Here is a 136,026-nt window from a genome sequence, read left to right on the forward strand (position 1 = left end):
ATTAGTAAGTTAAATTCACGCATGAACCACTCTACAAATGAGCAAATAAAGATGCATTATATCAGCTCTATGTATCTTACTAGTGGTCATTGTTATTTACAAGTAACTTCTATATATCATACAATGACAATATCGACAAAGTAGTAAAGGAATTAATATGATTTATTCCATGGCTGATTTTCTTATTTATGGTTCATAATTTTTTTTGGGCATATTTATTCAAAGGCAAGTTCTTTGAATGATATATACGATAGAAAAAAAAATTAAAACCAAAAATCTATGAATTTCTGCAATTCATCTTAAAATGATTCGTTTTTAAATAAGACTGTGGAAAGTTTTAATTACGGCTTAATATTGTTTTACACATGCCTATCTAAACCTGTTTATTTTACCTTAAGGGACCTAGAAGATATCGCATAGGCTCTTTAGCGAGTATTCTTTTAGGGTTTGACAGATGATATATATATATATATAGATCTAACATTGTTGGGTTGATGTTTAGACGAGTTGTATATATATATATTTTCATATTTTCAGACTTATATATATATATATATATAAGTCTGAAAATTACTCCAAACAGTGTTAGAGTTAGATTTTCTACTGACAATTTTTTTGTTCGTCCCTCAGCGGGATTCGAACTCACACCTTTGATACACTACAGCACCAATCGCTTAGCCTCATGTCCAGTGCTCTAGACCACTCGACCACATCCGCTATATTAAAATATAACTTCAATAGTCGTAGTGTTACCTTGTCACGGAAGGCTAATCTAGAGATAGACATGAGACACGTGTTTTTTTCTTCTTTTTTTTTTCTTTTTTTTTAAGCGTGTGTAGATGTCATATTATTATTTTTATACACAATGTATTTTTCATTTGTCAGTAATCTAACTCAACAATTTTTATATATCATATGGGATCATGATGCATTTCATTATACAGTCACTAGAAATAAGTATATCATACAAACAAGTCTAAACAAGTGACAAACCATACAATATATATGCCCACTGGATCTCAGAGTGATAGAGATACATGGTATATATATATATAATATTGAATACGTTACCTAGATATATGTACATCGAAGTTTATATTAAGTTTTGTAAAGTTATAAATCTGCTACCTCAAAGTAAACACACACCAGTTAATATCTTGTATTTTGTTCGTCTCTGATTGTTTGCAATTGTTTATCAAATTAAATATTTTGAATGAGTGTACTTAAAACAAGCAGAGGAACGTTATTTCAAAATTGGTTTTTGTTTTATGAGGATAGCATATGCTTAAGTTATTTATCTTCTATGTGTTCTCTTTCATTTAAGCCTTAAGAGACTAGTAATACTTTTATCACATTATCTGACATGTGATTTGATGTTATGATTTTAGTAGAAAATACATTTTTCTACCATTCAATTCTCTTGATGTTGTAAATATCTGTGAACTTAGAGTGAACTTTGTATCATGTCTTTTAATATATTTAGATAACATAGCCTTGTGCTGAAGATTTCCGTTAACGCTTTGATATATATCCTTTATATCACGATAAAGTAATCTGGGGATTTTAGAGTTTCAATATCAAAACAAAAATCATCATTACGTACAGAAACACATCTGAATAATGTTTTTGTTAACGCAATGGGTTTATCTTTTCACAACAACAACTAAAGGTGTAAGTTGTTACTATATATGGAAAAACATTTAATCGACATTCAAAGGATATTATAGGTTTTCTATACAGATTTTATTTGTGTGTTTGTGCTTATTTATTTTTTGTTAAGAAGTTTAAAACTATTGATTCACGTTCAACTGAACTTTCTAGATTCTGTATGTAATAGCCAAACTTGTGGTAATTTTTATGAATCTATCACATTGGAATGTTGCTTGTTGTTTTGAAGAAGCATTTTGTTTTATTATATGACATTGGAAAATGTAATCATTTTTTTTTTAAATATATGCATTCAGGGTAACACTTCTAACTCTGCCAATGTTGATAAATTACAATAATCAACGATTAAAAATAAATCAAACAAATAAAAAACAAAAATGTTCTGTAGGAAAGGTCAAATTGTTTTTTGACAAGACTAGCATTTCCTTTATTTTAGTTTCAGAAAAAAAAGGTCGAGTTTAAAGGTTTTTTTTTCACTTTTGATCATATGATAATATTTATAGATATTTTAAGTTACAATTGTCAATAAACTATTTTTTAGAATATTTCCGTGTTGATTTATATCATCCGGATACATGTAGATTTAAACGAGCAGATTATTTCCGTACATGGCACCACTTGTATGAAAAATCAATTTTTGGGAGACAAAAGGCCAAATATCAAATTTATCAGTTTAACAGTCAGATATAAAAATTAGAAAACATGCTGAAAAATACAACAACTGATTAGTTGCATATTTTTTTTAATTTGGCTCATTTGTCTAAACACGAACGATTTTAAACCAATCATCATTAAATATTCCGTATAATCAGCTATAAAAAAAAACTCCAACTTTAAACAAAAAATGTGAATCAATTCAAACGAGAGAAAAATATAAATATTAACATCAACCTTACGTATGACAACACAAATAAAACAGAGAGCAACATACTATACACACTGTTATGCAGGCTTCTGACTTTAAACGGGCAAACATGTATGTGAGTGCTCAACCCCCTATAAATGGGACAATTGTGTAACTGCACAGTTTATAAACAAACTGTATAAATATGTCGGAAATGGTTAAATTTTCATTGATAGACTTATATTAACAACATTTGGTGCTGCTTTTTACAATATATGTCGCTCTACTGCTGCATATGTAAATAAAAGTTTGCTTGTAAGACGCTCTGATTTAGAACTATCAGAACATATTGCTCTCATGTCGCCCAGTTGCGGCATACATAAATACAATCTTTTTCACAAGACGTTCTGATACGTAAACACCAGAAGGCCTTACTCTTATGTCGCTCTGTTGCTGAATACGTAAATAAAATCCTACTCGTAAGACGTTCTGATACATATTAGTAAACAGAAAGTCTTGTTCGCATGACGATCTGCTACATGAGTAAAGACATTTTTGTTCTTATGCCGATCTTTGGCATTATTAAATAAAGTTTTACTCGTATGACGCTCTGTTACATAAACAAATAGGTGTTGCTTGTATGACGCTCTGCTGCATAAACAAAGAAAGTCTTACTAGTATGAAGCTCTGTTCCATAAATAAAGAAAGTCTTGCTTGTATGACGCTCTGTTGAATAACCAAGGAAGTCTTGCTTGTATGGCGTTCTGTTGCATAAACAGAGAAAGTCTTGCTTGTATGGCGCTCTGTTGCATAAACAAAGAAAGTCTTGCTTGAGGGACGCTCTGTTGAATAAACAAAGAAGTCTTGCTTGTATGGCGCTCTGTTGCACAAACAAGAGAAAGTCTTACTTGTATGGCGCTCTGTTGCATAAACAAAGAAAGTCATGCGCGTATGACACTCTGTTGCATAAACAAAGAAAGTCTTGCTTGTATGACGCTCTGTTGCACAAACAAAGAAAGTCTTGCTTGTATGACGTTCTGTTGCATAGACAAAGAAAGTCTTGCTTGTATGACGCCCTGTTGCACAAACAAAAAAAGCCTTGCTTGTATGACGTTCTGTTGCATAAACAAAGAAAGTCTTGCTTGTATGAGGTTCTGTTGCACAAACAAAGAAAGTCTTGCTCGTAAGACGTTATGTTGCATGAATAAAGAAAGTTTTGCTTGTATAACACTCTGTTGCATAAACAAAGAAAGTCTTGTTTGTATGAAGCTCTGTTGAATAAACAAAGAAAGTCTTACAAGTATGACGCTCTGTTCCATAAACAAAGAAAGTATTGTTTGTATGGCTCTCTGTTGCATAAACAAAAAATATTTGCTCGTAAAATGCTCTGTTGCATAAATACAGTCTTGCTTGTATGAAGCTCTGTTGCATAAACAAAGAATCTTGCTTGTATGCCGCTCTGCTCCATAGAGAAATAAAAATCTTGCTCATATAAGGCTCTGTTGCACTATAAAGAAAGTCTTGCTCGTAACAAGCTCTGTTGCATAAACAAAAAAACTTCATTGTTTTGTTAAAAAAAAAATATTTGCCATTGCCTTAAAACATTAATTTGTACTTAAATCTAGATAAGACATCTATTTATCGCAATAAACATGTTTCCAATGAATATATCGGAGTTAGTAATGATGGATGCGAGCTTATTAGCATAACTGGTTATATATCTATTAATCTACAAAATTAGTTGGATGGGGCAAGGGATACTAGTGATAATGATTTAAACTTGGGAGTAAGTACAATTTTGTATTAGTATCATAAAAATTCAATACTTTTTATATTGTGGAACGAGATTTTATTATGAAATGATATGAAGTGGATATTAGACAGATGTTGTTTTCATTTGTTTCATATGTTTTAAACATAATTTTTTATTTATATTTTTCACAGTGCTCAAAAGGTTATTGTTTTGGGTAAATGTATACAAAGCGGAAAAAACTAATATTTTCTTTCTTTCAATTAGGTGACTTTAATTGAGTTTTGCAACAATGTTTGGTGTGTGTGACCCTATCGATGTCAACAACACAACAGAAGTCACAATTGATGTAGAAATTCTTCACTCAAAGTGTTATAGAGTCTTAAGTATATGTAAGTACGCGTTCTAAGTGAATTCGGAAATACATTTCAAATGAGCCATTCTATTTTAATTATATTATTTCAATTATAACTATATATTAAGATTTAAAATGACAAGGCATACGGTAGTAGATCCAGTCAAAGTGCCTTTATTATATTATGTATAATTCACATCGAAATATGTTTGAAATCACAAACGTGTACTAATTTGTTTAAATAACAAGTGATGAAATACGATGTAAATATGTTTTTGTAAACTTTCTAGGAAGCATACTTTTAAAATGGTAGCCCTTGCTCGATAGCATCACTAGCCCAGTTGTCAGCATTTTTGGTATTGACATGAAAATACGACTATTGTGTGGCATTTTATGACAATTGTTTTTAATTAAGGAATATAGTTCTCCCCCTTCTCTCGGAAAGCATTGATTACTTATCTGGATTTGACTATACTGGAAGTTCTTTTTATCGTTCGATTATAACGGTTGTAAAAGTTTGGTTTTTTCATAAATGTTGGCCTCGATCATCACTGAAGAGACATAACGTAATCCTGATATATATGATGAGTTTATTTATTATCCAAATATTCATTTAAAACTCATTGCAAATTTCTGAAGATTTCACTTCGTTTCAGTTTATGCTTCGGTTCTGGCTGTCGGAATTTTACTGTCTTTGACCATTGCTATGATCTGTTATCGAAGGTATGTATACATCACAGTGTTGAGCATTATATGCCGTCGTCAAAGTCATAAATGAAGTACAAATCTAAAAGTGTCATCTTAACTTTTTGAAAACTGTGTCTGACATACGAAAGACTGCGCGTTTCATTTGAACAACTGTATGTAACTACATATAGACAAATCGGTTTCCGAAATGATTCTTAATAAAACGGTTGTCAAACTTTACAAAACTGATTGAAACGATCGACAAGCTTATAAAGAATTTATATAGGTTGTTATAATTATTCCTACATTCAATAGGTAGCCTAATATCATAACTTTTTAACAGAAACATATTAGCACATGTATTATAACAATGTGTCTTTAAGTCTTGGTTAAGGTGGTTGGAATTTTCAACTTGTATAATTACGATTTAAGCATACTCTGAGTGAAGTACTCAGTTTAATAGCACATTGTAGGCCTGTACACAGTCAGGCTATCCGGAACATCTCTATCGATCTAAACAGTGAAAACGGTTTGTTTTTGTAGCAGTTCAGTGTTTTTGTTGTTCCATTGTTTCCCCCTTATAGTTGATATGCTTCCCTCGTTTTTGGTTTTTGACCAGGATTTGTTTTCGCTTGACCGGTTTTTGACTATTGAACAGTGGTATACTACTGTTGCCTTAATTTACTAGAACATATACTTTTTTATTGTTTTAATTTTGCAATTTGAATTTGAATTTTCATTTGGAGTTCAGTATTTTTGTCATTATACTTTTTGTTGTTTTATTAAACGTGTTATACATTTTTCATTAACTAGTGACCAAATAAACAATTCAATCGAGATGGCTCCTATATTACCGATCTATGGTGTTAGGCATACACCGATCTATCAATCTCAAGCGAGAAATTCATCAAGTGGAAAGAAAAATAATATCAAATAGAAAGAAATACCACATCGAAATTTAATTGATATTTAGTAATTTATAATTCATGAAATTGAATATTGGTGCCTACAATTAGCAGTTATATATATTGAAAACTCAACATCAATGTAAAAGGGATAATTAAAAGAAGTAAAATAGTTATCGACAAGTGTTTTGAAATTTTCAATATACATCCTGTGTGCATTCATCCTATTTATCCATAATAACTCATAATAAATGATTTACAATTACAGAAGAAAGTTTCATGGGGAAAAGAATTTGATTGGTGTATCTCCATGGAGAAGAAATAAGGGAAGACAGCAAGTCCAGCTTCTGTTGTCTAGACGACTCTCGATAAACGACTTAACAAACAGCGGCAATGATTTTGAGTTTTACATGACACATTCAAGCGATTGGAATAAGGGTGCAAACATAAACAAACTTCCCCCATTCCCATCTTCTGAAGACGAAGGACTACTTTTTCCGTCTGATGGTGTTAACCAAGCATCTCAACAAGAAATACCTGTCAAGTTAGACGTCACCACTGATAGCATTACGTGCATCACGACGTCAGTTGGAAGAGAAAGCTCAGAAAACGTAACAGAGGTCAACGTATCGGTAAGGAGAGGAGACAAATCTGGAGCAAAAAGGAAACCAAAGAAAGACAATGCTTATACCTGCGGTCAACAGATGAAAGGTAAGAGGTGTCAGAAAGACAATTCATATCAGAACAGCGATAGCAATAAAAATCAATTTGAGATTGAGGAAGCGAAAAATGCATACGACAAAAAGAACAATGCAGCGTGTGAGAAGAAGAAATATGAATATTCTTGTGTGAGAGTGGAGAGAGATTCTTCGTTAAAGAAACAGAATAACAGTGATTCGGTAAAAGATTGTACATTCCTTTCTCAGAAATTGGAAAACATTGAAAGTGACAGCAAATATCACTCATTCGACGAAACATATGACTCTGACGGTAAAATTGACATAGAAGCTGTTCTTAAATGGGAAAGCAATACTCTGAATCAGCGCCAAAGAAAAACAGACAAGGTTTTAGACTCTCCAAATTGGCGAACAATTGACCGAATAAAGTATTTCGAGAATGAACTGGCACATGCAAAAAGAGAGAATAATACTTTAGATCGAAAATACAGTCCAAAAGATGCCCTGTTCACTCAAAATCGCTTTACGTTTGACAATAAGGAACCCGTGAAGAAATCTGACAATTTCTTGAATCAAACCCATTGTTTGGAAGAATGCATACCAGATTCTCCACACGGCATCCCGAGGGACATGCACAAACCTCTGAATAAGAAATTGACAACTTTGAATGAAAGGAACAACATTTCTGACCGGGGTAATAGCCCAACAGATTTTCCCCCAAGTTCCCCAAACAGCCATACTAAAGATAGGAAGAGAAATGTCAATAAAGAATCGTCAATGTCAAATAAGGAGAACTACGCCTTGGATCGGAAAAATGATCAAATCGATCCTATTCCGGGTTCTCCAATCGGGTACAGAGGGGATCGCAAAAGACAATTGACAGTTTCAAGTGCGGAAAGCAAGACGTTGAATCGGAATCTTAGCCTTGTAGAGTTTCTCCCAAACTCTCCTGACAGAATTAAAATAGATGGTGCAATCTATAAAACGAGGAGCAATGAATGACTTCAGATAAATCAGAAAGTGAATAGCAAAAGTCATGGAAACTTACTTGCAATATTTTTTTTTTTGGAGAATTGAAAGCCCAATGAAGCTGTGTTTATTTTGAGAGGGAGTTATGTTATTACATAATATATTTTTTGTATTATCCATTGATACGGATACTGTTAATTCAGTGTACACTAAATCTAATTCAGTTCAATATCAAATGTATGTAACCTAATTATAACAGTTTAGTATAATTGTGGCCTATTTTAATCAAGCATAAACCCACAAGTTAGCTAAAAAAAAAGGTATAAGGTAAGTAACAACATTTCGTCAATTTATAAAAAAAAACACTTTTATCTCATTTATATAGTAAATAGTTGGACACTTTGTTAACTTAAAAATCAATTTTGTTGGTGTCTTTTGTCAAAATTACTACAAACTTTTTTGGCGTCTTTGTTAAGATGTTTTGAGCGTTAACTTTGCTTGGAATTTTGAGTCAGTTTTGTTGAGTGTCTTATATTTTTTTATTTATAATTTAGTACGCCAGACGCGCGTTTCGTCTATAACATAAGACTCATCAGTGACGCGTATATCAAAATAGTTATAAAGCCAAACAAGTACAAAGTTGAAGAGCATTGAGGATCCAAAATTCCAAAAAGTTGTGCCAAATACGGCTAAGGTCATCTATGCCTTGGATAAGAAAATCCTTAGTTTTTCGAAAAATTTCAAGTTATAACCTATTATGTCTGTTTTCGTTCCTCATCCAATCTATAGCGGCTGTCATACAAGTGGGATGTTGAGCTATCATTTTTTAACCCACCAGTTTCTTCGCAAGTCAAGGAATATGACAGTTGTCCTTCATTCCTTTTCGTTGGTTGATAAAGTCTGGCGTTTGATTTTGTTAGTTTGCATATACTTCCTCCCTTCTGAGTTTACATTGGAGTTCGGTTTTATTGTTTATACATTTTCACTAAGTTGGAATAAACTAAATTATTTTCAATTAATTACTATCACATATGATATTAATTCAAAGACTTAATAAATGTACTTATAATGTTTGCAATTTTTATTTTCCTTCACTGGAATCAAAATCGTTTATTGAAGGCTGAAATGTGTCAATAAACTCGTCATAGATACCAGGATTGGAATGTTGTATTTGTGCCAGGCGTGCGTTTCGTCTTCAAAAAACTCATCAGCGACGCTCGAATAAAAAAAGGTTAAAAAGGCCAAATAAAGTACAAACTTGAAGAGTACTTTTATATGTCAAAATATTTCGATTGAAATAAAAAAAATGTCTATTTTATTATCACTATGACAATAGTGTACCTTCTAAAGATTCCATTCTTTTAATGCATGGGGCAAAAAAGACTACTATAATACAGTGTTAACTTATAGTAGTCTCAGAGTTCATACAATCTGTCAACGTATTTTGTTTTTACGTTTGCAATATTTACACGTTTTTTGTCAAACTACGAATCGAATAAAATTGATCATCGAAATGATCTAATTTGTTTAAAAAAGAAGGAACAATACATAGCTTTACCTCCTACACAATATTTGTGTTGGTTAACGTTGTCCTTTTTGTACAGTTTTGGGGGATTAATACTTAATTACAGCAATACTGTAAAAAGATTCAAACATTTTTTTGAAAATGGCCTACGTGTGAAATAAAGTTGTCCCTACTCCTTTTACCGCGAGTGTGAAAGAAAGGCGAAAGATGCCAGAGGGATGTTCAAATTCATAAGTCTGTCACAAACTGACATAGCCATGGCAAAAAATACCAAATACAACATAAGTATTTATTTATACATGTTGCTTGAACGATCTTTCGTCCTAAAATTCAGTTACAGTCTGTTCTAGTATTTATACTAAAAAACTTAAGCTCGAATATGTTTTATGGCAAATTAAGAACGAATTTCTAATTTACAATCATTCAAGGGAAAATTACGTACAGTATATTAATAGTGCATACGTTTTTGATTTGATATCATATCATGATTTAAATGCATGATTCATTAACTCATGTTAGCAATTTAATTCCGAACGGCGTCCAATCACATTGATTTAATTTCTCTTCTAAAATTTATAATACATAGTTTTCCGTATTCTAAGTGCATAGTTTCTGATACCATTGTATTTCAATCACGAACAATAAGTGTCATCGTGTATGATTGGCAATGATGCAACAACTAGAACTGAAGGACTAAAATGTGATCAATGATAACTGTAAAAGGGTAAAAGTTATCAAAAATAGAGGACATATCTCCCGGACTCATGCTTTTGTCAGAAAACTATGAACAAATAATGTCCATGCTTTCAAAGTAACAGTTTTAAATATTTCTATGTATCCTAATCATAATCAAGAAATTATTTTAACATTCTAAAGTTGAAAACATTTGAGAAAGTATTAGGGATTTTTTTTTCGTTTAATATTACAATTGTTGGGTTTAAGCAAAGAATAGCTGCTACCTCTCCATATTCATCTATATCGTTCCTCGACCATAACGTAATCTTTGCCGGTTCCTGTACTGGTGTGTTATCCATACTAAAATGTAAAGTCTTATTTTGTTTTGTTAGTTTCAGAAACTAACAAAACCTTTAAATAGACTTATTAAAAGGGGATATAGTTACGATACTGTTGTCAGGTCATTAAAGATTGCATATTTTGGCTTTAACATTGATTCACTGATAGGGTCTTTGCATCGGAACTAAACACATTTACTTCTAAAAAAACAGTTGTTGGCATGACACGGGTTATGTTCTTTTCATATATTTTATGATAGTATGATACTAAACCCCTAACGGGAGGGATTGTACCTGATATTCATATGATGAAGACATAATCTTTCAATCAGTTTAATTGAGGTCTGGAGCTGGCATGTCAGTTAACTGCTAGTAGTCTGTTGTTATTTATGTATTATTGTCATTTTATTTATTTTTCTTTTGTTACATCTTTTGACATCAGACTCGGACTTCTCTTGAACTGAATTTTAATGTGCGTATTGTTATTCTTTTACTTTTCTACATTGGCTAGAGGTATAGGGGGAGGGTTGAGATCTCATAAACATGTTTAACCCCGCCGCAATTTTGCGCCTGTCCCAAGTCAGGAGCCTCTGGCCTTTGTTAGTCTTGTATGATTTTAAATTTTAGTTTCTTGTGTATAATTCGGAGTTTAGTATGACGTCCATTATCACTGTACTATTATGCATATTTTAGGGGCCAGCTGAAGGACACCTACGGGTGCGGGAATTCTCGCTACATTGAAGACCCATTGGTTGCCTTCGGCTGTTGTTTGCTCTATGGTCGGGTGGTTGTCGCTTTGACATATTCACCATTTCCTTTCTCAATTTTATTATTTCATAGGACGGTCTTTCCAATAGTCTATTTATCTGTGAAATCCTGTAAAATGGAGGTGAATATTTTCTAAAGTATTAAGATTAATGGTTTCAGCTTTTCATTTATATAATCCTTGCTTCTGTGTTAGATTGACACATGGTTACTCATCGGACAATCTGAAAGAATTATACTGACCCAGAAACAACGTCTTAGATGCATGATTTTTTATTAGTTGCTATTGGCTTTAAACTAGCTGTCATTAACTGCAAGTACTCTTAGATCTGTTTTAGTATATTTTTGTTGTGGGGATGTACAAGTACCCTGCCACGTCCACTCTGTGTTTTTGTTAGATGTATTACTGCTTTGTGCCGATCTAATGAGTTAACCCATTTCAGCTGATTTTAAGTTTTTCTTATGTTTTATAGTGCTGACAATCAAATATTCTTAGAAGGTAATGGTTGCAACAGGAGAGAACAACAAAATTATTTTTCACTAAACTCTTATCTTGGGTGAGCTCGGATTTTTCAAACTGGCTGCCATTCAAACTATACATGTGGAGTCATACATTCAGGAAAGTATGTCCTTCTCATTGCATTATAAGACATCAAATCTTGGTCTTTCAAACGTTCCCACAGTTGAAAAAACCCAGTGGTAACAGCATCCCTTGGGACAAAATTGATGTTTTCTTAAATTTGCAAAATTTTATTACATGCTTTAGTTATGATAAAAACAGACTAGTAAGGGACACTTTTTTTTTTAAATTAAAATGATTTATCATATTTGTTAATATCGGAAGCCTGTTTACTCAATTTGGATATTCTTTGCATGATTTTGTTGTCAGAAAACAACACGGAACAATATGATTGGGGGGTTTGAACATTAAAATTATAATATTTTATTGGAAGAAATATATGAGAGTGTTTTTAAATTTGCAATAGTTGTTGCAATACAAATGTATAAACTATAGTCAAAACTGCAAATATGGTAAAATAAAAAAATAATTGCCGGTGAAAGTTGGAACTAAGAAATTAGACTTTTCAGATATTGTCTCATGTGTTTGTCACAGGTTCAAAGCCTGTAATTGGTTGTCGTTTATTGCCGTACTATGCGGTATGGGATGGATTTTAATCATTGTTGAAGGCCGTATGGTGACCTATAGCAGGGTTACTTGGACTCTTGTAGAGAGTTGTACCATTGGCAATTTCTGTGCTATTTGGACTCTTGTGAGAAGTTGTTTCATTATCAATGAAACCACATCTTCGTATTTTTATGCCTGATGAAAAATACTGTAAGTTCAAAAATTAAAGGTCAAGGTAAAGTTTCACCATAATATTGTAGCAAATATGGCCGTATTTACAAATTTGACTCTATGTACATACAAACCCGTGTCCTTTGACAATTTTCGAGCATGGTTGCACCTATGTCTGTTTGATTTCATATTGTAGATAAGAAAGTGTGTTTATCACCGTTTTAATCTGTGATTTTTTTGTGGAAAGATTCAGTCAACCAAATGGTTCATTCTTTTTTCGCCTTCAATGCGTTCCTTTTATGAGCTAAACACATGCATAACTCTCATCCAGCTACGCGATTTAATTGAAGGTCACATGAATATGGTATCAATAAGGTCGAATTATTCACTTGCAATCATCAACGCTGTTTGTCAACTTATTTTGACAAAATTGAACCATATTGGCTGCCAAAGCGAATTATTATTTCATTATATCACTTTCATTTATGACTGAACAAAACAAAATCAATTATAAATGTTCCTTGTATCTCATAGCTATAAATGTCCATTTAAAAAGAAAAAAAAGATCAACAAAACCACATTTACAAAACAGTGAGTCAACATTACCACAATCGTCGGACAACTTTTTAAATAGATTTGTTGCAGTTTGATTTCGGTTTTTATAGACAGAATCTTCAAAATGCAAACATGATCGTCATGACAGGACATACAAATAGATAATCTACAGAAGACACCTTATTAGAGTTATTGCCCTTTGATGATGATTTTTACCATTTGTTTTCGTATGTGCTTTTAAAATATAATATCTTAAACTCTATAATAGTATAGTATATACTTTGAAAAGCAAAAATAATCAAGATCGGCTGCTATTGGGATTATTTTTTTTTAATTAAACACGGTCACTGTCAATTGTTGTAGATGCAGGTGAGTGAAACTGGCTCTTCTGGTAGAACCTGTAGTTTAAACTTTTGCATGCATTCCTCCAGAAGGTGCCAAAAAATAAAATAAGTTGGGATAGAGGTTTGAGATACGCTCTTTATATAATGCATGTTGTGAGTTGTATTGATTTAAATGTATAATATACGATGAGTCCAAAATTTCTCATGGTTTACATTTTATATACAAATTGTATAAGCCCAAAAGATGGGAAAATTTGAGTACTGTATTTTTTTCATTTAAAGCGAACAGAGTTATCTCTCTTTGTATTTTTTTTGTTTTTGTATTTGTATGCAGGGTAATAAAAATGATAAACCTGGGGTGTTCCCGACTGTTTTATCAACGAATGTTCTCTCTTTTGGCACTTTGGTATACCACTGTTAGTCTGTTACATTACACACCAAACGAGACCCAAATAATATGGGAAAAGGTTTTTACCTACGCAGTATATGAAAAGAATGCACACACAGAAATGTCTCGCCTTCTTAATTAATCATTGATATTATGTTGATAGTAATAAATTACAACTGTCACATAAACATAACATTAACCAAGAAAACTAAACCTTGACCAATGACCCATGAAAATGAGGTCAAGGTCAGATGAACCATGCCAGGCAGACATGTACAGCTAACAATTCTTCCATACAACAAATATAGTTGACCTATTGGTTATAGTTTAAGAAAAACAGACCAAAACACAACACTGAACACTGAGCAATGAACCGTGAAAATGAGGTCAAGGTCAAATAAAACTTGCGCGACTGATATATAGATCATAAAATATTTCCTTACACCTAATATAGTTGATTTATTGCATACAGTATTAGAAAAAAAGAGCAAAACTCAAAAACTTTACTTTGACCACTGAACCATGAAAATGAGGTCAAGGTCAGATGACACCTGCCAGCTAGACATGTGCACCTTACAATCATTGGAAACACCAAATATAGTAGACCTATTGCATACAGTGTAAGAAAAACAGACCAAAACACAAAATCTTAACTATAACCACTGAACCATGAAAATGAGGTCAAGGTCAGATGACACATGCCAGTATGACATGTACACCTTACAGTCCTTACATACACCAAATATACTAGACCTATTGCTTATAGTATCTGAGATATGGACTTGAACACCAAAACTTAACCTTGTTCACTGGTCCATGAAATGAGGTCGAGGTAAAGTAAAAACTGTCTATTACTTAGAAAAAGAGAAAATTTAACATTACAAAAAATCTTAACTTTTTTTCAAGTAGTCACTGAACCATGAAAATGAGGTCAAGGACATTGGACATGCCACTGACAGAAACTTCGTATCATGAGGCATCTATATACAAAGTATGAAGCATTCAGGTCTTATACCTTCTAAACTATAAAGCTTTTAAAAGTTAGCTAACGCCGCCGCCGGATCACTATCCCTCTATCCCTATGTCGGGCTTCCTGCTACAAAAGTCGCAGGCTCGACAAAAAAGTATACATTTTTGTAATTTAAATTACATGAAAAGGGTGGGTAACAGAAACCCAGCGCTACCCTCTTTGTCAATTAAGTATTGAAATGCCCCCCTCCCCCCTAGCAACAGCAGTTAACGAACTACCTCAAAGCTTTATATTTTAAAAGCTAAAAGACATGGATGCTTCATACTTTGAATATAGATTGATGCCTTATGCAGAGGCTTTCTATACAAACAAGTATAGAAAGTCCCTGCCTTATGTTATGACGTTTCTGTTTGTCATACTCATTGTCCATGTCCTCAGACATTTTCATGGTTCAGTATCTACTCGAAAAAAAAATTAAGATTTTTTTTGTAATGTCAATTTCTCTCTTATTATGAGTAATAGCATTAGTATATACATTTAGTATTTTAGGGTATCTTGCAAGGTCTGATGACCGTCAGACAGTTCATCTGACCTTGACCTCATCTCATGCATCAGTGATCAAAGTTAAATTTTGGAGGTCAAGTCTATAAGCACTGGCGGATCTAGAAATTTTCCTAAGTGGGGGCCCACTGACTGCCTAAGAGGGGGCCTGCTCCAGTCACGCTTCAGCGATTCCCTATATAAGCAACCAATTTTTTTTCCATAAAAAGCACACCCCCCCCCCCTAAATCCGTCTCTGTGGAATGATTGTAAGGTGTACATGTTCCAACTAGCAGGTGTCATCTAACCATGACCTCATTTTCATGGTTTAGTGGTTAAAGTTAAGTTTTTGTGTTTTGGTCTTTTTTCTAATGCTATATGCGACAGGTCAACTGTATTTTGTGTATTTTACAATGTACATGTTAGACTGTCAGGTTTTGGTTTTTTTTCTCCGGGGGAAATTCATCTAAATTATTTGCATATAGAATTGATGTCGCAAAACAATATGCATAGGCAGGAAAATAAGATGTTATGTTATATGATTATTAACCCTACTTTGTACTAGACAGACACACTGAACAAGATTTTTAAAGAGCTAGTTCACAAAGTAACTGACCATAAAAAGACATGTCATCTTACCAGATACATTATTCTGACTGTGCTGACCAGTTTTTGTCTCACCTGCCTGTTTTCTGTTCAAGTTAAAGACTTGGTACAGCAATTTTGAATTAACTAGCAATTTTCCATAATAATTTTTCTGCACAAGTTAGTTTAGAGTTGTATTACTATCTGTACATCTCAGTTTGTGGATTATTTCTAGAGGCTGCCCACAAAAAACAATGGTCAAACAACTTCGAATTAATAACATTGTTACTGCCAGTCAGATTGTAGGCAAGATATATCTGTCTCAGTATTTTATTGCTCTTCGTCCTTAATGCTGAGTGCTTAGTGGAGAAGCAGAAAATACTTATTATAAAATGTGTTAGGTTTGATCAAGCCAAGGTTTGAATCCACTACCTCCTGCACTCAAGACTAACACACTACAACACCATTAAAGATGTTAGGATGAGTTGCCCTCATCAGAGAACATTATTACCACATATGGTCTCCTCTTTGAGGCCTTGTGTGCTGAGTCTGCTGACAGACATGAAGAGGATGAGCGAGTGAGGCTCCTCTTTAACATAAAGAGCCAGATCTACCATATTCCTTTATACACATCAAGGACATGCTCAATAACTGCAAATTGTGTGTAAACTAAAAATCTCTGTGTACTGATATTGGACATGTTTCTATTTTTAACAAGTGACTGAGCTTAACCATTTGTGTTGATTTGGAAGGTATAAAATTAATGTGCAAAAAACTATGGAGTTATTAAATGTATTTTTTTGTTTTTGTGTGAAGAACCACAAAGAACCGCATCAATTTTTTTTTACAGGGTATGATATATATGGGAAAATGAATCTCATTTCGTACCCTGAAAATTTAACCACATGTGTGAGAAAATGTCTCATCTATGAAAAGAGCCATCATACATATGCACTGAGCTACAGATGAAAACGTTACCATTCATGTCTATGGAGAAACAATTGCCAGAGTTGGGAGTTACAGCACATGGATAAACATAGAGACCATTCAGAACTTGTTTTCACACTTAAAATTGTCAACATTGAAGCTTCATTTGGTCAAGGATGGTAGGGGATACAAAAGTGAACAAGCAAAAATCAACTTACAATAAAACTTTTTTTATTATTTCATATTTTTTCAAAAGCAAGAATACTCAATAACATGATTATCAGAAAAAATATATATACTATAAATATGGTTTTAACTATGCCAGCAGCTATAATAATACAACCATGCATAATTTGACTTTATGGTGCCCCATTTGATTGACAGCAGTTGAATAAAGTGGTATCCTAAAGTACTTTCCTTGGCTGCCTTAAGCTTGCTTCTCATAGGTTAACATCTTTCAAAATGGAAATTTGACAATACTAGTGTTTTTATCATCCATTACATACAGGGCAAGCGTGTATTTAAAAGTGACCAATGAATCACCACTACTGTTAGGACTTAAGCAGTAAAGCTTAGTTTACTTCCATTTAAAAGGAGAAAAAAACACAATGTTTATTTCTAAATTATCTTTGATAATATAGTTAAATGCACATTCACTGGTATCACTTCATCTTCAATATATCCCCCAGATTCATCATCATACATGGAGTTTAGTTTTTCAAGGATTTCATGAGTAAAACACAAATACAAATCTTCAACAAAGTAAATGATTCATCTTGGCATGTTTGCTGACTTTAGAAAAACCCTGAGAATTGGTCACAAATAAAGCCATAGTAAATGGATAAAAAGTAGGACTTGACCAGTACCATATTACTGTAAATAATTTAGGTTACTGCAAAACAACTTATCTTTTCAGATACTTTACTTTGCATTTAGCTCTTACCTCCCCATTTTACAGAGATTTAATTTCGCTATTTTCATATTAATTTGATGTAGTGAAAAAAGGAAAGATTCAAATTGTACATATTTGCATATTCAGTTGTACATATTTGCATATGGATGTTACTTTTCTATAATCGCAAACTATGCCCAAAATATTGATCTCGAAATTAGATGGTTTGCAGTAGCCACATCTTCATTAATTTATTTCACAACAGGACTATAGTTAACCTTAGAGAAACAAGCCTCTGTACACAACCTTCGTGCTGATACGCTTCTTAAGCCAATCTGTTTCAGCCATTTACCTTTCATTTTAACCTATGAAGAGGTTGACAAACAGTTATATCAGTGTGAAAAAAATATCATCATTTTATTACATATGACAATTTATCATATTTAAAGTTTTGACTTATTCAGTAAAAAAAAATTATGGAATTCTTAAAAGAAGGAAAACCCACAGACCACTTATGTTGTTTTTGATACATCCTTGGCTATGACTTAATAACACTTCTGGAAGTAAAATGAGAAAACCTCTGGAAGCAAATAAAAAAAAGAAAGATTACAAATCTCATTTTAGCAATGTCCTTTAAATAAAAACTCTAGTGAATAAGAACTAAAACTTAAATAAATTTTCCTTAAACTTTAAATAGCCCACTTACATTTGTATTATTAGAAAGAGTAAATGAAAGAACATCATTACTATTTTTGTACACAAATTTCAGAAGAAAATAGATATAGACTTAGTTTTTAGTTTCAGTTTTTACAATATGATGAAGGCTTTTCTAGGAATAATTACATCAAAAGGTTAGAACTTCACGGAAAGTGGATGAATTCCATCATTTTGTTAGATTTGTAATCATTTTATACAGAAAACAATTTAAATATCCAAATTATGTTGGTGTACCCCAAAATAGAAAAAGGATTTCTTAAACCCTTTTAGGCGTATCCATTAAGTGATTTTCAATCACTTCAGAAAGTCCATTATCGAGAAAATTGGGAAATCATACATTTTTAAAAATTTATGTACATGAAAAATTAAAACACCATCCCTTTTTTCCAAAATCTATTGTTTATGGTATTAATATCAATGTTAAAAGTTCTCATGAATAACTGAAGAAGTGTTTACTTAAAAAAATAAGGACTAAGTAATATTTTCCAAGTTTAAGTTTGTACAATTTACTTGATTACTGATTAGAATCTTGTCAACCTCTTCATGGCCAAAAGTTTAATCACAATGGACCTACCCCAGTGGACCTGTCCCAATGGACCTATCCCAGTGGACCTGTCCCAATGGACCTATCCCAGTGGACCTTTATATCAAAAATTACAAAATATGTATAATAACACAAGGAATAAATATGAATTTAAATCGATCAATATTATAAAATGTCACTGGTTTATACAGAAAATGTCAAACAATTTGAAAGTTCTGTTGAGCAGTAATATGAGCAGAAGAGAATTTTTCTTGATTTTTGGTTCTTCAAATCAACAGGAATTTATAATTATATTTTGTGCACTATTAAAAATATTAAAAAAAATAAAAAACATGGCAAAAATTACTTGAAAGTATCTATTCAAATTCCCTGCCTAAAACATACTTCCCCATGAAGCCAATTCATAATAAATTATTGATGATTTTTTATGAAAGTATTTTGATCTTCTTTGGTAGTTTTGAGAATGATTTCTATGTTTTTGGATGTAAAGGAATTATTAAATATCAAATTATTAAAACACTTGGTGGAAAAATGTGATTACACATTATAAGTTTCCTTCATCTTACACAAATATCATAGTAAGAGTTCTGTTAACAAAGATATAATTTAAATAAAGCACACAAAGTAATGTCCTGTGACAGAAATACCAAAAACAAAAATATGACCAAAGGTGTTTAATTATTCCAGACAAATGTTATAATACTTAGAGAAAAATGTAAAAGACCATGCTACTGTTTAAATAAATGTAATGTGGCATAATTATGTATAGATTGATGACAATTTGAATCATTTCAGTTACTGACTTCAAAATTTGAACTCTATAAACTACCAAATATTCTTCAAATGTGGAACCAATAAATAACTTTCAATGTGTACTTCTTTAAACTGATACTTCTAGATATGAAAGACAAAGATATTGTAAAAGAAACCATCGATTTCAATTTTGAATGGAGTTTGTGATTTGTTAAATCATAAAGATATGTATAAATAATTGATATAAGTATACACTTGAAAAGACATGATAAAATATAGACAAAAACAATAAAAAACAAAAAACAATTAGCACTTATCATATTCATTCATTAACAAGTTATTTGCTACCTTTTTGTGCAGGACTCTAAATGCAGACATTTTGTAAAATTTGTTCATAAAGTTTAAAACATTCATTTTGTAATTGACTCTGTTTTGTAATTTTTGGCGATATAAGATATGCAAGGATTAGATATATCTGCACTATAATTAAATGCTTGAAATTTGAAGAAAACTGTTGCAATTTGAATATGTTTTTCTGGTGCTACAAAATATGCAAATGTACCAAAAATAATCTTGTTCCAAAAAAATCTTAGCAAAATTGTACTATTGGTAAAAATACAAAAAGAAAACAAAAAAATTGTCTGACATTTCAAGATGTGCTTACAAATGTAGCATCAAACAGTTACAAAGTTGATTTAAAACAGAACTGAAAGCTTTTTTAGCATAATACATTGTAAACTATATTTCAATTTCTCTATACCCAAATGAAGTTGAGTTCTTAAGATTTTAATGTTGCATATATTGGCAAAAAAATGGCAATCAGAAAAAATCATCACAGACATTGTTTTGCTCAAGATTAGTGAGCACTGGACGGAATTTGAGTCAATTTCATATCATCATTTTTATCTTCAATACTTATTGAAGGCATGACCTATATATATCTATGTTATATTAAAATAAATTTCAATTACACAATCATTCTGATAAATGATATATCTATACAAAATTTACAACCTACATTTTATTACTTACCGTAATATTAATTAATGTTAAACAATAACAGTAAAGTATTTCTGTTTTTAAAGACTGAATAATTGTTGCATTAGAGAGCAGTGATTTATCCTACATTTTCACAAATAAATACAGGAAGATGTGGTATGAGTGCTAATGAGACAACTCTCCATCCATGTAACAATTTATAAAAGTAAACCATACTTTTATTGACTACTTCTTTGAGAAGTGTATTAGTATGTAGATCTCTGTATAACTAAGTCTTCTTTGAGGTTATCCATAACTCTTGTTTCTTCATCATCAATCCAATCCTCTTTCTTCATAGAACTATTTCACATACGCATGTTTGCATGAATGCTTACACTTAGAGAAAATTTTGATAAATATACAGCAGAATCCTGTAGTTACTTGTATGTGATTATTTCTTTAAGCATTTTGAATTTTTTTAATGGAACAATCTGTCAAATGGCTTTTTCTTCAAATGAAAAATAAGTAAAGTAGTAAAATGGACTGTCAATTAGTGTGTATTTACTCTAAGTCAAAGATAACTTTATTAATTTTCGATTGTCAAAATGATTTAAGTCACACAGTACAATGATATATACATGGCTACACATGTCATGATAATGGCATTGATAAATTGAGCTATTTTTATCTAACTTATAATTTTATAAACTCGAGAAAACAATTCCCTATAAATTAGCAGTCTTATGATAGCTTAAAGTACAGTCAACTGTTATGCAATATATGATATGTGCATGAAAAAATATCCTGAACTCATCAGTTAATAAATCTGTAAAGAAAGTCTTTGAAATGAATTAGACTATCAAGAGACAAAATGATTCAGACTAGAAAACAAACAATAAAACAATAACAAATAAATATTACGTAAAGCTAACAATGAGATGTAAATATAAAACTAAATTATCAATTACACTATGTCATGACTACTTTAAATAAAATTATTACCAGAGAAAAACAAATCTAATATTTAAATAAAAATATATCTAATACATTCTTTTTATGTACATGGCTTAAAAACTTGACTGAATGCTCATAAAGGGTTTATTTAACAAATTTATGATTTTCAATGCAATTTTCTATTCAATCTTTGCCAGTACATGTAATACCATACACAAAACACATTTAATATGTCTGTACAGGATTTTTAGTGGAAAATACAGAGAAAAAGCAAAAAGAAAATTGAAATATACTGTATGAAGGCAGTATGATTAACTTATTAATAATTCATACCACTATATCGAACAAAAGAGGCTTTCTTTGCACTTTTTTAATTGTCATACCACTTTTATAAATATTTTAAGAAAATGATAAATATAAAAAGTCTGTATGTAAAAGGTGTGTATAAGTATGTACACTGTACAATATTTAAAATAATAGTGAAACAACTTGCAAATGCATATATATATAACATTTAAAGAATGTTTTACCACAGACATGCACAATGACTGTATGACAAGTCCTTCTTCTCCTATCTGTTTTATTATCTTCTTTAGATAAATTCTTTCTTGATTGGCAAATCATATGAATGAAATCTATCAATATTCAATTATGAAAACAATTACATAAAAATTTCCAAGGTCCACTGTTTGGGATAAAGCTTCAAGATTTTTGTCATCATAAAAAACAACCAAGCAAATTAAAGCATTACGTATGTAATATAATATTTACAAAAAATACATCACAGCATATAGTATCACATCATGATATAAAACTCTATATGTACAATAATAACATAATACGCAGCTGATGTTGGATTCCTCAACACTTAAATTGGACCTATAATTTTTTTTTTAATAAAATAAGAAACATGCTATTTCAGCAAGAAATTTCACTATGAAAAATCAAGAATATTTGGAAAAAACACTTTCTAATACTTTTTTGGTTGAAGTCCTGCAATCACATTTATTTGAATATATAATAGAAACCCAATAAAATATCTGCATATGAAACTGAATATTACTAGGCTCATTGACAAATAACCTCTACATAGATTTTTAAACTGAGGTTGTCTCTTTAAAACATTTACTTGAAGAATGGTAGCATTGGGTTTCATATTGTACAATAAAGTTTTATAATTTAAGATAATTTGATTTCTTTCATTACACAAATATCTTAAGTGTGTTTTGTGCGAAAAATAACTTAACCCGAGTACCTCAAAGTGAATTTTAGAGAAAAAATTTGTCATATAGTAGTACTCCTAATTATTCCGTACAAATTTCTTGCAAACAACAGTTTCTACTTTTTACATACTTTGGGTCACATCCCTTCCCATTATCACATTTGAAATGTTTGAATGCTTTTGGGACTTTTTTCACCGAGTAAAAATATGAAAATAATGAAAAATAAAAACACCTGGAATGCGCACATAAGATGAGATAAGCATTTGTAGCAAAATTTAAAACAATCAGTTTAAAACAATTTATGTAACTTGTATATATTTATTTTTTATTTTTTGGGGCAATACAGATCAATATAATTTTGGATCATCTGATAATAGATGCAAAAATACATTTTCAATAGAATTCAGCACTTAAATGAACATAACAGTAAACAGGTACTCTTAGTGGATTTTTTTGGTATAATTCTTATGTGTACAGCAAAAGTATTTTATACTTGCAACAATGTTTGGGTAACCAATTTCATTTGCTATTAATGCTATTTACATATGTATTGAAGGTTAAATGAAAAAAATATAACTTATTCTAACATACAATAACACCTAATAGAGTAAACTTATTTTTAGATTTTCAGGTATGAATCTATAACCATATACATATATTGAAAAACTCTTTGTGAAAAGAATTTGAGTGTCTTTAGATTAGAAATATGCAAGAGTAAATAAAACCATTATCTAAAGATAAATGGAAAAAATGACAACATTTAAAACTTTTTGTTGCCTGCAACAACCATATATAAATGACTAAAAGTTAATATTAATATGCATGGTTGTTTTTTACATTATATGTGCTATTCCATGCAACAACACATATATTTTCAAACATATAACTGTACCTTCATGTTAATTGTGTTATTTTCATTATATGGTATGAATCATCTGATTTAGAGTAAACAGAATGTATAATACTACTGCATATATATCAAAAATTTATACAACCTCCCAAAAACCTAATCAAATTAATGTCCCCAAATTTTGATAGCTTATCATCTTGATCCACACTTGAAACTCTGAAAACTTAACAGGTAGCAATATATATTGTACTTTGTCTATTCCTTTTTAAATTTTTTTAAATGTTAATTTTAAGGGGGAAATTTGGAGGAATTGAGAGAGAAACCTTTTAACTTGAACTTAGGAATGATAAATACTGAATTTATGAAATTTACTTCTGTAAAAACTTTATCCACAATTATTTGTAGAGATTTGTATTAAATAAAAAAAAAAATACACAACTTAAATGTGCTCACTCTTCTGCAAAATTTACACTTAAAAAAGAAGAATATGTCACCATCTCCCACTGAGACTAGCAAGATCAGATCTAGAACTGTTTGTTGATCTTAAATTATCTGCATCACGAAAGTTCATACTACTAGCACTTGCTGACAATGAACTTGATGACATGTGTCGTGATCCCAGACCAATTGGACCATGATTGCCGAAAAGATTGCTCCCAGCACTACTACTGAGACTATGTGATGTTAGTCCTTGGATTTCACTGGCTGAAAATGGAGCATTGTTCAATGTAACTGGCAAACGTTGGGGCTGTGGTCCAAACCCAGGTGGTGCTCTTACACGTGTATATGTTGACGGGGCTTGGCTCATTAAAGATGCTTGAGGCATTGTGCTCAGTGTCTGTTGTTGGCTTGTATTTCCCTCAAAGTTACTGCTATCGTTGTTCATCATGGATTTCCTTTTGTTTAAATCTGGAAGAAAAAGATTTTGCTAATGATAATTCACCCACTATGATTACAATTACTATAACTGCACTATTAGGCAGAGGGAGGATATCAAATCAAAATCTTAAACATGCTTTAACCAGGTGCTCCGCAGGGCGCAGCTTTATACGACCGCAGAGGTCAAACCCTGAACAGTTGGGGCAAGTATGGACAAAACATTCAAGCGTGATACAGCTCTGAATTTGGATTGTGATCAAATTTTTGACATTACATGGTGTTTTTTTACACAAAACAAATGTCAAGATTTTACAAATTTTACAATTAAAGATTTCTTCTTCAAACTTTTTAAATCTAAAATTAAATAGATGACACAGCATAGGTTTCTGACACAGAATGAATGTGGTCTAATGAACTTAAAAGTTTGTTTTTGCCTTTTAGCAATTCACTATGCTGTTGAATATTAATCCTCTCAAAAAAATGTTTGAAGAAATTTTCTTTTTATTTATGAAATCTGAAATGAAAAAAATTCCCCCCCCCCCCTTTTTCACATCCCCATTTCCCTTTTTTCCAAAACTGATATCAAGTCAAATTTCTAATGGAGTTTGCAACAATAACTACTCTTTTCAATACATCATAAAATATTAAAATGTAAAATAAAGTGCTTGTTATCACTGAATGGTAAAGATTGGTTGGTAGTAAAAGTGAATATACATTGTTTATTGTATAAAACAATAAAAAAAACTTCATCAGCAACATTTTATATTGGCAAATTTCCAATGAAGTTATTTACATAAAGTTATTGGCAAATAAAAATAGAAAATGACATCATAGTCATGTCTGGCAAATGTCCAACATACATTATCTAAAAACATTTTAGATAAGATAAGGAAAAACAGCTTCATCAGCAACATTTTATATTGGCAAATTTCCAATGAAGTTATTTACATAAAGTTATTGGCAAATAAAAATAGAAAATGACATCATAGTCATGTCTGGCAAATTTCCAACATATATTATCAACTACTATTCTATACAAAGAAAGATAACTCCAATTGAAAATTAATTGCTATTGCACAATATTGTGCAATACTGTGCAATTGAAAATTTCTTGCTATTGCACAATACTTGATATGGAATCCTGATTTGGACCAACTTGAAAACTGGGCCCATAATCAAAAATCAAAGTACATATTTAGATAAAGCATATCAAATAAGCCCAAGAATTTAATTTTTGTTAAAATCAAACTTAGTTTAATTTTGGACCCTTTGGACCTTAATGTAGACCAATTTGAAAACTGGACCAAAAATTAAGAATCTACATACACAGTTAGATTTGGCATATCAAAGAACCCATTTATTCAATTTTTGATGAAATCAAACAAAGTTTAATTTTGGACCCCCATTTGGACCAACTTGAAAACTAGGCCAATAATTAAAAAATCTAAGCACATTTTTAAATTCAGCATATCAAAGAACCCCAAGGATTCAATTTTTCTTAAAATCAAACTAAGTTTAATTTTGGACCCTTTGGATCTTAATGTAGACCAATTTGAAAACGGGACCAAAATTTAAGAATCTACATACATAGTTAGATTCGGCATATCAAAGAACCCCAATTATTCAATTTTTGATGAAATCGCACAAAGTTCAATTTTGGACCCTTTGGGCCCCTTATTCCTAAACTGTAAGGACCAAAACTCCCAAAATCAAACCCAACCTTCCTTTTATGGTCATAAACCTTGTGTTTAAATTTCATAGATTTCTATTTACTTATACTAAAGTTATGGTGCAAAAACCAAAAATAATGCTTATTTGGGCCCCTTTTTGGCCCCTAGTTCATAAACTGTTGTGACCTCAACTCCAAAAATCAATCCCAACCTTCCTTTTGTGGTCATAAACCTTGTGTTAAAATTTCATTGATTTCTATTTACTTAAACTAAAGTTATTGTGCGAAAACCAAGAATAATGCTTATTTGGGCCCTTTTTTGGCCCCTAATTCCTAAACCGTTGGAACCAAAACTCCCAAAATCAATCCCAACCTTTCTTTTGTGGTCATAAACCTTATGTCAAAATTTCATAGATTTCTATTTACTTAAACTAAAGTTATAGTGCGAAAACCAAGAAAATGCTTATTTGGGCCCTTTTTGGCCCCTAATTCCTAAAATGTTGGGACTAAAACTCCCAAAATCAATCCCAACCTTCCTTTTGTGGTCATTAACCTTGTGTTAAAATTTCATAGATTTCTATTCACTTTTACTAAAGTTAGAGTGCGAAAACTAAAAGTATTCGGACGACGACGACGACGACGACGACGCCAACGTGATAGCAATATACGACGAAAAATTTTTCAAATTTTGCGGTCGTATAAAAACTAAGATTAATTTATAATTCTGCCAATAATCCGAAAATCTTGAAAACAAAATTGACTGTCTAATTATTGACGCTCACAATTATCTCCCTGTGTGAAAAAATCTAAAATCTGGATTGGGAGTAGTGGAAAATAACAGTTATATTCCAGTTATGGGCAGATAATTTTTTGGAGAAATTTCACAAAGTTCTTGTTTATTTTTACAATCAATTTTAAGCTATTCAATCAAGAGATTAGAAATGTCTAATTCATACTTAAATCTGTAAGTTACCATGTGAACAATCTTGTTGTGATTTCTTTATAAATTAAAAAATTGATGTGACAACCTATTTGATATTAATGCAAACAAGTGTATTTTATTTAAAACTGTGTTGCTGTTTGATCACCCTTTTTTCAATTTAAGTTCATTGAAAGGCAAATTACACATCAAATGGTTAAAGAGTGTTTTATATTTTCTCCAAGTCATTTCCATATCTATGGTCACACGTCAACTACCTGTTATTGCAAGTAACATTTTCCTTCTTGCTCCGAAAGTGGAAACTCCAAGTTCCCTCAGATCCTGGTCGGTTAAAGTAAGGAATGTTGACAAATCAATCTGGAAATATAATTTTAAAATACTTAAATTCCAATAATTATCTTAGATTGAATGCAGATTAGATTCATTTTTGTTTTATTGACAATATTTACCGGTATACTATTTCGGCATTCGATCAAAATTCCACATCATAACTTTTTAGTAACATCCATCTGTCAACACAGTTTATTCCATACATTTTACATAGTAAAACATAGTAAAATGTCAACTTGTGAACATATGCATATGCAACATCACATTGTTCATAAAGATTATCGGTTTTCAACACATTGATATCGTAAAATATCAGCTGCGAGACGCAATGTAAACCTTTGTGGCAAGTGAGCGCAGCGAACAAGCTAAAAAGTTTCCCATTGTGTCAAGCGGCTGATATTTTACAATATCTATACGAAGAAAACCCAATTATCTGTTTATCATACAATTACTGGTCTTTTCCCTCTTCCTAACACAGTTTTACGCTTGACGAAAGCAAGCTTGATAACGTCTTTTATAGGTCGTCCAACTGTCTATATCAATCTGCTCAGCTCTTAATAAAACTCCATATCACGGCTTTGTGACGTCAAATACGTTGACCTGGCCTTAATAACTTTGACCCGGACATATCAGCGACGTCATAATGTTTGAACCGACGTTGATAAGTTTGACCCGAACTTATCAAGTCAACTTCCGGTTGCTGGTGAAACTAAGACAATACTTCCAAAAGACGCAAATACAGCCCGATAAATTGATTATCAGGTTATCGGCATATTAATATTGTAAAATATCAGCTGCTCGACATAATATGAAGGATTTTTGATCTTGTTCGCTGTGCTTACTAAAAAAAAAGCTTCATATTATGTCTCGCAGCTGATATTTTACGATACCAACATGCAGACAACCAGATAATCGGTACCGCTCGCATTGTGACGTTGCTGATAACTTCTCCTCTCATATTGTGATGTCACTAATAATGGGTGGTTTCGTTGTGAAGTCTTGATACCAGAATTACAGAGCGACAGAGCAGGGTGATATAGGCGTAGGAAAGGGCAATAAATTGTATTACATGTTTTGTTCTGTGATTTTAAAAATACACTTTACAAATCCAGTGCCCCGATCCCTGCTATTATTTATAAGCAGATAACAGTCACTTCTGGTGTTCTCTTTGCTGTCTGAAATTATCTATATTGAATTCTTACAATAATATGTAGCAATAGACTATTTTCATATTACTGACTTTTGACTCCGGTGTATATTATTTTTCAACAGGTTACCGACGACATCCTGATACTCTGTCAATTAAGAGCAGGCATAATAAGTAAAATCAAACATTTAATCGGTGTAATTTGAGGGGAAATTTTAATATTTTCCGATGAGTTTGTCGTTTATAGAAAACTTTACATTTTCCCAAAGAATTGTACAGATTATAAGCTTGATGTTACTTCTTTACGTTGCTCTTAATTGACCAAGTACCAGGATGTCGTAGGTAACCTGTCAAAAAAAATATAAACCAGAGTCATAAGTCGGTTATATGAAAATAGTCTATTATGATAAAACAAAAATAAAAAGGAAGAATTGTATTTTCACAATCAAGAAGTTCAAGATTTTCTTCTTGTTTTAACATTTTGCACAAATAATTTGATGTTTTGCAGCTAAGCACATACTTGATGTTTGTGAACTGAGAAAATCTTCAACATATAATACTGCATCTGAGTTTGTTCCCTTTATTTGTTTACAACAAAATCCTACCTCTTGTTGCTGAAACAAATCTGTGTATTTGCCTAAACCAAGTTTACTGAAGAGTTCAGCCAGTTCAATACTAGTTGTCCACCATGGTTTGACTTGTGGCAGGGCACCACTATCCACATGGTTACTACTACTCAAACACATATCATCTGAAAAATAACACAGCTATTTCAAATTAAAAACAAACTCTAGGATTTTTAGTTCTTGGAGAATTTTCCCTCTTGCATGACTATTTTTGCTTCCTTGATATCATTTCCCTCTTTTAAGCACTTATCTTTATCTATCACATCAAATACTCCACATTCACAAAATTCCTAAAAATGAACATTTGCATAGCACTACAAGTAGTCTTACAACATAACTAGAGTGTTGAACAGCAATTACAACTTAATTGGTTATTCTTTTATGCACATGTCATGTTGAATAGATTATATATACAATCATTTCATCATCTTTCTTGTGTCTTTTCAAAGATTCTTTCAAACACATTTTTGCTTTATCAAATGTCATTCAATTAAAACAATTTTGAAACCTCATTTTAAAAGTTCTTTTCATGGTGGCGATTACAAATGTTCCTTCAATGTTCATAAACCCTTTAATTTGTGAAGCTGTTTCTGCTAGTGGTTCCCTCATTTCAATGTATCTTCTTTCGGTTCCATGTATAATCTAATTGAAAAACCATTCAACTTTTATGATAGAAGCACAAATCATAGAATTTTAATATAATCGGAAAAATGTTGTGGTTCAAGATTTTCAAACAGCAACTGTTTTTAAAGTTGTCCAAAGAGTACATTGTATAAATACCGAGTCTTGTTAACAATAACTAGATGACACTTGTGATAAAAGTATTATTTTTCAAAGGACCCATATATTATCTGGTACACAGTCAATAAATCTCTTATGCAGGATTGTTTGTTATTATAACTACGTACATTTTTTCCTTGGACTTGGATATTCCCCTGGGGCAGCGTTAAGAGGTTTCTTATGAGGGACTGTTTGTTGATCATTCCATGGATCATGTTCTATTTCCTCTGCAAGCTGTTCATTAGCTGACTGAAAAGTGTTAAACAGAAGATGAATGCATATGTATAGTTTGTTATAAAAGGGAGGTAATTTATATTCCCCACCACTAAATCAGTTTTTGATATCAGGTTCGTGTGGCTTAGTCATTAGTATTTTGTGTCTTGTTTTATGTAATATTGTTTGTCTGTAAGCCTTTTTCTTTTGAGCCATGGCATTGTCAGTTATTTTTCGACTTCTGAGTTTAAATGTCGCCCGTTATCTTTCGCCTCCTCTTTTATCTCCCTTTCATGCATAAAACAATAAATGGAAAAGGGTCTTGATATTTTAGTATTTAACATAACAGTCTTAACATAAAATAAAAATTCAAAAATTTATACCATATATGTGAACAGACAAACAGACAACATTTCAAATGTCTTGTTTTATATTTTTTTGTCAATTTTACATCAGAATGCAACTAATGCCACCCAAGTGATAGCCTTCGGAAAATCTGTAAATAGCTTATATTCAAATATACACAGTCTGTTTGGGTTATTACAATATATATAGAGAGGAAAACACATGAAAAGCATGACAATTTATAAATACAAGATATGTTTCTAATAATACCTCATAAGTGGTAGTCATATTTGGGTCACAAAGCTGCATGCTCTGTAACTGTCTAGCAAGCCTCTCTCTGATAGCTTCTGCAGGCATTGATTTAGAAAATCCCATCCCCGACCATAAATCAGTTGGTGTACGAGATTCACCCTCTGGTTTCTTTTGCATAGCTGTCAATAAAATTAGAATATCAACATCAATTAATCGATGTGTTTATGTTTCATTTAAAAAGACAAGTACAGAATATATATATTCATATCAATCATTTAAAAAAGAATAAGAATCTGCTGATAAATTTTCGTGGATTTTCGTGATTTTCATGGGTATTTGATTTTTACTAATCTCTGAATACAATCCTATAGAAAATGTGTAATTGGTTGAACATTTAACTTGTACCCATAAAAACCATGAAAAAATGATATCCAACGAATAATAATAAATCTACAGTATCATATATTTTGAAATAAACCAACCTAGCTTGCTTGACACTTTTAGGGAAACAAACATGACAAATATAAGTGCACTGAAGGGTAAGACGGTTTCATTTTGTAATTTAAACTTAAAATTAAACACTGCATTCTATAAAGCAATGGAACACATTAGGCACTCATTTGAATTTGAGTTATCTACAAATGTGAATAAAGCTATCAAGTGAGTGAGTCATTTTTATTGCATTTTATGCCATTTTTACTATAAAATAAAGCAACAAACAAACATCTTTTTATGTTCTAAATGTACCATAACTAAATTAACTAAATTTCTATACCTTTATTAGCCATCAGTTTTCTTTCTTCATAATCAACAGCAAATGGGAAAGGAAACAATGTGGAATCTTTGTGATCCAAACTTTGGAGATGATTCTCTAGAAGTCCCAATGCTTCAGCATCAGGTACATGGTCTGGATTCCTGGAATTAAACAAAATACAATAAACAATGTGGAATCTTTGTGATCCAAACTATGGAGATGATTCTCTAGAAGTCCCAATGCTTCAGCATCAGGTACATGGTCTGGATTCCTGTAATTAAACAAAATACAATAAACAATGTGGAATCTTTGTGATCCAAACTATGGAGATGATTCTCTAGAAGTCCCAATGCTTCAGCATCAGGTACATGGTCTGGATTCCTGTAATTAAACAAAATACAATAAACAATGTGGAATCTTTGTGATCCAAACTATGGAGATGATTCTCTAGAAGTCCCAATGCTTCAGCATCAGGTACATGGTCTGGATTCCTGTAATTAAACAAAATACAATAAACAATGTGGAATCTTTGTGATCCAAACTATGGAGATGATTCTCTAGAAGTCCCAATGCTTCAGCATCAGGTACATGGTCTGGATTCCTGTAATTAAACAAAATACAATAAACAATGTGGAATCTTTGTGATCCAAACTATGGAGATGATTCTCTAGAAGTCCCAATGCTTCAGCATCAGGTACATGGTCTGGATTCCTGTAATTAAACAAAATACAATAAACAATGTGGAATCTTTGTGATCCAAACTATGGAGATGATTCTCTAGAAGTCCCAATGCTTCAGCATCAGGTACATGGTCTGGATTCCTGTAATTAAACAAAATACAATAAACAATGTGGAATCTTTGTGATCCAAACTATGGAGATGATTCTCTAGAAGTCCCAATGCTTCAGCATCAGGTACATGGTCTGGATTCCTGTAATTAAACAAAATACAATAAACAATGTGGAATCTTTGTGATCCAAACTATGGAGATGATTCTCTAGAAGTCCCAATGCTTCAGCATCAGGTACATGGTCTGGATTCCTGTAATTAAACAAAATACAATAAACAATGTGGAATCTTTGTGATCCAAACTATGGAGATGATTCTCTAGAAGTCCCAATGCTTCAGCATCAGGTACATGGTCTGGATTCCTGTAATTAAACAAAATACAATAAACAATGTGGAATCTTTGTGATCCAAACTATGGAGATGATTCTCTAGAAGTCCCAATGCTTCAGCATCAGGTACATGGTCTGGATTCCTGTAATTAAACAAAATACAATAAACAATGTGGAATCTTTGTGATCCAAACTATGGAGATGATTCTCTAGAAGTCCCAATGCTTCAGCATCAGGTACATGGTCTGGATTCCTGTAATTAAACAAAATACAATAAACAATGTGGAATCTTTGTGATCCAAACTATGGAGATGATTCTCTAGAAGTCCCAATGCTTCAGCATCAGGTACATGGTCTGGATTCCTGTAATTAAACAAAATACAATAAACAATGTGGAATCTTTGTGATCCAAACTATGGAGATGATTCTCTAGAAGTCCCAATGCTTCAGCATCAGGTACATGGTCTGGATTCCTGTAATTAAACAAAATACAATAAACAATGTGGAATCTTTGTGATCCAAACTTTGGAGATGATTCTCTAGAAGTCCCAATGCTTCAGCATCAGGTACATGGTCTGGATTCCTGTAATTAAACAAAATACAATAAACAATGTGGAATCTTTGTGATCCAAACTATGGAGATGATTCTCTAGAAGTCCCAATGCTTCAGCATCAGGTACATGGTCTGGATTCCTGTAATTAAACAAAATACAATAAACAATGTGGAATCTTTGTGATCCAAACTATGGAGATGATTCTCTAGAAGTCCCAATGCTTCAGCATCAGGTACATGGTCTGGATTCCTGGAATTAAACAAAATACAATAAACAATGTGGAATCTTTGTGATCCAAACTATGGAGATGATTCTCTAGAAGTCCCAATGCTTCAGCATCAGGTACATGGTCTGGATTCCTGGAATTAAACAAAATACAATAAACAATGTGGAATCTTTGTGATCCAAACTATGGAGATGATTCTCTAGAAGTCCCAATGCTTCAGCATCAGGTACATGGTCTGGATTCCTGGAATTAAACAAAATACAATAAACAATGTGGAATCTTTGTGATCCAAACTATGGAGATGATTCTCTAGAAGTCCCAATGCTTCAGCATCAGGTACATGGTCTGGATTCCTGGAATTAAACAAAATACAATAAACAATGTGGAATCTTTGTGATCCAAACTATGGAGATGATTCTCTAGAAGTCCCAATGCTTCAGCATCAGGTACATGGTCTGGATTCCTGGAATTAAACAAAATACAATAAACAATGTGGAATCTTTGTGATCCAAACTTTGGAGATGATTCTCTAGAAGTCCCAATGCTTCAGCATCAGGTACATGGTCTGGATTCCTGGAATTAAACAATATACAATAACTAAACATACATGTTCATTCTTATCTGGTGGAGAGTTGTCTTAGCAATAATACAACATTTTATTTTATATTGTCTCGAAATATGAAACTTATTAGTACAAGGCAAACAAGTAGATAGAATACAAGGCTTTGTCAAAGTGTAAAGAAAGAATCTGATATTTGATGGTAAAAATTTTATTACTACTGTACTCCATTACATGAGCTTTATATCAGCTTATCTTACTTACATGAGACCAGCTCGGTGAAAAGGTCCATCTAAATTTGGTCTTCCAAGACTATTTTCTAGAATATTTCGATTCAAACTTCCTTCAAGAGGTTGTCTTCCAAGACTGTTTTCTAATACAGCCCTGTTCAAATTGCCTTCTAATAACTGTCTATTACGACTGGTATCTAATCTATTACGATTCAAACTTCCATCTAACATTTGTTTATTCAAAGTGTTCGCTAACAATGATGCACTAATACTGTCCTGCAGAGCTTGTCTTCCCAAACTGTTTGCCAGTGCAGTTTGAGTTAAATTATCTTCAAGTGTCTGTCGACTAATACTGCTTTCAAAACCAGAGCGATTTTGACTGCCGTCAAGTGTTCTTTGATTCAAACTGTTTGCAAGATTGTTCATATTCAAACTACTTTCCAAGTTATGCTGAGTAATGTTACTTTCATGACGCACTCTGTTCAAACTGCTTTCCAAGTTATGCTGAGTAATGTTACTTTCATGACGTGCTCTGTTCATGCTATTTTCTAAATGTCCACATGAGAGACTTGTCCTCAATTGTTCATGAGAGAGACTACTTTCTAAGGATCGTCTCCCTTGACTACTCTCCAGTTGTAAGGATTTCTGATTATCTACAGTTTTACTTAAACCTAACAGATCATGTGTATGAGCACTACTGTTAGGATCGGTTTCAAAATTTTCACGTGTTATCATACCGCTAAATGAATTCGGACTCTTCTGAAAGTTGGATAAATCCACTGAAATAAACAAAGGGATAATTATTTTTCATATTATATTGACATCAATATACATGTACAAATCTTATAAATGTATTTTATTTTTTAACTATTTTTCTTCTGTTTTCAGGTTTTTAATTGCTCACGTTTCATCTGTTGAGAATGCTTTTTCAGGCAAACATGATAATACATTTTTGAGGAACTTACAAGACCAAAATAATGCTTCAAACATTCCTTCTCCTTATATTGTTTTTGACTGAAGGGAATTGAGCACTTTTTGAATAAGACATCTATTGAAACATTTTTATATTAATGTTGCTATCTTCTTGACCGACCGTTCAAGAGCTGTATAGCAGTCAAGGTCCTTAAAAACTTCCATTTGTTATATCTTCTTGGCAAATACCATATATTTTTATTCACTTTTGACAAATACTCTACTGACCAACTACATGTATTTTATATATAACTAACTAGTTTCTGATATTAAAAAAAGGTTTACAGTTTCTTTTGGTGAATAGTGAGTGCTGTAGTATTTGGCTATGGGTAGACATAGCTATTCTTAAACAGGTAAGTTCAGTCTGACTTGAAGGAGTCCTGAGTAGAAACTTATGTAACTTCTACAGATTTGACTACTTTACTTTCCAACAGACTGACTTCTGCCAATCTGACCTTTCATATGGGGACTACTGGAGAGACTACTTTACTTACCAGCAGACTGACTTCTACCCATCTGACCTTTCATATGGGGACTACTGGAGAGACTACTTTACTTACCAGCAGACTGACTTCTACCCATCTGACTGGCTTTCTCATGGGGACTACTTGAGGGACTACTTTACTTACCAGCAGACTGACTTCTACCCATCTGACTGGCTTTTTCATGGGGACTACTTGAGGGACTACTTTACTTACCAGCAGACTGACTTCTGCCCATCAGACCTTTCATATGGGGACTACTGGAGAGACTACTTTACTTACCAGCAGACTGACTTCTACCCATCTGACCTTTCATATGGGGACTACTGGAGAGACTACTTTACTTACCAGCAGACTGACTTCTACCCATCTGACTGGCTTTCTCATGGGGACTACTTGAGGGACTACTTTACTTACCAGCAGACTGACTTCTGCCCATCAGACCTTTCTCATGGGGACTACTGGAGGGACTATTTGATTCACTTTGATTGTTACTAGACTTGACTACTTTACTTACCAGCAGGGTTTCCCCTGGGTCAATTATTTTTTTTTTCGCCACCTCTTTCGCCAAAACAATATATTTTTTGCCACTTTATTTTTTTTTTCCCGCAAAGTCACATAAATATATTTCTCGTTTAAAAATTACCTGTTTTTCTACCCCCCTTTCCTTAAATAAGATGATTTTGTCCCATTGTGTCTATGATTATTCTCTCAAACTTATTTTAGAGTCTACATTTTAATGAATAAACACTAAACATCTACTTTTAAACAACATAATTTTTTTAACTTAAAAGGGAAAAATATTCATTGTATTTTAAAATACTTTTAATAATAAAGAAGATATAAGTCCCGGAATATAAAAAAATTAATGGACATGTTTTGATCATATAATACCAGTATAAATGGTAGGGAAAGTTTCTTTAAAAGAAAAATACTGATGTGCCCTTTTGTACTAAGAAGTGGTTTCTACAACAAAACACAAGCTTTTATCACATGAAATTGATCCCTCATTTCATGTGTAGTCATTACATTGAAAGGTTACTCTCGTTCGAGGGGTTGTTCCAAACCTTTTGGATAGATTTCTTCATAAAAACAGTTTTCTTTTCTTGACCATCGTAAATGAAAAAGTTGAGAGGTAAAACTATGCTTGAAACATGTGTGTCACTCAAACGACTTTAAAGTAGTCTCCCTAATCAATTACCTATATTAAAGTCAAAGGATAATGAAAGTTTTAAATCGGAGATTATGTCTTGCTTTTGAACATTTTTCGTCACAACAGCTTTCTTTTCTAAACTATCTTTAAAAGGAGAGGAGACGTCAAAAGTTTGCTTCAAACACGTGCATGGCAAAGTGGTAAATGAATTCTGTATGTGACATTTAGCAGAAGCTATTTAACCATATCATTTTGTCAAACAATTCAATCAACACCTTTATTAATTAGTCCTTTGTTGTTGATAGCTATAAAATGCAATCAGCTGGGTTGCATCCAATATCGTAGCGGCTACGTAGTGCTACGTAGATTTTGACTATTGAATGTGTAGCTATAGACTAGTTGTTAATTATATATTGATAGCAGTTACATAGAGCAGCTACGTAGAGCAGCTACGCAGTGGCTACGTAGCTGCTACGATATTGAACTCAACCCTGATTATTGATTTTCTTCCCAAATTTTAATGAGGTCAAGGTGAAGTCTGAGTAATGTCTGATCGGGTAAAGTCCGAGAAAAAAAGTAAATAAACAAAATGGAAGAAAATAAATCGTTATATATATTTCTTTTGCCAAATTCTTTTGCAAATGTCGAATTTTTATCGCCACAATTATTATTTTTTCGCAAATTGCGAAAATCGTGACCACCACCCTGCTTACCAGCACACTGACTTCTGTCCATCTGACCTTTCTAATGGGGACTACTGGAGGGACTACTTTACTTACCAGCAGACTGACTTCTGCCCATCTGACTGGCTTTCTCATGGGGACTACTGGAGGGACTATTTGATTCACTTTGATTGTTACTTGGCACTGTAAAAAACATCATTTCATAATAAAACTAATTAAACCTAATCTTCACAGGGAAAAAGTAAACTGGTAAATCAGACTTAGTTTTATGTTTAATACAAAAATAAATTTTAACAATGATTGTGAAATTCAGTTTGATTGCTGCCATAATGAAGAGATCAGAACATATATTCAATAAACAGCACAAGACATAAGAAACGTAATTTATTAAAACTGGGTAATACAAGTAATACTGGTAGCCTCCTGGCTCAATAGATCATTCATTTCTGCTACAGCCCTTTTTAAAGCACACTTGGATCTAGGGTTGGGTACCCTTTTAAAACTATATAAATGGTTAATGTTTAAAAAAATTTAAAGTACCGCTTCTAACATTGCCTTGGTGGGATCCCCTTTTTGAAAATTCTGGATACACAACTTATAAAAATATACCTAATCTTTTTATTTGTTTTCCAGTTTTCCTTACAATTTGAACTGTATGTAAAGCTATTAAATTCTGTTATTAGTTACTGAAATTAATATTGGTCAGGTAAAAAAGTTTGTTTTTTGGTTTAAATACTGGGCTTTTCAAACTGCTCTTGTTGAAAATGAAAGACTATGTTCAAATTACTGAATAGAAACTATTATCACCACTTACCTTGATTAACTGAGACAGAGGCCTGTTTAATGCCTCCATTTTGACTTATTTCTTTCTGTAATTCAGCATTACACTGAGACAGGAGTTCTAACTGTGACTGGACGGATGTAGGTACTACCGGGGTGTTTAACACCATCATAGGGGGATATATACCTGAAAGTATAAGTTTTTAATTATAACTAAAATATACCTATACCATTAGTACAATGTCTGTACAACTGATTTCAGAATAGTCTAAATGGCTACATTTAACATCTAGGAAATAATAATTGTTTTGTGCGTTATTCTGTCGATTTAGCCCTTGTAATAGAAAAAAATAATTTGTTTTTTTAACATAACTTCAGAATAAAATGCTTCGCTGAGCGCAACCTGATATGACTGCAGAGGTTGATAGCAGAACAGTAGGGGGCAAGTTTGGACACAATATTCAAGCTTGATACTGTCTGAATTTGGATTGCAATCAAAGTTTTGACATAATATAAGTTTACAACACAACGTCAAAGATGTTAAAAATCAATTGCAAAATACCATGCTTTTCAAAATTTTTTATAAATTTCAAATACAGTCGAACCTTGTTGTGTCGAAGTCGAAGGGACCGGACCAAAGTATTTGACTCATCTGAGGTTTGACTCATTCGAGGTCGAGTGTGTCGTCATAAATTTTGAATGCATGAAATACGGTATGAGAATTTTGTTAACTAGATACAATGAACAGTGTGCCTTTTTCTCTCTCGATAAGACACATTATGATTGTGTATTCAATCTTCATGGTTGGTCCTTTGTAATAATTAACAAGAATGTGTCCATAGTACACGGATGCCCCACTCGCACTATAATTTTCTATGTTCAGTGGACCGTGAAATTGGGGTCAAAATTATAATTTGGAATTATAATTAGAAAGATCATATCATAGGGAACATGTGTACTAAGTTTCAAGTTGATGTAACTTTAACTTCATCAAAAACTACCTTGACCAAAAACTTTAACCTGAACTTCGCACTATCATTTTCTATGTTCAGTGGACCATGAAATTGGGGTCAAAACTATAATTTGGCATTAGAATTAGAAAGATCATATCATGGGGAACATGTGTAGTAAGTTTCAAGTTGATTGGACTTCAACTTCTTCAAAAACTACCTTGACCAAAAACTTTAACCTGAAGCGAACGGACGGACAGACGGACGGACGAACGGAGGCACAGACCAGAAAACATAATGCCCCTCTACTATCGTAGGTGGGGCATAAAAATACAAGTACAGATTCAAATCATACACAAATAAAATCAAAAGTCTACACAAATGTTTACAAAGGTCAGTCGCTATAAATTATGAAATCACTCGCGGCACGAAATAAGTTCTGAACGGTCTCTGATGAGGTTGTCTGCTTTACATTAAATTATCATGAATTAATTATAATTGTCCTAATCCTTTTATCTATGGTAATTAATGAGTTTTAAATCTAACGATTCATTTAATTTCAGCTTGGGTCAACTAAATTTGTTTCGTTTTTATCTCAGATGAAAAATGTTCAACACACTAACATTCCGCTTGAACGATCAACAAAGGTGTTAATTAGTGGTCACCATAAACATGTCATTTTAACTGTTATACAAGCAAGTATGTTTACTCAGCTTTAATCTCTTTTGAAAATGATTAGGTGACATATAAGAAATATATCAGATTTGAATTTTTATCATTTAATTTAGGTCTTTCGAAAATTCTTACTTTCGAAGTTCGAGATATCGGGGTTAATTAACATTTTTTTACTTCGACGAGACTATAAAGTTTACTTGACTTAACCGAGTATTTAAATCAACGGAGTTCGACACATCAGAGGTAACTATGCATTGATCAAACAGGAATTTTACCGGGACAGAGAAATTACTTCGACTCATCTGAGTTTTCGATACAACCGAGTTTGATACAACGAGGTTCGACTGTAATTGAAATATTTTGGTAAAAAAAATATGAACCCCCCCAAAAAATTGGAGAAAAAAAAAATCCCACCCACCCTTAGAGTAACTATCCTCAAACTCAATTGCAGCATTTCTTTTGTGGTATGGAACCTTGTAGTACAACTTTAGAGAGATCCATACAATAAAACACAAGCTATTGTCTGGAAACTAGAAAAAATGCTAGGTATTTGCCCCTTTTTAGCCCCTTATTTCTGTATGTTAGGGGCAATTACCCTCATACTTCATCCCAGCCTTCCCTTTGTGATATGGAACCTTGTGGTACAATTTCAGAGAAATCCATACACTTTCACACAAGTTATTGTCTGGAAACTGCAAAAATGCTTGTTTTTGGTTCCTAATTCTTAAACTGTAGGTACCAGGCATTACCCCAAAATCAATTCTGTCCTTCTTTTTGTGGTATGGAACCTTCTTGTTATATTTCATAGAGATCCATTCACTTTTACATAAGTTATTGTCCGGAAGCTAAATGTGTCTTTGGACGATGCAGATGACGTTGAAAACAACATCATAATATCACACACAAAAAAAAAATGTGGTGGTATAATAATAGGTTAAAATTAAACATATAACCAATACTGTCATATGAAAAATCAGTAACATTTCCAATTGAAAATTACTAATCATGGTAGTAAGTTAATTTAAGGAAGAGTAACAGAAAATACTAAAGAAAAAGATTAAGAGATTCACCAGAAAAGAACAACAGTTAGCTCTTAAAACTGATAAGACGCTCTCAACAACAGTTATTGCACTTACATGGAGCTGCAGTAACCCAGTTGACTTGTGGACTTTGTCCATTGGGACTACTTTGTTGACTTCCTAAGGTGTTTGGACTGTGTCCATTTAACATCAGCAGTGAATTCGTTGTATTTACAGATATCAACCCTGGACCAAACAAACCTAAAGTTAAAAAAAAACCCAACAATATTTTACACTTTCAAAGATTTTGAACATTTGTTATATTTCTATGATTTCCAATATAAAAGAAAGGAGGCTAACCATCAGGTTCAATGTTTTGAGCTATTGATCACCCCTTCTCATAAGACTTTTATAAATGTTATATATGCCTACATTTTTTAAACAAATAAAATTAATTAGACACAAATTCCTTTGAAAATAAGTATGCGTTTATAAAGTATGACCAAGACATCAATCATACCTCTTTTTGTTCATTTCATTAATTTGTACTTAATTGAGCAACAAACATACCTAATGCCGACAGGCCCAGGCCATTATTTGGAGACAGGTTTGGGAAAGGACTATTTGTAGAACAGGACGGAGGATAATTCTTCCCATCTTTCTTTAGACCCAGAAGGGTCAGTCTTGCTAAGTACATGTTTGGTGCATTTCTCTCAATACTTTTAACAATCACAGACTAAAAAATAAAACAACTAACTAAAGTCAGATTTATAACACCCAATATGATTATTCTGAAATGATATAATATATAATAAGAAAAGTTATCAATTTCTATATGATTGGAAAATAAATTTTATTGATAAATAACAATCTAGTGTATGGAAAAATGGAAAACATCAAACTATTCAGTGAACAATATTCAATTTGAAATCCAGATCACTTTGTAATTTATAAGTCAATTTAGATTCTGTAAATGTCTATCACATCATGGATGATAAACTGAGGCAAACAGCATGCTTTCCTTAACTAAAATGTGAAGTGGATGTCAAGAGATGCTTGTAATATCCTGACCATATGAAAAGAGCTTGGGTTGTTAATTCATTGCTGAAGATGTTCTAACAAATGTAAAGATATAACATGAAAAATGTTCTGTTAGACATATTGGATATTTCCTAACAATTTTGTTTCACATGTAGACTAGAAAACACCTCTTCTACAATCTCCAGTCTTTTTGTAAATGGTCTCTATTATTCTGTGTAAAAATTATAACTTATTTCAGTGTAGGTTTATTATGACGTGTTAGTTCGATTTTTTTTTTTTAATTTCTAAAATTCTAATAAAAATAAAAATTGACTTAACATTTAGTTACCTTGCTTGGTTGTTTTGGTTTTGGTTTAACACTAATAAATACATCTAAATGTTCCATCAACTGGGTTATCTTTCCTGAAATTACAATACATGTAAATATGTCAATTTATAATTATGAAATAATGAGATGCTGTGTAACAATCAATGAGACAGCATTCAACACATGTTCAAGCACAATTAGCTTTTTTTTCACAGTTAACGTATGTGTTCATAAGATAACTTCTATTCCTTTCAGTCTATGATATTGTTTGGACATTGTTTATAGCAAATTTGTTTTGCTGAACATCTGATTATATAATAAACCTAATTCCTACATTATTTCCTTGCAAATGTTATCACAAATAACTTGAAATGCTCCGTGTTAATCTTATATTGTATTGTCTCTTTTGACTACTTAGTCAGGGAAATGACATTTCTTTTTTATATTTATTGGCCTGGCTGGTTGACATCATTCCACATATACATGATATATGTGCTTAAATTCAATTCAGGTTCTAAGGGAAGTTTTGTGCTTCAAGAGAGATGTAAGCTTTTGGTCCATATTAAAAGCTTGTTGCTTTTGGGATTAAATCTGCCACAGGTATATTGAATTACAATGCCTGAAACCCAGAGGATTGAAAATCATGTTTTTAAAATCCACCAGTTTTTCAGAAAGTGATGTGGTTTGAGAACGCAAATTTACCTTGGTCAATCTCAATTTCATCTTTTACATCAAACATCAGAACCAAAGGGAGGCAACCCTGTAATAAAATTAGAAGATGCAATTGTGTGATAATTCCTGATGAATCCCATGTTTTTTCTATATAAACTTTTCACTTAAAAAAGCATTCATTTCTTCTTTCTTTCAACATTGCTTGGACATGAAAGTTTGAGTGTTCAAAATGAAAAATATTCCTTTTCTGTGTAGGAATGTATCACCAATGCATGGCATAAAGGTTTGTTCTAATATATCAAATTATTCATCAACTTAAAAGTTATTTTATTTGGTAAAAGACTGTCCTGTTCTGACAAAACAGTTGTATTAATCAAAACTCTGTTAAGATATAATGAGAATTAGTAGGAATACTACATATATTGACCTCTTTTAAATACTGGTTTTTCTAATCTAGGCAAAATTACTATTGAGTTTTGTGGGAATACGTAATGTAACATGACATTTGGTTAAGGCAAACTTAGGTTATTATTCATTTTTTTATACAAATAAGGCCGCTAGTTTTCTCGTTTGAATTGTTTTACATTGTCTTATCGGGGCCTTTTATAGATGACTATTAGGTATGGGCTTTGCTCATTGTTGAAGGCCGTACAGTGACCTATAGTTGTTAATGCCTGTGTCATTTTGGTCTCTTGTGGACAGTTGTCTCATTGGCAATCATACCAAATCTTCTTTTTTATATAGAAACAAAAATTCAACAATTTCTCTATTGGTAAAGGAGAATAAACTCTAGAACAGTATAAGTGATGCCACCAAAATTCAAACTTGATCTTTATTTTGTGGTAATAAACATTTTGTGTAAGTTTCATAATGTTTGGTTGAGGCAAACTTAAGTTAGAGAACAGAAACAACTTTTGAGATACGGACATCGGTAAAACTTAAGGCCCCCTCTGCTACAGCGTGGTAAAAAAAAAACAGCAATCTATGTACAATTAATGTAGTTAACAATATTCCTTATTTTCGCAAAGTTAGTATTTCATAGTGAACTTTGTTTTCATTTCATATCAAATTTCAAAATAAAAATAAAATCTAATTTCAATTATCATGATTATCAGTTTATCTACTAAACAAAACAGTTTTTGAATAATTACTGATTTGATCAACTAATTCAATCTTACAATAAGCTATTTTACTGCATAAACATACCAGTCTCCAATTTATCTTCTTAAAACATAATTTCAGTCGATGAAGTAATAAAATAATTAAAAGCACAACTAAAAGAAATCCATTGGCCAATCGGAAGCAAATTTTCCTCTTAAAATTTTAGAAAACCAGCTTTAAGTACGATGAGATAAATAGGAGTCTGTTTGTCTATCATTTATTGTGTGATGCCTGTCTTATAGATTCCCATTTCACAAGGTTCCAATTAGGAGTTAATCTTATTTTGAGTGACTCTGTGCTTGTCAGCTTTTACTCGATGAACTATTTATTAATTTTTGTGACTTACAATTAAATGTTGTCTTGCCATAAATACACTTTCAATGCTGCCTGTAACATAAACTGTTCCCTTTCTTGGTGGTGTTACTGTGTTAGGGTCAGGGAAATGTATACTGGCTCCAGTTTGCTGCATAATCTGTTTTATATTCATACCCCCTCTGCCTATAATAAACAGGTGGTGTTGTGGGGCTATCTCTAGTTGCATGCTTACTGGTAAAGATACCTAAAAAATATATCAGGAAAAAATCTTACATTGAAATGTACTGGTAGGCTTTATATTGAGAAACATGTTTTTCTGTTATCTTATTTTTTTAAAATAGCAAAATAGCAATGAAGAATTTAGGGAAACTACTTAAATTCACATTAAAGCACATGGATGGACTAAGAAGTTTTCAGATTTCTCTGTATACGAAATGTTCTAGTTCAAGAAACTTTAAATTCAGTTTCAAAGTTATATGCATTTAAATGTTATGGAAATAAATAACATTTTTTTTTAATTTTTCTGATCAAAATGGCAAAACATAAAACTAAGCATACATAATATTTTCAAAGTCCCTATCTTTACTGATACCTATAAACTATAACAGGAAGTCTATAAATTTAAATTGACCAAATCATCGAAATTTTGAAACCATTAAGCTCATTACTTATAAAGTATCTTATCCTCAAACACACACATGTACTAATTGATTTCATTAAGAAAAGTTTCTCCAGATGTCTAGTCTATTGATTTAATATTAAAGATAGGTGGAAATTGCTTCAATATGTATTTAATGCATCTGAAATAAGCATGTCAATTATCTGTCAGCATATCCTTTCTTTTAACCACTTTCTTCTTCCTGTGACAACTTTTAGCAGACTATTTACATAACACCTTTAGGAAGACAAAATACCATATGAATTGTGTAAGATTATTGAATGGTAATATAATCTTAAGTACACACATATGAGTATGCTTTAAACAACAGATGATAAGTTTCTCTTCCAAATGTTTGTATCAGTAGGTACAAGTGTCTGTTTGTATACCTTTTCTGTTTCCTTACAAATAAATGGATACCTGTTATAAATTATTTAAGATTGAAACCTGAAAACAACAACAAACTCAGAAAATCCATCCACAAAAGTATCAAACAGTGTTTTTTCTTACATCTATTAGTGTCATTGTAAAAGCAATAAAGGAGCAGATTTTTAGTATTGTTCAAGAAATAATTCCAGGAAGCCATAGATTGGTTGGAATTTTACACATGGCCTGGCTCGTGAAATTCAAATTTTTTCCCTGAGTGTTAGCTCTATACTTATAATATTAGAAAGTTTAGTTAAAGATGACTCTCAAATGTATAAATTTAGATACCCCAGAGGTTGCTGTTAGTTGTTCCATCAGTCTTAATGTTCCTTCCTTTACAGACTTAGCATTACAGACTGTGCCTCGTACAACCACCGTTGTGGTGTATGCTCTGGGTCTCTGACGGAACGTGACAGATATTGTGTATTGTTGCTGAAGTTGTTGTACCAATGGTGATGAGGAATCGGGAGTTAGACCAGTCACAGGAAGTTCAAACATGAACACTAATGGCAGTAGTTCCTGAAATAGATTTTTTTCCTATATGTAATATTTATGAGAAAAAAATGTCTATAAATAAATAAAGGCAACAGTAGTTTTAACAAGTGTTCAAAAGTCATAAATAAATTGAGAGAAAATAAATCTAGTTTACAAACTAAAACCAGGGAAACACATCAATTATAAGAGGAAAATTGAATACTGTTCTGTAGGTCATGATCAGTTCAAACTTATTGAGGAATACAGAACATCTCCTGTAAACCTTGTTTACTTTATTATCTCTTTATATCCATATTAAGAATTCAACCTCATAGTTGATCCATGAAGATCATTCTGCTGAACTAGAGAATTACTCTAATTGTAAGTCTAGACAACTTTATAATACATTCAGTTTCAACCATGACAACCAAAATAGTTTAGAATGAATTCAACCATGACAACCAAAATACTTTAGAATGAATTCAACCATGATAACCAAAATAGTTTAGAATGAATTCAACCATGACAACCAAACTGGTTTAGAATGAATTCAACCATGACAATCAAAATAGTTTATAATGAATTCAGCCATGAAAATCAAAATAGTTTAGAATGAATTCAACCATAAAAACCAAAATAGTTTAGAATGAATTCAACCATGACAACCAAAATAGTTTATAATGAATTCAGCCATGAAAATCAAAATAGTTTAGAATGAATTCAACCATGAAAACCAAAATAGTTTAGAATGAATTCAACCATGACAATCAAAATAGTTCAAAATGAATTCAGCCATGACAACCAAAATAGTTTAGAATGAATTCAACCATGAAAACCAAAATAGTTTAGAATGAATCCAACCATGACAATCAAAATAGTTTAGAATGAGTTCAACCATGACAACCAAAATAGTTTAGAACGAGTTCAGCCATGAAAATCAAAATAGTTTAAAATGAATTCAACCATGACAACCAAAATAGTTTAAAATGAATTCAACAATGACAACCAAAATAGTTTAAAACAAGAGGCTGTCACAACGACAGCAAACCGGATTTATTAACATTTGTTTGTGTCCTGGCAAAGAACCATTACTGATAATGTGAAAGTGAAAATCTCCAATATCAAATTTGACCTCCATTTTGTCATCAGTATCAACATATTAAAATTTGAAAAGCTTAGATTGAATGGTTCATGAGTAAATGCTACAACGTGAATAGAAACGCCATTTTACGATCTTTCAAGAACCATAACTCCTGAACGGTAAAAGTCAAAATCGTCATTATTAAACTTGACCTCTATTTTGTCATCAGTAACAACATATAAAAATTTCAAAAGCTTTGGTTGAATGGTTCTTGAGAAAATGCACGGACACGACTGGAAACGCCATTTTTCAATCTTTCAAGAACCATAACTCCTGAACGGTAAAAGTCAAAATTGTCATTATTGAACTTGACCTCCATTTTGTCATCAGTAACAACATATTAAAATTTGGGAAGCATTGGTAGAACAGTTCATGCGTAAATGCACGGACACAAATGGAAACTTCATTTTTCAATCTTTCAAGAACCATAACTCCTGAAGGGTAAAAGTCAAAATCGCCATTATTGAACTTGACCTTCATTTAGTTGTCAGTAACAACATATTAAAATTTTGAAAGCTTTGGTTGAACGGTTCCTGAGTTAATGCACGGACACGACTGGAAACTCCATTTTTCAATCTTTCAAGAACCATAACTCCTGAAGGGTAAAAGTCAAAATCGTCATTATTGAACATGACCTTTATTTAGTTCTCAGTAACAACATATTGAAATTTTAAAAGCTTTGGTTGAACAGTTCCGGAGTTAATGCACGGACACGACTGGAAACACCATTTTTCAATCTTTCAAGAACCATAACTCCTGAACGGTAAAAGTCAAACTCGCCATTATTGAACTTGACCTTCATTTAGTTGTCAGTAACAACATATTAAAATTTTAAAAGCTTTGGTTGAACGGTTCATGAGTTAATGCACTGACAACATTTGATTGCCGCCCGCCCGCCTGACTGCCTGCCTGCCCGCCCGCCGTACATACCCAAATCAATAACCGACATTTTTGTCACAAAAATCCGGTTAATGAATTCAACTATGACAACCAAAATAGTTTAAAATTAATTAAACAATGACAACCAAAATAGTTTAAAATGAATTCAACCATGAAAACCAAAATCATTTCAAGAATGAATTCAATGATGACAACCAAGCTAGTTTTTTAGAATGGTTTCAACCATGAAAACCAAAATGTTTAAAGAAATAATTCAACCATTACAACCAAACTAGTTTTTTTAGATTGGTTTCAACCATGACAGAAACAAAATATTTTACAATGTATCAAACCATGACGGATCCAAAATCCAGCATCAACACTTCAACTTTTGTTGAGACTTTCACGGAAGACATATGTGCTATATTAGTACTAATGAATTGTTTAAGAAAAGGTGTAAATGCACCTAATCAGAGACAAAAACAATTATGTGTACTTAAACCAACACTGAATGCTATTTCTGCATTAGGTTTTTTAGCTGTTTAAATTGATTTTTAAGATCACTGGACTAGTATTAATGAGGTACATCTAACTGATTAAAATCATCACATTTTTTATTCTAAGTATAGATCCACAATCCTCTTGCCAACCGTCACTGATTTATAGCTGATTTTTACAAAACAAAAACCACCTTCTATTTTCTAAGTAAATAATCATCTGTTAAATGTTACACAACATGAGTAATAAGAAGCTGTTTATAATTATTTTACGACTTTTCAGTTACAACTTGATGGGAAAAGAATGAGAGTTATCTCTGGTGAAACAGATGACTTACTGTTTATTACCACATTTTCACAGCCATGAAATTGACAATTGTACCCTCAATATGTTGGGGATATCAACATGAAATAGTTGAAATGCACAAAATGCAGAAATACAATAGCTTTTATAATCTAAATAGACTCCTTGTCACATAGATCCCATCTTTTAAAGTCAGTACTCCAAACACTTAATTTTAATACAACATGTTGCCACTTTTCATGGTAAAATGATTTCAGATCTGATAATGATTATCAAAACAGTTTTCAGTATGATATTTATGATTTGAACATAGTTGAAAGCGTTATTAGGGAAAAGTGTATTCTGATGTACTGTGGATTAACTTTTATCTCTTGTACCAATTTTCTTGGATTTCATGGGTATCTATTATGGTTCATCTGAACTTTAAAGTCATAAGAAACCTCAAATTAAAAAAAATAATGCATATGTTTTTTTTTATAACTCAATGGATTTTTTTCATTATTAAACTTATGTACATACATGTATAATTTTTTCTGAAGAAATTCTTTAATTTGTTCATATTTAGAAGAAGTTTACTTTCTTTTAATTGCTTTTAGGAAGCAATTCCCCAACATATTTTCTGTATGCAAAGTGACCTCAGTGTGACCCATCTCGTAAAAATCCAGTGATCTCAATACACATGGATGCACTTAAAATAAACTATTATCTGATTGTACATGTTAAACACATGCTCAATATCCATGCTTTTTTGTTGATTGTTGACAAACAGGTGACAATCGTTAAACTTCGGCTTCAAAACACGAACTTTAATTACCTGCCATATTTTCACAACAACACTGACGGATTGAAAAAAAAATTGACGATTATACAAAATTTATGCGAAAAAATGATAAAATCGTGCACAGAAGACTAAGTTTATGATGTTTGTATGCAATGGTTCAAGAATTGGAATAACATTATTTTTCACCGGTCACTTGTTTCATATGACTTTAATAACAAAGGATGGGAAAGTTGCTTTTTCCTCAACAATATAAACCACAGACACTGGACTTTACTTAATTATGATATGCCGAGTAGATGGGCTTTCTTATAACTATACCATTATGCTAAGATTAGATTCTTAAACAGGATATCCTTTTTCTTGATTTTGTTATTTTTTCACTTAACAATGGATGAAGTTTTGTGTTTGCAATCTGTGAATTTTGAAGTGATGGATAAAGTACATCTATACTAGTTTTTGAGATCATCTTTTAAACTATTGGAAGTACACCATGGCAAAGCTTCTATGGATTGAGATATATCTAAACCACCTTGTAATGTGATACAGCCTTTGCAACACTTATCCATCAATTTCAAAACATTTGGTCTGTTTAAAACATGTATGTAGAATAACAGCACTTAGCTCATTATCACAGACCTTCCATCAACTGTCAAGAAGAAGGACAACAATTAAAATGGCAGATTTTATTTTTAAATACTTTCCCCCCTGTTTTAAAGATTGATCTCACGTGCATTCCTTACATTATACTGATGATCCTCAAACTCCAACAAGCTTTCACAAGTAAGTTTGTTTGTCATCTTGGCCCCAGACATGCTTTGTTATACACTGGAAAATTACCCCCTAATCTTGATTTGATGGTTTGGTCTTGTTATAATTAAACAATTTAATATCTTGAACTTGAACAAATACAAATGTACTGTAATTTTAGTAGTACTTACCCTAATTTGAGCCCTAGCAGTTTCTACTCCTGCAGGTTGTCCAGCAATTGATACCTAAAAGGAGAAATTGTTACTTTTTCACATGACTCAAAGCTGCAGATAAGCTACCATTTACACATACATATAATAAGGAAAGGCAATGTTTGTTTAAGACTGCATCTCATGTTCATCTCATGGTGTTCTTTTTGATTTTAATCTTTGGGTACTTTCTCATTGATGCATGCCCCACATCTTCTTTATTCTTACCACGTTTTATATCATTATCAAGGACATTTCATTAATTTCCTGTACTCATAAATTAACAAAAATCTATACACATAAATGTACTAGGTGATAATTAGATGTCTTTTGTGCTTAACATGTATTGTTGGGTAGTTAACTCATCATCAGCTTCTACACATCTCCTATCATAAGATTCACAGATTTACTACTTATCATGTGCATAAAAAGCTTTATACATATACCTGCATGTGAACTTTATTAAGAATTATAGGGTTGACAGACCTAAAAAAAAAGTTGTAAGGGTGGTGTCCAGAATATAAAGTAACGAGTACCTTTAAAAGCTCTTTACCATAACAACAAAACAATATTAAAGTTAGAATATTAGATTTATGTTTTGGAACATTGTTTCCAGACAGATTGGAGTCTGGGAAGTGGATACATACAATCACCATGTACCTGATTATTTTTTTCTTGAACATGATTGCCCCGATTGGAGTCTGGGTAGTGGATACCTACAATCACTTTGTACCTGATTACTTTTTTCTTGAACATGATTGCCCTGATTGGAGTCTGGGAAGTGGATACCTACAATCACTATGTACCTGATTACTTTTTTCTTGAACATGATTGCCCCGATTGGAGTCTGGGAAGTGGATACCTACAATCACCATGTACCTGATTATTTTTTTCTTGAACATGATTGCCCCAATTGGAGTCTGGGTAGTGGATACCTACAATCACTATGTACCTGATTACTTTTTTCTTGAACATGATTGCCCTGATTGGAGTCTGGGAAGTGGATACCTACAATCACCATGTACCTGATTATTTTTTTCTTGAACATGATTGCCCCAATTGGAGTCTGGGTAGTGGATACCTACAATCACTATGTACCTGATTACTTTTTTCTTGAACATGATTGCCCTGATTGGAGTCTGGGAAGTGGATACCTACAATCACCATGTACCTGATTATTTTTTTCTTGAACATGATTGCCCCAATTGGAGTCTGGGTAGTGGATACCTACAATCACTATGTACCTGATTACTTTTTTCTTGAACATGATTGCCCCGATTGGAGTCTGGGAAGTGGATACCTACAATCACCATGTACCTGATTATTTTTTTCTTGAACATGATTGCCCCAATTGGAGTCTGGGTAGTGGATACCTACAATCACTATGTACCTGATTACTTTTTTCTTGAACATGATTGCCCTGATTGGAGTCTAGGTAGTGGATACCTATAATCACCATGTACTTGATTACTTTTTTCTTGAACATGATTGCCCTGATTGGAGTCAGGGAAGTGGATGTCTACAATCACTATGTACCTGATTACTTTTTTCTTGAACATGATTGCCCCGATTGGAGTCTGGGAAGTGGATATGACATCCTGTTTCCTGCATTACCCGTTTTATGTTGTTACCTCCCTTGCCAATCACATGGGAGTGGTCTGTATGGGACACATCCATTTTCAAAGTAACTCTATTACTCTGAAAAAAAATTACCATATCTATGATATCGGGCCAATATTCAAGTCATAATTGGAAACAAATATGAATAATGATAAATACATTTTAACTTTATTTCTCTAGGGAGAATTGTTTAATGACAAGTTTAGAATACAAACAGAATTTAATATTATGATCATAATGAATACAAGGCATGCACAGAATTTTTAAATTTCCATTCACTAGAATAATCATTGCTCAATTAATATTGAGAATGTGGGTTAACGGTTCTGAATCATGTAAGAGTACCCTAAGAACAATTGTTTGACATTTAAAACAAACAGGAGCTTTTCAGAAAACAAAATATTCACAATTGTCTTGATGGAGGCTAAGAAAATGTCTATGAAAAAAATAATATTGGATGAATTAGGCAAAATATATAAACAAATCAAAAACTAACGAAAAAGCAATTGTGAAGAATTTTAAAATCTTTTCGATTCATCTTATCCAGTTATACTATGTAATTTTCGATATTGTTCATAATAATAATTGGTTTTATAGGAAAGAAGATACAATCTTGATCTACAGCTTACAAATGACCTTGATTGGAACTTTACTTATATATATCAATGCTGTTCAGGAAGATTTCAGTGATAACTTTAAATTTTGTCGCCACAATATTTTCATGCGGTCATAAAATTCAAAACACAAGGTCTTCTCAGTTAATCTACAATTAACTATGAATCAATAATTGAACTGCCTTCCACATGTTTAATCAATTTAAATACTGAACCGTATAAACTTAAAACTTCAAATGAAAAATAAATTACATAATTTTTTAACACTTAAAATGTAAATGAAAAATTCTCACAAAATTTCTTCATGTTTGAAGGTTATAATCATGCATTACAACTCAATTACTTTTTTCTCAATATGAAATGGTATTTGAATTGCATAAACAGATTTCAAAAGATTCTTGTCATTTAATTATCAGTGACAATATTTTCCTATGTAGCATAAAACCAATGTTTGTGTTTTTTTGGTTATAATGTTATTACAACATTTTTCGGTCAATCGGAATCAAAAAAAAATTATCCATTAAAACTAATATATATACAAATAAATATCTTAAAAGGACATGATTTCACTGTTTTATATAACTATGATCAATCATTGCAGTCTTTTTTCCATGTCAAATGTAAGGTTTTTTTTTTTTTTTTAATTCTAGCATGAGCATTGGCTGTAATTAATGTTTGAAGATGTTTTGCCCATGACAAAGGTAATTGATAGAGGTTGAAAACTAAACTTAGAAGTTCAAAGGAGTGAGTCTAAACTGCTCGTGTGCTTTAAGTACAACGATTCTCAAAATAACCAAAGGATCATTCAGGTCAATTGTTTTTTGATTTGAGAAAAGTTTCAAAGGAGAAGTTTTTTCCTATTTATTTCCCATGTGGTCCTGCAAAGAAAAAGTTATATTTATACAATCCTATTAGCCATTGCTAGATAAAAACAAGAGTGCACACACTTAAATATCATGCCTTCTTTACTAACCATTGATTTCATGTTGATAGTCTTTAATAAAAAAACTTTACTACAAGTATCACCTTAACATTTATGATCCCAGAAAATGAGGTCAAGGTCAGATAAACCAATTGAGAAATACATGTACACCTTACAATCATTCAATACAGCAAATTTAGTTTACCTATTGCTGATAATTTCTAAGAAACAGACATTACCAATAAAAAAAAACAAAAAACAATCGACCAATGAACCATGAAAAGAGGTCAAAGTCAAATGAACTATGCAAGACAGACATGTACACTTTACAATCAATCTGCGCATTACATATAGTTGATCAATTATTGCTTATAGTATCTAAGAAACAAACTAACCATTTCGAGGGCCTTTATAGCTGACTATGCATGATGGGTTTTGCTCATTGTTGAAGGCCATACAGTGACCTATAATTGTTAATTTCTGTGTCATTTGGTCTCTTGGGTGAGTTGTCTCATTGGCAATCATACCACATCTTCTTTTTTATATTAACCATGAAAACTGAACATTGACCAATGAACCATATAAAATGAGGCCAAGGTCAGATGTTATCTGCCAGATAGACATATACACCTTACAATTTTTCCTTACAACAAACATAGTTGACCTATTGCTTATACTGCATATAAATGTAGAGAAATTTACTAAGGTTGTTTAAATGCTTAACTATGAATTCTCTCAGTGTCTATATTCATATCATCCCTACTACTTTAAGTTTATTTGTGAGATTTTTCATTTATTTAAATGATTTGTTACTATAAAAAAATCTCTTGGGTTCAATAGCACTATAAGATTCACTCATCTATGGGAAGATCTTGACATAATAAGAACACATATATTTGCAAGGTTAGTTGTAAGACAAATTTAACTCTAAATTGAACTAAATATCTTAACTTTTCATCACAAGAGAGATTTGTTACACGATTATAACATTTTACATGCATGTTTAATTTATAAAAGTGTAAACACTCTCAAAATGTAGAGTTTAATCATATGTCCTTTCAGCAACTGTTGAAATTTAGATTTAAAGATATATGGTACTTTAGGCCAATCTATGCAAGCATTTCTCTTTCTTTTGACAGATTTTTTTTTCTCACTTAATACATATATTACATAAAAGAGAAGTAACGATATTTCATTACACTTTAAAAATCTGTGTGGTTAAGCATAGAGTAACATCTCTTAAACAATCATGCAAATTCCTGTCTATCCTTTTGAATAGTTAACATAATGTGTTGTTTCAAGTTAAGAAAAATATAGCAATAACATAAGTTTGTGATTTACTGTTCCCTACATACGATTCCTTAAATAGCTGATCCTAGCCACAACTAAGGGGACTTATAACATCCATGACTACCAATTAGGGTCTTGCTCATGGAAACTAGTTGCCAAAAAAATGAGACCTAATAAAAGAGATATTCACATATGAACAGTTTAAACTCCAAAACGAAATACTGTACTGCTCAAATGTAAAATGAAGTTGATTTAATTAAAGAATACACCTCTCCAAGAGAACCATTGTTATAAATGAAATCTGAGCATCAAACTTACTTTAGTGTCCAATATGGACATAATATGTTCTTTGGCAGATTTGACATCCTCAGGATAACCAACCACTTTAATGTGAGGATCTACAAAAGAAAAACATACACAATAAAGTCATCTTTATGTAAACTTTTTAGCAATGCACACTGAGGGATACTCTAACATTCTGAGTTTTACTCTGCTCTCTTGTTCTTTAAAAGCATTTCTAATGAAGAAAGAGAGAAAAAGATTTTTTAAACCTTGTGTACTTGGCAAAATTTGTACTTTCAACTAAATTTCTCAGATCTAATCTAAATAGCTGTGTTCAAGGCATATTTAAATTCTAATAGGACCATTAAAAGTCTACTCATTACTGGAATTACTGGTAACGTATGAATATAGTAATTTGAGAGAGATTTGGAAAAGCTGAGAAAAAAATTTGAAGAGGTGAGTGCATTAAAGTTTTCAACATCTGCATCATGACTACCATCTCACAAAGTAAAGTTTTGTTTCATCATACATGACATATGTGTTTGCACCTTAAAACTTCATCACTTCTTGTAACAAAAGTTTTGTAACTGTTATCACCAACTGCAGTTTTTAGAGAGATTTTCAATCTGGACAGAACACCAATTATGTCATGTACATCAGCGTTCAAATTATATTCTATCTTTTAAATGTAACTTGTGAGATAAAATGTAGAGCTGAAAAGTTTCACCAACACAGCATTCACAGATCTTTTACATGTAACTTGTGAGATAAAATATAAAGCTGAAAAGTTTCACAAACACAGCATTCACAGGATGTCATTATAATTTATCACTGAGCTTCAAACAAACAGCAAAATTATCATTTATTTAATAAAATAATACATGTTGTATAAAAATGCCTGTAAGATAGGAAGTACCAGGGAGATACCCATAGAGAACTCCACTAGAGCTAGTTATAGATGCCTTTGTGTGTGGTATAATTGACAAATTTTGACTGAGATAAGGAATAAGTACCTACTTCTCCTAATCATAACTAGCAAATAATACTAACTGTCAATTTGTTGAATGAATGATTACTTTTTGATGACAGCGTATCATTACTTATTGAAAAAGCAATTTAAATCATTCCATACTGATACAAATTCAAAACATTCAAAATGACATATTTTATTTAATAGGAAAGTAATATAGAACTTGAGGCAAATAACTACCTGGGATACATAATTGTCATTCAAACAGCAAGTTTCTTAATGATTCAAACCCCTAGTTAATTATATTTGCTACTCCCCAACAAAACTTATAAATAGTAAACCCTACTGCGCAATAGAAAATAAAAATGCCAGACCCGAAACAAAACAATGAAATATATAAAGAAATGTTCATTTTACCCATTCCAATTTTCTCAATTTCACAATCTTTTTTAAATTGAAAGAATGAGTTGGTAAAATATTTACTAGCTCTTAATTAAATCCTATTTACAAGGTCAGAATCAAGCATATCAAGTGTTGTCAGCAAATATGAACAGGACAACCAAAGCCACCAGACAATACAAAGCTTAATTATCTACTGGTAAGCTGCTTTATTCATTAAAGGTTTCAATCCTAACCACACTAACTGAGAAACATTTACCTGTCTGATGCCAGATAAGTTTTTTAATGCCAAATTTCAAAGGTTTAGCCTCTGTATCTTAATTCCAAGATAAGTGATTTACAGAGTTGAGATTTCCTGAGATTAAAGGCCATAAAACATATTTTTATGTGTAATTAACATCCCTTATATCTAAGGAAAACTATCTACATGTATCTCATGAAGAAATAAACACTGCAGTGTCAATTACCACATGAAATACATTTACCATCCAGACAAAAATGTATTTCTTCCATTATTTGTGAAGTATACTTTTTTTTCAGAAAAAAACTTTTGTAAAGTAAGGGAGAATATTTCAATATTATTGAGCTTAGTGTATATTTAAAATTAGAGGAACCATATAATTTAAATTTTCAATCCTGATTCTAATAAATGGAAGAAGAACATTAATCCATCCTTGTAACATAAACTAAGCCATGATTTAAACATTGATTTATTTCTAATGCCACTTTTAAGCATCGCTTTTTGGGCTATTTTGTGGCAGCCAGAGTGCCAGGACAAAACCACCAACCTTCCATAGGAAAACTGACAAAATATCCTAGTCAATTAAGATTGGAGTCAATTGCACCTGCACCAGTGAGCTTTGAACCAACAACCTCAGTGCAGACTGGCTAGTGATTACAGTAGTAACTAGATATCATTGAGATGGGAGCCATCTCTGTGGGCCCCGCTGTCAATAACGTGGGGTAAATAAGTTGTATGGATAATCTGATATGAAGCATTATTTGAAGTTATTACATAGTCTCATGTGTGATTTTGATCTAAGATTTTAAGTTAAAACTGATAAATATTCTCATCTTACTTTCATAGTATAATAGTGATATGACTGCATGATGTGAACTCATTGTTTACTACTCTAAGGTGACTTCTGGATATATGGATTGATGTTTGAACAATATGTTTAAAGGTGCTGCCCAATTGATATTTGTCACATATTTTTAGAATTATGCCTTCAATATATTATGACCCACCAAGTATAAAGTATGAAATATTAATGGTTCTCGAGAGGTAGAGCGGACACAATTTGTTAAGAACAACGAACGGATGGACAGACCGACAGACTGATCTTAGACCTAGGATGCATACATTATGACACATTCTCTTGTGTTGGTTAATATATATGTTAAGTTAAAAATGTTTGTCAGGTATAAAGTATGAAATAATAACAGCTGTCCTCTCAAAATATAATGTGGATCAAATTTGTTAGCGATGGACAGACCAACAGACAGACAGACCTTTGACCTAGGAAGTGGTACATACATCATGACACACCCTCTGGTGTTGGTTAAAATGGATGTCAAGTATAATATTTGAAATCATAACGGTTCTCAAGATATAGAGCGGACACAATCTTCACCACAGGACACAGGGTTGTCAACTGAAACCAAAGTTTTTTTGACGTTGACCTTTGACCTAGGAAGTTGTACATACATCATGACACGCCCTCTGGTGGTGGTTAAAATGTATGACAAGTATATACTTTGAAATCATAACGATTATCTAGATATGGAGCGGACACGATCTTCACCACAGGACACAGGATTGTCAACTCGAAACCAAAGTTTTTGACCTTGACCTTTGACCTAGGAAGTTGTACATACATCATGACACACCCTCTGGTGGTTGTTAAAATGGATGTCAAGTATAAACTTTGAAATCATAATGGTTATCTAGATATGGAGCGGACACGATCTTCACCACAGGACACGGGGTTGTCAACTGAAACCAAAGTTTTTGACCTTGACCTTTGACCTAGGAAGTTGTACATACAACATGACACACCCTCTGGTGTTGGTTAATAATCATGTTAAGTATTAAGTATGAAATCATAACGGTTCTCTAGATATGGAGCGGACACGAAAGTGTTACAGACGGACAGACGGACGGACAGACGGACGGACGGACAGACTGATCACTATAGGGCGACCCGCCGTCGGCGGGGCCCTAACTACTCGACCACCAAGGCCCATTATGAGATAAAGAAAGCAGCAAACTGAGGACAATACCTATAAATATGTAATGATTTCTAGAACTTGAGTTAGAGAGAAAACATCTACCAGGTCTGCAGTATTTGCATGCAATTATCATTGTATCCAACATATATCAGAATTATGAACTTCATCATATAAGAACCCCCTTTAACCCCATGGCCAATACATGCACCTCAAAAATAGTTAAAAATTATCCATGTCAAAATATTTAGAGTTTTTAGCAGTGTAATTATTGTGAGTTGGTCTGTATCATATCTTACTGACAGTTGAGTTGTATATAGAATAAAGTTAATTAGAACATAGAAATAATTGGCTGAATCAAAATATCAAATACTAGTAAACTGTATTTCTTGGCAGAAATAATACATATTCACTAAAATACTTCCATGCTAAGTGATATTTTTTGTATGAATGTTTATCAGACTTCAACCTCTTTACATTATTGTTTTAAAAACAAGAAAGTGTCCCCAGTACACGGATGCCCCATCCACACTATCATTTTCTATGTTCATTGGACCGAGAAAGTGGGGGAAAATCTCTAATTTGGTATTAAAATTAGAAAGATCATATCATAGGGAACATGTGTACTAAGTTTCAAGTTGATTGGACTTCAACTTCATCAAAAAGTACCTCGATCAAAAACTTTAACCAAAACTTTAACCTGAAGCGGGACAGACAGACGAAAGGACGGACGGAAGGACAGACGCACAGACAGACCAGAAAACACAATGCCCATAAATGGGGCATAAAAAAATGACTTTAGGATGAGGCTTAACTTTATATTAACCAGTACTTCTATTTGACATCACTATTCTTCATTTGTTTTACTTGTTAATATCAACAAGAGAACAGATGAAATTAGTGTATTAAGTTTGGAAATAAATGAGATGTTGTACACTTCACAAACATGTCAAATGTTAACAAAATTTCAACATTAAAATTATTGAATTTACTCCCATTCTCACCATATTTTCAGGCGAATATGAATGTTTCAACACAATAGTATGCATAATTGTATAAATATACATGTAGATTGCACAGCAGGATTGTTTATAAAATAATGTTTAAGTATTGCATTTGGTCCTGAGGATTAATTATTAATTGCTTTGCTCACAGTTTTCTTGGATTTCGTGAGTACAGGTGAACCACAATTTCAAATGTTCAATAAGTACAAAGGCTTCTATTCACTTATACAAAACAATGTAATAATAAATCCATGAAAATACAAATTTTCATTAATGCACAAAAATTTGTATGCATGAAAATAAGCATCTTCGCTAGCCAAGGGTTACGATTGACTCCTCCTAGGGAAGTGGATCGTTACCCTTGGCTAACAAAGCTGTAAAATAAGTGAATCCATAGTCATTTTCAGTTCAAGTGTTGTATTAATTTTCACCCAAGTAGCTCCTCTTATTCATGTGCATATAAATATATAACATTTACTTCTACAGTAAACATTTTTCTTCTGTGAATGAATATATATTAATATTTACTTTTCTGTTCTATGAAAATGGATATCAATAATTTATTGTCAATTGTAACAATACATCAATATATTTCTGTTATTAAAGTGTCTCAACCTATATACAATTAAATACATTTAAGCTCAACTTGGGAACCTAATATATATACAATAATAGAATTACTTAAATTTCATAAGGATTGATGTTAGTGAAATGGTACACCCTTGTTGATAACCTTAACTGGTAGTCTGGTTGTGACATTAATTTGAATTTTATACAAAAGCTTTAGAATTAAATTATTATATACTGATTCATTCTTTTTTATCTGCTTATTTCCTAAATTAAACTTTCTTTATTAAACTTATTGATAAATTGTTTTATTAAGTGATAAACATCTTAGGTTGGGAGTAAAGGAAATTTTCCAGCTTTTAATTCTCAAAGAAAAGACAATAATTAAATTTTCTAATTCAGATAAACTGCAAAAACATGTTTTTGGTTTCATAAATAACTGTAAGTTATCTTAACACTCTTCAGAAAACTAATCAGCTGATCTGACATGGAAATGCTCCTAAATATCAGTATATGATTAACACTAAACCTACAACAGTCATTTTTCATGATTCAGGTGATTTTAAAAGAAGTTGAAAAGATACATGAATTTGATGAAATAAGAGTCCTCATCATAAAGAACATGTTTAATGTATAACTTCATTTCTTAATAACTATCACCATCATATCAAATTATTTTTCTATGTAACCATAAAGCTACAAATATGTAGTAAAAAAACTAAGCCCCTATATGGTTTAACTATTTTCAGTGTTTTTACATCCACCTTTTTTTTGAGAGATCGCCTGTGAAAATTGTGGTTATTTTCAGACTTTTTTAATAAGAGCAGCCAATATAAAACCCTATCATAAATTGCATGATGCTAACAACTGTTTATTCTTGACAGTATTATTTAATAGTTGGAGGTATATCCAGCAAGGAATGGTTTCTTACACCTTTTAGTCATCATCTATATGCCTTTTTTAAGTTGTTTATCTGTATTGATTCAGAACACTAATAGCATGAATAGTAAATACATGCAAGTAGGATCATACTATGGTCTAAATAAGTAACAACAATTATTATACAAACTGTTTACAAACATTCAACATTCAATACAATTAAATGGAGTGTTCTACTGGGTTAAGTCCGCAAATATAGGTTTTATCTTTCCATTATATCATGAGGATCATTAGTCTTTATAAATAGTGAGCAGCAACAACGTAAAACTTCTTACTTATTTCTATAATTTCATTTCTGTTAAAAGTTACATAATAACCTTATATATGGTGCCTTTCTTTCTCAATATAATAAGAGGGGGTGGGGTGTCTTTCTCTCCAAATATTATCTGTATAATCCTTCATCAATAATTAAGAAAATATATATTTTGGTGGAAACAAAATTTCTCAACATACTCATTGACAAACAACTATAATGTATATACAAGGTATAAAATAACTTGAATTTATATTTTTTTTACATTCAAATAATTCCAAAATTTTGAATTCTTGTACCCAAGAGGATCCCCAGTAAAAGATGTGTATTACTAATCTAAAGGCCTGAAACTGAACAATAACAATGTCCCTTCTGAATAAATACTGCAAGGTTTCTTTTTCAAATTTTTAATCAGATATACTTGGCATTATGTATATAAATTCCTCTTCAAGTTTTAAATCTTAAATTTTCAACAATACATATATTTTTAGGTCAAGTTGACATTTCAGGTCACTGAGGTTAAATCTACAAAGAATAATTTAATATTTTTAAAATTGGAAATGTCAAACAAGTTGTTGATGTTTTCTTCTTTGTCCATTTGATTTTCTTACAACTGTGATTACAATATTCTCATGTGATCTTCATTCATACAGCTCTAAACAATTGTATTGTCAACCACATAAAATATCTACTCTGAATAACTAAATCTTAAATAACCGTCTAAAAGACCAAGCAATCAATACTTTCAAACAGTGTTATAAAAAACAGTTATGTTCTGCTTGAATGATATTCCAGCTTACCAAACAGTTAATATATCAGACTCAAATTAAATGCAAAATGTATTTTAGAATTCATCACATGGAATAAGTTCTAAAGTTACAATAGTATGTGAAGCGCCTTACAAAGTATAAAAGAAGATTAGGGATAAACATAATTTCCTTTCTACGCATTGGCATTGTCCAATGAAAACTTGTACTTCGGTCAACACATAATTAATGAATGGCTGTTATTTATTTTGAATTTATTGAACCATAAAATTAATTTTTGACTTTTCACATTGAATAATACACAACGTTAGAGTGGGCGTGTCTTCATAAAAATTGATAACATTGAAAATAAAGCTAATTCTTTAAAACCAATCAGAAGACAGTAAATACACCAAATTTATTTATTGTGTAATGGTGATAAAGTCCATGTATATACAACTTCAAAACTGAGGAGAGGAACAGATTCTCAAGATTGTACAATTGTTAGAAACCTTATGAAGAAAACTTATCAAATAACAATAATTTAGCAATGATTTAAAAGAATATAAAAATAAGCACATTAGGCATGATTGCCAATAAGACAACTCTCCATCAGAGACCAAATGATACAGCTAATGGTCACTACATGGCCGTCAACAATGAGCAAAACCATGCAACGTATAGCCAGCTATAAAAGGCACAAAAATGACTTACATGTATGTGAAACGATTCAAAAATGTATTCCAAAGGATATTTTGTTTTTATATTGAAAATATTGTTTTGGAAATATTACTAAGTTTTTGATTAAACCTAGGAAAAGGCCAGGGGGGTAACATAGTATTCAACATAAAAAATAAGCATTAGAAACATCCTAACGCATTGAACTGCATGTTGCCTAAATATATATCTTGATTTCTCATTCCAAACAGAAGCCAAAATTCTCAAGGCTAATTATGCTGCAATCTTGAAGTGTAAAGATGTCAAGATAACTGAATGTTTAATGTAAGCAAGTAAAAGCTATCAAAACTTATCAGTAACAATTGATTCTTTATTAGCTTAGTTATAAAGGGTATACTCCAAAACCCGGATGTGGTTTGCAAATTGTTCAACACTGTAGCAATTTTTTTCTTTTTTCTTGAGATCCAGATAAGGAATAACTCACTCAACTGTAGTACATATAATAAAATAGAAAATGGAGAAACAGATATTATTTGAGTTATTTTGAATAGCCACAACGTTTAAACAAAATCCATTCTGAAACGTATAAATGTATTGATGATTAATGCAGGTAAATATTAAATAACAATGTTACCTAACTTCAAAGACTATTTCCTAGCTACCAAGACTCCACACCACATGACGTAGCCAACAATATTTCACAAAAATTAACATTCATTAATGTGCCTACTGAATATGATGTAAGGGGGTGGTTTTTTTCATAGCGTTACTTTTAAAAACACTTAAAAATTAAAGAAGAAATTCAAAACATACAGTGTATTATGCTTAAAATGATTGGAGGTGCATGTGACTGAGGCATGTGATTGAAGTAATGCCAGGTTTTTATTTAAACTTGACAAGAAATTATTTATAACCTCAACACTGACTGATACAGTTATCCTTCTAGATAAAATGCTAATGATTTAAAAAAAGACATTTTCATTTTTATGCAGACTAAATTTCAGTTGAACAGAAAACAATTGACATAAAAACCAGATGCAACAAATCTAGGTACAAAGTTCGCATTTTACAGTCTGCCCCCAAAATATATATGATATGATAGTGATGTGTATTGGTTAAGTCAGGGATAAGATAACCTTCTGCAATGATGAAGACAAACAGCCGACTTATCATGAAGTGGTTCATTATAACATGCACTTGTTTAAATACCAGTGTCAGGCAGCTATGCTATTTTATGTCATTTTTTTAAAGCAATTTTACTTTCTGGTTGTGATGAAAACATGTACAACCATTGATTGATTGATGTTGTCTTAAACAAGCCCCCCACCCCCCCACCCAACCCCCGACAAAAGAAGAAAATATCCTGTTTTATAGATATTATTTTCACTACAAAACATTTCACTTTCTTCCCAATTATTCAAAAAGAAAACTTCAAAGTCTAAACTTTTAAAAGAAAAGTAAAGAAATTAAGAATTATACTTTTGGAAATATCTGATACATTTGTGAATGCCATTTGGTTAACAGATTTCATATCTCAGTGTAATGGGTTATAACTGTATGAAGTATTACATTGATATAAGATGTTTCAGTACACAAATATGACCTGCACAGAACAATGGTAATAACATAGCCTAGAACATGGCTTATTATACATAGCTTAACAGTGTTACTAAGATTAAAGCACCCATAAAAAAACATTACTAAGTTACCATTGTAAAACAAGACTTGGCTCATATTGTAGATATAAAAAAAAAGATCTTAACTAAGTGTTGTTAGCTATTTCTTTTTTAAAGTTTGTATCCTCTTTTTGAAAGAGAAATGCAAAAGAACAGCCATAGTAGTCTTCATTTGAATCATTATTTCTTACTGAAAATGCTTGAAAACCAGGTAGAAGCTGTAAGATGAAATGAATTCAATGCCTCTAAAATAGAACTTTCTTGGTCTATCAATTTGTGTTATCATTACATATGTAATTGTTAATTGCCTTTGTTTTATCAATTTTATCGTAAGTTCAACATATGATATGATAGAGTAACAATGGTACAAATAGATAGTTATATCTTTAGACTGAGCTACATGGCGTCCATGAACTATCTTTCTACACAGTACCTAACAACAACTTTTCTTGCAGTGACCTGTTATATAGCAATAAAAAGGGGACATCACCTATTGTTTGATATTTTCTTGAAAACTTTGTTGCATTGATGCCAACACTGCATAGATTTCAAATGTGTCTTTTGTGTTTAAAATTAAATGGACATGGAAAATGGACTATCTAGAATCTAAAATATGTCTGTATCTAGATTTCTTTTGTTACAAATTGACACAGTTACTTACCCTTTTTGGACTTTGCACCTATTTTTAACTTTGAAGGCCATGTAATTCTAGTATTCGATTCTTCCATGATCTGAAAATACATAATCACTTTTTATCAGAGCTTTTAAATGTTTATCAGATAATTTTTTTCAATGATTTTGCCAAAAGTTTGTTTACTGAATAACACTTTTATTGGTAGAGAAAGTAACTTCCTGAACAAGTGATTGAATAAAAGCTAGATTGCCATCAATTCTTTTTTTATCATTGTAAACAATTAAACTTATATAAGACAGAAAATTTCTGTTTAATTTGTAGTTGTATATATATGTGGAAATGTATGTATTAAAAGTTGATTAATAAAATATCATAATTTTGTGTTTGTTTATAATTTGATTTACTGTTTCTTTAAAGTGCATTCTATTTTCTGTGGCATGTTTGACTGTACAATACACAGCAATAAATTTACTAATAATATTGTACTAATATGTACATGGGGGTATTAGTCTATTTAAAGACTTCCGATACAAGTACTGAATGGCACTTAAATGTACCAACTGATAGCAGAGCTTACCGAATACTTTTAAAAGATTTGGGTTTTCAAATCTGATTTATTAATAACGAATGTCAACAAAAGGTCTAATCAATGAAATGTTCATTTAAGCCCTCTCTCTATACCATTGTACTTTGGTTTACGAGAATAAAGATATATATACTCAATGGGTATCTAATTACAGGTACAACAGAAACAATATACAGTTTACAACTAGTAGTAGGACTGCTGCCAAACAATGGAATGAGAAGTGAAAATAAACCTTAATTATTTCTTGTTAAAGCTTTGTCATAAATCAAGTACTTACAAATCTAACTAGTTGTTAGTAGAGCAATGAATTGATGTAGCATATCTAGATCTATGAAGTTTTTTTAATCAAATATGCAACTTGATAATAAAGAACTTGCCTTTTATACCAATTCAAATTATATTTATGCTGAACAAATAAATGATTGCCTTCTTAAAAATAGAAGTTAGAATTAAATCATTAGGAATGACTCAATCACATAATTCAATGTAATATAAGGGAACATCTATAGCTCTGTATCAACCTTCAAATAAAATTTTAAATATGACCTATTTTTCATGCTTCAATGATTTTTGATAAGCTTAATATCTGAATTTATTTATCCAATACTTTAATTTCTGTACTCCAATCAAGATACTGGGTAGTTGAAAAGATGCATCTGTTAATAAAATATCATAAACTGGTTTATACTGTAACTGTAGCCATTTACAGTCTATATAGCTATATATAGCTAATATCTAATGGTTGTAGTTCTATCATGAATATAAGAGCACATTTTTAAACCTTACCCGTTGGAAGAAATCTTCTGCATTTTCTTCTTCATGGTCATTACCTGGAATAAAAAAAGGGTAATTCAAAAGATAGATAATCACAATTTTCTTGAAAAGTTCCATCATTTTTGTTCAGTACACTGACCTTCCTATTATATGTTTTAGCAGTATCTAACATCTTTAGCATGTGAAAAAATGTAGTTCTTTTATAAGATTATGTATAGCATGGTTCAACTGTGATTTATCTTACAGAATTCGAAGGATTGTTCTATAAAATTCTGATTTATCATATGTATACAGCAACAGCTCTGATATTTGCATCCGTTTCTCAGTGTGCAAAACTGACATAAAAACCAGATTTATAGAAAACTTATGACTATATATTAAGATTTCACAATCTTGATTTTTAAACTGTACATGTGGAGTTGAGACTGAACTTCATTTAAAAAGAGGAATTATTATATACAAAATGACAATCATCATGAATTATGAATAATTTTTATGAAAGTCTTTTCAATAAGACACAGCAAATGTCAAAGATTGACACTTCTTTAAAGTAGTATTTGTTTTAATACTGAAATACAAACAATTACCACACAAATCAATGACTTTCCTATTGTTTATTTTCTATCTTGCTGATTTATTGGTCTTTTCAACTTGGTTCAATAAGGTTTTATTTATATACTTTTACTTTTTGAAGTGACTGGTAGACATGCAAACTGTACAATAGGATCAATTCTACAACAAACATTCCACCAAGTGGGCTATAATAAAATTGCTTAATAATCAAACCTTTTTAAATTGTTATCAAAAACTTGTAGATCTGTAAGTCTAATGTTTACTTATAATTTACAAGTCAGGCTACTTTATTGTACAAACAATTTGCTAATCAATAAATGTCATTAAAGATATAAAAAGGTTTAGTTTTGCTAAAACATGCATTTGAAAAGTCTGTTCTTATAATAAATGTGTCATCAATTAAATATGGCAAAAATCTAGAGTATTTCCGTTCCATAGAAATAAAAATACCTTTTAAATATCCAATTCAAATAAAAAATTGGCTTCTCCATTCTCTACATGTTATTAACAAAAAGACTTTAATGATTTCTTTAATATCATTTTTCATAACTAAATAAACATCTCTGGTCTATCTTAAGATTGTATGTCCAAACCTGTCTTTCTTATTACACCTATATCCTTGAAAATACAAGTGACATGTTTACTTTCTTAAAAATATTGGTTTGCCTACAGAAATTTCCCAAAAAAACTTTTAAAAACCTGTACATTTTGTATTCAAAAATAGAAAAATTGTGAACTTAAGTATTTATGAAATTTATCAGAAAGGTAAAAAATACATTATCTGTTTAAGTGTTAGTAACGTAATACTTAACTTATAAAAATGTTTATAATTATGTTTTAATTGGTTATGAAAGGACAAAGTTCACTTTTGGCCAAATATGGTCTTTAATTTCATCTTCATCATAAAGGCCACAATTTAGTTCTTAAAAGGGGCACTTTCAATAGCATTAAAGCTAAGTTAATCATTTTTTTTATAAAGTACTCCAGTCAGTATATTTTGGATAAATATTCCAAATACGATCATTATGTGCAATTTTTTTCACCTTTTAAAAATGAAAACCCTGACCACAAACTATGATCCAAATGAATCCCTAGACACAAAAATTTTCTGGATCAGGGGTAAATTATGCCAATCAAAATGCTTTAAATTGTGGAAAAATTCAACAGCAACTGACAGTACAACTCAAATAATTCATCGAGTTGACTGGCAGTATAAAGTATATACTTGAATTAATATCAAAATACATGTGAAAGAACAATTCTTCAGATTTCAGCAAATGTTAAAAGTACCAAAGCCTTTGATATAATTAAAATCATGTAAGTCTTGCAATACAAAATACATAATAAAGTTGTCGTTTTGAACCATATTATCCTAAGATATCCCAAATTCAAAGTAGCCAAATCAGGGTTGGAACTGGTTACTTCTTGAAATATATTACCACTTCACAACAAATCTTTCTTCATTGCAATATGTCAACGATCAATTATTGCCTTTCTTATGTTAATATGAAAATACTTCTGTAGCACAGCACTCATACCAAACCCATTGATTTCAGCTGTATACTGTAAGATTTGTCAATCATAATTATATGTCATACGGTCTCATACCCAAAGTATGGAGGTTACAAATGGACTGGAATAAAAACAAGGTATTTTATCTTTGTGTACATCACAAGTACGAAATAACTAAAATTGCAGTTGTCTTTTAAATATTTACAAGATTAATCATTTTTTCAATATGCAATGAAATGATTAAGTTAAACAAATCATATTTGAACAATGTAGACAGCATTTATTTCAGCATATTTTGCCCCACAAAGCCACGTCTAATCTAATTATTTGTCTGTTTAGGAAATACAAAATAGCTATAGAAGTTCAAATTTTTCTTCATTTTACATATTAAATTCTCTAGGCTTATTTATGTGATGAAACAGTCTAAACTAAGGTCATTGATGCTTTTAATCTCGTGCAAATATTTCCAACAGTTTGAAAAAGTGACCCGTTTTTATGTCATCTCAAAATGACTGAAATAGTAAAAAAAAATCTGGATCCTCCTTGTGCTAGATTTATTATCCTAATAAATATCCATTCCATGTTTTACTGTAGACCCCCATCCAAAACAATTGTGTCAATCCATAAGAGAGAAGATATCACTTTTGATGTCTGTTACCAAGTTCGAGTCAGACATGAGAGGTATTTCTAGTGTCTTAGTAAGACTAGTAAGCCTGTTTTTGTACATCACAAATTCAATGAATCGATTGATATTAATGAAATCTACAGGTGTAAAATTATATAAATTGTCTGTTTGCCACCTGTTACCCAACATAAACAAACGACTTTCATTTCTAATTTATCTCTTCCATGTACTTTAACTGCTATGCACAATCTTCAAAGAATAGATTTTAAGTCAGTTTAGTTTCTATCTAGAATCAAAAAGTTGATAACAGAAGTATGATGAAAGAATAATCCACAACAGGTTAAATGATCCTGTAGTAGTAATTTTACTGGTATATATAAAGTAAGAAGATGTGGTATGACTGCCAATGAGAAAATCATCCACCACAGGTCAAATAAGACAATTTTAGCATTTAAAGGTCATCATATCTGCTTCAACAATGAGAAAAAAAAACTGTAATGCATACATGTTATGATGTATGTAGCTATAAAAGGCCCAGACATGAAAAACTAGAGGCTCTAAAGAGCCTGTGTCGCTCACCTTGGTCTATGTGAATATTAAACAATGGACACAGATGGATTAATAACAAAATTGTGTTTTGGTGATGGTGATGTGTTTGTAGATCTTACGTTACTAAACATTCTTGCTGCTTACAATTATCTCTATCTATAACAGTACTTTCTGTGGAAAATGTTATTGAAAATCTTCAAATTTTAAGAAAATTGTTAAAAATTGACTATGAAGGGCAATAACTCCTTAGGGGGTCAATTGACTTATTTTTAGTTCTTACTTTGCTGTACATTATTGCTGTTTACAGTTTAAATCTATCTATAAAAATATTCAAGATAATAACAAAAAAACAGCAAAATTTCCTCAAAATAACCAATTCAGGGGCAGCAACCTAACAACCGATTATCCAATTCATCTGAAAATTCCAGGGCAGATAGATCGTGACCTGATCAACAATTTTACTTCCTGTCAGATTTGCTCTTAATGAATTGGTTTTTGAGTTATAAGCCAAAAACTGCATTTTACCCCCATGTTCTATTTTTAGCCATGGCGGCCATCTTGGTTTGTTGGCCGAGTTACGGACACATTTTTTTAACTAGATACCCCAATGATGATTATGGCTAAGTTTGGTTAAATTTGGCCCAGTAGTTTAAGAGAAAAAGATTTTTCTAAAAGATTACTAAGATTTACAAAAAATTGTTAAAAATTGACTATAAAGGGCAATAACTCCTAAAGTGGTCAACTGACCATTTTGGTCATGTTGACTTATTTGTAGATCTTACTTTGCTGAACATTATTGCTGTTTACAGTTTATCTATATCTATAATAATATTCAAGATAATAACCAAAAACAGCAAAATTTCCTTAAAATAACCATTTCAGGGGCAGCAACCCAACAACGGAATGTCCGATTCATCTGAAAATTTCAGGGCAGATAGATCTTGACCTGATGAACAATTTTACCCTTGACAGATTTGCTCTAAATGCTTTGGTTTTTGAGTTATAAGCCAAAAACTGCATTTTACCCCTATGTTCTATTTTTAACCATGGCTGCCATCTTGGTTGGTTGGGTCACCGGACACATTTTTTAAACTAGATACCCCAATGATGATTATGGCCAAGTTTGGTTAAATTTGGCCCAGTAGTTTCAGAGGAGAAGATTTTTGTAAAAGTTAACGCAGGACGACGACGACGGACGACGACGCTGGACGCCAAGTGATGAGAAAAGCTCACTTGGCCTTTCGGCCAGGTGAGCTGAAAAACCAACAAAATGACAGAAATTGTGTAAAAATAAATGGGGAATGTTTCCATGGGACTTAGATGATGCCCCCCGCTTGCATATCATATAAAGTGACTTAACAGAAGAACAGTACGTCACAGTTTATTTCTAACAAAAGCATTTAAAAACACATATTCAGAAATTAGTATACCAGCTGATGAACACAATAGCCAACAAAATACTTATTTTCCAGTTATACATGTATGTTGAAGTCACAAAATAAAGATGAGGAGATGTTGTAATGTTTGCCATTGATATAAATTATCCACAAGATGATAGATGAAAGAAACTTAAGGTCAAGGTAGTGTATGACCTTCAACAATTAGCAAAACCCAAACAGTAAAGTCAACTATACAAAGCCCTAACTATCCTTACAAAATATGTCTTTTTTAAATAAATTTTACACAAACTTATTGTGAAGTTGATGGTTTATACTAAAAGTCTTCAGTAATTATATCATATATGCATATTTTATAACAGGCTCTGGCATAAAAACACATAGTTACAAGATGACTTGCTAAAGGTACATGTATGCAAGTACAAGTACTTTTTCAACAGCAGTTTCTTTTCTACAGACTGATGATATAAGAAGTCCTTCACACATAGGAGCAGTGTAATTTGACACTGACAGGAAGTCAAGTACTTTCTCCTCAAATACCTAGTTGACAGAGGATAGCTTGCCAAATTGAAAATAATGATAATGCTGGTGTCATGCAAAGTAGAGACTAATTTCAATGATATTTCTGCTAGTAATTCTATTTAGAATACAGATTTAAAGTTTAATGCATGTTTGGTACCAAACTGCATTCTTGACTTCTGTTCAATCATATCTTTTATCAGCCATATAGTATTACATATACATGTATATCTGAATTATGATGGTATATTGATAAAATGATAAAAAGTCCTGACAACATAGAAAATGGTAGTAAAATCAATTGATTGATTGAAATATGATTACACTAAAACAATAAATAAATGTAAGCTTATAGGACATGTAGGATTACTGTGTCACTCTGTACCAGTAACTGTGACATTCAATAAATGTTATTAGTTCTCCTTTTAATTTAGTCTTAAAACATGTCCAATGCAGTTTATGTTCACAACTTCACAAAGAACTATTTTTCCAATTCTGGAGAATTAATGGGTTTCAATTGAAGTCTTTTAGTTTTAGACAAAACAAAATTCTAGCAATAAATAATTCCACTGAAACAACAATTTTCAACAGGATTATTTGATAAGGTATAAAGAGTCAATGTCTATATAATAGTTTGAAAGGATTTTCATGATCAGTATGCAATTGCTCAAATAAGCCATGGATATATCTTTACTCAAAAGTGAGCTACATCATGTATTATTTTTTCAAGATAACAAATTTATCTAGAACCAAGGCAACAAGTAACAGTCTGGGAATTCATGGCAAGCCATAACTCTACAATGTTATGGTAACCCATAACCTTCATAGTTATGGATATCCATAACTGTGCATTTTGAGGGTGGGAGAAATTATTTTTCATTTATCTTGATAAGGTTATGGGCATCCATTACCTTTCTAGTTAGGGTTTACCATAACCTTCGGTCATAAAAAGGTTTTGGTAGTCCATACCATAAACAAAAGGCTGTATTTCGTGTCTTCCTGATCCATGCTGATCATGTCATCCATATCAGAATACAATACAATTATTAGAGAAAATATAAATGTTAGAATTTTATCCTCGGTATAAAGACATCAGACAGTGGCGGATCCAGAACTTTTCCTAAGGGGGGGGCCCGCTGACTGACCTAAGAGGGGGCCCGCTCCAGTCATGCTTCAATGATTCCCTATATAATCAACCAAATTTTTCCCACGAAAAGGGGGGGGGGCGGGCCCCCCATGCATCCGCCTATGCGCATCATTCGTAAATATAGCTCAACATGCAGACTTCTAATACGTTCAGGTATTTCACATCCAATTTTTTATGGAAATATTCTTTATAAAGCACAAAGGTGTCAGTATTCACCTCAGAAACTTACAAAACATTTGAATAGACTTATTAAGAAGGGATATAATTACGATACTGTTGTCAAGTCATTAAAGATTGCATTTTTTGGCGTTAATATTGAGTCACTGATAAGGTCTTTGCATCGGAACTAAACACATTTATTCTAAAAACAGTTGTTGGCATGACACGGGTTATGTTCTTCTCATATATGTTATGATGGTATGATACTAAACCCCTAACGGGAAGGATTGTGCCTGATGTTCATATGATGAAATCATAATCTTTCAGTCAGTTTAATTGAAGTCTGGAGCTGGCATGTCAGTTAACTGCTAGTAGTCTGTTGTTATTTGTGTATTATTGTCATTTTGTTTATTTTCTTTGGTTACATCTTCTGACATCAGACTCAGACTTCTCTTGAACTGCATTTTAATGTGCGTATTGTTATGCGTTTAATTTTCTACATTGGTTAGAGGTATAGGGGGAGGGTTGAGATATCACAAACATGTTTAACCCCCCCGCATTTTTGCGACTGTCCCAAGTCAGGAGCCTCTAGCCTTTGTTAGTCTTGTATTATTTTAATTTTAGTTTCTTGTGTACAATTTGGAAGTTAGTATGGCGTTCATTATCACTGGACTAGTATATATTTGTTTAGGGAGCAGCTGAAGGACGCCTCCGGGTGCGGGAATTTCTCGCTACATTGAAGACCTGTTGGTGACCCTCTGCTGTTGTTTTTTATTTGGTCGGGTTGTTGTCTCTTTGACACATTCCCCATTTCCCTTCTCAATTTTAGACCTATAAAATTTGATTGGAGTATAAACCCAGCAAACACAAAACATCTTTAAAATGTTATTAAAATGTTGTGTCTAATGTCATGAAAATATCACAAAAAAATCGACTTATTTTCTTTCAAGTGAGACTGTGCCATAAAAATGTTTTCAAAATGTTTTTAGATGTTTTTGATTGATATCTAGATCATATCAATATAAAAATTTCTGTACTTTTGATTGAGTTTCCTGCTTTTTTTAGTAACAAATCATTAGTTTAATTTATACACAGTGATTCATTCTATATACAAACAAGAATAAATCAGTTGTTTTGCTAAGCATATGAAAATTCACAATTCAAAGAATCTAAAAACAAGAAATATCAATTTTTACTAATCCAAAATAGCAGACACAACTCATCATGGTCAAGCCACTTACCAAATATTAAGTCATTATGTTCAGCAGCATTACTAATAAAAGTAATGAAAAATTTGAGAATATTCAACATTTTGAAATGCAATGTATAAGCAAACAGGAAACAGGTGCCAGATACAAAAATGTTCACACATCACAGTTTATCACTATCAAGCAGCTTATCAAATATAAACTCATCTTGATCAGCAGTTTTGGGAAAAACAGTAATGAAAATATTTGTTGGACAAAATCGACAAATATAGGTGGACAGACAACAGACAGCGCAAGAAAGCCCACATTCCTACCACAATGGTATAATGTTTAGTTTTTAACTCTCAACTTTTATTACCTATCTTATACACATGCATATGTCAACCTGAACATGCATGCCATATTTGCCATTGGACATTATGCAAACATTATACACATTATAAGTTGAAATTACATTGACTAAAACTTGTGTCCCAAATTCAGATTTTTCAATACAACTTCTCTTTCTAAACTAAAACGTTACACTTCTAAAAGAATCCTAAAAGGGGTAAATTTTAAGTCAATAATCATTGATAATTGGCTTAAATGAGAACAAAACACCATTTTACATCAATTATTTGATTTATTTAAGAATACATTGAAAAAGTCAATCAATTGTCTTATTCAAAATCACTTGGAATGTCTTGTAGTGTCTTTATATCTTTTTCTTGCTGTGCCATGCTTCTGAAAGAAAGAAAAATAATCTTATATTCATATATAAACTTCTTGCACATTCCTTTAATAGAGAACAATTCACGTTGCCTAAAGCATGTACATCCCCTCCTCTTTAAAGTTTTGAAACAAATTATAACGATGATAGTCTGTCAGAAGGGGACGATAAATGGCTGACCGTGTTAAGAGAGCAATATGCCAGGCTATATATATGAAGATGTCTATCTAGGGCTATTTTATTCTAAAATTAACAGTAATAAAATTAAAAACTAATAAAATACTATTAGTCTGAACTTTTTCTGTTCTCCACTTATATCTTTGAAATTTTACTCTTCTTCAAGATACCATGGATATATAACATGAGCTGTATTTCATTTTTATTTACATGTTGGCAACCCCCCTTTTTTTCATTGCAAGAACTGCCTTTATCTGTTATATGGGTATCAATCATTTTGTCAATTATTCGTTCAGCTTGTTCAATGAAATAAACAACTGCTCCCTATTAAAGTTACGGATATCCGTAACCTTTCTTTTGTTTTGGTAAACCGTAACCATTCAGGTGAAAAAAAGTTAGGGTTAACCATAACTTTCGTATATATTTTGTTTTTTGACCGAGTTTGGAAAAGCGTAATTTCTTTAAATAAAAGCGTAATTGCGTATTTGAGTATTGCAAAATGTAAATTAATCATTTGTATAACACTACATGCAAGTTCATTCATGTGTAACATATAATATTGCCGCAGTCGGCGTATTTATACGTACCCCTTGAATGCGATGTCGAAGGTTGTTGTTCGTCCATTTTTACACAGTGACCCGGATGTCAATGTAAACAAAATACCGACTTCGGTGAGGTAACGGTTTGAGATCCGGAATATATCGAAAGCGACCATGAAGACGTCACCGTAATAAAATGAAAGAGGATTAGGTATTGGTATCTCAAAACATTAAAAGGTTATGGGTTACCATAACATTGTAGAGTTATGGCTTGCCATGAATTCCCAGACTGAGTAATGTATATCACTTCCGCAACTTTTGCAAAACGTAGGTACAACATATATACCAAATCATAATTGAATTCTTAATGCTCACATATTTAAATGAAAAATACAATACATGTATCATACCTATTTTCAAATAGATTGATAAACATCTTAAATCTAGAGGTCAAACAGATACCATGATCTGAGGTAATAAACCCTCATCTAAAGTGCATCTCTTAAATTGTCTCAAGTACTTTAAACTTAATGGCCATGTAGAAAACTTGCAAATTAAGAAGCTTGCAAGTAATAAATGCCATATCATTCTGTCAGCTGAAATAAGAACCATGTCTTCATGCTACATGCTTGTGATCATTATTCATTTCCATTTTATTTATTTTACATTCCTCAAAACAACAATTGCAGTATCAAATTTATTCTGTTTATTATGTTTCCACAGAATCTGGGTTTTGAGGTTGAGTTGAGAGAGCTCTGGTAATGAAAATATGTATTAAGAAGAATACAAAATGTCTTAACACTTATATGTATCATATAACTTTTTTTAACTGACAATTTTAGCCACCTCAACCAGCATTTTCTTTATATTCCTTGATGACCAACATTACAAAAAAAAATCAACAGGCACTTGACATGTCTAAAGTACTATATATATATATATGTTTTCCCAATAGCTGTCAAGTTTAAGTTGCTAATTTCTTCATGTGACTGAAATAGTCATCAAAGAACAAACAAATACCCAACACATGTAAAACTAGACCAATCCTAGTCTTTAATTTTTTTCTGACCCATAAAAAAATGAACAGAGAAACACTAGTTTACATACAATGAAAGGCTTCTGCCATAATGATAAGAGGAAAATAAAAGTTGTTTCAACTACCTAAACCTGAACACCTGCATATTAAATTTTCTTGAGAAATTGCACACTTCATCAGCGGTAATTAAGGAACAGTAATTTTTTGCATCACACAATGCACATGCCAACTGCAAAATATATCCCATTATTCAAATAAAGGAAGATTTTTTTTCTTGTTTTTGAATTAGTCATCATACAGTTGTGGTTTCTTAATAGATAACTTAACCACGATAATAGGTGTTTAAATCAGACTGAAAATACGCTTATTGCCAATAAAATGATACACAGATCTACTAAGCAGTTAAACAGTCAAATCAGTTCAATAAGTAACATGAATATCTGATAAAGAATAACCGTACCCTGGCCATGGTTTGCTGGTAACTCCCTTGATGCAACTATTGCACATGTGCCAAATGTAGAGCAGGAACAACCTACCCTTCCAGAGCACCTTATGCAGCAATAGTGTTTTGGGGATTTGTTTGTCTTTTCATTTCTTCAGCTGTGGAGCCTCGTGGAGCAAGGTTGTTTTTCTTCGACTTCTGATTTTGAATCTTCCATCTCTTCTTTGCACCAAGTTACATTGTATATGATAGTAGGTCAATAACAAAATGTAGTATGATAAATACTATAAATGTTTGCACCTGTCCTAAGTCAGAAATCTGATGTACAGTAGTTGTTGTTTGTTTATGTAATTTATTCTTGTTTCTGGTTTCTCGTTTTTTTTTAAATTTTATATGGATTAAACCCGTTTGAATGGTTTTACACTAGTAATGTTGGGGCCCTTTATAGCTTGTTGTTTGGTGTGAGCCAAGGCTCCGTGTTGAAGGCCGTACATTGACCTATAATAGTTTACTTTTTTTAAATTGTTATTTGGATAGAGAGTTGTCTCATTGGCACTGACACACCACATCTTCCTATATCTATATATAGCCATAAAATTAAGTACCGGTACTGAATTTTTCCAATAATTTCAACTGATTTTTTAATAAAGTTCAGGCAAAATATCTACAATATAAAAGTGACAGATTGATTAATTGTTGATATTTGACACCACTTTAAGCACGATTGACAATATCTGACCTCATGGTGTTTACAGGGCAAGTATAATAGTGGATGAACTACAGTAACTTTGAAAACTCAGCCATCAATTGCTTAGGCCCTTGATAATGAACTGACCACAGAAGCCAAACTAATTGCCCTTTTGACCAAGTTAGATAATTAGGTTATAAAAAGTATGTTTTCTACATGTGACAGTGATTTTTGGTTTTTTCATGGGCAAGAATAATTATATACATGTACACTTGTCATGGAGATCAGCAAAATAATTGAAATCAACAATACCTTTAATTGACTTAATGTAATGTCAGGCTTATTTTGATGACAGCATTAATATTTTTATTTTTATCTTTGACAATGCCAAAATAAAGGTTTTAGTAGACGTTTTTATTATAATTGTTGGTCACAATAATAATGTTGGCAATATGACCTTTCGCACTACTAGGTTGTAAAACACCAATAATCAATTGACAAAATAAGGTTGTATTTAAAGTATTATATATATTTTTTAGTATATATATGTCGTGTACATTTTATTATATATAATTTTTAGTATATATGTCGTGTACATTTTCAATGAACTAGTATACATTTTTATTTAGGGGTCAGCTGAGGCCCACCTCCTGGTGTTGGATTTTCTAGGTGCATTGAAGACCCATTGATCTTTGGTCTGGTTGTTGTCTCTTTGACATATTCCCCCATTCCCATTCTCAATTTTATCTCTGAATTTTAATTGGACTTACAAAATCATAAAGTATATATAATGTTAAACATGAACTTGGAATATATATATATATTTATATATACAACTCGTCTAAACATCAACCCAACAATGTTAGATCTGTAAATTTGCTTTCGCAAATTTTAGGTTCTTCCCTCGCCGGGATTCGAACCCATGCTACTGTGATATCGTGACACCAAATCGCCTGCACTGCAGCCGTCCCGCTAGACCCCACGACCACCTGGGCTCTCAAAAAAAGAGCTTTCGCTGATCGTGTGTTACCTTTCCTCGTCAGTTTTAATCTAGCGGCGTACTACAGTACATGATATATAAGGTATGAAGATGTTATTGTTACAAATCAGCTAAATTATCTATAGTAAAGGATCCTACAAATTAATGTGATATACAGTCACAGAAAATAATTATATTTATAAGTACGTCTGAGTCAGTGACAACTCTACAACAGATGTATCCATCGGATCGCCATCAATGATGGTGATACATGGCTGTGTACATAATGTATATACAACTCGTATACAACTCGTCTAAACATCAACCCAACAATGTTCGATCTGTAAATTTGCTTTCGCAAATTTAAGGTTCTTCCCTCGCCGGGATTCGAACCCATGCTACTGTGATATCGTGACACCAAATCGCCTGCACTGCAGCCGTCCCGCTAGACCCCACGACCACCTGGGCTCTCAAAAAAAGAGCTTTCGCTGGTCGTGTGTTACCTTTCCTCGTCAGTTTTAATCTAGCGGCGTATTACAGTACATGATATATAAGGCATGAAGATGTTATTGTTACAGATCAGCTAAATTATCTATAGTAAAGGTTCCTACAAATTAATGTGATATACAGTCACAGAAAATAATTATACTTATAAGTACGTCTGAGTCAGTGACAACTCTACAACAGATGTATCCATCGGATCGCCATCAATGATGGTGATACATGGCTGTGTACATAATGTATATACAACTCGTATACAACTCGTCTTAACATCAACCCAACAATGTTAGATCTGTAAATATATATATATGCATCCACACTATCAATGCAAACTTTACTCAAATAAGTGTAATACAGGTACTCTATTAGCATATATTTGAATTATATAAAAAAAAAAACTTCTTGTTAAAATTTGAAGAAAAAAATTCCCAAATCTAATAACACTTCATCAATATGTTGTAAAACCTAACAACAATACTATAAGATAATATACAGCTAAGGAATGACATCATGAATTAATTTCCTACTGTGATTCTACTTAAATTCAAATCAATCTTGAATATACTTTGTATTTATATACATGTAAACCCATATAGATATATACTTGCTAAAACCAATAATTTCTATAGACCTTGAATATATCAGTTGTACATTTGTACATGTAGGTGTCAATGAAATTGATTTTACCTCTTTACATCTGTGAGAATGTACCTCTGACATGTCTGATGGACTAATTATAGAATGATTCACTTGAAAATTGGTGACTGCAAAATTTATTCTTCTCTTAAATATTTGAATTGACACATGTTTCTATTTTACAATGAATAAAACCTGCAAAAACTGTACTTTAAAAAACATTCTTAAAGAGGAGCAAGTGCTAACAAGTATAAGGATAAACTGCACTGCTTAAAATTAAAGCAGTCCTCAAAGAAAAAGAAAAAAATAATAGATATAAATGATGTTCACCATAAAACAAAATGATACTTCGGACCTCACTTGGAAAAGTACTTAAAAAACAATTAATTAAAAACATTTTTATACCAGGTACTGTATTGTAACAAACCTAACTTAATAAAAGAAACCTGACCATAAAAAACTCATCAAAGTTACCAGGCCTGTAATATGGTATACTAGATGCATGATTTGTCAAATGAACATCTGACTGCAATAAGTTTGAAAGTCAAATCAAAATCATAGTTGAGGTGTTTAACACTGAAACTACAGTTCTGTAGGACAGTTTAATAAGAAGTGTTTCAGAAAGACATATATTCCTCAGACGCTCATGTATACAGGTATATACTTTGCCATTGGTCTATAAACTACTACATGTAGCATGTACAATATTGAATGTTGGTGTTTTTCACACCACTTTTAAGTGTTACTTTTGGCCAATTTTTTATTGGTGACTCCCTGAGGAAGCCAGAGTGCCTGGAGAAAACCATAACCTACCTACAATAGGAAACTGACAATCCTTGTCAATTAAGATTGGAGTCCAGTGCACCAGCTGCACCAGCAGGGTTCAACTCACAACCTCAGTGTTTACTCAGGCTAGTGATTACAGTAGTACTTAGACCACATTGCCACAGAGGCCCCAGCATGCACAATATGTCAGTCAATTAAAACCTACATGTACTTGATAAACACAAAACAAGAAAATCAACAAGATATTTGAAAACCAATTTTACAAAAACAAAAATTGTGCCAGTCAAAAACATAGGAATACATGTATATACATGTATGGTAAAAATATAAACAGAAACACTGATACTTATCAATTGTTGTTTGAAAAATCATGTTAAGTAGTACCAAAAAACTTGTCTCATCAAAATATATGTACTTATACAAATGTTTATATGCATGTACGGGTAAATAAGGTCATGGTCAAAAGAAAGTGATGGATTGACTAATTTTCAGCATAAGCATTCACATTGTAGGTTATAAAAGAAGTACATGTATCTTGGTCTAACAGCAATACTTCAAATGTTTCTTTTCTTTCAATTTTATGGCATACAAGAAAAAAATATGAGATTTTTACAATTGGGCAGTTTTATATATATTATATGTTTCTGTTTTTAAAATAAATAATCTATATACCCTCAATAAAATGTTGACACAGAGAATGAGATATGTCTTGCCTTTATGTAATTAAATTTGATAGTATAATGCAATTGTTGAAATTAAAATGTAAACATGTTAACTATACTTAAGCTTAAGTACAGTATATTAATATTCTAGAAAAATGCAGAACTATTTTTATAACATCTGTACGTCATGTCTTTTCAATGTTTATCAAAACATAATCCATAACTTTATTGGACGAATTCAACTTTAATATTTTCCAAATATGAGATTATTAGATAAATCTACATAAAGCAATATATTTAATGTTTAAGATATCTTGACATGATAATATACAGATCAAATATCATCTTTCAATCGTGTTACGTTGATATGAATCTTCAATCTTCATGTCCATTCAAATAATTCTGAATTTTTATAAGGGTATGAAAATTTGTCATATTAAAATCTTAAAATGAAACATATCTTTTCAAATATCAGAAAAAATCATTTAATGATTTATTCTATTACAAAAAGTGCACTGATGATATCCTTTTGAAATATAATTGTGGCGTACACTTGCTTCTTTATGTTAAGCTATTGAATTGTTTGAACAGCACTTCAGCGCTTGATACCAAGGAACTCGGAAGATCAATCAGGATTGTGTAAATTATAAGAAAGACATTGTCTGTGACGTAAACATTTCAAGCAGGTGACCTTATATGTTACCTGATCGGGATAGGTCTATATTGGATCTGTATAGTATCTCGGATAAATTTAATCAGTAAATCCTAAAGGATGAACATTAAATCTTGAATAAATATAAAAAATTACACTTCCTCTTGTAGATACCAAGACAACTCCAGTTCAAATATTCTGCCTCCTGGCATAGTACTTTATATTTAGTTTGAAGTGGAATGAAATCCACAAAAAAAAACATTTGATGACATGCTGAAGTTGATGTGTGCAAACCTTTTTTCTGCATGAGATACATTGTACATTTGAAATATACATGTAACAAGTGATTCACCTAACTGATATGTTTTGCTCTAAGTCTTCTAAATAACCAATCTGTTCATAAAATCATGCAAACCAAAATTTAAAAGTAATTTCTCAAAAACTTATATTTTACATGTCCATGTAATTGTGCAGAGATAATTATGAATCATGAGTTACAAGTATATTATGCACCACATCTTTTCTTTTCCATTGTAATGTTTTTACATGTATTTGGATGTCACTGCTAATTTTTTGCATGCAAGATACATGTAAAATTTGTGGTATATTTATCAATAATTAAAGTATAACGTGTACATTGTACATGTATTGTTCTTCCTTTTAGTATATATATATATATATATCAATCAGACCCTTAGTTTTTCTACTGAATTGTTTCACATTTCAATGTCATGTCCTGGGCCTTTCATACCTGACTTCTGTGGTATGGCATATGCATTTACTCATTGTTGAAGGCTGTACAGTAACCTATAGTTGTAAATTTCTGTGTCATTTGGTCTCTTGTGAAGACTTGTCTCAAGGGCAATCATACCATATATTCTTATTTATATTACACATACTGCAGTAGACATACAAATACATCATAAACTGTTCATTTAAACTGTATATTTATCATTAATTTTAAGTTGTGCTTAATATTTAACAGTTAAATTTCTGAAATAAAAATATTTTGAAATCTTTAAGTGCATTGAGTTAATATTAGGTCAGTCTTATTAGACATGTGCTAACCTAGAACTTTAAACTAAACAAAACAATTATAATAATGGAGTTTTTAAAGTAAACATTTAAAGATAGAATACATGTACTTATTCATGTGGAGCTATTTCAATTAAGCTTATTTTCTTTGTGCTTGTAAACTTGGTATCAAATGTAAACAAAGAAATTCATTTTTGCTGTTTAGTTTATTTCTTTCATTCATAAAGATATATATTTCATATCTACACTACTGTACATGTATAAGAAGTAAATCTAAGTGTATGAAACCTCTTAATATTAAATGGAGACAACTGACATTTTTACCCTGAATTTGTCTATCAACAGTAACTGGATCTGGACTTTTATATATATATATAACATGAATTAAAAAAGCTATTTATACTTTCGTTCATTATAAAAAATGCATGAACATACATGACTTTTTTGTATAGCTTATTACTTTTTAGAAATCTAAAATACAATAAACTAAAAAGTTGCATGCATTTCCAGTGAGTCAAAATTCTTTTACAGCAAATTAATACTATTAAAATGTAAAATGTAATGTATAAATATATTATTATTGGGTTTTGCCTTTCAAAATGCATACATGTACCCACAACACATGTTAATATACATTTTCCAGTAAGGGCCCTGGTCTGTTTTTGGTTTACTTATAATTCAGAGAATTCTAATCTAAATTTGTTTGCTAATATTGAGCATGTTGAGTGACCTAAATTTTTGTACAATTTCAACATGAGCAATGTTCAAATTGTTTAATCTTCCATAATTTATTTTTTTGGAAAGAAAAACAGCTTTAACTCATTAACTGAAATACTGTCATTACCTTTCCTCTTAAGCTTGCAATTGGCTCAATATCTTTAATTGTTTTTACATAGGCGGTAATGGTAACGTTTTTTCCTGTAGCTCAGTCCATATCGTAAACTTGGATATGTATGATAGCTCGTTTCGAAGCTGTGACATTTTCACATATGTGGTTAAATTTTCGGGGTACATGTACGAAGTGAGATTACTTTTTCCGTAAATTAGCAAACCCCGAACATCCTTTTGTGATGCGGCTCCTTGTGGTAAAATATCCCCTTTTTAACACAATAAGTTCTTTGAAAATGTAATACTTTGAACACATTCAATAGCTCCATAGTTTTTACACATTTATTTTATGTTCCTCTACTTTCCTAATCACCACAAATAATTAAGTTCAGTCATTTGTTAAAAATAGAAACATGTCCAATATCACTACACAGAGATTTTTTCTTTACACGTGACTTTTGAGTTCCTCATTTCGTGGCGCATTAGGGATGTTGTCCCAATTGTTTGACATTATAATTATATATATTAAAATTAATATAAGATTCATACATTCCAAACTTTTCCATATAAATGTATATATATATCATAGGCTTTTAGCAATACTACAATGCAAGATAATAACCAGGTGCTCCGCAGGGCGCAGCTTTATACGACCCCAGTGGTCGAACCCTGAACAGTTGGGGCAAATTTGGTCACAATATTCAAGCTTGATACTGTCTGAATTTTGATTGTGATCAAATTTTTGACATAATATAGGTTTTTGCCACAAAATAAATGTGGTTCAAGATCTAACACATCTATTGCAAAATACTGTGCAATTGAATATTTCTTCTTGAAAAAAATTTTCAAAATTTGAAATTTGAAAAATGTTGAAAAAAAAAAAAATCCCTTAAAAAAATGATAAAATGAGAAACCCCCCCTTGGAGCAATAACCCTTAAACTCAATCCCATGCTCCCCTTTGTTATATGGTACATTGTGGTACAATTTCAGAGAGATCCATGCCATTACACACAAGGTATTGTCTGGAAACTAGAAAAATGCTTGTTTTGGCCCCTTTTTGGCCCTTAATTCCTAAACTTTGACCCCATAACTCCTTAAATAAATCCAAACCTTCTTCTTGTGATTTTAAACATTGCAGTATACAGAGCAATTGAAATACTGGTAAACAAGTTATTATCCTGAAACTAGAAAAATGCTTGTTTTGGCCCCTTTTGGGCCCCTAATTCCTGAACGGTTCGGACCATCATCCCCAAAATAAATCCCAACCTTCCTTTTGTGGTATTGAACCTTCTGAAAAAATTTCATTAAGATCTATTCACTTAAACTAAAGTTATTATCCGGAAACCAAAGTTTTTTCCGACGACGACGACGCAGACGACGACATCATACCATTATACGAACCCAAAATTTTTTTGGGGTCGTATAAAAACTGACTGAAAGAAAAGGCACTCATTCACCTAATCTTTACAAGTGCAATTATTTTTGCTTTGATGTATGAAATTTAATTCCACCCTTAAATATCAAAGTGACACATTTATATTTAAACACTAATAATTCAATACTTTCCTTCATACAAATAGTCAAAAACAATGTGTCATGGTTGAAAGTGCTCTTTCATTCTTTAAAATGTAGCATTTTACACTATCTTAACATTCAAATGTTCAGTTATTTATAGCACCTACATGTACTAGTAAAATTGGACTTTCAAACGCTGGCATGCATGTTAAGGTAATCGTATAATGCCAAAATTTGAACCAACTTTAACATAATATTTCTTCATCTGAAGGAAAACACTACAATTTTCGAAAAAAAGCGTTTAAGAAATTTTGCATTAAAAAAAACCTATCCTATATGCATGAACAACTTTGACAAGAAAAATGCACACAGAAATCATCATAAAATGCAATGAGGAATTTGAGTTTTTATTTTATAAATGTACCTACTTTATCAATAAATGATTTAAGTAACATTGGTACTGATTATGTTGATATACATGTAGGTAATTATATAAATACAATGAAATAGAAACCAATACATGCTATAGAAAATACTAGAACATATTACCTCTAGCTGTCTTATGGTGTTTGGTGTCATGAGGTTGAAATCTTATTGATGTACCTACAGTACTGTACTATTTATACATATATTGTACCCCATGTTTACTTGTATTCATCATGTTCATATATGAAGGTGCACGTACATGTACATGTATTACATGTATTATATGAGCAGTACCAAGGCAAGTGCTGTTGTAGCTGTACAAAACATGTGATTTCTATATTGAAGTTGAATTTTCTACTATAATATGAATCAGCAGGTGTGATAATATCTCCCTATCTATGTCTGACATCAGAAACATTTTACACACTTATAAAATACTCAATTTATGTGAACAAAGATTTTAACAAAACTTCTCTGTAAAAATGACTTTATTTATTATGCTTTTGCCTGCAAAAATAATTAAAAGATCAAGTTGTTTTTGAGAACAGATCTAGATATGAGCTACATGTACAAGTACATGTAAAGTACAAATATATCCATAGTTAAGTAAAAAAGTGCAAGGATAAACATTTAAAAATAAAAACATGTGGTATGATTACCAATGAGACAACTCTCCACAAGAGACCAAATGACACTAGTCTGCACCAAAAACTTTTTCAACTACTAGTCTGAAGACCAATATTCTGACATTTTTCTTATTGGTCCAAAGTTTTGCAAAAACTTACTAGTCTGAAAGAAATTTTACTAGTCTGGGGCATCGGACTAGTGGCTAACCATGCAGACTGTGAGACACAGAAATTAACAACTACATATAGGTCACTGCACAGCCTTCAGGGATGAGTAAATTAAAACCCATATATCATATACTGTACATGCGTAGTCGCCTACATTTGTATAAAAGGACCCTAGATTACTGAATGCAAATGTACACATACATTGTTTACACATTTGAAGTTAAGAATGCACTATATTTATAAACATGTACCTTGGTATATTTATGGTAAACAGCATTTTCATTGAACAGATCTTGATCCATGACATAAAAACAAATTGACTAAATATTATGAAATCTGTATTGTTCCTTTCAGCCTTCAGGACCCGTTTAATTTTTTTATTACTATAAAGTAGCATGATAATATTAGAATTGACTTACATTATAAGTGTAGCATTATTTTTTCTCAACTTAGTTACATTGTATCATACCTTGTGTACATTTTGTACATACATCATCCCATGTACTGTACATTTTGATAACACTTTTATGTTTTAATTCAGTTGTGAACTATTTGAGTAACTGGGATTACACATTAATGTACATGTAAATGTATATGACTCATCAGAAGAAGCTGGAACTAAAATTAATGAGACTCTGGAGTTGCCCTAAAAATATCCCACTGAGGACCCTGTATACATGAACACATGTACATGTAGGTTCACTAAAGTAAAAAAATGTATAGAAATGCATATTTATTATTCCTTCCTCCTGAGCTTCTAGAATCTTGCAGTAAGACCTATGCTGATAATGCAGAAGACATATGTCCCTTTGGCTATCTGTTATTATTTCATGTGCATGTACATGTCTGTCAAATGACTGTGTGATGCCCACCTGTACATTGTATGTGTGTTGTTGTGTCTGTGCTTGTCACTCTCGCTTCCAGCATTCATCACTGGCTAGCAGCTTGCTGTGAAAAGGAGAGCCGAGTGTGTAAGTCTTTCCTGCCAGTTACAGCCTCTCATGCAGTAAGACCTATGTGGCCCAGATATGGGATCCTCCATGAGGTGATAGATGAAACTGGGCACCTCACGGCCCCAGGCAAAACCACAAGGTCTGGGAGGAGGTTTGGCCCCTAGATGCAAGGCATGCTAGTCCCACCGGTGAGTGGATACGCTCTGGTGCCTGCAACCAAACCCCCAGCTATGGGTAAATAGTCCCACTGCCTTGTGGGTGACTGTGGAAAGTCAAAGGCTATGGGAGACAACCCAGAAAGAAATCCGGACAGATGCAATCCGTTAGCATGGTAATGCAATCATCTACGGGAAGGACTACCCAGAGAGAAAACCCGGCCCACCAGAGTGGAAGTTGGACGTTGGGCTAACTACCCAACTTCGTAAAAAAGAACTTGTTACAGAAACCAGAAACGCTGGCGTGGAGGCCTTATGCGACTTCTGGCGCGGAGAGAATTAAGGTAAGGTTAAGGTAAGGATGTACATGTACATTGTATGCAACTACATTTAGATTAGTTTCTGTTGGAGCCAATTAAGCAGGACTTAAATCCAATGCCTCATGGACATGGTACAATGTAGTGAAAGTGCTATAGTCTCAGTACATTCAAAAACCTTTGGAGAACCCTCTGAAGGGTTTGTTGATGGCCTATATATGTAAATGTAAAAATGGAGCTAATTATGCAAGGAAAAATGTATGCTTAGAGTTCATATGAGGTACCACATATGATCTGACGATACACGTACAAAATGTACATTCATAAATTATTTGCATCTGACAAGTTACATTTGTATAAAAAAAAACATTACTTCAGGTGAGTTTTGTAGTCCTTATAATTAGAATTTTGTAAAATGGAATTATTCTTAGTTGTGTAAATTCTGCAGTCAGATCGGTGTGTAGGGGTTTACTCTACTTTCAATTGTTTACAAATATGCGACAATTCGGAAGTCCTCGCACTTTTACTTTCAATATCGACAAATGATCGACCTACCTTGGAGCATTTGCTCCAATTTCTTTCTGTCAACACGAAATCTCTCCTCGATAAATCCAGGTTCAAGTTCATCTTTAATATCCTGATTGTTTTCATCACATATATCCGTTGGAGACTCGTTAATACTTCTTGAATCCTTCATGTTATCCGAGCACAACGATAAGTGATCTGCCATTGCATCTCTGCTGTTGTCATTGCCACTTCGAGGCTCCGAACCCTAAACGGTTTTTCGTGATTTTCCGGAATATTTTTTGTAAGAATAGACAGATTTCCCTAAGCAAACTTATTAATTAATATGACCAAGGCTGAAACCCTTGAAGGCGGTTGTATACAAAATAGCAAATTGTTGTTATACTTGAAATAAAATAAAGCTTTGTCGTCATCCTATATTTTTTAAACAGAGGCTGTTTTGCCTTTTTTAAAGACCGACTAAGGCAAACCAAAGGGGTTTTTTTTCTTTTTCTTAGCATTATGATCAGCAAGGCCAGCGATTCTCATGTTTTCAAATGGTACCAAATTTGTATTTTATGTCTTGAACTTGAGTTTCGTTAACAAAAAAAAGAGAAAATTAAAGATTAAGCGACAATCCCAACACAAAACTGGACTCGGTGATCTCAGTAGCTCCGGAGGGACCAGGCTATAAGCCGGGGCAGATTCATGCAGCTCATCAAGAGCTCCCCTTGTGTTGCTTCAAAATTACTTACTCAAAGATGATTCTCACTCAGCCGGTAATGCCATAATTCAGGGCAAGCACATGTATGTGGTTACGGCAATTGGGATGTTATCTGTGATTGATTATCTGAAACTGAGACTACTATAATATGTTTGTTTTTGTATAATTTTGCATACATCTTTACCTGTTTGAACTATAAGAGGATCAACGCTAAACTGAGAGAGCGACTTAACTTCCCATACGTTTATACAAGTTTCCAATGCTAAGTTATGTTTTTTTTAATGTCAGTTACTGAAAATAATTTATGAAATATAACTATTTAGCGGGTTTGTAATAACATAAGCAACACGACGGGTGCCACATGGTGGAGAAGGATCAGCTTACCCTTCCGGGACAGGCTGAGATCACCCCCAATTTTGGGTGGGGTTCATGTTGCTTAGTCTTTAGTTTTCTATGTTGTGTCATGTGAACTATCTGTTCCAAGTGTTCTGTGATAAGAAGAGATTCATTTTTATCTGTAAAACTTCATTAGGTACGATAAGTTATAATCGTTTATTGTTAAAGACTCAGTGTAGTTTAACATTGCATATCTATCTGGTTTTACTCTTTTGTTGAGTTACTATCCTACTGTGTTTACTGAAAGACAATATCTTCTTCGATCCTCATGATTACCTTCAAGAATATAAAATTTAGCCTTCTGTATGTATGTGTCTTTCCCAAGTCAGAAGCCTGTATTTCTGTGAGTGGTTGTCGTTTGTTGATGTGTTACATATTTTTTTATCGTTAATTTTTTTGTACATAAATTAGCCCGTTGGTTTTTTCATTTGAATTGTTTTACATTTGTCATTTAGTGACCTTTAATAGCTGACTATGAAGTATGGGCTTTGCTCATTTTTGAAGGCAGTACGGTGACCTGTAGTTGTTATAATTTCTATGACATTTGGTGTCTTGTGGAAAGTTGGTCTCATTGTAGATTTAGCTTGAAATATTCTCTATCCAAGCCTTAAAGGTTTTTTTTACTATCATTGTTTGATATATTTTTTTCGTTTGGCCTTCGCGCGAAGTGAGAAACACAATGGCATATGGACTCGGAAAAGATCACCCGAAACGATATTGGATAGCATACAAAGAACGGTAACTCAATTCAGTATAAACTAATATCCGCTTGACTTCGTGTATGATATAACAACTAATTTTAAAAACTTGTTGTCGTCACTCAGTTTAGTAGTAGTAGTATATATTAAATTTCTAAGGCGTGGGTCACGTAAATGTGTTTTTATTTGTATATTTATATTAGTGTATATCTACCTGGCACAATATACAAATACTGAACAGAATGGTTTGAACTTGAAGTCTCTCATGTATCTATCTATATATAACTATACCTGAGTAAAGAAAGGTAAGTTTCTAATTTTTAATGTATAAGGAAATAATTTATGTTGAAAATTTTGATGTTGTAATCAGTATTGCATATTTAAATACTTGTCGAGTAAATAAAACTAACTTGTACATTTCCAAATTTGATATAACTAGCATTATAAATACATGTATATCTTTCATTGATGGTCTTTGTCTCTTAACTAGTACACAATAGCGTACGACATAAAAGACAGAAATGTTTGACTTCCTTATACTTGAACAAGGATAATGGAATGCTGATAAGGTGAACGAAGATAAAACGAGCTTTCTTTAATTTCCTATAGTTAAATCATTTGCTTAGTGTGCCTGGATTCAAACTTATGTTATAGGCCTCGGGAAATCGCGACAACGCCGCATGCATTATGTCCATCGCTCTGGATCACTCGACCACCTATATATGTAAATATATATATATATTACACTGAAGAGATTTATCCTGCCGAACTAACTTAAAATAAAGCTAATACTAGCAATGCACACTAACCCTTCCTGGATCTTAATATGTATGGCTTAATACAAAAATTTATGATAAAAGAGATGTTTTTTTTTCAGTTTTTTTCATTTCCTATTGTTAATTATCCATTTTTAGATGGTAACGTTAACGTTCCCTTTTGTTTACACATCTCAACTTGTTCGATTCGCTCGTGTATGTTACAACGTATTTGATTTTAACGATAGAAATCTGTGTATAAATGAAAACTTATTACACCAGGTTTTTCGATATCACAAACTAGTCAAAACATTTACTTCATTTTATCATCGACACAAGACCAGTATTCTTAAAGATAATTAAACTTGCAGACTTCTAATACGTTCAGGTATTTCCCATCGAATATTTTATGGTAATATTCTTAACAAAGCACAAAAATGTTGGCATTCACATTAAAAGCTAACCTAAATAAAGATAAAGATAACAGCATAAACATGGAATATCTCATGTTTTCCTAAGTGTATACAGTTGTTTTGTTATGCACATTTGAAAAAAATACCTATAAGGTCAAAATACTCATATGGTCCGCCCGTTAATAACCATACGAGTATATACTCATATGGTCCGACCATACGCGTACGATCGGACCATATGAGTATACGCATTATGGTCATGACCATACTCGTATGGTCCAAATACTCATATGGTCCGGAACATGCATATACTTTCAATAATATTTGTTTCAAACTCTTTGCCACACTATATATATTTTGACGATGACAGAAAGTTGCTGATAAAATGTCTGCCTTTAGTGAATCCTGGTGATGAAATGTTGGTTTAAAAAGGGCTTCAAATTTAGAGTTATTGTGGAACTGCCTATTCCAGAGGTGGCGTGATTCAGATGTGGATACTAAAAAATCAAAAAAGCTTTTAAAGTACATACAATCTAAGCCTCGTATCTTCACCAACATCTTAAAATTGACAATGAGGGTCGGTTGAAAACAAAACCTTACGACCAAAGAGATGAATTCTGCTTCCCAATTGTGAACTTTCCAAATCTATGTAGCAACAAAATCCCAGCAGCGCCTGCATACGGAGTATATATCCTCCTATTGATACGATATTCCCAGGCTTGTATTTACTGTCATGCTTTCCTTCAGAGATGATTGTTGCTCACAAGGAAGCTATTAAACCAAGAGTTCCAAATGGTGAAGCAAAAATAATTTCTTCGTAAGTTTTACGGAAGCCTTCACGAGTTGGTTGGTCGTCATGGAATATCCGTTTCACAGATGATAGCGGATATGTTTTTAATATCTTAACTACAATGTCCTTCCCTTATAACGAATGTGACCTACCGAACTAGACTTGTTACCGAGTTAGACTAGTACTAACATGATCAACACGACGGGTGTCATATGTGGAGCAGGATCTGCTTACCCTTCCGAAGCACATGAGAACACCCTTCTTTTTAGCCATGGCGTTCTCGTCGTCGGCCAAAACCGCAATTATCATGCCCTTTTCAACAATGTCTTCAATTGTATTATTATTTGTATTGCATTGGACCTCATTTATTTCGGAATTGGAGTTATCATTTTTGGATCATTTTCACTCTTTTCGAATCTCCTATAAATAGCGTTTTATCACACTCGTTGATGGCTCCATTTAAACAATTATCACAGCAATAGCACGATAAATGTCGGACATATAATCATCTAAACTTAATTGTGTGGACAGGTTTTCGAAAAAACGATAGTTCAAAATAGAAAAAAAAAGCACTATAGCCTGTATTTACGAACAATATAGAACTTATTGATTGCATCGCTAGGAATATAAATGGTATACAAATTTTATTATTTTCAATATTCAGACGCAAAAAAGTAAAATGGACGAGGATCCCTCGTGTTGCTACGGATGTTGTCTTATAATAATAACCCTAACTATTGATTGCCAAGGAAACGATCGATATTTATACTCGTATGTACACAACTTCAGGTGAACTAAACATTTGTTTCAGTCGATTTTTGTGTTTATTTGTGATTCCTTTGTCTGAAGTAAGTACTGATTTTCTAATACACATTTGTATTTAATATGATTTACGCATTTATATAACCATTCTAATTGTAATGCACATACATATGATATTTAATTGTTTTTGTCAGTCAGCACTGACCACTTTATGTATATCAGAGATATCCATCATATATCAATGCTGGAAATGATATATGACAATGGTCAACTTATTTAGCCAGTATACCACTTTTCTTTAAGCCCAAAAAGAATACGTTTCATTACTGAAAATCTGTATCAGTGGCGGATCCAGAAATTTACATAAGTGGGGCCCACTGACTGATCTAAGAGGGGGCCCGCTCCAGTCACGCTTCAATGATTCCCTATATAAGCAACCAATTTTTTTCCCAAAAAGGGGGGGGGGGGGCGGGCCCCCTGCCCCCCTCCCTAAATCCGCCTCTGTGTATGGTTAATTCTAATCAATTCACCGTCTTCAGCTACAGGCAACTGCCCTTACTTTTAAGGCTCCATATTGCCTTGTCTGGAGAAGTTATGAAACGATAATAAAATTGAGAATGGAAATGGGGAATGTGCCAAAGAGACAACAACCCGACCATAGAAAAAAACAACAGCAGAAGGTCACCAATAGGTCTTCAATGTAGCGAGAAATTCCCGCACCCGGAGGCGTCCTTCAGCTGGCCCTAAACAAATATATACTAGTTCAGTGATAATGAACGCCATACTAATTTCCAAATTGTACACAAGAAACTAAAATTAAAATAATACAAGACTAACAAAGGCCAGAGGCTCCTGACTTGAGACAGGCGCAAAAATGCGGCGGGGTTGAACATGTTTGTGAGATCTCAACCCTCCCCCTATACCTCTAGCCAATGTAGAAAAAATTTCTTTAGTGCAATACATTGCATATTTGTAAAATCGTGAGATAACTCATTTTACCAAAATAATGAATAAATCGGGTTAAATTCTACTACTCCAACTATATGAATATTTCATCTTTTTAAATTTTCAGTAAAGTCGTGGATAAATAATGGAGTCCCGAGATTGGCAAAATGGTAGATCACTACCCGAGAGAATGTTTCACATGTTAAATCACCAATTGATGTGTGATGTCACCTTCTATGTTGGAACTGACAAGAAGGTCTTCAATGCTCATAGATGCATGCTCGCCAGCGCTAGTCCTGTCTTCTACAGTATGTTTGAAGGACCAATGGCAGAAAAGGGAGAAATAACCATTCCCGATCTTGATAATGAAATATTCACACATCTCGTGAGGTAAATTAGATAAAAAGAGACGAAAAGAATACGACAAACGTTACAACACAAAAACGTAAATACTGACAATGCATTTTGATTCAAAACAATAACACAATTCCGTCTTCAGCAAAAAAAAAAGAGTTCGTTTTTATACGTATGTAGCTCGAATTCACAAAGTCTGAACAAGTAATGATAAACGTTATCCGAGATGTTCATTAAGTGTATTTCATCAACACCAAAATGTGTAAATTAAATGATAAATGAACACCACCAGTACTGAGCCATCCTCTTTTCATCTTGCATAAAACAAATTTACATATCTTTTAAGACCTTGAATATTGAAAGGTTACAGTGGAAAGCACATAAATCAATTAAAACAGTTCGAACACTATCGGTTTTACAAATGACGAAAAAAAAAACCAGCACTTTAAATAAAATTCTAATCGTAAATACATGTATCTGATCATCATGATACATACTACACGGTGCTTTGCTTTTGCGCATTTCATTTGCGCCAAAAAAATCTTTCATTTGCGCCACAAACAATATTTCATTTGCCCCAAAAATGAAACCTTTCATTTGCGCCAAAAATAAAACCTTTCATTTGCGCCAATTAACAGGTAAATACAGGTAAAAAGTATAAGACTTTTAATAATAAGACAGTTTTTGTTTGCAATAAAACATCTTCCTCAGAAACCAATCTCATTAAAAGACAACCAATAGTACAGTAACTTTATAGTGTTCAAGACAACTATCATGCATAACTTTAATGTTGAAAAGGAAAATGGGGACAATATCACACATGTTGACCCACCCTTATTCCGTAGCCTTTGGTTTTAGCCTTGCATTTAAAAATTTAGCAAATCTTACAGGGAGAAATATCGCATAGCCCGTCTTACAACATATTTATTTGGAATTTTCCAAATAGGAAATAAAACGTATGTAAATATAAAACAATAACCTTTTTTTTTTTTTTATGTTTGTCAGGTTTATGTACACCGACCAGATAGAAGTAAATACATCAAATGTGAAAGGTTTATTGTATGGAGCTGAAAAATATATGTTACAAACTGTCAAAAGTGAATGTAGTCAATTTTTATCAACGCTCATAGATGAAGATCACGCTTGTGTTGTATTACAAACGGCCAATGACTTTCACCTTGAAGAATTAAAACACAAATCCTTGCAATACATTCATCGTCATGGAAAACAATGTTTGGTATCTGAAAGTTTGTCATCTCTTTCTCCCGAATGTCTTAAACTCGTTATCGAATCGGATAGTTTAAAATGCAAGGAAGACTTCATATTCGAACAAGTTGTAAAATGGGGTGAAAATAAGTGTGGAGACAAAGATATGCCGTTGACGGACGATCATATCCGAGAATCTTTAGGAGATATTCTACATGACATACGCTTTCCCTTAATGGATCGTAAGTACTTCACACATCATGTATCAACTCGTCGTATATTGTCGTCAGATGAAATAATACGAGTATTTCAATCTTTTGATGGTATAAATGTCGAAAATTTTCCATCAAAATTACGTCTCCCAAATCCGGTGAAATTTTACAGATGCATCGCAAATGAAGGTCACCAGAGTTGGACTTTAGATGGTTCAGTTGATTCAATAGAATTTTCTACAGATTTTGACGGGTTACTTTTAGGAATAATTGTATTTGGGTCAAAAGATTATAAGGGCGATCATGATATAACAGTTAAAATCATTCAGTTCTTTACAGTTTTGACATCAACAACCACATCCATATCTTCAAAAGAAGGTCAAGAAATTTATGATATTATGTTTATAGATCCAGTCAAACTAACTAAAAACGTACGATACACAATTCAATTGTGTATGAAAGGACCAAAGACCTTCACAGGCAAGAATTACGCAACACGAATAATGGAAGATGATTTGTCAGTCACGTTTTCGTTTGGTGTATCCTCATTGAATGGTACCAATGAAACAAGTGGACAAATTCCTGGGATCATTGTCGGGAGACAACTTGAATAAGCAACATATAGAGACTACAAGAGAGATGTATTGCTAACAACATGAACAAAGGATGAATAGTATCTGAAACTAAACATTTATATTGTCTGTATGTTTGTTGAGTCATTGTAATTTGGAACTGAAGTGACTACAGGACAGATGCATTACTATATTAACTAACACAGTATCTGAAAATAAGATATAGACTGTATGTTTGTTGTTATTCTGTATTTTTTTTTTAGTTTATTTGGAACAAAAGTAGACAGACGGTTTACAAAAATTGTAGTTTAGTATACAAATAGGATGTTAAGCTAAAAAGAAATAAAGTAAGATTACTGTTGATAGTCTTAGACTAAGGTAAGAAGAAGGTTAGGGCAGTCAAAAACCATAAGTCGAGAAAAAGACAACCCAAAATGCTTGAAATTTTGTGCAAACACAATTTTTTTTATTTCACCAAAAGTACATAGCCACTGTACGAGACAAGAGTGCATACGCTTAAATGTCTCGCCTTCTTTACTAATCATTGATATTACGTTGATAATCCAAAATATGAAGCTTTACAATAACTATTTCATAAACTTAACATGATCCAAGAAAATGAGGTCAATGTTACATAAACCAAACGAGAAAAACATGTACACCTTATAATCATTTAATACACTGAATAGTTGACCTATTGCTCATAGTTTCTTAGACTTAACCAAAAATAAACCTAAACATTGACCAATGAACCATGAAAATTATGTCAAAGTAAGAGGAACCATGCCAGGCAGACAAGTTAAGCTTACAATCCTTCCTTAAAAGAATTTTGTTGATCTATTGCTTCAAGTTAAAAAAAAAAAAAAGACTAAAAACACAAAAACGTAACACTGAGCAATGCACCGTGAAAATGAGGTCACGGTCAAATAAAACCTGCGACTGAATATACACCATAAATATTTTCATACACCCAATTAGAGACATATATACACACATATGTGTATATATGTCTATACACACATATGTGTATATATGTCTATACACACATATGTGTATATATGTCTCTGACCAAATATAGTAGACCTATTGCATATATTATAAAAAAAAAAAGACCGAAACTCAAAAAACTTATTTTTGATCACTGAACCATGAAAATGAGGCCAAGGTCAGAGTGACACCTGCCAGTTGAACATGTATACCTTACCATCATTCCATACACTAGGATGAAAAATTTTGTCCTGCATTTTTTTTAGCTGTAATCTCTGTCTTTTTTGCAAGTGTCTCATCCTGCCTTTGTTTTTACTCAAAACTCCTGTCCTGCCTAATTTTTCAAATTTCATCCTAGAGGAGGATAGGACCTTTATCGGGACTCCGGGATCGGATGTTTTTAAGCTCGGGATTTCGGGATTGACCCTTTCGGGATCCGGGATTTCGTGTTTTTTAGCCCGGGATTTCGTGATCAGGACCTCTCCTAACCCCCCTCATCCTAGCCCACCCCAATAAAAATCAAATGGTAGCTCCCTATATATATATACAAATTATGAAGCATTCAGGTCATCCACCTTCTAAAATATAAAGCTTTTAATAAGATCACTATCCCTATGTCGAGGTTCTTACTTAATTGTGACAGTGATCAGTCAACTAAGAGGAGAGTTGCCTTATTGGGCCCATTCCACATGTTCTTATTCGCACAGGAGCGCAACAATGCGACCATCAAGGACATATATGTATACCTCTAACAACGGTAACACAGCAACCTAAATAATGCCTTACGATAATTTTAGTAGTATTGTCATGCAATTATAACTGGAGCGTGACTGATTGAATACAATGATTGCAGTTTGCCAAACGTCCAGTGGCAAATTGTTGATACATATTCAAGTCATATTGAAATGATTACAATCTGCTTTGCGTCCAGGGGCAAATGGTTCATATATATTCAAGACGTATTATAATGATTGCTGTTCACTTAGTTCAATGGCAAGCCAAAAAATCTAATAAGTACATTCTGTTAAGTGGATCGACTTAAATAAAAAGGAGTTAGGACAGTCCATTTTTACTGCCCTTGGTATGACGAAGATGTATATCATGCACACCCAAACAAAACACTCACCTTGGCAAATGTTTTAAGATCAATAATTCAACTTGTATGTGCATAATCTTAACAAAGAAAACTCTGAATCTCAGAACAACATGGTTCTGTTTGTGATACTTTGTCGTTAGAAGATAAATTTTGCTATGAAATGATTCATAATAAATACTGTAAATCTGTCCTAGGACTTAGAAAAACTGCATGTAATATTTCAGCCAAAACAGAACTGGGCAGATTTTCTATGGCTTCATTTATTAAACCACAAGTTATGCTATATTTCTGTAGATTTCATACCAATGATATTAATCCTCTGTTAAAAGAAGCCTATGAATTAAACAAGTCCCTGCATAATGATGGTTTTCATAGTTGGTATACATTTGCTCTAAATATTTTTAAAGAGACTGGATTAAATGCTAAAGATTTTGAAACTTGTGATAAACCATACAATAAAATTAAATATTCCTTAAAGATGAAGTTTAAACAGGTATCACATGAATTTTATACAAAAAAAGTCTTGAATGAACTTTCTTCTATAACAGACAGTTCGAAATTATTTCTATATGGTCAAATAAAAACTGAGATAAAAATTGAAAATTATTTATTATAAGAATCAAATTTTAAAACCAGACAATTAATTTCTAAATTAAGGGTTAGTGACCATAACCTAGAAGTTGAAATGGGAAGATATAAAAATGTACCCAGAGATCAAAGGTTATGTAAACTTTGTAATAAAATTGATGATGAATACCATTTTTTACTATACTGCAAACTAAACTCAACTTTAAGAGATTGCTTATTTTTAAAGATTAATAATTTAAATCCTGATTTTACAAATTATCAACCACTTTTAAAGCTAAAACAACTTTTAAATCCTAAATCTGAGCTTTTGACAGAAATTGGTGACTTTATAAAGCAATCATTAGAATTGCGAAAATGAGGTCCATGTTCATCAAAGGCTACATTAATTACCATTTATTACTATGTTTTTTTTTTTATGTTTATATTTGTAATTCTTCACTGTCTGTATTAAATGTTGTATTTGTGTTTGCTTGACCCATATGGGTGTATTTTTGCAAATAAAATTATTATTATTTAAAACTGCAAAAATACCAAAAGACAATGGAATAAAACTGTTATTACAGATTCAAAGTAGTTTGTAAGGGAGGATGTATGTACCTCGCAAACTAATTTTGTTTTACACGTGTCCGTCCGTCTGTCCCTTTATGGGTATATAGTTATTCCAGATAACTTCTACAGTTTGAATCCTTGGAAGCTTTCACTTTGAGCCTGGCTGTTTGTACATATATTGAAAGTGTGCATGTGGTCAGTTTTGATTGATATTGATACATGTGTGCATGTGCTCTTTTAGGAGATAGTTAAACTTTGTCATTTGTTTGTACATATATTGAAGTGTGAATGTGGTCAGGGTTTTGATTTTTATTGATATTTGCTCTTTTGGGAGATAGTAATTTTTGGAGTATTAACTTGAATAAGAGGTGCAAAGCTTTTCTGAATAACTTCTCATTCAGTGAACCATAGAACTAAGTGCTCCCATACTCAACTTTGTGTATTTCAAAATAACGCTTTGCATCTACGAGGGGATCATTTGTGTCTCCCATACACAATTACATCTTAAAGAAAGTCCTACATTGACTTTGTTAGAATACCGCTACTTCAGAGTGGAGTGCCATGGTATTACTTTGTCTAGTTTTAGTCCATCTGCCCAATGTATACATCATTATTTGTTCAAAGACATACATATCAAATGCAGACACATGTACAACAAATGATTGACCACAGTATGTACTTGAAAGGAACACCTAATTACTGAATGTGAAATTGCACTGAATAAAGTAAACACAAACTATTTATAGCAGATCTTATATTTCATAAATCCATCGTTTAAATCTGTCCCAAAAAAAGAAAACAACTTCATAACTAAAGCTTATAAAACCAAAACATTGACCGAGTGTAAAAGAACATACATGCAACATGTGCAATATCATACTTTCTAAAAATAAACTGTTATCACAGAGATATGTCGCGCCTTTTTGTTATTTTGATAATGGAAACCATTTAAAGTCAATAGACCATGACTGAGGGGACAGATCCAAATAGTTTCCGTGGCAATGAGATGTGGCAATGCTAATACATCTGCATAACAATTATCAATGACATACCACAAATGGATCCCCATTAACTGACCTAATCACAAACTAATACATGTAAAGTAAGAAAACGATTCAAAGTCATTAGACCATGACTGAGGGGGCAGCGCCACATAATCTCCATGGCAATGAGATGTGGCAATGCTAAAACATTTGCATACCAAATATCATTGACGTACCACATGTAATTAAAAACTAATACATGTAAAGTAAGCAAACCTTTCAAAGTCAATAGACCATGACTGAGGGGCGGAGCCAAATAATCTCCATGGGAATGAGATGTGGCAATGCTAAAACATCTGCATCCCAAATATCCTTGACCTACCACCAGTGGATCCCCATTAACTGACCTAATCACAAACTAATACATGTAAAGTAAGCAAACCATTCAAAGTCAATAGACCATGACTGAGGGGGGAGAGCCAAATAATCTCCATGGCAATGTGATATGGCAATGGTAATACATCTGCGTACCAATTATCATTGACCTACAACTAAAGGTTCCCCATAAAACTGACCTAATCACAAACTAATACATTGTTGACTTCACCGCCAAATAATCTCCATGGCAATGAGATGTGGCAATGCTAAAACATTTGCATACCAAATATTATTGACGTACCACAAGTAATTAAAAACTAATACATGTAAAGTAAGCAAACCTTTCAAAGTCAATAGACCATGACTGAGGGGCAGAGCCAAATAATCTCCATGGGAATAAGATGTGGCAATGCTAAAACATCTGCATCCGAAATAGCATTAACCTACCACCAGTGGATCCCCATAAACTGACCTAATCACAAACTAATACATGTAAAGTATGGCAATGGTAATACATCTGCATACCAATTATCATTTACCTACAACTAAAGGTTCCCCATAAAACTGACCTAATCACAAACTAATACATTGTTGACTCCATCGCCATCGTCGACACCGACGACAGCATGCCTATGTCTTGCTTTTTGACTCTGTCAAGGCGAGACAAAAAACTTAATTCAAGACAAAAAGAAAAACCAATCTTGAGATTTTATATTACATTCAAAAGATGTCTAGTCATTTGTTGTAACCATGACATATTTTTATTTCTTAATATACATTATAATATGCAATTGCTGAGAAATCATTATTTAAATACAGATATTGAAATTAAGAGGTTTTTTTTACCTACAAGTTTTCATGCAGAAACTACATCATAGCATAATACCAACACAAAAAAAATGTTTGTGGTCGTATAAAAACCACCTGCAAATCACTTTAAAGGCAAAATTTTCAGTCAGGGGTACTACTTGTACAAGTGTATTTTATTTACCTGAAGAAGTAAAAAAAAATATACACGTATAAGTAAATAAATAATGTTTGAATAATCTCCCCTTAATTTTCTAAAAAATTTACTTGTATATTTTTCTTACAATCCCATAAAAATCCTCAAGTTTTGAGATGTAAAATCATGCCTTTAATGATTTTTCCCAGGTTTGCTCAAATTTTTTCATTAAAGTTCAATGTTTCATCTCATTAATTCATCAAAGAAACTGATTGAGCAAAGATCTTGTATATTTGCGCAAGGCAATCAAAAATTGCTCCTGTGGGGCTTGTAAATAAGCAGTGTTATGAAGATAACAGACAAATAGGATTTTCATTGTCCATGAAATTACACTTAAATGATTAGTAAAGACATCTGTAAAGGGTACACAATTTAAAATTCTATTAGAACAAAGAAATCTTAAGAATTCAAGAAAAGAAGAAAGGATGATTTTTTTACTTATACAAGTAAAAAAATCTGAATGCCTAAGGGACATAACTAAGCCAATTTTTTTTTTACCTATATAAGTAAATAAAATTCACTTGTATAAGTATCCTACAAATTTACTTATATATGTGTATATTTTTTTTTACTTCTTCAAGTAAATAAAATACACTTGTACAAGTAGTACCCCTGACTGATTGTAAATAATAATATTTAATTCTTGTAATTTAAAATAAAATGTGATTGTACAACTCTATTGTTAAAAAAAAATCTTCAAATTGATTGGACTTCAACTTCATCAAAAACTACCTTGACCAAAAAGGACACATAGATCAAATAATATAATGCTCATATTGAAATGGGGCATACAAATCTTTTCAAAATAGTAGATATCAACAGACAAAGCTTTGCTTGAAAGGGTCTGAAAACACCAATGCAGTAATAAAGTATAATAAATATAATACCAGTTACCCTTTATGTCCTTTTGATATCATTTGTCAATTTTGAAGCACCCTCCTAAAATTAATACTTGTTGGTCATGTAACAATGGGACATTTCACCTAATTAACATTTTTCAGAAGTATATCTATAACAGTTGAATAATAACAGAAATATGCATTTTTCAATCCAGGGGGAGATAATTTGACTATTCAGTATTGTAAATCAACGTAATTGACTAATTGTACCCTATTTTCAGTAGCAAGGGGGGGGGGGGGGGGGGGGGTGATCCTTCATTGGTTTTACTTAAAAGCGATTGATTTATTGATTTAACGTATGTACTCCATTTAAAAAATAGATAAAACAATTTCCCAACTTCATTCTATTCAAACTTGTTGCATAATTCAGACTGATTATTTCTTAAAAATATGTGTGGTAACCTCAAGACCTTAAATTGATTTAAAAAGATATAATATACATTTTCTTCAGTTTGAGGAAAAATAAAGAAAAAGTCCCATTCTAGTTCTGACAAAATAAGATGCATGACCTTTTCTAAGGTTAACAGTAAATTTATACATGTAAATATGAGAACAATCATTGCATTACTCACACATGTATTACAAGTGTAGATTTGTGTATGAACTTCATTTTGTATGTGTTTTATAATGTGTTGTTAATGAGGATCTTTGTGTGAATGATTTATAACATTTTTCACAAGAATATGGTTTTTCTTTGGTATGAGTTCTTAAGTGTACGTCCAAATAACTTCTGATTGCAAATGTTTTACCACACAAGTCACAGACGTAAGATTTGTCCTTTGAATGCTTTAACTGTTTGTGTGTATTAAGTCCACAGGATTGGGAAAAACCCTTATCACAGATGTCACAGATGTAAGGTTTTTCTCCAGTGTGTGTTCTCATATGAAGTCTCAAATTACAAGGTTTCTTTAATGTTTTTCCACATACAATGCAGCTACAATTTGTCGATACAGAACTGGAATTGTTGTTATCATCTTTCAGATTAAGATTACTGATTTCGGCTACATCTGTTTCTTTCTCTCTTTTAGATTTGTTTTCAGTTTTTTTAAATTCTAGATAATCCTTAGTAGATATATCTGTTCCATTTTGACATTCAGATTCTTTTACATTGTTTTTTAAGTCTAGATTCGCCTTAAAAGGTACATCTGTTCCTTTTTTACTTTTAGATTTGTAATCATCATTTTTTAAGTCTTGATTGTCTTTAGAAGATACAACTGTTCCTTTTCCACTTTTAGATTTGAAATCGTTGTTTTTTAAGTTTAGACATGCTAGATAATTCTCAGAAGGTACATCTGGTCTGTTTTGACTTTTTGATTTGTAATTATTGTGTTTTAAGTCTAGATAATCCTCAGAGGGTACATCTGTACATCTTCTGTTTTGACTTTTAGATTTGAAATCATTGTTCTTAATATCTAGATAATCTTCAGAATGTTCATCTATTCTGTTTTGACTGTTAGATTTGCAAATATTGTTTTTAACATATAGATAATCCTCAAAGGGTACATCTGTTCTGTTTTGACTTTTAGACTTGCAATCATTGTTTTTAACGTCTAGATTCTTCCAAGAAAATACATCTGTTCCGTTTCGACTCTTAGATTTGCAATCATTGTTTTTAACGTCTAGATTCTTCCAAGAAAATACATCTGGTATGTTTTTATTCATCAATTCAGTACTTTTATTTCTTAATTCTAAATAATCCTTACTAGTTTCTTCCAAATTGTTTTGATTTTTTGATTCATAATTTTCATATCTAAAGTCAAGGAAATCTTCATTAATGTTCTGACTTTCTAATTTAATATTGTTATTTCCCAGGTCTAAATATTTCTTAGAAGACACTGCTGTAATGTTATGATTATATAATTCAGAACGAGATTCCTTTGAAGAGTAACCAGATTTGTAACACCTAGAGGAAGCTGAGTAATTGTGATTATTAGATTCACAATTGGAACCATAAATTCCATTTTGAATGTCTACTAAATTTCCTTCAGTTTCTCCAAATGATAATTTGGAAGATATTGGTTCACAAATAATAAATTCATTTACAAAACATTCAGGTTTAAATTCCTCCTCTTGGAAAATAGAACTGCTGTGAGCATTTTGTGGTCCAATAGAACTGCTGTGTGCATCTTGTGGTCCAATAGAACTGCTGTGTGCATCTTGTGGTCCAATAGATTTCCTGTGTGCATCTTGTGGTTCAATAAAACAGCTGTGTGCATCTTGTGGTCCAATAGAACTGCTGTTTGCATCTTGTGGTCCAATAGAACTAATGTGCTCTTCATCCTGGTCTTCATCAAATGACAGATTATTGGCTAAGCTGAAAGACAAATGATCATCTACAATAGAAAAAAGCTATTTAATAACCTGGCAGTGAAATATTTTCACTATTCTTCCTTATATTTCTTTGCTTCTGGTAAACTATCATGTGGGATCCATATATTATAAAATGTCAAGTTAAAAATGTCATTTGTTGAAATCAGTCCACTTGTGACAGAGTTTGACTAATAAAAGAAGAATCTATTCGCAATAAGAATATATACATTGTAGAATCTACCACTGCATAGAGTTTGGTATTCTTGTCTTTGATTGTAGCAGCATTGAATCTGTTTCTTCTGTTAGCAACATGATGAGTGTCAAATGTGAAGCAGAATATACTGACCATTCTGGAGTGCCTAAGATCACCAGTGGTTTTTAGTTTTTTTGGTGGGTTATGTGTAGCTTAGTCTTTAGTTTTTTAATGTTTATAATTTGTTTTAGATATAAGGAGATGTGGTTTGAGGGCCAATGAGAAAACTCTCCATCCAAGTCACAGTTTGTAAAAGTTAACCATTATAGGTCAAAGAACAGTCTTCAACACAGAGCCTTGACTCACACCAAACACATGAAACAGCAAGCTATAAAGGACCCCAAAAATGACTAGTGTAAAAACTAGTGTATTATCCGTTAGTCTTTCCATAATTTTTTGGTAGGTTTTTGTCATGATGTTGTAAGATTTTTTTTATGATTTTTGACTGTCTGTTTGGTATCTTTTGCCATTTGTTTTAGCCCAATAATCACTTCATTCAAATCTGACTGATCACTAAGGCCATAAAAAAGAATAGGTTTGTTTGCCAAAAGTTTTTTTTTTAATCAGATAGGCATGAAGACTAATAAACACCCAATACTTCAATTTCTTTTTTTGAAAAAAAGAAAAGAAAATGCCTACCTACATACCCACTGTCTCAACCTTTGGGTAGGGTTTGGGCAAACCAAAATATTTTTAATTGTGGCCTAAAGAGGAAATAACATCATCATGTCCTGCATTTTAAAATAAATTTTTCAAACTTTACAATTACCTTGTTTCTTTCCTCCAATTTTCTGAATGATCTGTTCCTTTAGACGTTCTAGAGTTTGGACATTTGAAATTTTACTCCTTTTATATTTTGTTCTACTATGCAAATTGTCATCACTTGTTTTCCTTTTCTTTATACATGTACTCTGTTTATTCTTGACGCATAGTGATTCTCTGTCAATTTCAGTTTTTATATTCTCCCTGAAATTTTGCATAGGTTCATAGGTTAAGCCATACTTAAGTAATCGAGCACTGGTGCATAACTGAAGGGACATTTCCCCTTCCTGAATAGCAATTTTCAAAGCTGTTTTCAAATGTGAAGGGATCTTAAACAATGCGTCAAATAAACGTGTACATTTCACCTTGTCATTTGTATGTTGCTTCAAGGCACTAGTTCTTTCAAACTTCAGTGTGGAGCTACTGTACACCCAACCTGTTTCATAGCCATCTCCAAAATACTGTACATGGTACATTCTAAATCTACCTGTATAAAAAAATTTAAATAGATCTCTATAGCTTTCAGCTTCAATATATAAGCCTGAATTGCTCATCATGACAAAATATACAATCTTAAACATTCTTGGCTTTCAAATATTCAGTTTTGAGATAGCCTTAATATAAAGTTTAAACCCCAAAAGTGGCTCAGACTCGTGAAATTTATATAGTGTTGTTTTCAATTTTTTTACACTTTTAGCAACAGTGGAAATCATTTTACATATACTGAGTACATACATACTGAGTACATAGTATATATACTGAGTACATTGTATATACTGAGTACATTGTATATACTGAGTACACTGTATATATTCTGAGTTCATTGTATATATACTGAGTTCATTGTATATATACTGAGTACATTGTATATATACTAAGTACATTGTATATATACTGAGTACATTGTATATATACTGAGTACATTGTACATATACTGAGTACATTGTACATATACTGAGTACATTGTACATGTACTGAGTACACTGTATATATACTGAGTACATTGTATATATACTGAGTATATTGTATATATACTGAGTATATTGTATTATACTGAGTATATTGTATATATACTAAGTACATTGTACATATACTAAGTATATTGTACATACATGTGAAATATATCAGATTGTGACCAGGTTTGATCAAGATTTACCAAAACTAGAGGCTTTCAAGAGCCAGTGTCGCTCACCTGAATTTACTGATGCTTTGGAAATCTTGTAAAATAAGGTTAAATTTAATTAATAGTACATGTATTAGATAATATACATTTGTATTCAGATATCGCAGATAAAATTTATTCGTTCATTGTTTAATCATATGTTTTTTGATTGAGTTAAGTCTGCCAATTGATATTTTATCGTATGTTTTTCTTTGTTGTGATGTTATGCTATTGTTTCAGAAAAAGGGAGAAGGTTTGGATCCATTAAAACGTTTAATCCCGCTGCAAATGTTTGCACCTGTCCTAAGTCAGGAATCTGATGTACAGTAGTTGTCGTTTGTTTATGTAATATATACATGTTTCTCGTTTCTCGTTTTGTTTATATACATTAGACTGTTGGTTTTCCCGTTTGAATGGTTTTACACTAGTAATTTTGGGGCCCTTTATAGCTTGTTGTTCGGTGTGAGCCAAGGCTCAGTGTTGAAGGCCGTACTTTAACCTATAATGGTTTACTTTTTAAATTGTTATTTGTATGGAGAGTTGTCTCATTGGCACTCACACCACATCTTCCTATATCTAATTATTAGATAATAGTGATATAATGATATCCAAAATAATTATATAACCAAAAACTGCAAAATTTCCTTAATATTACCAATTCAGGGGCAGCAACCCAACAACGGGTTGTATGATTCGTCTGAAAATTTAATGGCAGAGAGATCTCAATCTGATGAACATTTTACATATATTTGCTCAAGTATCATTATTTCAAGGCATAATAACCTCAAAGGTGTCTTTGACAATTTCAGTTATCTTTGACTTAATCTATGGAACTAATTAAGGTCTTTCCCCTACATGGGAAAGACCTTATTGTTTTTCTAATGTTTTTTTTTTTCTTTTTTTTCTTCCAACATTTGTCCCGCCCGCCCGCCTCTTGTTTCTGTTGAAGTTATTATGACCAAATATAGACCATCGCTAGACCTCACCTAGATATATTACCAAATGACCCTGTTAAGGATTGCAACATCCCCTTTAGGAGTTATCTCCCTTTTATTGATTTTTTTCAACATGGTCCCCCCTCGTTGGTTTTAAAAATATCATGACCTTAATTGGACATAATGTAGATCTCATCATGATGTATTACCATCTGAGGCTGAATAGGATTTCATCATCCCCTATGAGAGTTATATCCCCTTGAAACAATTTCTTTTCTTTGCATTTTTCTCAAAAAGTATAAGAGATAGAATCGATTTGAAAACGGCAACATGTACAGGAACAGATGGCAATGTTAATGAACATGTACAATCATTTTGCTATTAACCCTTATAAGGAGTTATTCCCCTTAAAATATTGTACCTAATTTTAGAAAAATTGTATTTCGAGAACCAGAAGTCGTAGAGACTTGGGACCTTCACCAATAATCTTTAATTCATGTGACCTTTAATATGCAGTCAAGGTCAAAGGTCACTGAGTGCAAAAAAAAATTACGCTGCAATTTCAAGCTTACATATTAGGAAAACGATAAGACTTTGCTGCATACATACAGCGTATAAAATGTTCCTCTCGACGAGCTCTACATTTTATACACTGAGCTAAAAAAAGTCCGACTGTCTGTTCAAAAGTTACAACGGGATGATTCTTAAAAGTACAGTATTGTGTGTATATCTTTTTAAAGGTAACAGATATCAACCTACTATAAACTGCAAAGATGATCAGAAGTTCAAGACCTTCAATTTGAGGTCAATGTCAGGTCATGATGAAATTTCACCTTGACCTACACATTATACTATGACCTTGACCTTGTGATATTTGAAAGGTCAAGTGGTCCTGAGTTGAATGGTGGTAGTCCCATGTCTCTGCGACTTCCTGTTCTTTAGTTTGGTATTGCATCATATATTTGATGATTAATTGTGACCTTGGTGAACTTTGAAATTGTTCCAATTCTTTTTCTGTGATGTTGTCCTTTAACTGTAGATCATTTATCATTTAACAGATTTGAGATATCTTTTATCGTTTAAGAGATAATGCAGTTTAAAATTTTGCGAGCAGCGGCATGTATTTCTGAATCAACAACAGCTTACCACTTAAAATGTTTAAGAAATTGAAGAGGTTAACATAGTTATATGTTTGACCAAATACCTAAAACATTTCATTTAAAAAAACACCAAAAAATCATTTTGAAATTTTCATGTTTTGCATTGACTTGATAAGTTTCATAACTTCTATTTATATCGTTGATATTGCATCATTTTAGCACTTTGTCAAATAGGGTCATCTGATATATCAAATCGAAGGTCTCAATAAACTCTACTTAAAAATGAAAATTTTAAACCTCTTTTTCATCCCAGGTGGAAGGGTGGGGTCATTTAGTGCAAAAATACAAATTTCTCAGATGGTAACGTTGTCGCATATCAAATGAAAGAACATAAAGCGTACATTTCAAATTTCAAATTGACGTCCCCCAAAAATTGGTTGGATGGGGTCATTGAGTGCAAAAAATAAATTTTCTTTTACTATATGGTTGTTGTATATCAAATGAAAGGTCATGATGTGTACATTTGAAATATCAAATTCCCAACCTCCAAAAATTGGTTGGATGGGGTTATTAAGTGCAAAAATCAAACTTTTTAGAACATGGCGTTGTCGCATATCAAATGAAAGCTCATCTACCCTGTGTTACATATATCATACTTCCGATCTAAAAAATGAAGGAGGAGGAGGTCATTAAGTGTAGGGAGCGAAAAGTTTCAGAAGGTATGCTTGTCGTATATCAAACGAAAGGTCGTACAAAGTACATTAGGAAAACATAACTTTAGCAGGAAAGACCTTTCAATTGTTTTACAAACAATTGAGATACTAGTTGATTATTACTTTTGTTAACTGGATGTTAACACTTTAATACAATTTTCAAGATAAAAGCCAACTAAATGGCTAAACCATAGCAAAATATCCCCACCCCTGTACAATGTATTCTCTACCGAATACAAAAGCTTTCTGTCAAACAGTTCTAAAGAAGTTGTGGTAATTTTTACACATTTTTATTTAAGGTCTGCTGATGCCCACCTCTGGGTACGGGATTTTCTCGCTGCGTTGTAGATTCATTAATGGCCTTTAGGCTGTTATCTGCTCTTTTGTCGGGTTGTTGTCTCTTTAGCATATTCTACATTTCTATTCTATATTTTATTGAAAATAAATGTACTTGCCATGGATTTTGGTGTAATCATTGCTTTGCTCCTCTTTTGTTACCATACATGGCCACCAGGGGTATCCAGAAAATTTGGCCCAAATACAGTCACCTACTGACCATTGTATTGGTATGATTTTCTCCATAATAATTTGTTTCTTCTCATATCATAGCTAAGAACAGCAGCAGTTTATTTGAATGACTTAAAACTTTATCTTTAATAGATGTTTGTCTGTCACCTACATTACATAATGTCATTATTCTATGTTTTCTGCTCCTTTCTTTTGTGTTATTCACTAAGCTGAAAAAATGAAAAAAAAACATAATTTTTTTATTCATTTTTAAAAAATTGAAATGTTAATTTGTTCATGAGAATGATGAGCAATAAGTAATAACAAAAGTTCATCCTTGCATGAAGTAAGTATTGCAATTATAATTTCAGGTATGACCCATTAATATTGACCTCTGATTTTGGTACATGTTTATTGTAGAGAGAAGTATGTCTGTTGCCTCCATTACATTATTCTTTTCCTCTCCTTTCTTTTGTTTTAATCACTAAGCTGGAAAAATGAAATAAAATGATTTAAATATATACTTTTATTTTTCCATTTAAAAAAAAATTGAAATGTTAAGTTGTAATGAGTATTAAGTAAAAACAGAAGTTTATCCTTGCATGAAATATGTAAGAACTGCAACTATAATTTCAAGTATGATATTGACCTCTGATTTTGGTACATGTTTATTGTCTAGAGAGAAAATGATTGCATAATAATCAACAACTTAATTAAATGAAGTTCTTTAAAGCAAGAAACATATACATGTGCCTGTCAAAAGCCAGAAATCTCCAATTCAGTGGTTGGATTTTGTTGCTGAATATAATTTTTCTTTTATGTTGTACATTTGTACTGTTACAGAAATATCATAGTGAAAGGGTTTGAAGCCAACAGTTTAACCCTGTAGCATTCTATATGTGCCTGTCCTAAGTCAGGAGCTTCTGAATGACAAATAATTGAGTGGTTGTCAATTTTTGCTGTTATTCATCATGTTCATATTTGTTTTCTGTTTATGGTTTTGCTTAGTTTATTCTTGGTGTGTGCCATTACACTTCAGTTTTAGGATAGGGGAGGGTTGGTGCCTTCAAACTTATATAACCCTGCCACATTCTGTATTTCCCTGTCCCAAGTCAATGGAATGTATTTCAGTGGTTGTCGTTTGTTGCTGAATATGATATTTGTATTTTTGGCTTTTGCTCTTTTTTTTTTTACATAAATCTGGCCCTTATTTTTCTCTTTTAAATAATATATTACATATATCATTTAGAGGCCTTTTAAAGCTTACTATGTGGTACAGTATTTGTTCATTGTTGAAGGCTGTAAGGTGATCTACATTGTAAAGTTCTTAACTTCTATGTCATTTAGTCTCTGGTGGAGAGTTGTCTTATTTGCAGTTATACCACATCTTCTTATTTTCATAATTTAAGATCAGATGCAAAACCTAAGAAACATTGAAACCTTTAAAAAATCTTTCTGCAATATTTGTGTAATGTTATATCAAATACAATCCACATTTATTAAAGTATAGCTTACTGATCGTTTATAAATTGTATGAATTATTGTTTTGTTGTGGCCTATAAATTGACCCTACCCAATATCAAAAATTTAGTTTGAAGAAATTTGGTTGCCTTATTCTAGCTCTACATAACAACAAGAAAAAAAGCATGAGTTAAAAGTCCTGTCCAGATAACCTTAAAAAACAAAATTCGAAACATGAATTCAGATTGATATTTCCATCTTTTTGATGATTTGGATTCAAAAAAGTGAATAATCTTAACACTTAACACAATCAGACAAGGCTGCCTTATTCATTTTTCTGTCACAAACAGGTCTTGTATAGCTCCAATTTTTCTGCTCCGCTTAGCCTCTGTGATCAGTCAAAGATAGTACAATATATAATGACAGACATTATTCCAGTAAGGTCTGGTCTTCATTCTGTATCTTCTCGATAAAACATTTGTACTTTGCTTAAGGACTCATTTTATTATATTTATATGGTGATCATCCTTATAAGAGAAAAGCATACTAGGCCCCGTGGGCCAGCTGAACTTAAAACTAAGAGTAAACTAAAGAGTTATATTTTCATCATCATAATGATCATTATCCAAATGATTGTTATTAGACTAAATTGTGATTAAAAACAATGGATTGTAATTATATAAGACTGGTTTTGAAATGCAGAACCTTCCATAAAACATACATGAATGTCCCTATATCATTAATTTATTCAGTTAAGCATTTATTATAATGTGACATATCTGCAAAATCTTACGTGACACAGCAGATTTATTTGATGACAAAAGAAAGTAGTCATGGTAGTAGGTCCGGTATGGGCTGATTTTGGCCTAAAACTTCTGGTTCATTTGTTGGAAGATTTTGGACACTTTTTCAACACTTAAGTGTCTACTTTAGTAGAATCAATTACTAGTAGTTTATGTGAAAGAATAGTGTTGTCACTTTTCAGATGCTTTTTTGTCAAAAATGAAAGAGGCTGCATCCGTGTTCATCCTCAACCTTTTTTTATATGTTTGTGTATTATCTTCAAATACAACTTATATTAAATACTATGAATGAACACAAATGTGGCCACTTCCATTCAAGACGGAAACCATTTGAATATTAACTCAAATGCTAAAATTGTGAAGATTTCAGTTATTTAGCATGACTTAATGTACCTGATAAATGTTCATGGTATTGTCAAAAAACAGCCCAAATTTATGTAACAGTCTAAGTATTCTACTTTCCAATAAATAGCTAAAAGTTTACATCTTAACAATTTTAACCCATTTACTTGTTTTCTCTACATTTTTATATATTTTATGGACTAAAGTGTTAGGTGAGTTCACAATGTGGTTTAGAAATGTTACAGCTGAAAGCTGAATTTTAAAGTACAAAGGGGTTCTGTTTGTTTGAGCTTAACAGGCTACATTTGTTGTTTTGCACTGTACCCCAAAAATTTCTTCAATAAATTTTGTAAATGTTCAAAAGGATCTGAATCTTTGAAAACTTGGCTTACACCCCAAACTTCACTTCCATAAAGAGTTATTGGAACAACTAAAGTATCAAATAATTGTTCAAGCATATTACAGGAATTATCTAAAGAGACTGTTTTTTTTAATTTAAACCAAGCCTTTCTTCCTTTTTCCATAAGAAGGTTTTTTGAATGACTTAAACTTCCTGAACAATTTATAGTTATATTATTCCAAGGTAACAATAAGATTTAAGTCTCAATCAACAATGATCAAGGTGCTCACTTTCTACTTTAAAATAATTACAATGAGATTTTCCATTAGCATTGAATATTTTAACTTTTGATTTTTGTTTGTTTGCATCAAGTTTCCATAGGGAACAAATTTAGTTAACTCATTAAGTGCATTTTGTACTTTGTAGCCCTTCTTGGGTTTCAGAAAATAGAATGATGTCATCTGCATATAATAATGATGTCAGTTTAACATCTCCTATAATAATCGGTTTCAAGAGTGTTTGCAAGATTAAGGTCATTTACAAGGTCATTTATATAAATATAAGTGGGGCTAAGTACATCCCCTTGTATTACTCCGCAATTTGATATAAATTCATGGCTAATACCATTTTGAAATTTAATTCTACATTTCTTTTCATTATACATTGATTTGATGACATTTAAAAGCTTGCCTGGAAGTCTGTTTTGGAGTAGGATGTAGAATAAACCCTCCCTCCAGACAGTATCAAAGGCTTTTCGCAGATCTATAAATGCTGCAAAAACTTTCTTTTTTTTTAGTCTTATATTTGTCTACCATTGACTTCAATGAGAAGATATGATCTGCTGTTCTAGCTTTTTCTTTGAAGCCAATCTGATTTTCACTAAGCAAATTATTGGTGTTAATAAACTTCATAAGTCTGGTGTGTATAATTTTATTGAATAATTTTCCCAAATTAGAAGTCGATGAGATACCTCATGTGCATGATTGTTTATTGTGTGTTAGCTCCTGTTGTCGTATATACATGTTTATCATAATTGTATTGTAATTACTGTATAGATATTTCGTCTATTTATGTATGTCATAGATATAGGAAGATGTGGTGTGAGTGCCAATGAGACAACTCTCCATACAAATAACAATTTAAAAAGTAAACCATTATAGGTTAAAGTACGGCCTTCAACACGGAGCCTTGGCTCACACCGAACAACAAGCTATAAAGGGCCCCAAAATTACTAGTGTAAAACCATTCAAACAGGATGTATGTATTTATATTGACCTCTTGTACACTGTTGTGTCTGAGGATAATAAAACTTTGAATCTTGAATCTCTATAATTAGAGGGGTCAGATTTGTTCCCCTTTTTATGAATTAATGTAATCAGACTTTTGTTCCATAATTTTGGGAAGCTGCCTTTCATAAATTTAGGTTAAACAATTTTGATAAGGGTTCTAATAATACTGGCATACAGTATTTAATCACTTCATTAGAAACTAAGTCCTCAGCTGTTGATTTACCATTTTTAAGTGTTTTAACTGCATTTAAAATTTCAACTGGCTGAATTCGTTTATTAATTTCTGTTGTCAGAGTTGCATGCCATGTATTTAGTGACTTTTTTAGGGCATTTAACTTTTCAATAATAATGTCATGGAATTTATGGTTTTGGATATTAGAAGTACTGTTCATTTTTTTAAACATTGTTAAAGTAGTTTATAAATAATTCTTGATCAAAATGGTTTTCTTCTTTTATTTCTGATACGTTTTTAATTTGTTAAGTAAATTCCAAAATGTCTTTGGGTCTTTTATCATATTAAGTGAAATTTTGTCACAAATTTGACCTTTATAACTTCTTTCTTCTTGTTTACAATGGTTTACACCTTCTTCTAAATTTAGATTTGAATGAGTAGAATGATGTATGCCTTTGTATATTTTTTTACAGATATTCTAACACATGTATACTAAGATTACATGCATTTGTGGGTTTTTATTTTCTAATTAATCTTTCACAATAAAAGATATCAATACCATTAAAAATAAAAAGTTGCTAATAGAAATCAAATTTACTACATGAAATTGTTACTAGGGTTATTAAACAGATGAGAGAAAGTACAGAGACTGAAATAGGAGGAGGGTTGCAGAAATGCCATCTGAAAAAGAAATCTGCAATTTGATACCAATGCTGATGATACAGCAGCTATAATTGCAATGTCAATATAAAAATATACTAGGAGTCTTGGAAAAAGAGAGCTGACAAAAAGATAGAAGAAAATAAAGAGTTTGTTGAAATGCTGGGAAAGTAAAATAAAACGTCAAAAGATTTAAAACTTTGTTTGATGACAATCGCAGTGTACCCTTATAAAATTGTCTTCTTCTAAATGGTTGATGTTCCTCTCAAAGTGCAAGGGGTCTGTGCTAAATAAAATGTGACATACCTATTGTGTAATGATGACAGAAACTTGCTTTACAACTACATTTTGTGTCTGGTATCTGAGGCTGACGTACAACTGGTGCAACTGCAAATTTTCTATCTACACATAAATGTGAAGTCGTTTCCGGAATAGTTCCGTAATCGCATTGCAATCACGTTGGGAACAATTCCCTGTATGAGGGGGAGGACAGGGGGGTACCCTTCTCCCTTCTCCCACCCCTCTTCTCCTTTCTCCTACCCCCGTTCTCCTTTCTCCCATTAGAATTAAACATCTCCTTTTGAGATATTTTTTCTTGAAATATTAGAAAAAAAATTTAAAAGGAGAGATATTTTATTTTTTCTCCTTTCTCCAACTTTTTCTCCTTTCTCCCAGCCTTCCTCTCCTTTCTCCTACCCCCTTTCTCCTTTCTCCCACCCCCTTTCTCCTTTCTCCTACCCCCTTTCTCCCTGTCTCCCTTACCCCTGTCCTCCCCCTCCTGTATAACTGAGGGAACATTTCAAGTGATACAACATATTTTTTGTACAAATAAGCACAATACATTCATATTATTTGAAGAAACTTTTCTCCTATCTGATCCTATCTGGTAATATAAGATAAGATAAGATAAGTTATTTTTATTCCAATTAAAGGGCACATGAAGAGCAAAATATTTTATTACAATGGTTTTCACGAGCGAGTACATATGCGTTTATAGAGTTATGTCACCTCTTAGAACCCAAATCTACCACCAGAGACACGAAAACAATTGGAAATATTTTTTTTTAAAGATGCAACGTAAAACAACCGTATTATAAGCGAATAAGGAACGAATCAATTAACATGCAGGGTCTCAGTCGAGCGCTAAAACGGGTACATACGCGCTAATAGGGTTATTTCACCTGTAAGAACTCAAAGTTACCACCAGAGACACGAAAATATTTATTTTAAAAAGTGCAACGTATAGCAATACAAATACAACTACAAATATTTTTATTGACACAAACTCATTAACAATAAATGGTTAAGACCTATGGCATTACATATAACTATAATAATTGACATGGTAGAATGAAAGGTTTCATTGATAACATATCATGTATTATGAAAAGTTACAAAATGATGTATCATATAAGATCAATATTTCTTATATTTAGACACTCTGATATGAAAGAGGAAGACAGTCTAAGTAATAATGCTGAGGGAAACGCATTAAATATAAGAGGAGAACAACGACACAATGTTAAAATGTAACACACACAGAAACGGACTAAGCATTAGACAAAATCCGATGAGAATAACAAATATAACATCAAAACCAAATACATGAATTTGGGATAGAAAAGTACCGTGACACGTCTTATAGTAAAGTGAATTCACACTAAAATATAAGAGAAAACAAACGACACAACGGAAACACAATGTAAAAATGTTACACACACAGAAACTAACTATGATATAACAATGGCCATTTTCCTAACTTGGTACAGGACATTAAAGAAAAAAATGGTGGGTTGAACCTGGTTTTGTGGCATGTCAAAGCTCGCACTTTAATGGCAATGTTAAATATAACATTAAAATGACAGCATAATATTACAGGACTACAATACAAATAAATAGGTGAACATATTAGGCAAAGAAACACATGAATAATAGATAACAAAAGGCATCAGGTTTAAAATTCAATACACCAAAAACGCACCCCGTCCACACAAGACCTACCAGTGACGCCCAGATATAAAAGTTCGAAAGTCAAAAAAAGTACAAAATTTTACAGCACTGAGGATCAAAAGTTGAAAAAGGTTGTGCAAAATACGGCTAGGGTTTTCTGCTTGTGATAAGAACATCCTTATTATTTAGAACAATTTCAAACAGTAAATTTTATCAAATGAATATGAAAAGTGGGAAATATGAATATATACAAGAAATTACAATGTTGTTCCTGGTGTCTTTCGAAGCACTGGACAATCTAGCTGGTGATAGCATATAATATTCACATTTTGTATTTGTCTATCATTGCTAAAGGATCACATTTAGGCTTATAAATTTTCATTTTTATTAACAGGTTTCTTTTTATTAATCTCCTGAATTCACCACAAGAAATATTACACGGTGTTCGGTTTAGTAATGGTAACGTTACTCGACGTCGTTTTTCTATTATTTCAACCCACGGCTCTACATAACGTCAAAGCTTTGCAGCTTTTGTAGTAAAATGCATATCCTCTCTGATGCTCGGGATTCCGTTATCACAGGAATCTAGGTCTAATCATATATATCGCTTGGAAACCGTCAAAACGGTACCTAAGCTGTTTGGTGCTTCAAGAGTATAAATGTTATCAACCAGCCTTCAATTGTAGTTTACAAACTACAGTTCGCAAATAATTTCAGGGTCTTTTTATTTGTACTTTCAACATCTCAAATTGTTTCAAGACGATTATAAAGACAAATAATCCTCGTTCCGCTTAATGGCAGCAACAGCAACTAGGGTGTATCATTTGATTGCTTGATCTATAGATAATTTAATTTCAACTTCAGATTTTGGAATTAAAGGGCAGTTTGGAATTGTTGATTTGATTTCAAACGTAATAAAGTAATCTACAGTCCTTAAAATAGAATGAGTCTTTTTAACATTCAACTGTTTGTCGGATGCTAGGAAATGACTTTTAATGTACATACAACAAAAATTCGTACTAGCAGAAACATAAATGTTACTACATGAAGGTTCCAAAAAACTAAAGCTTCAGTTTTATAAAGCTTGTGCTACATATACTTATCTTCAAATTTCGGATACTATATCATGAAAATCGCGGGATTATTTCAAGAGACTCTTGCTTGCCAATTTTTTGAACCACACTACACGACTTAAACCGCAATTCTTTTGCATTGAATAATTAACTTATTGCATGATATTATTATTTTTTATCCAAAAGATTCGACGCCTTTAGGATCAGCAAATGGTTCACAAAACTTTGATGGAAGTCAATTGTTCTTGTTGATTTATTTAAACAAATCTTGAAAAAAATCACATTTTAGTAATAACATTTGTTTTCATAGTTTATTTGTCTGTAACAAATTTTAAATACCCTTAATTATCATGTTACAGAAAACCTTCAACACTCAACAATGGCTCTGTGGTAACATTTGAGGGAGACACGGAAGATACTGAAAAAATAATAAAATGAGAGAAGGAAGCTATGTTGAAAATAAAAAATATTTTCGTAAAATTGAATAAAATCAAATTTTCGTGTACAGGTAGCGAACCTATCCTTTAATTTATGTAAACATATTACAATATCGAAGTGTTTGCTTTCATTTTCGTGTACTCGAATTTTCAAATCTTACAGCTCTAGGGAACTTCGAAAATGGCTGCTAAATTATGAACTGACTTGATTTTCATCGTGACGGTTTCACATCATAAATATGATCATATTATATCCCATCTGTCCATATTTGACGAAATCCATTCAGTAGTTTTTTTGTCTTTTATTTGGATGGTGGGTGTGCATGTTGTTACGTCTTACTAACACGGCAAATATGAAAATATGAACACGGAATCATTGCATAGTTATGAAATAATACATAACATTTAATGTATTAAAATCGGGTTTTATTCAATTTCGATTCAAATTATGAATACAGACAAGAAACTATTTAATAATAGAATTGAATTGATTTAGTCCTCCTTATGCATCAAGAAATGGTCAAACGAAACATAGACCGAATACCATGCGTAACGTCTTAACTGTAAAATCAAAATTCTAATGCAATTATTTTGTATCAATGGTTCTGATTGGATGACAGTTAGCGTAAAATTCTCTATCTCCTTGTCTGTAACTTAGGAAGCCGACATTTTGAATCGCTGAATGTATTGACATGTAATTTCTACAATATTAAGCCAAAAAACTCGCATGTTGCACCTAAAAACAGAATATTTGCATTTACTTGAAAAAAGATTCATTTTGATATGTTTTTTGACTTATTAGGAATATATGATACATGTATTGTCCTTCACTTAATTACAATTATAACAAGAAAAAAGTCATTTTTAAAGTCTAGAATACCTTCAAATTTTCTGTAAAATTTGTCTAAAAACCCGGACGATTTCACAGTTGCTCTCGAAAAAATCCGGACAATAACAAACACTGATTTTTTAAATAAAATACAAGAACATTGAGCTTCTTTGTTGATCAAAACATATATAATACTCAATATGAGATGTGTAGTAATGTTAAAAACTGTTATAATTACGAAATATCCGTTAATTGAACTTATCGCATGTTTTATCACTCGAAAAAGCCCGAACTACACTCGAAAAAAATACACCAAATCACTCGAAAAACCACGATCATGGTCGGACACTATACCTACCGGTGACTATAAAAACAACAAATGTAACGAAGAAGAAGCACAAAACGGCATACATCAAATTTAACATCTTCATTTTGCTTATATTATACGATTTAATTTATCTATGTAAAATGCACCCATAAAGGACGGAGGGTTTTAAGTACTGGTGTAAAATTGCGCGTTTGAAATTCGCACAGGTAGACATGAAATAATTTTGTCGTTCAAAGTATGACGGGATACATAAATACAGTCACGTAAAATAGATATAGCAAAAAACAGACTTAACATTAAAAATAATAATAATAGATAAAATAATAGTGTGGTTCAAAATAATGACAAGATACATAAGTACAGAATCACGTCAAATGTATATAACAAGAAACAGACATAACAGTAAAAGTAATATTAATAAATAAAATAATTTTGTCTTTCATTGTCAAGCGCTGGAATGGATACATACGCGCTTATAATGGTATTTCACCCCTAAGAACACATAGTTACCACCAGAGACACGAAAATGTTTCTTTTTAAAAATGCAACGTATAACAAACGTATTATAAGCGAACAAGTAATAGGGTAACAGTTGAGCACTGAAACGGGTACATACGCGCTTATAGAATTATATCACCTCTTAGAACCCAAGTCTACCATCAGAGACAAGAAAACAATTGAAAATCATTTTTTAAAAGGTGCAACGTATAATACACGTATTATAAGCGAATAAGGAACGAATAAGTAACAGGGTATCAGTCGAGCGCTGAAACGGAAACATAAGTTCTAATAGGGTTACTTCACCTTTAAAAGCCCAAAGTTACCACCAGAGACACAAACATACTTATTTTAAAGAGTGCAACGTATAGCACACGTACTATTAGCGAATAAGGAACGAATAAGTAACAGGGTATCAATCGAGCACTGGAACGGGTACATACGCGCTAATATGGTTATTTCACCTCTAAGAACACATAGCTACTACGAGAGACACGAAAATATTTCTTTTTAAAAGTGCAACCTGTAGCACACGTATTATATGCGAATAAGGAACGAATAAGTAACATGGTATCAGTCGAGCAGTGAAACGGGTACATACGCGCTAATAGCGGTATTTCACATCTAAAAACACATAGTTACCACCAGAGACACGAAAATATTTCTTTTTAAAAGTGCAACGTATAACAAACGTATTATAAGCGAATAAGTAACGAATAAGTAACAGGGTAACAATCGAGCGCTGAAACGGGTACATACGCGCTTAAAGAGTTATATCACATCAAAGAACCAAAGTCTACCATCAGAGACAAGAAAACAATTGAAAATCATTTTTTAAAAGTGCAACGACTTACGTATAACACGTATTATACGTGAATAAGGAACGAATAAGTAAAAGGGTATAAGTCGAGCGGTGAAACAGGTACATACGCGCTAATAGCGATATTTCACCTCTAAGAACACATAGTTACCACCAGAGACACGAAAATATTTCTTTTTAAAAGTGCAACGTATAACAAACGTATTATAAGCGAATAAGTAACGAATAAGTAACAGGGTTACGTAACAGTCGAGCGCTGAAACGGGTACATACGTGCTTATTATACAATTATAGCCTTCGTATGAGGTCGATACGAGGCTATATCGACCTAAGAGAAGCATATTGACTGAGGACGAAGTCCGAGGTCGATATGCTTCTCTAGGTCGATATAACATCGTATTGACCTCAACCAAAGGCTACAATTGTTATATTATTAATCAACAACTATTGTATGAACAATGTAAAATTTGGGATTTCTAGAATGTATTTTTAGTAACATGCTGTATGCCATGTGCAATATGCTGTTTTTGACCTACGAAAAGCTAAACGCAACAGTATTGGCGTGCAATCTGAGTAAATACAAATGTACATGTGATCAATTTTTAACGAATCACAAATCCTTAAAAATATTCGATTAATATATTACCTCTTAGAAACCAAATCTATCACCAGACACAAGAAAACAATTGAAAATATTTTTTTAAAAGGTGCAACGTATAACACACGTAATATACGCGAATAAAGAACGAATAAGTAACAGGGTATTAGTCGAGCGCTGAAACGGGAACATAAGTTCTAATTAGATTACTTCACATTTAAAACCCAAATTTACCACCAGAGACACAAAAATGTTTATTTTAAAGAGTGCAACGTATAGCGCGAATAAGGAACGAACAAGTAACAGAGGGGGAGGACAGGGGGGTACCCTTCTCCCTTCTCCCACCCCTCTTCTCCTTTCTCCTACCCCCGTTCTCCTTTCTCCCATTAGAATAAAACATCTCCTTTTGAGATATTTTTTCTTGAAATATTAGAAAAAAAATTTAAAAGGAGAGATATTTTATTTTTTCTCCTTTCTCCAACTTTTTCTCCTTTCTCCCAGCCTTCCTCTCCTTTCTCCTACCCCCTTTCTCCTTTCTCCCACCCCCTTTCTCCTTTCTCCTACCCCCTTTCTCCCTGTCTCCCTTACCCCTGTCCTCCCCCTCAGTAACAGGGTATCAATCGAGCACTGAAACGGGTACATACGCGCTAATCAGAGGCGGATTTAGGGGGGGGGGGGGCAGGGGGCCCGGCCCCCCTTTTTGTGAAAAAAAATTTGGTTGCTTATATAGGGAATCACTGAAGCGTGACTGGAGCGGCCCCCTCTTAGGTCAGTCAGTGCTCCCCCACTTATGAAAAATTCTGGATCCGCCACTGCTAATAGGGGTATTTCACCCCTAAGAACACATAGTAACCACCAGAGAGACGAAAATATTTCTTTTTAAAAATGCAACGTATAGCTCACGTTTTATATGCGAATAAGGAACGAATAAGTAACAGGGTATACCTACCATCGAAACGTTTTATAAGCGAATAAGATTATATACTTTAACGTGAATTTAGTACAATTTAATGCAGGGGAAAGTAATGAACGGTACAACGGTAACTAAGGTATATCTTTTACAAATCAGCCCAATACCAGTCGAGCGCTAGAACGGATACATGTGCTAGAAGTTAATAGGGCTATTGCACCTCTAAGAACACCTAATTACCACCAGAGACACGATTTTTTTTTTAAAGTGCAACGTATACTGAGCACACGTATCATAAACTATTAAGGAACGAATAATTAACAGGGTATACCTGTTGAGCGCTGCAACGGGTATACATACGCGCGAATAGGATTTTTTCCCTTCTTAGAATACAAATTTACCAGCAGAGACAAGAAATCAATTGAAAATAATTTTCTAAAAAGTGCAACGTATAACAAACGTATTATAAGCGAATAAGTAACGAATAAGAAACAGAGTAACAGTCGAGCGCCGAAACAGGTACATACGCGCTTATAGAGTTATATTACCTCTTAGAACCCAAATCTACCACCAAACACACGAAAACAATCGGAAATCATTTGTTTAAAGATGCAACGTACAACAACCGTATTATACGCGAATAAGGAACGAATAAATAACAGGGTATCAGTCGAGCGCTGGATGTTATTTCACCTATAGAAACCCAAAGTTACCACCAGAGACGCGAAAATATTTATTTCAAAAAGTGCAAAATATAGCACAGGTATTATACGCAAATAAGGAACGAATGAGTAAGATGGTATCAATCGAGCGCTGGAATGGGTACATACGCGCTAATAGGGGTATTTCACCTCTAAGAACACTAAGTTACCACCAGAGAGACCAAAATATTTCTTTTTAAAAGTGCAACGTAAAGCACACGTATCATAAGCGAATAAGGAACGAATAAGTAACAGTGTACCAGTCGAGCGCTGGAACGGGTACATACTAGCTAATAATGGCATTTCACCTATAAGAACACATAGTCACCACCAGAGACATGAACATATTTCTTTTTAAAAGTGCAACGTATAACAAACGTATTATAAGCAAATAAGTAACGAATATGTAACAGAGTAACAGTCAAACGCTGAAACAGGTACAGTACTGTACATACACGCTTATAGAGTTATATCACCTCTTAGAACCCAAAGCTACCACAAGAAAAAAGAAAACAATACTCTAGTTCAGGGAAGCAATGCGCATGTGCAAGATCGATCGTGATTTTGCGTTATCGACTAATTAGATACGAGATTTGATAAACTGGGGGCATTATCAGTTTATTGATTTACAAGATCGGCATCGTTATTACTGTAGTTATATGCATAATTTATTTTCACATGCTATGGCAAACGAAAATATATACAACATATGACAAATAAAAGGCAACAGAGAACAGAAGTTACAGAGTATACAATAATATTATGACATTATATGTGATCTAATTTTCCAAGCGGCTGTATTTGAATAAATGCATAGTTTTACTGTCAGAGATTTAGAATATATTATCTAACTTGTGCCGATTTGGCCAAGAATAGTAGAATAAATATAAAATGCTATGACGTTACGCTCGGTGTTGGTGACGTTTTCTAATTTCATGTACCTCTGACCAATTATCGGCTTAAAATAAGAAATATACCGAGAAGATCAAATGTTTTTTTGTGTTTAAATCTTCGGAGCACTTAAAACATTATTTTTACGGTGGCTTATTAGTTTTTATTCACTTTTGTCAATAAGCTTTTCAAAAACAAACAAGACAAATCATATGTTTTTGCGTGTAGACGGGTAACATACTAATATTGTTTTTGAGGGTTCCTCCAAATTTCGGATACCCATAAGTAAATAAAATATAAAAATTGTATACCATTTGTGATGTCATATTTGTATGACGTAATCGACATCATTTTCGAATCGAGTAGACCTTGGAAGAATCCATTTCAGCTTGTAGACACTAAAGGAAAAATATAAGCCCTTTGCGGCATAACAGATGAGAATCCATCGATAACGAGATTGTTTGTCATTAAAGTCTTTATATCAATTATCATTATGTAAAACGAACTTGGAAAATGCTTTAAAAACATTGATTCCCAATTCAAAAGAACGAATTCAATTAGAACTTCGACATCATAATCAAAATCAAAGCCCCGAAAAACACTGTCACAACAACGTTTAAAAAAAACATGCTCTACTTGAAATTATCAATACCGAGTAAAAATATGTAAAGTATGGTATCTAGTTCGAAAATACTATATGTCCGTTAAACTGGAACATCTGAACTGCATTTATTCATATAGCAGTCTCTTTTTTAGCATTACATAAAATCTAATTATGTATATGAGTCCCCACAGGGGACATGGTGGTCTACCAAAATGTCACAGCGTCGCTTATTTGACGTTTTTGACGTTCGCCGTTTTTTTTTTTTGCGTTATGGCGGTTTTTGAAACGTATTTATTTTGTTATAAAAACATCTAAAACTTAATTCAGAATATACTTTTTCTTTCAAATGTTTTTTCTTTTGTGTCATTTTTTGTTTAAGGTAATGAAACAGAAACCCAACAACAACAAAATTCTACATGTATATACAAAATTAATAGCTTCAGTGGAGAACATAATTATCGCCTCAAGTACAACTAGCATATCATGATACATAATGGATATTCGTATTAAGTAAAGTATTGAAATACATATATGTATACGAATACGGACACACTGACACATATCGATATGTAAGCAATCAAATGCGGAGATATGTTATACGTACAGCTAATTGGATATTAATATTTCCAAACATAGGTTGAAATTTTTCCGTTTTATGAGTAATATTTCAAAAGTATATATGTATCAAATAAAAATCATCGATACTGTATGTTGCCTTACATAGATATTGATGAAGAAAGTTTTGGATATTAAATCAACATGTTGGATATTCAGGTTGGCATGTCAAATATTCAACTCAACATGTCTGATATTTTCACGTTGACTTGTTAGATAATTAAACTGACTTGTCAGATGTTAGGTCGACGTGTTAGATATTGAAGTCGATATAGTAGATAATTGTGTCACCATACCAAACAATGTGACTTAAATACAACAAAAACCGCAACCCAAGCTCTTTAACGCCATATACTTAATAGTAGAACAAAAACATACTACTAGAAATAATCTGTATATTGTCAAAATATATAAATAAGGAGATGTGGTGTGGTTGCCAATGAGACATTTATCCACTAGTAAGACTTAAGTTCTAATGACGAAGACAAATGCAATTATAGGTCATTGCATTGGTACCCAAGTAGAATCTGTAGCCGAATTTGGATATAAACAAATAATTAGGAACTATTTTAAAAGTTGTCATAGAAAGGTCCACAGTATGCCGCTGGTGGACTTTTGAAAAATCAACCAGATATTGCCGTTATACACGGACAATTTAGGATACGTCCGGCTGTAGAATTGTTAACGATTAACAACACAACTGTCATATGCGTGCAATCGAAGAATTTTTAAATATGTAGAAGAAATTCCTAGAAATAGAAAATCGTTTAAACCAATAAAGGGGATACGGACCATACATCAAGTAGAAACAAAAAATCTACAAACGCCTTTTTTACCTTAACCTTTTACCTTAACGGTACTAGTTCGAACCGTGTCATGCTATTGTGGCGGGTGCCTTGAGCATGACCATTGTTTGTTTACTGATCTAGTTGGCATTTCGTTGGAAGTCAAAGTAGAGCGAGAGCTAGGATTCCAATTCAGAGGACGAGACATTAGAAGATGACAGATATGAGACATTCGTTGATATGATAAATACCGGTCAATTTTTGGCAATTTATGTGATGATGAGGAAAATTGTCTCTTCCTCCTTAAAGCTACATCGGGGAGTCATAATTATGTTAACAGGAGAAGAAACTAATGAGTGGGGGTCGACTTTTCTGTAATTAATGGACATTATTTCATAAAGAAAAAAAAAACATCACGTTTTACAGTACAGTCTTTTTAAAAATCAAAAGACAATTGTCTCAAGCGCTTCCGTGTTGTATGTATGTCAAGACAATGTTTTGAAAAGAAATAAGCTCATTTTTTGTTGCACTTTGTAAATACAGCTGTTTCTCAAACCACGCCTCTTTTGGGGAGAACTTGAATATTCATAGAAAATTTATTTTGTTTACATACTGGTTCCCAGTTATGCTCTCTGTGTTCCATCTCACAGAGATATAACTTGGGAATGTTACCAGTAAATATACACGTGCATATTGTTTACATTGAAATCTGTGGTAACCTTTCATTCGATGTAGGGGTAGTTAAGAAAATTAGTGTCAGTTTAAACTCTGAGAAGTTCAGGGCATATAAACGTTGAAAATATGCCGCACAGCCCTATATTTTGATCTTTGAAAAAAATTGTGGTGCATATAAACTTTCAATTCTAGGATAACATATTTTCAAAACTTCATGGTAAAAGTGGTACAGTTTTAGCCGTAAAAGGAGTTCCTATGGGAAATTGAATTGTCAATATTTACAGAAATGCAACCTATAACCGAAGAAGAGAATAATAATGTTTTGGAATGTGTCAATTTATGTGAACTGATTCATTGATTTTGATTTGAAATTTGTATTGTGTCACGGCTTAATAATGTGTCACGGCACAGGGTGAGAGCACTATAGAACTTTCTCAATATTGTATCAATATTGTCCGAACCAATAATATCTATTACATTGAAGAATTTTTTTATTATTCTTTTATTTCTCCAATTGATATTAAAAGAAGTGATTTAGAAATGTATGACGCGTTATTTATCTTTTCTCTCGCGTTTGATAGCTCTTGCATTAAACAATGAGTATTTTGTTTGTGATATTTCAGAGAAATGCAAAATTTAAAAAAATACTCGGGAGAAAATCACATGACATTAACGTACAACTTAACTTAAATTGTATTCTAAGGAACAGAAAATCATTTCGTTGAGAAATCAAGAATGTGCCAAATAAGAACAATTAAATAAGATACCATCAACGACAAAAACAGGTAAATGAGAGAGAGAGAGAAAAAAATACAGAACAAAGTAAAACATAAAATATAAAATTGAGAATGGAAACGGGGAATATGTTAAAGAGACAACAACCCGACCAAATTAAAGAGCAGACAGCAGCCGAAGGCCACCAATTCAGCGAGAATATCCTGCACCCGGAGGCGCGCCTTTTATAACCATCCAATTCCCCCAAAAAATCAAACTTGACAATCAAATATTGTTATCGTAGAATTTTGACAGACTTTAAAATCTTACAATCATTGAAAATACGCAAAAGTTAATTTGTTAAAGGTTGATATAAAAAGATTATACTCCCTACATCCATATTTAAAGTTAAAAACAAAAAGAACAAGTATAAAAAAAATCTAAAAATTGTAAGGGTTTCTCCTCTTCAGTGCGATTTTCATAATAAAAAAATCTTGTTTTTTCGACCGATAAACATTATTTTAAAACAAATTGTGCATGAATGCATACGCGTGGACTTGAATGTAGCGTAAATCCCACAATTTCTGTTTTCACAAAACACCATACGTATTCCTTATATATATTTCCATTTGTCTAGAGGTTCCCTGGCATACACCCGTATCTCCTTTTTTTAAACAGAAAACCAAGTGTTAAACTTGTGGTTAAGTTGTTAAATATAATGGACGTCAATATTACAAAACGTCAATCATATAACATAATTACGACGTTACCAAAAGTGACACCAACATCGAGCGTAACGTCTATGCGCACAGATCTATACGTTGGACATAATAAAACAAAATGATATTCGTCTTCCAAAACATTCATATTGCAACATATACAAATTCTATTTTCTCTTTGAGTATTCAGATAACGACCAACTTCAACATTTAATATAAGTGTGCCGCTACGCAATTTTGTTAATATAGATACATTACAATGAAAATCTAAGTATCTTTCAAAACCAAATACTACTTTATATCGTTTATAAATACAAAGTTTGTTACATTCTTCTAAAGCTGAAGATTCCATTGACATATTAAAACAGACTATTTTGACCGTTATGTTAATTAATCTTTAGTTAATTACAAAAGTAACAGTTAGATATATGTCACCTGACTTTGAATGTTACCTTCACGCAAAAATGGACAGATTCATGCTGTGATGTTCACTTAGCAGATCGTCTGTATATTCAAGAAGGTACAGGTGCTATTTCATTACCATATCTGAGGAACTGATCTTAGGTCATAAAAATAAAAGTCAATCAACACCTAGACCATATGGTATCATAAAGTTTTACCTTAAACTATTAATCTCACCAGGCGACAGTTAGAGACAATTTATATACCCTTAATAATCGTAATCATGTTCTGACAGTTAGGTACCATTAAAATATATGTTCAAAATGCTAGCCCTGATTGCATGCGTGTATTTACATAAATGTTTTGTGCTTAATTCAAATGCATCGGATATTGACAATTTTTGAAAGGAGGGGGAGATGGGTCGTTCAGCATTTTATTTTGATATATTGTGAAGCATACATAATATTGTATACAGAACATCTAGTTAATTCCAATAAATATATATATATATACAACTCGTCTAAACATCAACCCAACAATGTTAGATCTGTAAATTTGCTTTCGCAAATTTTTGGTTCTTCCCTCGCCGGGATTCGAACCCATGCTACTGTGATATCGTGACACCAAATCGCCTGCACTGCAGCCGTCCCGCTAGACCACACGACCACCTGGGCTCTAAAAAAACAGAGCTTTCGGTGGGCATGTGTTACCTTTCCACGTCAGTTTTAATCTAGCGGCGTACTACAGTACATGATATATAAGGCATGAAGATGTTATTGTTACAGATCAGCTAAATTATCAATAGTAAAGGATCCTACAAATTAATGTAATATAGTTCGAATCCCGGCGAGGGAAGAACCAAAAATTTGCGAAAGCAAATTTACAGATCTAACATTGTTGGGTTGATGTTTAGACGAGTTGTATATACATTATGTACACAGCCATGTATCACCATCATTGATGGCGATCCGATGGATACATCTGTTGTAGAGTTGTCACTGACTCAGACGTACTTATATACAACTCGTCTAAACATCAACCCAACAATGTTAGATCTAACATTGTTGGGTTGATGTTTAGACGAGTTGTATATACATTATGTACACAGCCATGTATCACCATCATTGATGGCGATCCGATGGATACATCAGTTGTAGAGTTGTCACTGACTCAGACGTACTTATATTATATCAGTCTAAAGATTTGCACAACGGTACTGATATAAGATGTTATAATACGAAAATGTTGTTATTAAATCGTGCTGACAAATATTTCGGCTCAACAAATGGCCTTCTTCAAGTGTCACAAGTTTTAACAATACTGATACATAATGTATAAGGTGTAAAAGTAGATCAGTAATAATACAGGTAAGTTTTGGTCGATTGATTTTTAATCCAAAAGCCTGAATATCATAATATAAACAAAACACTATAAATCAATATACGTGACTGTGTATATTAACAATAAAAATGAGTGAAAAAACAAAAACGCTAGTATTTCTTATTGATGCCGTTTGGATGATGTACATTAAGTTCCTTTATCCAAAAGCTTTCCCGAACCTGTCGCTGGGCATCACTCCAGTGAATATTCTGTTCAATCACTAGAATTTTCATGCGGTTAAAGTCATCAGGTTTGTGACCCGACTGTCTGAAGTGCTGAGAAACTGGGAGAAGTGGCTTCTTAGAGATATCACTCCTATGGCCATTGAGGCGTTTGTGGAAAGGCTGCTTTGACTCACCAACATATTGGAGGCCACAAACCGAACATTCTAGTATGTAAACAACATTCATACTTTTGCAGGTAACATTGCAAAATATCTTATAGTTGTTTTCGGTTGCCTTACTGTGAAATGTTGATGAATGCTGCATCTGTAGGCAGCATTTGCAGCGTTTTTCTTCACACGAACGACATTCTCCAGAAGTACTTCTATTATCAGACACTTCAGCCCGCACCAGCAGGTTCCGCAGACTACTAGGTTGCCTAAAAGCTATCATTGGAGGCTCGGGAAAAATCTTGGATAGTTTGGAATTCTTTTCAACTGATTTCCAATGCTCACGAATGACACCAAAGCTGTTTTTGAGAGATGGGTGGTAAGTAAGAACACATGATGGAGTCCTTTTATTTTTCTTTTTAACTTTGTATTCCAATAGTTCACTCCTGGGAATTGATTCCGCTTTCTGAAAGCTTTTTTTGATATTTCTGTGTTTGTAGCCCCTTTTCTTCAAGCGAGTTTCAAGTTGACGTAGTTGTCTTTTAGTTGTTTCTGTGTTGGAACATATTCGCTTGACTCTAAAATGCAGGCCTTAAATCCACTCCCCTCCGACACGACTCTTGTTTCCATGGATGTCACCTCCCTCTACACTAATATTCCACATGCAGATGGCATCGATGCATGTAAAGAAGTTTGGGATTCCAGACCAGTGAAATATCCACCTACCGAATGCCTGGTCAAAATGCTCACGCTGGTACTTAAGAAAAACAACTTCACTTTTGATGGAGATCATTATTTGCAAGTAAATGGAACTGCCGTGGGCACCAAAATGGCTCCGTCATATGCCAACATATTTATGGGCAAATTAGAGAAACCACATCATCTATAAATCTAAACCAGGAAAGCGGTTTTTCGATGGAAGTTTCAAGGAGTTGTTTCTCTAATTTTATATTTTTATAATGGTTTGAACAAGGAACGTATATACTGTACCAAGGTTTAACGGTCAGATTATTTATACAATATTGAAAACATAACATTTATGAAGCCATGATGTTTATTTTTTATTGTATACATCGCATAATATCATTCATTACGACTATGTGTTATGACCAGCAACAACTTTTCAAAAAGCTCCGTCTTACATGACAATCATATGGTTTAGATTGTTTATCTATATTCTCCCGAAAAAAGGCTAAAGAGAATAAATTATGTAGTGTCACTATTGTATGCTATACTGTTTTGGCAATTAATGCCATTACGCCAGCATGTTTCTGGAAATTATTCTCAATCAACAAAAAAATATATTTCTGCACCTAAACTTCTTCGAAGTTCTTAACAGCTTCCAGGGACTTGAAGGACCTCGTTCCTTCTTTATCAAACATTTCGTTTTGGCTTTTTGCAAGCAGTAATTTCAATTTTCTTTTCCAATTTTCTCCCGTAATTTTTAAACACTTTGTCCCGAAATTTTTCAAAATGTTACTTATTTTACTTTATTACACATAAACACAAACAAACAAAAAACAGATGACACTCAACGACTTCACAGGTAAACGGGAAAGCGGCAGGCGTCCTAATAAACGCCTATTAAACACCGAATATTGATGTGTACCATATATGACTTTGCCCCCAGTTCAACCAAATCTCGTATATTCTCGCATGAGTTTTGATTAAACGCTTGACCCACTCAGAATTCTAGGTCGCGAACAAGCTTTCCCTGAACTACTGTATTGAAATCATTTTCTAAAACGTGCAACGTATAACACACGTATTATACGCGAATAAGGAACGGTTATCAGTCGAGCGCTGAAACGGGAACATAAGTTCTAAATGGGGTATTTTACCACCAGAGACACAACAATATTTATTTTAAAAAATGCAACGTATATCACACGTATTATAATCGAATAAGGAACGAATAAGTAACAGGGTATCAGGTGAGCGCTGAAACGGGTACGTACCCGCTAATTTTTTACATTGTTATACCGGACCCTTTTATAGCTGACTATGCGGTATGGGCTTGGCTCATTGTTAAAGGCCTTACCAAGACCTATAGTTGTAAGATCTTGTAAATTTCTGTGTCATTTTGGTCTATTGTGGAGAGTTGTCTCATTAGCAATCATACCACATCTTCTTTTTTATACACGCGCTAAAAGGGTGATTTCACCTCTTCGAACCAAGAACCATCTTCAAGCATACGAATATACAGCAGTTAAAAGGTAGAACCGGTAAAAAATCAAATAAGGAACAAATAAGTATCGAACATAAAGTAACAGGATCGATTGAGCACAAACACGTATAAATAGGTGATAAAAGTGTCATTTTACCTCAGCAAATTTAGAGCTATTACCAGAGAGAAGAATATAAACAATTTAAAAGAGGGGAGGGTATTAAAATCGAATAAGTAACGAATAGGGAGTAAGGAATAAGTAATGAATAGTTAACGAATAAGGAATAGGGAATAAGGAATAAGTAACGAATAGGTAACGAATAAGTCTAAGGAATAAGTAACGAATAAGGAATAAGGAAAAAGAAACATATCGATAGGTAACGAATAAGTAATAAGAATAAGTAACGACTAGGTAACGAATAAGGAATAAGTAACGACTAGGTAACGAATTAGGAATAAGTAACGAATAAGGAATAAGGAATAAGTAACCAACTTGACGTCAATCCGAAGTCAGGATCCTCTGTTAGCCTTTGTTAGTCTTGTATGTTTTTTTGAATTTTGAACTAGTTCATTTATATGTTTTGGAGTTTAGTATGACGTCCGTTGTCACTCAACTAGTACACATTTTGATTTAGGGGCCAGCTGAGGCCCACCCCCGTTTGCATTGAAAACCCATTGGTGGACTTCGGCTGTTATCTGTTCTTTGGTCGGGTTGTTTTCTCTTTGACATATTCCCAATTTACATTTTCAATATTATTTGAAAATAAGGAAATTTGATTTGTAGGCACTTGTCTCAGAAAAAAGTCCCATATAACTTAGATAATGTTAAATTAAGGTATTACATAGGAATATTTTTGTCCAGAGACAAATGTCTATGATATATTCCTAAGAATTATCATTAGAACTGATAGTGTGTGTTAAGGTAGACAGGGCTAAAAAATTAGTCTGGGGACATAAATTTTTCAAAAATATGACTATGCAACTCTTAAACATTTCTAAAACATAACATTTAAATTTCCATGGTTTAAATGTAATTGAATTATTATAGGATTTTATAGGACATGATTACCTAGGAAAATTAGTCTGGAGGACATATATTACTAACATCGGACTAAATATACTAGTAAATTCTGTAACCATGGACTTTTTATACTAGTAATATTTGTCCGCCCAGACATATTTTACCAGGACAAATTTATCACATACATTTACACTTCAATGTGTTATTGGAATTATTGGAAGAAACGAAGTGGATATAACTCTATATCTGTACATAAAATTATGTGGTTATATCTACACAGGGTCTCTGATATAAATATACCAGTTTACATGATGAATATCTGTTCTTTTCTGTTCAGAAACAAAACCAGGCAATATGCATCTTCTCATTATATTTTTGAAAATTATTTTTGGTAGCAGTATATAAGGATTGAAAATAGTATATTTCTTTTCAGGTTACTTTAGCAGGTGTTGTATGTGATAGAATTCCAGGTCAATGCCAAGATGCTTCAAATTTAGACGGACAAACTGAACTCTACAAGAAAAGGTATCAAATATACATGTTTTTGCGCCTGTCCCAAGTCAGGAGCCTCTGGTCTTTGTTAGTCTTGTATTATTTTAATTTTAGTTTCTTGTGTACAATTTGGAAATTAGTATGGCGTTCATTATCACTGAACTAGTATATATTTGTTTAGGGGCCAGTTGAAGGACGCCTCCGGGTGCGGGAATTTATCGCTACATTGAAGACCTGTTGGTGACCTTCTGCTGTTGTTTTTTTCTATGGTCGGGCTGTTGTCTCTTTGGCACATTCCCCATTTCCATTCTCAATTTTATTCTTAAAATATATAAAGATATAGTATGCATTCATTTATTTTCTCTACACTTAACACCATATATTAGTTGAACGATTGAAACGTTTAGCATAGGCTTTTTAAGCAACATGCAGAAATGTTAACTTTTGGTTCAAATGGCGTTGTTATTAGACTAATCACCAAATCCAAAAACATAATACTTTAGTGTAAGTCAATTTGTTATTCACGATTCTGTATATAGATGGAACCTATAGTTGTTAATGTCTGTGTCATTTTGGTCTCTTGTGGACAGTTTCTCATTGGCAATCATACCACATCTTCTTTTGTTATATTACCTTGCAGGTAATAAATATAATCTGTCATGATTATATTCATATAAGGCTGTCTCGTCAAGCTTTGTAATTTAAACATATATCTGTCATCAGCTGTGAAACAGATATTCCATAACGGTTAACACTCGTGAGGACGTCCGTAAAAGGTATCGAAGGAATGTATCTCACTATTTGTATCGAAAGAATGAATGAGCTTGTTAAATTTGATATATATGCCTTTTTGTGCTTCTTTGTTAAATATTTGTATGTTTTTATTGTGATTAAGATAATAACACAATGTTGACTGCTGTACTTCTATTTTGACATTTTTGCCTATTATGTTTGTTTGTTTTGTTCACGTATCGTTGTCAATATAATGGAATTTGATGCGATTGCCACACAAGTGGAGGTTTAGTTAGCTGTAAAACCAGGTTCATTCACAATTTTTTTACATAAGAAAAAATGCTTGTACCAAGTCAGGAATATGACAGTTATTATCCGATTGTTTTACGTGTTTGAGATTTTCAT

The 136,026-nt window shown here is 32.4% G+C and overlaps 4 protein-coding genes and 1 long non-coding RNA gene across 8 annotated transcripts; 2 read left to right on the forward strand and 3 right to left on the reverse strand.

The window, feature by feature from the left end:
- Positions 1-4,135: 4,135 nt before the first annotated feature.
- On the forward strand, positions 4,136-8,928 carry LOC139488882 (uncharacterized). Its single transcript, XM_071274837.1, has 4 exons — positions 4,136-4,298; positions 4,530-4,654; positions 5,274-5,340; positions 6,478-8,928. The coding sequence occupies exons 2-4, from the start codon at positions 4,555-4,557 to the stop codon at positions 7,886-7,888; spliced, it is 1,578 nt and encodes a 525-aa protein (XP_071130938.1). The 5' UTR covers positions 4,136-4,298; positions 4,530-4,554; the 3' UTR covers positions 7,889-8,928.
- Positions 8,929-16,978: 8,050 nt separating this feature from the next.
- On the reverse strand, positions 16,979-89,093 carry LOC139488880 (protein bicaudal C homolog 1-like). The gene is made up of 21 exons (XM_071274832.1): positions 88,882-89,093; positions 66,819-66,862; positions 65,474-65,543; positions 55,388-55,467; positions 52,160-52,321; positions 50,606-50,659; positions 45,880-46,110; positions 44,539-44,751; positions 43,062-43,119; positions 42,381-42,454; positions 41,582-41,747; positions 41,129-41,272; positions 38,402-38,554; positions 37,684-37,770; positions 34,332-35,076; positions 31,632-31,771; positions 30,875-31,035; positions 30,175-30,295; positions 29,246-29,391; positions 27,421-27,520; positions 16,979-24,584 (listed from the first exon to the last, which is right to left on the reverse strand). The coding sequence occupies exons 1-21, from the start codon at positions 89,054-89,056 to the stop codon at positions 24,166-24,168; spliced, it is 3,543 nt and encodes a 1,180-aa protein (XP_071130933.1). The 5' UTR covers positions 89,057-89,093; the 3' UTR covers positions 16,979-24,165.
- On the reverse strand, positions 75,098-76,211 carry LOC139488824 (uncharacterized). The gene is made up of 2 exons (XR_011656088.1): positions 75,969-76,211; positions 75,098-75,218 (listed from the first exon to the last, which is right to left on the reverse strand). It is a non-coding gene; the product is annotated as an uncharacterized lncRNA (long non-coding RNA).
- A 1,636-nt stretch (positions 89,094-90,729) lies between the features above and the next one.
- LOC139488825 (BTB/POZ domain-containing protein 6-like) lies at positions 90,730-96,889 on the forward strand. 2 transcript variants are annotated; one of them, XM_071274761.1, is made up of 3 exons: positions 90,730-90,953; positions 94,441-94,703; positions 95,673-96,889. In XM_071274761.1, the coding sequence occupies exons 2-3, from the start codon at positions 94,459-94,461 to the stop codon at positions 96,697-96,699; spliced, it is 1,272 nt and encodes a 423-aa protein (XP_071130862.1). In that variant the 5' UTR covers positions 90,730-90,953; positions 94,441-94,458; the 3' UTR covers positions 96,700-96,889. The 2 variants fall into 2 exon arrangements, with proteins under 2 accessions (XP_071130862.1, XP_071130863.1); XM_071274762.1 differs by lacking the exon at positions 90,730-90,953 and adding an exon at positions 93,271-93,454.
- A 5,975-nt stretch (positions 96,890-102,864) lies between these two features.
- On the reverse strand, positions 102,865-116,371 carry LOC139488881 (uncharacterized). Of its 3 annotated transcripts, none has more exons than XM_071274834.1 (4): positions 116,256-116,371; positions 110,831-111,112; positions 106,473-106,952; positions 102,865-105,473 (listed from the first exon to the last, which is right to left on the reverse strand). In XM_071274834.1, the coding sequence occupies exons 2-4, from the start codon at positions 110,955-110,957 to the stop codon at positions 103,747-103,749; spliced, it is 2,334 nt and encodes a 777-aa protein (XP_071130935.1). In that variant the 5' UTR covers positions 110,958-111,112; positions 116,256-116,371; the 3' UTR covers positions 102,865-103,746. The 3 variants fall into 3 exon arrangements, with proteins under 3 accessions (XP_071130935.1, XP_071130936.1, XP_071130937.1); XM_071274835.1 differs by having other exon boundaries at positions 116,175-116,357; XM_071274836.1 differs by lacking the exon at positions 116,256-116,371 and adding an exon at positions 112,650-113,304.
- Between the last annotated feature and the right edge of the window lie 19,655 nt (positions 116,372-136,026).

Source organism: Mytilus edulis, chromosome 9 (assembly GCF_963676685.1).
Source record: "Mytilus edulis chromosome 9, xbMytEdul2.2, whole genome shotgun sequence".
Classification (NCBI taxonomy): Eukaryota; Metazoa; Mollusca; class Bivalvia; order Mytilida; family Mytilidae; genus Mytilus; species Mytilus edulis.

What these genes read in the sequence shown, in the direction of transcription:
- LOC139488882 (XM_071274837.1), top strand. Translation starts at nt 4,555, where the DNA reads ATGTTTGGTGTGTGTGACCCTATCGATGTCAACAACACAACAGAAGTC. An exon ending in TTATAGAGTCTTAAGTATAT is followed by an intron (nt 4,655 to 5,273) that starts GTAAGTACGCGT and finishes ACTTCGTTTCAG; the next exon opens with TTTATGCTTCGGTTCTGGCT. An exon ending in GCTATGATCTGTTATCGAAG is followed by an intron (nt 5,341 to 6,477) that starts GTATGTATACAT and finishes TTACAATTACAG; the next exon opens with AAGAAAGTTTCATGGGGAAA.
- LOC139488880 (XM_071274832.1), bottom strand. Translation starts at nt 89,056, where the DNA reads ATGGCAGATCACTTATCGTTGTGCTCGGATAACATGAAGGATTCAAGA. An exon ending in AACTAACAGCAACCTCTGGG is followed by an intron (nt 44,752 to 45,879) that starts GTATCTAAATTT and finishes TATATTTTTTAG; the next exon opens with GTATCTTTACCAGTAAGCAT. An exon ending in TGGCAAGACAACATTTAATT is followed by an intron (nt 43,120 to 44,538) that starts GTAAGTCACAAA and finishes ATTTTATTACAG; the next exon opens with GGTTGCCTCCCTTTGGTTCT.
- LOC139488825 (XM_071274761.1), top strand. Translation starts at nt 94,459, where the DNA reads ATGGAGTCCCGAGATTGGCAAAATGGTAGATCACTACCCGAGAGAATG. An exon ending in ATATTCACACATCTCGTGAG is followed by an intron (nt 94,704 to 95,672) that starts GTAAATTAGATA and finishes TATGTTTGTCAG; the next exon opens with GTTTATGTACACCGACCAGA.
- LOC139488881 (XM_071274834.1), bottom strand. Translation starts at nt 110,957, where the DNA reads ATGGAGAAAATCATACCAATACAATGGTCAGTAGGTGACTGTATTTGG. An exon ending in TGATTACACCAAAATCCATG is followed by an intron (nt 106,953 to 110,830) that starts GCAAGTACATTT and finishes TTTTTTATACAG; the next exon opens with GTAGATTTAGAATGTACCAT. An exon ending in AATTGGAGGAAAGAAACAAG is followed by an intron (nt 105,474 to 106,472) that starts GTAATTGTAAAG and finishes TTTCTATTGTAG; the next exon opens with ATGATCATTTGTCTTTCAGC.